At 43.1% G+C, this 144,179-nt stretch overlaps 1 protein-coding gene across 2 annotated transcripts; it reads right to left on the bottom strand.

Annotated features, from left to right (window-relative positions):
• Nucleotides 1-319: 319 nt before the first annotated feature.
• LOC141103547 (flavin-containing monooxygenase 3-like) lies at nt 320-72,348 on the bottom strand. Of its 2 annotated transcripts, none has more exons than XM_073593245.1 (9): nt 72,227-72,348; nt 42,735-42,869; nt 42,123-42,311; nt 38,915-39,077; nt 21,805-21,947; nt 8,132-8,331; nt 5,213-5,568; nt 3,095-3,167; nt 320-951 (listed from the first exon to the last, which is right to left on the bottom strand). In XM_073593245.1, the coding sequence occupies exons 2-9, from the start codon at nt 42,864-42,866 to the stop codon at nt 609-611; spliced, it is 1,599 nt and encodes a 532-aa protein (XP_073449346.1). In that variant the 5' UTR covers nt 42,867-42,869; nt 72,227-72,348; the 3' UTR covers nt 320-608. The 2 variants fall into 2 exon arrangements, with proteins under 2 accessions (XP_073449346.1, XP_073449345.1); XM_073593244.1 differs by having other exon boundaries at nt 72,142-72,279.
• Between the last annotated feature and the right edge of the window lie 71,831 nt (nt 72,349-144,179).

A 144,179-nucleotide genomic window follows, 5' to 3' on the forward strand; every position in this document is an offset into this window, starting at 1 on the left:
CCGACCGTATGTACGGGGCATTAGGCTTACAAATATGCTCAATCTGCATGAGATAACACACGTGGAAATCCACACTTGAACCTAGTGAATGCGCACAGGCCATTCTCTAGCTCTTATTTTGATTTTACCAATAAGATTAGTAAGGTTAAAGCCATGTTTGTAGCTTGCGGTTTTGTTTAGTAGTGGCTTAACTACCAGTTTAAAACATTTTTAAATCAGTCTCCTCTTTTTTGTCTTAAAAGCCCATTACTGCCATACTATGATAACAAATAAATACATAGCACCATGTTTTATAGATGAATAAAAACTGAATTGTAGGTCCAGTGAAACAATATTTTTTTTATTGATGGGCGATGTACTAATCGTATTGTTTGTGAAATAAAAACACAATGTTTTGAAATCCTATCCTTTTTTGTTAAAGAGACTTAACAATTTAGTAGTAAAAAATATGCTCAGTAAATGTAGTTATATTTTTTCTAACATACTATTAGTCATAATTATGTAAACTCCAGTATATAAAATGCAAGTCAGCTGACTAATTAACAAGATAATACAACCGTGAGTTTAGTCTCTATTTACTTAACGAATTCACAGATGGTAAAAAGAATCTAAGACCAAGCCAGAAACACAGCAAGAAGAAGTAAAGGTAGAAACATTAACTTGACTAATGTAACAATCCAGGAAGACTCTTGATGAGAAGGAACAACTCTTGTTCTTGTGGCACTGATAGTTCTGTTCCATTGGTTTAAAATAGCCTTTCGAGCGCCATTCCATTTACCTGGCCCCATCAGACGGAATTGATAGGGGCTACAAGGTCCAAAGAACACCTCAATTGCCAATTTTGGATCAGTAATGCAAAGAAGAGGAAGTTTGGGTTTGCTGCCAATAAAGGAACTTAATTCATCCATGTAATTGACATAATCCGTTGACAATGTTTCACTTCGCCCAAACCTTAAATACATAAAAAAAAGAAAAAAAAAATAACAAAAGAAAAAATAAATGCTTAAAATAATGTTTAGGGTTTCCTTTTTCAGTATTTTAGTAGCTTAAAGTGATTGTAAAGGCTCATTTTTTTTCCTATAAAAACAACAAACATGTCATACTTACCTGCTCAGTTGTAGTGGATTTGCACAGAGCAGCCTGGATCCTCCTCCTCACGGGTCCCTCTTCTGTGCTCCTGGCCCCTCCATCCTGTTCAGTGCCCCCACAGCAAGCAGCTTCCAGTGGGGGCACCCTAGCTGAGTCACAGCTCCCTGTGTCCATTCAGACACGGAGCCCAGACCCGCCCCCTCTCTCCCCTGATTGGCTAGCTGACTTTGATTGACAGCAGCGGGAGCCAATGGCACTGCTGCTGTTTCTCAGCCAATCAGGAAGGAGAATCTTAGATGGCTGAGACACTCGTGGACATCGCTGAACAGAGAGGGACCTCAGGTAAACGTTAGGGGGGCTGAGGGTGGATGCTGCACACAGAAGGCTTTTTATCTTAATGCATAGCATGCATTAAGATGAAACACCTTCTGGCTTTACAACCCCTTTAAGGTCTGCCGAATTTTTATTTTTTTTTTAACAGTCAGCAGCTACAAATACTGCAGCTGCTGACTTTTAAAATAAGGACACTTACCTGTCCAGGGCGCCCGCGATGTCGGCCCCCGAGGCCGAACCATCCCTCGGTCCCCGGATGCTGCCACCATCATCTTCGGTAAGGGTTCCCTACTGCGCATGCTCAAGTCATGATGCGCAATCCCAATGGTCCCTGCTGTCTCTGGGACCCGTGTGTCTCCCAGCAGACAGCGGGGGGGGACGGAAAGTGGCGTAGTCCCCCGCGGGGGTCTATGCCCGGAAGTGGGTGGAAATACCTGTTTTATACAGGTATCTGCACCCCCCCCAAAAGGTGCCAAATGTGACACCGGAGGGGGGGAGGGTTTAGAAAAGCGGCAGTTCCACTTCTGTGTGGACCTCCGCTTTAAGAATGCCAATTCCCCTTCTCCAACTATGTTAATAAACGCAACTCATTAACATTGTCTGGCATGCACAGGGCTGGCACAGTATTTTTCTTCTATAGGGTTCCCTGTGTCCTTTACAATCTTGCACTTAAGCCTAGTACACACGGCCCGAATATCGGCCAGCATCAGCCGGTTCAGTAGAAACTGGCTGACATTTTGGCCCGTGTGTATGGCAGCCGGTACAACAGAAGCTGGCCGTTCGGCTTATTTCAAAGTCTCATGACTGAAAAAGGTCTGCCAACCGGTCAGCGCTCTCTGCTAATGATGTGGGGGCGTCTCCCTGTCAGAACACAATAGCACAGCAGGGGAGGTCACTGTACTAACATTGGATTGTTAGTACAGCTGCTCTGACCTGAGCTCTTGTTGAACGAAAAAAAAAATAGTGGTGTGTACTAGGTTTAAGGCTGGGCCTGGCCACAGGGAACAATGACAGCTTCCTTCTTTAGCTAAGCACTTGCAAATCCATTATTTTACATGGCCAGTTAGAAAAATTAATAGCATTTCAAAAGGACATTAGGTGCACCACAGAAAATAATACTGCCCCAGTCCTAAAGAAGGTTTAGTAGTATAAATATTCTGCCCCTTGGGAGGTATGCACTTCAATCAACTTTTTTTTGCCAAAAAGCATAGAAGAGGAAAGGGAATCCTGGTTCTTAATAAAAAGTTTGCTTTTATCCTTTCAAGGAAAATTCAATTTTTACTGAAAATGTAATATAACATACTGTATGCCACTGATAAGCAAGCTATGTTATTTTTAAGGAATAATGCTATGAAAAATTACTCCATTTCAATCTGCAGCAGATTTATCTTGCAAACTGTCAAAAAATTATAATGTTGCTTCCTTGCTATATTCAAGTTATTTTCAAATTATTTTTTTTTGGCAGGTTAAACAGATGAGAGAGCAGATATTTCAATTCTCCCTGTCACCACCATTTATTAAATTTGCATGATGCTTAATAATAAACATAGCAGAGGAAAACAATATAAAAAATATTTTTCTTTTAGTATTGAGATACAGAAATTCTAAGATTGTTGGAGTAATTGGTCTGTATGAAAACTTGATGATTTGCTTTTTATGATTTATCTCCTACCAGTTTTTCTTCTCTCCTTCCTCTTCATTTAGTTCATTAACCATTGTGTCTTTTGGTGGAAGTTTACATAAACCTAAGAAAAGAACAAGTGATATTAAAAACATTTAACATACGACAAATTCTAAAATAATTCCATCAGCAAATATTCAAAAAGTCAATGCATGGATGTTATGAACATGAGTTTTTAAATTTGTAAGAACAAGTTTTGGCTTTAAGATATCTTCCACCTAATATAATGTTCTAAGTCAGTGGTCTCCAAACTGCTGCCTGGGGGCCGGACGCAGCCCTCTGATTGCTTTTACCCGGCACTTGTTTGTTATTTTATTCACTGACACCAGTGAAGGGCACAATTCCTCCCAGTGACACCAATGATGAGGCACAATTCCTACAAATGATATCAACGATGGGGCACAATTCCTCCCAATGACACCAACAATGGGGCCCAATGACACTAATGTTGAGGCACAATTCCTCAAAATGACACCAACAATTGGGCACTATTCCTCCCAATGACACCAATGATGGGGGCTTGTTTATTCTTACTGAGGGTGAGACATTTTGTATTCCCAATGGCCACAGTCCGGCCTCCCTAACATCTGAAAGACAGTAAACCGGCACCTTGTTTGGAAAGTTTGGAGACCCCTGTTCTAAGAAATCATTCTATCTGTAATTTAAGGTTGTGTATGCCATATGTAGAAAAATAAGTGCAGTGAAGGAGCCATGATTAGAATAAAATATTGTAGGGTAAAGTATTTACTGTACTAGAGTTGTCCCATGTGGCAGTATTATTTGGAGCTTGTGTAATTTAAAGTCATCTGCTCAGGTTCCTTACCATTTGCACTACTTGGTATGCATAACCAAGTAAATAACCATATAATATTTATTATGAAACATTTAATTTATATCTGTACCTGTATTTTAAATGTGTGTATTAAGCTAAAATAAGGTATTTGATGACATGGTTTTAAGGTTTGTTTTTTTTGGAGTTTTTTTGCTCTATGATGCAATCTGAACAACTTTAATATTAATTTGTAACATCACTTAAGAGTTGTCCATATGGTATGAAACCCTAGTTTGTTTATCTTGCAATTCTGCATGCCATAGTTTATTATTTTGCAATGTTAAAAAGCTAAAATCCCCCCAAAAAATCTTGAAATAATGGTAGTTGGCAGTTCTGTGATAGAATGATGTGATTATTAAAATAAGTACATGATTTACAGTAGATAAAGTAAAAGAAAAACCCTTATAAAGCATAGTCTGATTCACTTCTACCTTGTCACCTAATGCAATCTGATACTTACTGGATCAGCATTCTGCAGTGTTAATATTTAAATATAATATATTATATATGATATATAAATAATATGTAAATATTATTAGCCAGTTATATTTTGTTTGTATAGAAAGAAATCCATCCATCTTTTTTTTAATCTACTGATCTCTCTAGAACTAGTCCCTGCGAAAGTTAATTCCACATCTTCTCAAATTTTAAACCTCTTTTCTGCCAGATGCAGAGTGCCTCCTTGTCTTTTGCAATGACTGTAAAGTCAACAACTTTTCAGCGGGATCATTTATTTATTAATACAAGGTGATTTCATCCTTAAATGCCTGATTTCAAAGGGGGAAAAAAAACAGTTCAGTTAATCTTTCCTTGTTGCTGAGGTCCCCCTAATTTTGTTGCCCTTCTCTAAACTCTCTCCACAACTCCTTTTGTGTACTGTTGCCCAAAAGTGAACTGCACATTCAAGATGAAGACTTGCTCATGCTTTATATACATTTTTCTTTCTTGAGACTATGAGGCAAATTTACAAAAGACAAATAGACCACTATACCTTTTTTTGATAAAAGAAAGCATTTTGGTTAACATTGCGGCTTGGTATTGCATGTGCTGTTATTAAGTATTATTTAGCATGACATGCAGAGCTTTCTTGTTAAACTTGCCCCGATGAATTCCTCTAGATTGTATGATGCATGCATGTTTTTAGCCCCCAAGTGCATAGCCTTACATTTATCATATAATAAATACATGTAAAAAATAGATATAGCTAAGCATTCATTTTTTCCATGTTCCAGAACTAATATTTTGAGTAAGTCATAGGTAAAGGATGTTTTTATTACCCTTGATAACTCTCACTGCCCATCGAGCCTGGACATCAGAGGTTGGTGGGATACCGCCTAAAGATTGGACTAAACCAATAACAGCCAGTGTTGGCCTTTCAAGAGTTGGTGGAAACACCCCTTTATAGAGAGACACTTTGTTTTTGCTGTTTTTTACAATGGAGTCATCCATAAATGGATAGGCATAGGAGTAGCCAGTTGCAAATATGACAACATCAATATTATCCATTATAGAATCGTCTTCAAAGATTGCAGAGGATTCTGTAAACCTTTTAATATTAGGTCTGATGACCACAGTTCCACAGGTAATTGAGGTTGGTAGGTCGTCATTAAATACTGGCTCTTTCCTCAGGCTCCTTGAAAAAGGAAAGAATTTAAAAAGACATGTAAATGCCAATCATAATGTAATTAGTTAAAGTACTACATATATAAAAATATGCAGATTTCTACCTAATATCAGAGCGCCTCGTGGCGCTCACGTGACTCCTCACCACTCTCCTCTCCAGCGGACAGGGCCGAGAACTCCTGCTGACGTCAATCGGGAGGAGGGGAGGAGAGGAGGAGAGCTGCCAGCAGTCATGTGAGCACCGGAGGTGCTCTAAAATCAGGTAGAAATTGGCATATAATTTTAAAACACATGCAGTGGGGCACATATCCTTATTTAACAGAGTTGATTGTATCATCATACTACAGTTTTTTTAGCAGCAGGAGGGGAGGGGGTGGGCACTGTCACGAGCAGCAGGGGGGGGAGGACAGAGGAGAGCTGCGGATGACTGAGGCAAGTAAACTGACCAGGGCTGACTATCAGGGCTCAGCAGTCATGATAAACCGTGGTTAGTTCACTGTCAGGGCTCAGCAGTCATGATAAACAGGGGGAGGGCAGAACCAGGAAGGATCTGTTGATTATTCGCTGAGGAAGTCCTTATTCATGGACGATACGCGTGCAGGGGGTTACGTGACGTCAGTACAGCCACCTACCTGGTTTTATATGCACTTTACATGTCTTGTATCCGAGCACTGGGACTCAGTGCCGTTTTTGTGAGTAATATTTTTATTCGTTAAATTAGTGTCTTATACAAAGGAGAGCACTATATTGCTTTTGTTTGAATTTTACATGAACAATGCATGCCTAAGAGTGCGACTTTTGGTTATCAAACTAATGTGGAGATCGACTGAAGGACCATACAGGAAGTCGGCCCTCTCAACATTTACTATTAGCCTTGTTAAGGGACTGCATGAATGACCTGTCTGTTAGCTCAGAGGTCCATTCATTAAAGTGAGTGGCCTGTATCTCTGGTGGTGGACAACACTGAAGTGGATGCACAGTGGTTAATACTGTTTTCAAGCACCCTGCTCACTATTGAGGAGTCTTCTTTCTTCCTGTTGGTTTATCAGCTTCAGAAACTCCACACTCTGGGACTCTTTGTTGTTGTTTTTTGTATTATTAGTAGTTTCATCTGAGCGCTGCACTGCTTTTTTATTGATGTTTGACCGAAGGATTGTTTTATATTGACTTTCAGTGTTCAGCTGCATACTGTTAGGATTGGTTTTGCGCTGTCTGATTCTTTTTTAGGGGTACTATGTACCCCATACTCATTCTCATGGGGGAACCAAGATCTGGGGGCCCTCTTGTTAAAGGGGGCTTCGAGATTCTGATAACCCCCTTTCCCGCAGACCCCCACAACCACTGGCCACGGTTGTGGGGATGAGGCCTTTGTCCCCATCAACTTGGGGACGAGGTGCTTTAGGGTGAGCCGAGCCCCCCCTGCTCGAAATCATCCACCAACCCAATGCTGAGGGCATGTGGCCTGGTATGGTTCAGGCGGGGGGGCGCTCGCTAGTTCCCCTCCTTTCTTGACCTGCCAGGCTGCATGCCCGGATAAGGGTCTGATATGGATTTTGAGGGGGACCCCAAGCCTTTTTTTAAAATGGTGACGGGTACCCCTTAAAACCCTTGTTTTTTTTTACCAGCAATTTTTTTTTACTCAGCTGCAGGGAAATCCATTGACAGCTGATGACTCATCAGTTGTTAAGGATGCTGTGGCCGGCTTCCTGGCCCCACTACTTAACAACCAGCTTATACTGCGCCCTGATTGGGCAAAGATTTGCCTAATCAGGGTGCAAAATGCACTGTGCAGCACGCAGTGCATTGCAGGGTGTTCGGCAAGGCGAACACCCGCCCAAAACTCTGCAATTTCTGGTATTCCCTGAATGGTGCAAACAGCCCATCTTTAGCCCGAACTGATGCTCAGGCTTAACCGTTCGCCCAACTCTAGTAACAATGTAAAACTAATATTACTCTAAGATTACATTCTATCATTGGAAAAACTACAGACCATGCTACCAAAGCATGAAGAAACAAGAATTTCAAACAAAATTTTGGTGTCTTGACCTTGACTTAGAGCACAGGAAAATGGAAAAAGATCCTATCAATTCAGCATGATTAAATATGATTACGGGTTACAGCAGGATTATAAAATAATGTCTGGTTCATGATCACAAAGGCAAGCCCTGAGTTTCATTAAAAAAAAAATACATTTCTTAATGAAACCTGATAGACGATGCCCCAAAATAAGGTTTCTGTCCTAAGAACATCAAAGACTGAGGCTATAGCCATAGGTCGATTGTTATTTTTGCAAATAGGAAGAGCTTCAACCACTTGACAACTACACATGCACAGTCTATAGTGCTGAAGCTCGGTTTACTAATAAGCCACTTTTTTAGTGGGTGAACATACTGTATGTGCACCAAAGTACTTGACTAGCGCTGCTATCCCTTAACACCCCAGATTTACTTTCAAAGTATACACTTCATACTTCATGGACACAGAAAGTAACATAAGACCTGTCTTAATATAACAAATATTTATTCTTATGTAATAAAACATTAATATAGTACCATTTAAAATTGAAAACATACTTGTTCACAGGTACCAAGCCATAATGGCTATGGTTAAATCGTTTTTCCATCATGCTTTCATATAGCCAGTCAGAAATGGCTCTTGGCAATATTCTGTTCAGAAAAGACTGGTAGCGCGTCAAATAGACCATGTCCCAAGGGTAGCCATTATCCCATACACGGCTCATAATCCAGGACCCACTTCTTGTGCTGAGGACAACCTAAGAATAAAAATGGGCCTACTATTTATTTGTCTCAGGACCATTCATGGGCTATAGAATATAAGTTATGTCCATGTTGAAATTCTATCAAAAAGACTCAATTAAAATATGGAAATGTTGAGGTTTACTTTCAGCTTCATTTTCAGAACATCAAGGTATTCATTTTCTGCAGCCATTGGATTGAGGGAAGTATGCTTCTCTGGATGTGGGGGTGGAATCTGTTAGGTCAGCTTAAAGGGGCAAACAGGAATTTTAGGCTTCTTAAGGACACAGCAAAAAATTATATAATTTCACTAAATGCACTTTTCAAAATACTGAACTTTGTCGAAAAACAAAGCCTGTGTTTTACATTAAAATATAAACTTTTTTGCACACCATATTACTATATGTAAGACTTAAAATTTACAGTAAATAATTGTAAGCTTTACCATAAGTTTAAGGGAGCATATCTTGATATATGTGAGAAAGAGGTCACAGAGATCCGTGATAGTCATGTACAGTTTTAATGTTGATAAATTGTTTTGAGCGATCACAGACTTCTATGACGCAGACTGCAATTCCCATTTACTTGCATTTTGTTCCAAGGTCTGGCTGCTTTTGGTCTGGAAGAGTAAGTACCATTTTCGGTCATGTTTTAAAGTTTTCAAGAGATCTTTGTGTAACAAAGCCCTGATTCCTATATACAAGGTGTGACAATCTAATTCCCGGAGTGCCCATGGCGTAACACTATGGTAATGAGTCACACAACCATTCACACTCAAGCACATTCTGACATGTTCTAACTTGCACTCTTGGCAAAAGTGCAAGTGAAACTTCAGCTCTGTTACAACAGGCTTCAGGTGAACATTCCATAAGGAAATCAAGTGTTTTAGAAGCGCATAGATGATTTAAGGAGCGGCGACCAAATATGCAAAGGACAGATGAAATGTGCAAACCCTCGTACACTCAGCACAGCACAGCAGATTCTAACAGAGGATTTGGGAATGAGAAAGATATCCGCAACGATGGTGCCTTGAATATTGACAAAGATCAGATAAAAACATTGGGGTTGATTTACTAAAGGAAAATAGACTGTGCTCCAGAGCTTAGTTAATGAGCAAAAGCTCTTCGACTTCCATGATCCAATCACGTACAAGCAAAAACATTTTTTTTTATTTTCCTTGCACCTGATTGGGTATTCTTAGCAAAGTGAAGCTTTACCTCATTTTCTAAGCTCTGGAGCAACAGCATTTTGTAAAGTGCACAGTCTATTTTCATTTAGTAAATCTTTTGAAAAATTTGCACAAAATGTGCACAAGGCAAGGTACATAAAGATATGGATGAGCGAGTTTGGGGTGGAGGAACTTGACTGGTCCTCCACCCCAAACTGGTCCTGACCTCACAAATGAGCTTCTGAAAGAATGGTCAAACATTCCCATAGTCACACTCCTAAACTGTGTGGACAGCCTTCCCAGAAGAGTTGAAGCTGTTATAGCTGCAAGGGTGGGCCAACTCAATATTATACCCTACTGACTAATATAACAAGTATTTGGCGCAAAAGTTAAAAGCAGTAATCCACATAAATGACAATGTAGAACATACAAATAATGAACTAAAGCGAAGGGAGATAAGGAGAATGAAACGGTAATAGTCCGTAATGGTGTACATAAAGTCAATGATGATATATGAAGCCCACATTCATGGCAGCCTTCCGGTGGGAGTAGAAACCATATTCCCAAAGGCACTGAAAAAAACAAGAAGCAACGGAGGCGCCTCTGGGTGCAGACTTAAAAACAATTTAATTTAAAAGAGCAGCAACAAGATTTGCACTCACATTTCAGTAAAATTAAAAAGACATATAGCTCTTGAGAAAGGAGTGCAGCCGTCATGTCACTCACGGCTTGCTGATTCAGGAAACGAGTCACATGTGTGTGAAGTCATCGCTCCTCGCCTGGACGGTTTGCCCTCCAAGCCCCTTTCTGGTGATCCTCCATCGTTGCCGGCCGGTGGATACAGCGCTATTGTAAGACCAGTCTGATGACACAGAGTCATGGCCAGGATGAGTGACTTCACGGACCCTTTTGGTTATAGTTGGGACCCCTATATGCCTTTTTAATTCTACTGAAATGTGAGTGCAATTCTTGTTGCTGCTCTTTTAATTAAATTGTTTTTAAGTCTGCACCCAGAGGGGCCTCCGTTTCTTGTTGTTTTTTTCCTACTGACCAAGACTGTGATGCCATTAAAGTTCATGTGTGTGCAAAGGCAGGCGTCCCAATAGTTTTGTCAATTTAGTGTATATACCAGAGCCATCAGCTCAAAGTCCACAGGCATGAAATGCTAATATTGCAAAACAGTTTTTTGAAATATTGAGAAAGGGTACAACTGAATGAGGACTTAAAGTCTACTGATTCAACTATACTAAAACAGCTTACATAATGAAAACAGCTCTCCAGCTAACAGGTACACCCTCTACCTTGAAATGCAGAACTATATATATATCTATATCTATATCTATATCTATATATATATATAGATATAGATATATATCTATATCTATATAGATATATATCTATATATATATATATAATCACATGCATACACACACAGTATCTCATAAAAGTGAGTACACCCCTCACATTTAAAAAACATTTTTTTTATATCTTTTCATGCAACAACACTGAAGAAATGAGACTTTGCTACAATGTAAAGTAGTGATTGTACAGCTTGTATAACAGTGTAAATTTTCTGTCCCCCTCAAAATAACTCAACATACAGCCATTAATGTCTAAACTGCTGGCAACAAAAGTGAATACACCCCTAAGTGAAAATGTCCAAATTGGGCCCAATTAGCCATTTTCCCTCCCAGTGTCATGTGACTCATTAGTGTTACAAGGTCTCAGGTCTGAATGGGGAGCAGGTGTGTTAAATTTGGTGTTATCGCTCTCACTCTCTCATACAGGTCACTGGAAATTCAACATGGCACCTCATGGCAAAGAAATCACTGAGGATCTGAAAATTAGAATTGTTGCTCTACATAAAAATGGCCTGGTCCAGTAATGGCAAACCTTGGCACCCCAGATGTTTTGGAACTACATTTCCCATGATACTCAACTACACTGCAGAGTGCATGAGCATCATGGGAAATGTAGTTCCAAAACATCAGGGGTGCCAAGGTTCGCCATCACTGGCCTAGGCTATAAGAAGATTGCCAAGACCCTGAAACTGAGCTGCAGCACGGTGGCCAAGACCATACAGTGGTTTAACAGGACATGTTCCACTCAGAACAGGCCTCGCCATGGTCGACCAAAGGAGTCAAGTGCATGTGCTCAGCGTCATATCCAGAGGTTGTCTTTGGGAAATACATGCATGAGTCCTGCCAGCATTGCTGCAGAGGTTCAAGGGATGAGGGGTCAGCCTGTCAGTTCGAAGACAATATTCCGCACACTGCATCCAATTGGTCTGCATGGCTGTCATCCCAGAAGGAAGCGTCTTCTAAAGATGATGCACAAGAAAGCCTGCAAACAGTTTGCTGAAGACAAGCAGACTAAGGACATGGATTACTGGAACCATGTCCTGTGGTCTAATATAAACTTATTTGGTTCAGATGGTGTCAAGCGTGTGTGTCGGCAACCAGGTGAGGAGTACAAAGACAAGTGTGTCTTGCCTACAGTCAAGCATGGTGGTGGGAGTGTCATGGTCTGGGGCTGCAGCGGTTTAGAAATTATTGGCTGTGTGTTGAGTCATTTTGAGGGGACAGCAAATTTACACTGTTATACAAGCTGTACACTCACTACTTTGCATTGTAGCAAAGTGTCATTTCTTCAGTGTTGTCACATGAAAAGATATAATAAAATATTTACAAAAATGTGAGGATGAGATACTGTGTATATTATATATATATATTTAATTTTTACATTTATGTGTTTGTGTGTACGTGTCACTTAGTACTGATCCCTCAGCTCTGTATCATCTACTACTACCAACATCTACATCACCTACTCCCAACCTCTGAAAACTGCATCACTTACACCTGACCCCTGAACTTTGTGTCACTTGAACCCCTGCACTCTGTGTCCCTTTAAGCCACAGCCAGTATTCAGAGCAATGAAAATCACACCCAATTTTACTTTGGCGCTTGGCGCCACACTTTTTCCATTCCAGGTGCTTGTATGTGACATCACATACAAGCACATGGGCTGGATGGAAGAGGTGGATCAGCGGGGATGAGTGTGCCAGGACAGGTAGATGTGTCTCATCTCTGTTTCCTTGCACCACTCTGCATATCATAGATGAGAAGAGGGTACAGCAGTGGAGCAGATGATTGGGAGGGTACAGCAGTGGGGCAGATGAGCAGGAGGGGTTTAGCGGTGGGACAGAAGAGCGGGAGGGTACACTGGTGGGGCAGATGTGCAGGGGTACAGTGATGGAAGAGATGAGAAGGGGGTTCAGCAGATGGACAGAAGAGCAAGGGGCTTCACAGTGATGGGGCAGACGAGCAGGGGGTTACTGTGGTAGGACAGAGGAGGAGGGGGGGTTCAGAGATGGGCCAGATGAGAAGGGGGTTACAGTGATGGTACAGATGAGCAGTGGGTTACACTGGTGGGGTAGAAGAGCAGGGGGGGTACAGAGGTGGGACAGTTGTGCAGGGGGGTACAGTGGCAGGGCAGAGGAGAAAGGAGGTACATTGGTTAGACAGATGAGCAGGACGTTACAGTGGTGGGGCAGAAGAGCAGGGGGTACAGAGGTGTAGTAGAAGAGCAGAGGGGTACAGAGGTGAGACAGATGTGCAGGCAGTACACTGGTGGGGCAGATGAGAAAGGGGATTACAGTGGTGGAAGTGAAGAGAAGGGGTGTACAGTGGTTCGGTAGAAGTGCAGATGGTACAGTGGTGGGAGAGATGAAAGGGGGGTTCAGTGGTGAAACAGAAGAGCACAGCACAGTACAGTGATGGGGTAGATGAGCAGGGGGTTACAGTGGTGGGACAGATGAGCGGGGGGGTTCAGTGTTGTGCCAGTTGAGAAGGGGTTTACAGCGGTGGAAAAGATAAGCGGGGGGGTTCAGTGTTGGGCCAGATGTGAAAGGCAGGTGCATTAGTGGGACAGATGAGCAGGGGGTTACAGAGGTGGGGCAGACGAACAGGGGGGTACAGAGGTGGGATAGAAGAGGGGGTACAGTGGAGGGTAAGAGGAAAAAGGAGATACATTGGTGGGATAGATGAGCAGGGGGTTACAGTGGTGGGGCAGAAGAGCAGGTGGAACAGTAGTGGGATAGAAGAGCAGGGGGAACAGTGGTGGGACAGAAGAGCAGGGGGAACAGTGGTGGGACAGAAGAGCAGGGGGAACAGTGGTGGGACAGAAGAGCAGGGGGAACAGTGGTGGGACAGAAGAGCAGGGGGAACAGTGGTGGGACAGATGAGAAAGGGGGTTACAGTGGTGGGACAGAAGAGCAGGGGGAATAGTGGTGGGGCAGATGAGAAAGGGGGTTACAGTGGTGGGGCAAATGAGCAGATGGGTTCGGTGTTAGTAAAGGTGAGAAGGTGGTTTAGTGGTGAGACAGAAGAGCATGGGGGTACAGCGGTGGAGCAGATGTGCAGGGGGTTACAGTGGTGGGGCAGATGAAAAAGGGGGTACATTGTTGGGGCAGATGAGCAGGGAGTTACAGTGGTGGGACAGAAGAGCAGGGTGGGACAGTGGTGGGACAGATGTGCAGGGGGTTACAGTGGTGGGACAGATGAGCAGGGGGTACAGAGGTGGGGCAAACATGCAGGGTAGTACAGTGAGGGGACAGATTTGCAGATGATACAGTGATCTGAGGTGTGAAGGTGCAGGAATAGGAGCCGATCTGAAGCATGAGAGTGTGGGATGTTAATTAGTCACTATTACTCAAGCAGATTACAGCATTTACTTTATACAAAATCTTTTTTGTGTTTTAAGAGTGTGAAGTTAACATTTTTTTGTTATAAAATCGGCACGCTCAATTTCTTTGAAAAACATTTTTTGGCACGCTGTGCTCAAAATGTTGCCTACCCCTGATGTAGTTAATGTTTTAAGTTTTGATGTTTAATATCAATAAGCCATCTCAGCTTTACAAAAAGTCATGTTCCTAGCTTTGACACATCAATTACAAGTAAAGGACTAAAGTTTAAATCTCTGCATTTTTAAACAGAAAGATTGTATAAAGACTAGATTCAACTTAACAGACTGTTTAATGCTATGGCAAATAATGTGAAAATTAATTTACCATTTCGATTCAAGGATAACTGTATCATATCTGTAACTTTAGAATAGTCTAGTTCTTTCTCTTCAGAAATGTTAAATTGATTTAATTTCTACACGCTTTCTAGCAAAAGCGTAGAAAATGTTTGCGCTTATGACATTTATAAAATGACACAATGGAGGTTATTTACTAAAGAAAAATCCACTTTGCACTGAAAGTGCACTTGGAAATAAAGTCACCGTAGATCTGAGGGGGACATGCAAGGAAAATAAAAAACAGCATTTTAGCTTGTACATGATTGGATGATAAAATCAGCAGAGCCTCCCCTCATTTCAGATCTACCCCTTAGATTTAGAGCGACTGCACTTCCAAGTGCACTTGCAGTGCAAGGTGGATTAGCCTTTTGTAAATAACCCCCATTGCTCCATAAATGTAAGTAAAATGTTGGTACATCTAATTGCAAACAAATGGCCAAACAAAATGTACTAGAAAAGCATTACTGTTGTTCCTAAGAAACTGGCCAGCAATCACACTCCCTTCTGTTTACTGTCCCTTCAGTATTACTGAGCTGTATGTGGAATGTGTACAGAAACAAACAGGATAGAACTCCGGTATACTTTATTAAGCACTTCAGCTGCGGAAGGATTTACCCCCTTCATGACCAGGCCATTTTTTGCGATATGGTACTGCATTACTTTAACTGACAATTGTGCAGTCGTGCCGCACTGTACCCAAATAAAATTTATGTTCTTATTTCTTCCACAAACAGAGCTTTCTTTTGGTGGTATTTGATCACCTCTGTGGTTTTTATTTTATGCGCTATAAGCAAAAAAAAAAAAAATTTTGAAGAAAAAACAAAAAAGTAATATTTTTTACTTTCTGCTATAAATCATACCCAATAAAAAAAAAATGCAAAAAAACAAATTTCTTCATCAATTTAAGCCAATATGTATTCTGCTACATATTTTTGGTAAAGAAATCCCAAGTGTATATTGATTGGTTTGTGCAAAAAGTTATAGCATCTAAAAATTATGGGATATTTTTATAGAATTTCTATTGATTATTTTTTTACTAGTAATGGCAGCGATCAGAGACTTATAGCGGGACTGCAACATTGCGGTGGACAAATAGGACACTAAGTGACACTTCTGACACTTTTTTGGGGACCAGTGACACCAATACAGTGATCAGTGCTAAAAAATATGCACTGTCATACTAATGACACTGGCAGGGAAGGGATTAACATCAGGGGCAATCAAAGGGTTAAATGTGTCCCTAGGGGGTGCTTGCTAACTGTGTGGGGAGTGCTTGTACTGTAAGAAGACAGAGATCTTGTGTTCCTGCTTATCAGAAACACAAGATCTGTCTTCTCCTGTAAGAAAACGGCAATCTGCCTTGTTCACATAGAGTCCACCGGACCCGCTGATTGGCTCCCACTGTGTCCAATCACAGCGGAAGCGGGTCTCTTGTGGCGCACGCACATGCCCCAGACCCAGAAGAAGAAATCACGCACAGGTACATGATTTCACGCTTAAGGGCTGCCCTCTGCAGTATATGTACCTGGGGAAGTCCTTAAGCGGTTAAAATTAGCACATTATAGCAGAAGTAAAGCCTTGATATGTTTTACACACCAACTCTTAGTTATAACACCTTTTTGACTAAGTGCACACAATGGTCAAGGCTGTTTTGTTTCGACTTGTGTTGTCATTTTGCCCACCTCATTTAACCTCGATTTCGAACTTTGGCCCTCTGCAGCTTTCCTAAGAAAAGCTCTCAGATTCTCACACTACATGCCAGATAAGCTCCACACTGGTAATATGATTGTAAAAACAGCAGGCTCTAATTTCTTCACATCTGTGATTATTTTGAGGCCAACAACCCATGTCGGCATTGAATGACTTATGGTAGGCTGCAATCAATAGAATAATCTAAAATAGCTGTTTGTAATTTCTCAATTGTGTTGGTTCCAAGAGCCAGTCCTGGAAACCACATCATCAATGCCATCACAGCAGTCTGTTCTCAGAAATTGAAGGACATTCTACAGAAAAAAACATTTGGCTGAGATATAGTAATCAGAGAAAGCCTGCACAGAAGAATACAAAAAAAACAAAAGAAAAAAATACATGGGTGTACACACACAAACACACACACACAATGAAGGGGATCTATATCAATAACTTCTATTCATAAAGAGTGGTGCTGAAACTCATTGGAAGTGTATCTCTCCCTGTAGCATAAAAGTTGGTGCATGTGAAAGATTCATGTTAGAAACATGTACATGAATATGTCTCAAAAATAGTGTGGCACTAAATGAATACAACATGATAGAAAATATACCGAACTTAATGTGCATAAAACTCTAATATAAATTAATTATATAAATCTCAATTCATAAAGTGCAAAATTGTGAAATAAATGCAAATTTACATTTCATAAAAAATCACCAACATAAGAATTCAAATCCTATAAAACAAATAATTAACCCACAATTCATGAGTTAAAAAATTATGCACCATCCAAAAAAATATTAGGTGTATGGTCCCATATCCAAGTGCAAGTGAATGCCGCTCCTATCTGATAAATATAAGCAATCCAAGAAATAAATAGCTGTAACATCCAATGATGATCACCACAGTGATCAAATGGTCGACAGCACATTTAAAATTACTCCTTATCCCCTTTCTGCCAACTTTCCCAGCAACATAATACAAAGCAAGAAAATGACATTTCATAGCGCATTATGTTTACAAAATCTGTATTTTTAATAATAGAAATGCACTTACATATTTTCCACAATAAAATCACATTAACCTCCCTGGCGGCTTTCCCGAGTGTGGCTCGGGGTTAAATTTCAGCACCATTAGCGGTAACCCCGCTATTTGTCCCTAGTGCTTTGTCCAATGCCCTGCATGCAGTTTTATATAATATATACTGTTCTTTCTACCTGGAAACTTGAGATTGTCCATAGCAACCAAAAAGTGTCCCTTTACATCAAAAGGGGTTTTAGACCAGCTAGAAAACAGCGATAGTAAATTAGAACACTTGCAGAATTGAGCAATAGTGAATCGTTGGGAAATTAATTTTTATTATTATTATATTTTTTTTTATAATTATTTATATTTATTTATTATATTATAATTTATGATTTTGTGTTTCAAACTTCATCATACCCAGGATATCTACTAGACTCTTGTTTGGACAGATTTAAGTGTGTTATTACTAAAAATTACAGGCCTACAATATAAAATGCCAAATTTCTATGCAAAATAATTGTACTGCTTTGAGACGCAAAAATCTGACATAATCATACCACCAGGGAGGCTACAAGATGCACAGAGTGGTTTCCCGAGCACGCAATTTTAAAAACACCAGTGACCCCGGCAGTCAGATAGTGTAAAGGCGTGCAAGTCCTGACAAAACCTCTTGCTTTTTATTAAGTTGTTGAGAAAGTTTGCAGTAAGGGGATGAGTGACAGGAAGGCATCCTGGTTATTTTAAATGTGCTGTCGACCATTTAAATATGGTCCACACTATCTGGTAAGAAGCCAACCTTATCTTATTTAACGGGTGATATCACTGTGGTGATCAGCATTGGATGTTACAACTATCTATTTCTTGGATTGCTTATATTTATTGGATAAGAGCAGCATTCACTTGCACTTGGATATGGGACTATACACCTTATATTTTTTGGGATATTGTACATGAATTACCCGCTTTTTTTTAGATTTTTTAATTTCATGAATTGGGACTAATTATTTGTTTAAAGAATTTGAATATTGGTTTTTCAACACACTAATTTTATTATGTTGGTGATTTTTTATGAAATGTAATCTTGCATTTATTTCACATTTTTGTATTTTATGAATTGAGATTTATATCATTAATTTATATAAGAGTTTTATGCACATTAAGAACAGTATATTTTCTATCATGTTGTATTAATTTTTTTTTTCAAATATAAGTTTTATTAAACCCCAACGAAGTGAGAGATCTCAATAACAGACAATCCGAAAATACAGTATATATTACAAACACTACGAACAATGTGGCAGAGTACGGATAACATTATACATCTGAACATAAATAAAAATGTTCCAGATAGCCCAGGTGTCTGAGTATTTCTCGCGGTTGTGTTGTGCGGTGAGGACCAAGTCCTCCATCTTGTTCAGATCTTCCACCTTCCGCAGCCAACCCGCAATGGTTGGTGGGCACTGTTGCTTCCAGTGGAGCGGTATACATGCCTTAGCGGCGTTCAGTAAGTGACGTTTTAATGATTTTTTGTATTGTTTGATCGGGATTGTTGATAGATGTAGGAGGAAGAACGCTGCATTATCAGGGATCACATATTCAGTGAATTTCTGAGTGATGCGTCGAACCTCCCTCCAGAAATTGTGCAGGTTAGGGCAGGACCAGAAAATGTGGAGCATTGAACCCTCTCCCTCCCCACATCGCCAACATCGATCTGAGGTGGCCGGGAAACACTTGTGTAATCTGGAGGGGGTGAGGTACCATTTTGATAGAATTTTATAATTTGTCTCCTGTATTTTGGTACACAAGGACGATTTAATGGCACAGTTGAAGATTTTTTGTTTTTGTGTCTCTGAGAATTTGCGGTTGAGATTTCTTTCCCACCTATCTAAACAGGGAAGGTGTGGTTGTGTGGAAGGTGTGTTGAGTAGTGTGTACATTTTGGAGAGGGTCTTCACTAGCGGTTCAGTTCCTGCACAATACTCTTCAAAGGTCGTCGGTTGGCGGGAGAAGTCTTGAGGAATAGGGATCGAGTGTAGGAAGTGATGCAATAGCACCGCTTTCCAAATGGGGAGTTGGTATGTGCCTGTCACATCAGTCAGTTCTGGTAAGGTTGGCCAGCGTCCCACTGTCACAAATTTGGCAGCATGATCGAAACCCAAGCTCCTCAGGCTGTCGAATTCAGTGGATTGGAGGCCTGGTGTAAAATTCGGGTGTCCCAGGATCGGGTATAAGGGAGAATTGCTCGAGGTAAGGGAGGATTGAATGGTCACCTGACTACTGTGGCGTAATGTGGTACCCAATAGGGGGTGTGATTTCAGTCCTGAGGGCAGGAAGTCATAGTACCAGAGCGCGCTCTTTAATGGTATGTCAGTTTGAGCTCGCTCTATCCGCACCCAAAGTTTAGTTGTCATGTTGCGTCTCCAATCAAGTATGTAACCTAGATGGGTGGCCTGAAAGTATTGTCTGACATCTGGTAGCGCCAAACCTCCATACTGTTTAGGAAGTGAAACTTGGGTCCTACGTATGCAGGGTTTTTTGTTGGCCCATATAAATCGGGTGAATAGGGCGTACTTTTTTAAAGAATGAGTGCGGTATGTGGACAGGAAGAGCTTGGAATAGATATAGAAATTTAGGTAAGATACACATTTTTTATAAGGTTGCACCTGCCGAACCAGGAATGCAGTCCACTGTTCCAGTTCTCTAGTAGGGAGTGGGCCTTAGTCAGAATGGGAGGGAAGTTCAACTCATATGTGCGTCTGATGTCAGTTGGAATATGTGTACCTAAGTATTTTAAAGCCACTGTCGTCCATGTAAAACGGAAGTTAGCTTGCATAGACTGCATGACGTGGGGGGATGTTGTATTAATTTAACGCCACACTGTTTGATCTATTTATGTCTCAAAGATGTGCCAGTATCGACACAGATTACCGCTACATGATATTGGCCTTATTTCCCTTCAATATATAGCTTAGATTTGACTGAATTTCCTAATTAATTTGATTCAGCCATATCATCATATTGGAAAAATGTTGCAAATAAAAACTAATAAAGACTAATGAAACTAAAATAAAGGACGTTACACATGTTAGAAGTAACTACTGAACTGTTTCACACCTTTTATGAATTTGGTGTAAAAGCTGTAAGAATTGTGTCACAAAGCTGAATTGCCTCCTATGTCTTTAGTCAGTGTCTTGAAAGTCAGTTTCCTCCTTTCTCAAGTATTTCTTATTCTTAAAACCCAACTCTAAGCAAATATTTTTTGAAAGGAGCCTCAGGCAGTGTTAATTTTGGCAGCAAATTTCGATTTAGTTTTAGTCATAGTCTTTTGACTAAAATGCCATTTTAGTTTTAGTCCCATTTCAGTCTTTTGCAAGTGTCTTAGTTTTAGTCATATTTAGTCTACTAAATCTCCAATACATTTTGGTCGACTAAAATCTCCAGTACATTTTAGCCAACTAAAATCATTTTAGTCAACTAAAATCGAATGGGTTTAGTTACATTATAATGCATTATTTAAGCATTTCTCTATAATTTCCAAACTCATTATATACTCCTGGAGTGAAAAATCTAATAGATTATTATTTATGGCATTACGGTTTGAACATGCACTACAGACACAGATTTAGTCATTATATAAGGTCTTTAAGTTTCTTTACAAAAATACAGTTTTTGACAAAAGTGTAATGTTAAAATACAAAAATAAAAAATAAAATCTCTTTGCGTGATGATGCCACCATGCAGAGCACATTTACATGAACTTGTCTGCTTTAAGAACATTTATAATGTTTGGGGGGGGGGGGGTGTTAATGTAATCTTTAGGCCTAAATAGATTTTTTAAGCATTGGAGCAAAAACAGCTCTGGCAGCAAAAGGGTTAATCCTGCACAAATCAGACAGTGTGCTGCTCTCCGGTAGTGGACAAGCCTATTGACAAGGAGCAGGTCCCCTTCAGGAGGCCTCTATATATCAGTATGAAGTGTGAGTGTGTGGTAGTGTGTGAGAGGGTTAACTACACAGCCAAGCCCCCGACATCCTAATAGAACATTCCCCTTCAGGTTGCAGATAACAGCCATTGATCATCTAACCTTCAGCTCAGACAGCCTCCTATCTACAAATGCCAGGCTCCATTGGATCCAGAGGAAGCAGGCGGAGCTCCGTGGAAACCGGAAGTTCCGAGGGTAAACATCCCTGCCTCACATTTTCATTTAATTTTCGTCATAGTTTTCGTCAGTGGACGAAAATGTGGTGTACTTTTCGTTTTGTTTTCGTCACTGTAAAAATGCAGCTGACGAAAATGATGACGAAAACATTTTTGTTAACGAAATTAACACTGGCCTCAGGAGATTAAAAAAAAAAAAAAAGAGAAGCTCTGGCTGCAATACTCACCTCCTCTCTAGCTATGTGCCTTGTAGTACCTTCTCTTTGCATGTCACCAATCTTGTGGGGTGAATTGCATCCAGCAACTGAACACATACAGTAAGTGCAGAGCATCATGACCCCCCCAGGTAAAGTAATAACATCCATACCTTTTCAGCTGACCTTGCTAACTCCACAGCAATGTCTGCTCCTGAATTGCCCAAACCAACAACAAGTACACATTTCCCAGCATAATGTGAAGGATGCTTATAATCTCTGTTGTGCATATACTGGCCTTTGAATTTCTCAATACCTAAAAAAAAACAAAAAAAAAAAAAAAACACACAATAAATATGACAGAAAATCATGCAAATGTTTGAAAGATATCCAAAGTCATTTTATTGCATCACCATTGTTAAAGCAACACAAACAATAGTTATTTTTTATTATTCAATATAAGATTACTTGAAGCATTTCCTGTCATGTTGTGAGTGGTGCCTATCTACCGACAATCTCCTTCCTGGATTCCCTGCATGCTTTGCATCTTCTTCTCTGTTTACTTCCAATTTCTAAGGATTACATATCCTATGGTACCTTGCTGCCTGCAAGTAGCGATGATGTGGTGTGTTTCCTGTACTGATTGTGCCACCTAAAACTCCTCAGTTCAGCACCTCTTTAGTTTGGTGGGCAGGCTCTGTGAAATGCATGACACTAGGGCTGGGACAAGGGGTGGGCAGGAGGGGCAGCTGCCCTGGGCACTGTGGTATCATGTGAGGTGGGGGGCACCACAAGGAGGTTTTGGGGAGGGGATTTGTGTTGGGAGGGGGATTTGGGGGGCAGCAGGAGATAAGAATTGTTTTAGTAGGGGAAATTTTGGGTGGTGTGCTACGAGTGGTGATTCGAGGGAATTTGTGTTGGGAGGGGGGATGGTGGATGAAGATTTGTGGAGGGGTAATTTTGAGGGGTTTGTACTAGAAAAGGTAATGTGGTGGGGAGAGATTTGTGCTAAGAGCGAGAAATTGGGGAGAATTTATGCTGGGGGGGGGTTTGGAGTGGGGGGGTGTGTGCTCAGAGTGGGAATTTGAGGGGTAGGAGGATTTGTATTACGAGGGGCAGGGGATTTGTGCTAGGGGCATATGGGAAATGAGAGGATTTGAGCTGGGGGGCAATGATTTGTGCTGGGAAGGGGATTTCAGCAGGGGGTGGATTTGAACTGGGAGGAGGGGGAATTTATGCTTAGGAGGTAAGCATGCAGATTAGTGCTTATTTTTTTTGGGGGGGGGGGGGACTACAAATTATGAATGGCTCCTCTGCACACTGCTACACTTTTCCAAGCAAACTATACAATGAAAAGCAGGGATATTTAGTTCACATATATTGCAATACATGTTTAGGCTGACCAACTGTGTCAAAGTAATCCCTCTTGTGGCCAGTCCTACACTGCCTTGCCACTGCAAATGCTAAGGTGGACACCATGCCAACATGAGGCATAAAGACCCAAGGTGGGGGAGAGCTACAAGGTTCAGATCTGGTCACTGACCTGCGTTACAACAAAGAAAAGATATACACATAATGCTCATACATCTTGGAGGGGGGGCACAATTTGGCATGTTCACCCTGGGCTCTAGATGACCTTGTTCTGGCATTGCGTGACAAAGCAGTGTATATTCACAAGGCATAGTGAACATGTGGCACTGCAGTCAAGGAAGTAAATATCTGGCATTCATCTAAAAAATATGTTTTCAAACTTCAAGATCATTCAGATCAATAGGAGTAGTCTAGAAATAATTGAAATTCAATGTGGATGTAATATACAGTATGATTAAAAAAAATTGACCAATATACACTTTAACCACTTGAGCCCCGGACCATTATGCTGCCTAAGGACCAGAGGTCTTTTTCCAATTTGGCACTGCGTCGCTTTAACTGCTAATTGCACGGTCATGCAATGCTGTACCCAAACGAAATTTGCGTCCTTTTCTTCCCACAAATAGAGCTTTTGATGGTATTTGATCACCTCTGCAGTTTTTATTTTTTGCGCTATAAACGGAAAAAGACCGAAAATTTTGAAAAAAAATGATATTTTCTACTTTTTGTTATAAAAAAAAATCCAATAAACTAAATTTTAGTCATACATTTAGGCCAAAATGTATTCGGCCACATGTCTTTGGTAAAAAAAATGTCAATAAGCGTATATTTATTGGATTGCGCAAAAGTTATAGCGTCTACAAACTAGGGTACATTTTCTGTAATTTACACAGCTTTTAGTTTATGACTGCCTATGTCATTTCTTGAGGTGCTAAAATGGCAGGGCAGTACAAAACCCCCCCAAATGACCCCATTTTGGAAAGTAGACACCCCAAGGAAATTGCTGAGAGGCATGTTGAACCCATTGAATATTTATTTTTTTTGTCCCAAGTGATTGAATAATGACAAAAAAAAAAAAAATATTTACAAAAAGTTGTCACTAAATGTGGAATTGCACCCCAAAATACATTCAGCTGCTTCTCCTGAGTATGGGGATACCACATGTGTGGGACTTTTTGGGAGCCTAGCCGCGTACGGGGCCCCGAAAACCAAGCACCGCCTTCAGGATTTCTAAGGGTGTAAATTTTTGATTTCACTCTTCACTGCCTATCACAGTTTCGGAGGCCATGGAATGCCCAGGTGGCACAAAACCCCCCCAAATGACCCCATTTTGGAAAGTAGACACCCCAAGCTATTTGCTGAGAGGCATACTGAGTCCATGGAATATTTTATATTTTGACACAAGTTGTGGGAAAGTGACACTTTTTTTTTTTTTTTTTGCACAAAGTTGTCACTAAATGATATATTGCTCACACAGGCCATGGGCATATGTGGAATTGCACCCCAAAATACATTTAGCTGCTTCTCCTGAGTATGGGGATACCACATGTGTGGGACTTTTTGGGAGCCTAGCCGCGTACGGGGCCCCGAAATCCAATCACCGCCTTCAGGATTTCTAAGGGTGAAAATTTTTGATTTCACTCTTCACTGCCTATCAGAGTTTTGGAGGCCATGGAATGCCCAGGTGGCACAAAACCCCCCAAATGACCCCATTTTGAAAAGTAGACACCCCAAGCTATTTGCTGAGAGGCATGGTGAGTATTTTGCAGCTCTCATTTGTTTTTGAAAATGAAGAAAGACAAGAAAAAACATTTTTTTTTTCTTTTATCAATTTTCAAAACTTTGTGACAAAAAGTGAGGTCTGCAAAATACTCACTATACCTCTCAGCAAATAGCTTTGGGTGTCTACTTTCCAAAATGGGGTCATTTGGGGGGGTTTGTGCCACCTGGGCTTTCCATGGCCTCCGAAACCGTGATAGGCAGTGAAGAGTGAAATCAAAAATTCACGCCCTTAGAAAGCCTGAAGGCGGTGCTTGGTTTTCGGGGTCCCGTACGCGGCTAGGCTCCCAAAAAGTCTCACACATGTGGTATCCCCGTACTCAGGAGAAGCAGCAGAATGTATTTTGGGGTGTAATTTCACATATTCCCATGGCATGTAAAATAGGAAGAACCGCGCTAACACAAAAACATATAAGCAGCAGCATATAGTGCGATCACACCAAAATCTAGAGTCCTGTAAAAAGCTGCGCTAAAATTATTAAAAGTTCATATAAATGACATCAAGGGGATTTCTCCAAGTCCTTATTTCAAAGTGAAAACACCACCACCGTGCACTTCTAAGCAGTAGTGACAATCCACCCTAGTAGTAGAGCCTGCTTACCAGATGGCAAGCATAAAAGGGCAAGTGGCTTTAGCCTAGCCAAGGCCTTTTAGCTTGCTGACGCTCCCGGTGTTTTGAGCAATATATCATTTAGTGACAACTTTGTGCAAAAAGAAAAAAAAAATGTGTCTCTTTCCCGCAACTTGTGTCGCAATATAAAATATTCCATGGACTCGACATGCCTCTCAGCAAATAGCTTGGGGTGTCTACTTTCCAAAATGGGGTCATTTGGGGGGTTTTGAACTGTCCTGGCATTTTATGCACAACATTTAGAAGCTTATGTCACACATCACTCACTCTTCTAACCACTTGAAGACAAAGCCCTTTCTGACACTCATTGTTTACATGAAAAAGTTTTTTTTTTTTGCAAAAAAATTACTTTGAACCCCCAAACATTATATATTTTTTTAAAGCAAATGCCCTACAGATTAAAATGGTGGGTGTTTCATTTTTTTTTTTCACACAGTATTTGCGCAGCGATTTTTCAAACGCATTTTTTGGGGAAAAAACACACTTTTTTAAATTTTAATGCACTAAAACACACTATATTGCCCAAATGTTTGATGAAATAAAAAAGATGATCTTAGGCTAAGTACATGGATACCAAACATGACATGCTTTAAAATTGCGCACAAACGTGCAGTGGCAACAAAATAAATACATTTTTAAAAGCCTTTAAAAGCCTTTACAGGTTACCACTTTAGATTTACAGAGAAGGTCTACTGCAAAAATTACTGCCCTCGATCTGACCTTCGCGGTGATACCTCACATGCATGGTGCAATTGCTGTTTACGTTTGACGACAGACCGCCGCTTGCGTTCGCCTTAGCGCGAGAGCAGGGGGCGACAGGGGTGCTTTTTTTTTTTTTTTTCTTTATTATTTTTTTGCTTTTTTATCTTATTTTTAAACTGTTCCTTTCATTTTTTTTTTTTAATCATTTTTATTGTTATCTCGGGGAATGTAAATATCCCCTATGATAGCATAGGTAGTGACAGGTACTCTTTTTTTGAAAAAATTGGGGTCTATTAGACCCTAGATCTCTCCCCTGCCCTCATAGCATCTGACGACACCAAGATCGGTGTGATAAAATGCTTCCCCAATTTCCCAATGGCGCTATTTACATCCGGCGAAAAAGTCATAAAATGCTCGTAGCTTCCGGTTTCTTAGGCCATAGAGATGTTTGGAGCCACTCTGGTCTCTGATCAGCTCTATGGTCAGTTGGCTGAATCACCGGCTGCATTCTCAGGTTCCCTGTTGAGACAGGAGAGCCAGAGAAAAACACGGAAGACGGTGTGGGGGGGGGCATTCCCTCCCACGGCTTGTAAAAGCAGTCTAGAGGCTAATTAGCCGCTAGGATTGCTTTTACATGAAAGCCGACTGCTGGCTGAAAAGAATGATACCAAGATGATACCTAAACCTGCAGGCATCATTCTGGTATAACCATTCAAAGTCGTGAATGGCGTACCTGAAGACAAAAAAATGGTTAACAATAAAGCACAGTAAACGGCAAAGTATAAAAAATTGCATACCTGAAAAGCAAACATGATAAAACATAATAACAATAAAACATTGCAGAATAGAATACAGTAAAAAAGAGCAGAACAATAGATAGAGAGAATAGAGAGAGAGAGAACAATGAAACGACAACTATTTTTTTTTATTTTATATATATATTTTTTTTTTTACACTTTTTTTGTAACTAACTTTTATAACGGTAACCGGTTCCAGGTTCGGGTCTCTCAAAATGCAATGGCATCTTGGGAGACCCTGTGAAAGTGTGCCTAGTCTGTGCAATGCTGTACCCTACGCTAATACTCAACTAGTGAATGGTAGCGTTCAAAACATTCACCAATGCAAAGACCAGGATTGTCAGGACAGGAGGGACAATAATAGCGGGTGTCACGCCTATATACGCACTTGCTGCAGACACAACATCTTTTTTGGGGGGTTTCGTTGGGTAGAGGTACTCGGGAGGACATAAAGAAAATTCCTCTCATGCAGCTGACTGCATTTGGTTGGGGATGTGAATGGGGGAAGTACAGAAACGGTGGGTTCCCAATTAGGAATGGCGAATGCAGAAGGAAGGGCACTATGGGCACGACGGGCCTGTGTTTGTCTTCTTGGTGGCAGCGCGACACTACTTGTGCTTGCCACCTCCCCAGCTTGAACTGCACTTATGGGACTCGCCACGTCACCAAGTGTTACTGCAGTGCTTGTTTGACTACGACCGGGGTGTACTAGGCCGCTGGCGCTTGCCAGTTCAATAAAAAGCTACCAAAAAAACTGTTAGCGATCGCAGGGATCAGGCCTGACTCTGGGAACGCTGCAGTCATGCGTTAAGTGTTTTGTAAGTGACAGTGATCGATCGATACTGCACTTGGGTGGGCTGAGCTGGGCCAGGCGGAGGGGCAAAATGCAGGTGCTAGCAGGTATCTGGGCTGATCCCGCTAACACTGCGTTTTTGGGAACCCTAAACTGCTGGGGACGCCAGTATAGATCTGATCGGATCAGATATTGATCCGTTCAGATACTATACCACTAAGGGAGGCGTATGCTGCGTGCGTGGGTGTTAGCGGTACTGGCGCTAACCTGACTCTGCTTGGGGCTGGTACTTGCCAGTTCACCAAAATACTACCAAAAAAACTGTTAGCGATCGCAGGGATCAGGCCTGACTCTGCGAACGCTGCAGTTATGCATTTAGTGTTTTGTAAGTGTCAGTGATCGATCGATACTGCACTTGGGTGGGCTGGGCCGGGCGGAGGGGCAAAACGCAGGTGCTAGCAGGTATCTGGGCTGATCCCGCTAACACTGCATTTTTGGGAACCCTAAACTGCTGGGGACGCTAGTATAGATCTGATCGGATCAGATATTGATCCGTTCAGATACTATACCACTAAGGAAGGATACGGTGCGTGCGTGGGTGTTAGCGCTACTGGCGCTAACCTGACGCTGCCTGGGGCTGGTGCTTGCCAGTTCACCAAAATGCTACCAAAAAAACTGTTAGCGATCGCAGGGATCAGGCCTGACTCTGCGAACGCTGCAGTTATGCGTTTAGTGTTTTGTAAGTGACAGTGATCGATCGATACTGCACTTGGGTGGGCTGGGCGGAGGGGCAAAACGCAGGTACTAACAGGTATCTGGGCTGATCCCGCTAACACGACGTTTTTGGGAACCCTAAACTGCTGGGGACGCTAGTATAGATCTGATCGGATCAGATATTGATCCGATCAGATACTATACCACTAAGGGAGGCGTATGCTGCGTGCGTGGGTGTTAGCGGTACTGGCGCTAATCTGATGCTGCCTGGGGCGATGCATACCACCGCCGGGCGATCAGGGGGCTAAACCTTTATTCGGTAATAAACGGCGGGTGCCCTGACACTATAAAAAATAAACGAACTAACCAGCGTCACCCGTAACACTTATACGGTGATCAGTGGTGAAAGGGTTAACTAGGGGGCAATCAAGGGGTTAAAACATTTATTCGGTAGTATATGGGGGTCCCTGTCACTATAAAATGCTGACGGCGAACCTAAATATTTACGTCCCAAACTAGCGTCACCAGCGACACTAATACAGCGATCAGAAAAATGATCGCTCAGCGACACTGGTGACTGGGGGTGATCAAGGGGTTAAAACTTTATTAGGGGGTGTTAGGGGGGTACCCTAGACCTAAAGGGGGCTAACAATAACTGACCTAACACTGTAACTGTCACAAACTGACACCAATACAGTAATCAGAAAAAAAAAAAAAAAAAAACCTGCTTAGTGTCAGTTTGTGACGGGGGGGAGATTGGGGGGTGATCGGGGGGGGTGATCGGGGGGGGGATCGGGGTGTTTTGTGTGCCTGGCATGTTCTACTGTGTTGTGTGTTGTGTTTTCACTCACAGTGATGTCTTCTCCCCTCGGCGCTGGAACGGAAACTACCGAGCCGAGGAGAGATGACATCATTTCCTTTGCTGCTGTTTAGCATACAGCAGCAAAGGAATGTTCCCATTGGCCGGCGGCGATCGCGAGGGGGGGGCCACGAACGGATGGCCTCCCCCTCACCTCCGATCACCGGGGAACAAAAGACGACCGCCTCGGGCACCAATATAGCATTAATATACTTCTTTTGCAAAAATAAAACAGCTTTTTATTTATTCTACACACGCTTACCTTACTCTCTTTATGGCTGTTTCAAAACACTGCTCGATTACTTCTGCCTTACTTCCTGGACAGACTTTTGGTCATGACACAGGAAGGACTATTGTTTTTCCTATTCTATTCTTTTATTTTCTATTCTATTCTTTTCTATTATATTCTATTCTTTTCTTTTTATTCTATTCTAATTCAAATTTATTCTGTTCAAAATTCGTTTTTTTTTTGTTTATTCTATTACATTCTTTTCTATCTATTATTTTATTTTCTATTCTAGTCTTTTCTATTTTATTCAAATTCTAAATTTATATTATTCACAATTCAAATTTCAGAAGATGGTTATATTCTTTCTATTCTAGTCTATTCTATTTTTTATTTTCTATTCTATGCTTTAATTTTCTATTCTGTTCGAATTCAAATTTAGTCTATTCCAATGTTGGGAAATGGTTATAGTCTTTCTATTCTATTGTTTTAATTATATTCTACTCTTTTTTATTCTAATTTGAATTTATTCTATGCGAAATTCGAATTTTGGAAGAAGATTATATTCTATTTTATTCTATTTTATTCTTTTTTCAATTATATTCTTTTCTATTTTATTATTTTCTATTGTATTCAAATTCATTCTATTTGAAATTAGAATTTCAGAAGATTGTTATATTCTTTCTATTCTTTCTATTTTATTCTGTTCTATTTTTTATTCTATTCAATTCTATTCCTTTATTTTCTATTCTATTTTATTCTGTTCTTGCATTTTCTATTAGATCCGTTTATTTTCTATTCATTTTTTTTCTATTCTTTTATTTTGTATTCTGTTCTGATACAAAAAACACAGTCACTTCCAGCCTAATAGGTCTTCCAAGGTGTGGAGTAACAGATGTCAGATAAAATGGTGGGAAAAGGTATATATATGGTATCCCAAAACTGGGTGGATGCTGCCTTCCTCAGATGGGGTAATCCGAAAGGAACTACAAGAAAAACAGAAATGGAAGGTGCGCACACCTAGTGCATTACCAGAGAGAATTTAATAATAAGAAATGTTTATATAAAAGTGGGTACTCACAAAATGCAACTGACAAAAGGCCATAAACACAGTGCATGGACATGCACAGAACATGGGGCACAGCTAACGCATTTTGGGGGGTGCACCCCCTTTCTGCTAGCTCTGAGGAAGGGGTTGCGCCCCCGAAACGTGCAAATGACCTTTCCTTTTCAATCTGCAGCCAATGTAATTTTCTGAGAATACATTGCAATATGGCTAGCTGGAGTTTTCTGTACGCAGAGTGTGTACTGACCACTCCCCAGAAACATCATTTCCGGGTTGTGTAATTGGCTCAGCAATTTTCCCAGAAGTCTGCCTAAGATACAAGTCAGATTTCAGGCATCCCTTGCAACAAAAATGTCATTTTTTTGAGAGCTACTTTTGTAGCACGGACCCCCGAAGGAGCTGCTGAGTTATTTGGGCTTGTACTCTGCTTTATACCCCCTTGAATGTCTCAGTCCACCTGACACAGCTGTGGTGTACTAGTGTGCAGTTAGAACAAAATCACAAAGCCATCGCAGCCAATACTGCTGCGATGCTCCGTTCCTCTCCACAAGACGCTCCGGAACTCCCAGATGACTACGACAGGCTCCTCTGGCTCCTTCCCAGTCTTGCCCCGTCGTCAGTCCAGCACTGTGGGATGTCACAATACCACTGCTCGGATCGCTGTTCCGTGGAGGTAGGCCGCGTTGTGCTGGAGACCTCACACAGATCCTCCCAGGCTGGCCATGCGTGTCCAAGAGACCTAAGATGGCCGCTCCCAGCCCTTTTATAATCTTCCCACAATGCAGTTCTGTTCCCTGAGGTTCATGGGAGTCACCGAGCATTGTGGGTGGGTTAAGTTAATGTCCAGATATAAACAAACAAAAGACTTCCAGGTGAACTTGAATAATAATAATAGAAATAAAACAAAGATTCAGTCCTTGTATATTTTGGCCGCTAGATGGCGCCAGAGGATAAGATATAACATAACACTATTAGGCATTATTAAGCTAAGTGACCGCTACACACTCCCCCTGCTTGAACTCTTTGGTCCCCAAAGAGAGGTAAGATTTTGTTTCTGTAACATGTTTTGGTTTTTATTCGATTATACAAAACTGACAGAGGAGCTTCCCACCAATTTTCACATGATGGGGAGCTGTCCTGTACATTTACAGCTGACACTCCAATGTCGTGTACAGGTGTGTCAGTGGACGAGACTGGGTTTTGGTGTTTTGGGTCAACAGCAGGAGTATCAGGCCTTTCAGGGTTTCTCCTGGCAGTAAAGTTAACTCCTTCAGAACACTCGCCCAATGTTTGATAAGTCAGTCTCTTTGTGGGACGAATGACTCTTTTGGTCCTTTGTGCTTTTGGCGTTACAGATAAGTGTGTATGTTCCTCAATTCCATCTTCTTCTGGTGGTTCATAATGAGCACTTAGATCTCCTCAAGTTATTTCGGGTAAAACATGAGGACTCTCCTGAATCTTCTCTTAACCCATTTTTAGGTATAAATTCAGGAGCTTCCGGTCTAAGTATTCCACTGTCTTCTCCCCCTGCTTGGAATGAGAAGTCCATTTCAGCTTCTTCTACCTCAGATGGCCATAACCAGCTTATCTCTATCTCCTCTCCCTCATTTTCAGTATCAGAAAGTTCAGGGCTAAGTCTGGTTACTGGTCTGTGCACAACAGTGGAGGTGGATGGTAGCTCTTCCTGTGCAGCAATTCTGATTGCTCCGTGAGAGGCAGGAGGTGATTACGATGCCAAGTCTTTATTGGCCCAGAGCTTCCTTCTGGCCGAATATCATATACTGGAAGCCCTGGAAGTCGTTTACATATAACGAAGGGCTGTGACTTCCATCTGTCCGCCAGCTTGTGCTTTCCCGATATACCCAGATTCCTTAACAGGACTCGGTCGCCAGGTTGTAAATCTTGAACCCTCACTTTGAGATCAAAGTTCTTTTTGTTTCTGGATCCTCTGCGATCTGAAGTGACTTGAGCTTTGTCATAAGCGGTCTTCAAACTCTTCCTCAACCTATCCACATATCCTTTGTGAGAAATCGCTGAGGTATGATCCAGACTGGTTCCAAAGGCCAAGTCCACTGGTAGTCTAGCTTCTCTTCCAAACATTAGTCGGTAGGGGAAATACCCTGTTACATCACATTTTGTACTGTTATATGCATGTACTAGTGCAGTGATGTGCCTGCTCCAGTGTGGTTTTTGCTGTCAGGGTTCCCAACATATTTAGAAGAGTCCTGTTAAATATCTCTGGCTGAGGATCACCCTGTGGATGGTATGGAGTGGTTCTAGATTTCCGAATACCTAAGAGATCCAACAGCTTTTGAATCAGGGTACTTTCGAAATCTCTCCCTTGATCGGAATGAATTTGTTGTGGCAGACCATAATGGACAGAGAACTTCTCTACCAAAACTTTCGCTACAGGCCTGTTGATCGTTAGTGGGATAAGCTTGAGCATATCGGGTGAAGTGATCTGTCACTACAAGAATGTTCTCTTTTCCACTTAAGGCAGATTCCACACACAGGAAAACTATACAGACCAACTCCATCGGTCTTTGGCTCTCCAAATGGCCCATTGGGGCAGCTTTCTGTGGCAAGGTCTTCCTCTGTATACATCGGAGACATGCGTGACAATAGCCCTCCACTTCAGTTCTCATATAGGGCCAGTAGAACCTGTCCTTCACCAGCTGGAAAGTCCTTTCTGCTCCCATATGCCCGTGGTGGTCATGTAGAGCGATCAGTACCTTCTCTCGGTACTTCTCCGGTAAGAACAGTTGTCACTTTTCTTCACCATTGTCAGATGGGCCCCTTCGGTAGACCACCCCTTGTTTGAGCTGTAGCCGATCCCACTCTGTGTAGAACTCGAGCTTCCTTTACAGTGCTCTTGAGAAGTAGGTCGGGGTTTTTTCCCTCCAAAGCCATCAGTGCCAGGCTACAAATTGGGTCTCCCTGTTGATCTAATCGAAGATCCCTCCTGGACAGCTTTGGTAAAACTTCCTCTGCAATTTGGGTGACATCACAGTAACACTTACGCACTCCTGCAGCAGATACTCCAACTTCTTCTGCTCTAGCTCCACCTTTAGTTTGCTGTTGTGCTCCATCACAAATGGCCCTCACTCCCTCCGGGGTGAGTGGAGTCCATTCTTCTTCTTGACTTTGGGAACAGTGAGGGGTCATCTTGATAATGCATCAGCATCTCTATTTCCTATTCCTGGTCTGTATTTTAAGCTGAATGTGAACGCTGAGAGTCCAGCCAACCACCTATGGCCAGTAGCATCCAACTTGGCTGTGGTAAGTAGGTAAGTAAGTGGGTTAAGTGAGCCAATTCCATCTTGATTCTTCAACAGCTCGGTGAGTGCGTGGGCTATCTTAGCAAACCCTTCCACAAACCTTCTGTAATAAGAACAGAATCCCAGAAAGGATCTAAGCTCAGTCACGTTAGTTGGTCTAGGCCAGGAGGTAACGGCCTCCAATTTCTGCGGGTCGGTTGCCACTCCTTCAGCGGATACAATGTGGCCCAAGTAGTTCACCGAGGGTTGGTAGAAATGGCACTTCTCCAAGAAGAGCTTCAGGCCTTCGTCATGAAGTCTCTTCAAGACCTTCTCCAGGCGCTCTTCGTGCTCCTCCAGTGTTCTGCCAAACATTATGACATCGTCTAAATAGACCAACACCTCGATCAGGTTCATATCACCCACTGTCTTTTCCATTAATCGCTGGAAGGTGGCTGGAGCTCCAGACAGACCTTGAGGCATTCGATTAAACTCGAAAAATCCCACAGGAGTGATAAAAGCGGTCTTCTCTCTATCTTTAGGGCACATGGGGATCTGATAGTACCCACTCTTGAGATCTAGCACACTGAACCACTTTGCTCCTGTTAAACTCTGTAGGGCATCCTCTATCCGAGGTGTGGTGTACTGATCTGGGATGGTCCTCCGATTTAGTGTCCTGTAATCAACACATAATCGCAGAGAGCCATTCTTTTTCCTTACGACCACTATGGGAGAGGCATATGGACTCGGACTCTCGAATAATCCCCGTCCTCTTCAGCTCAGCTAGCTGTTCCTGTAGATCTTCCAGATCTCCCAACGGGATCCGCCTTACCCTCTCTCGGAAGGGTTTGTCTTCTAGGCGGCTTTTGTGTTCGCTACTCTTTGCAAGCCCCACATCAAACTCACTTTTTGAGAAGGCAGTCCTCCATCTCAGGAGCTGATCCTTCGCTCTCTCCATTCAGGCAGGGGTGAGAGGTGTATTCTTTGGGTAGAACTCTTCCTCAGGAATCTCTCCCTCCTGTTCTCCCATGATGCCACATGGTGAGGCTGGGGTTGCTTGGCTGACTTGCCCCAGCAGCATCCGGGCAGGTACCTTTACAGGTAAGGCTGTTGTGTTGCGAACACTGACCGAGACTCTTCCTTTACATCTCTTCAGCGCCTTGGTTGACAACACTTCAGGGATAACTTCCAGGCCCTTGCCTTCTTTCTGCCTGTCCGTCTCAAGGACGATGAAGGGACCAGGCTGTCTCCAACTTAACTTGATAGAGGCTTTTAGGCAGACTACTTCACCCGGTTGTACCAGCTTTTCACTCTTGTCCAGACGCCAGACTTTTCCTATTCCTTCTGGTGGGGCCTTCTGTTCCTGTACAAGATCCTGGTACACCTGTGTTAACATGGGGTGTACACCCTTGGCTGGTGTGTTTTTCTCCTGCAATAGTGGTGTAAGCAGTCTTCATACCAGATCAGTTATTGGTCCCAATAACGAGGGAACTTCTGTCAGCCCCTGGAGGGCGAGGACACACCACTGCCAAGGTATGAAAGGTTTCAGCCTCCCCTGCCATACTCCGGTCGAAGGTAAGTTTAATAAGTAGGAAGCCGTCATAGGGGAAATTCTGGGTCCCTAGGCCCCATATCTCCAGCTCTTCTAGCTTTTGCAATGGGAGATGTTTGAGATATTTCTCGTAAAAGTCCCTGTATAACAGAGTCACTTGAACTCCAGTGTCCAACAGGGCTTTAGTGTATATCCCTTCTATCTGGATGGTGACAGTCGGGGAAGGTCCCACTAGCTTGCGAGGGAAACAATGGGGAGTGGCACTCTTTGTCTGCTTTGTGACTTGTACTTTCGCACTTGGCTTCCGTGGGTTCCTTTTCTTCCGTTTTGGTCTAGCTGTGATTGCAGAGGTCTGGGGTGTACAGGTCGGTTTGGAGTTGACTACTGTAGTAGGGCACCCAGTTGACTCCTTCACTGGGGCCCTCTGAAGTTTTCCGCCAGCCGTTGGAATTTTGTTTCTGTTTTTGGGCTTGGGCATACCCGCCTGTAATGTCCAACTCCTCCACAATTGAAACAGGACTTGGGCTTTTCCACAACTGTGGGGCTTAACAGTTCTTTGGGTGCTTGATCTCCTCCATCAGGTGGAGTGACATGCTTGGCAGTCAACAGGGACATCATCTCCATCAACTGTGCCACCTGTATCTGAAGAAGTTTGATCTGAGGGTCGCCATTAGTGGCACTAGCCGTCCTAACTCCAACGACTGATTTTGGCCTTTGGATTTTTTCTTTCTTCTTCTCCAGGATGGCTTCTTCTTCCCGCACAATTCGGATCAGGTCCGGGTACTTCAGGATGCCACCATTGACGGGTTCTTAACTGGAGCATTATGGGGTCCAATGGCTGGGCACCCCTCAGGACTTGTTTGGCTCGGACTTCATCCACCTTCCAAGGGTCTAATCCTTTATTTTAACAAGATCTGGTGTATGATCCTATCCAAACGCCTTATATACTCTGATAGCTTCTCTCCTTCACTCTGATAAGTGTTCCAGCTGGTAGATCAGGTCAGAAACCTTCTCTGTCCATCCAAACACATCCTGTAAGATGTCTAAGTAGTCCTGAGCCACGCAATCTTGCTTGCTGAGCTTCAAATTCCGGATGGCTTCTGAAGCAGGTCCTTTTAAGCTCTCTGCGATCCTCTGTTTCTTGTGCGCTTCTGGCACGTCCCATTCATCTACGGCTTGAGTGGTTTGCTCCAACCACTCCTCAATGTTGTTTTCCTCTAGGGGTACAGGCTGTCTTCCAGAGAAAATGCTAAGTTTCTGGTATGCATTTCCAGGATATGTGAGGTTGCCCTTCTGACATTTTGCCACAAAGTTCCCTAATGCTGTAAAGAGCTCCGGTTCAACTGTGGTCAGATGTGACCGGGAGAGAACTTTTGCCTTGACTGATTTCATTTGAATGGATTTGGTAGGGTTCTCACCTGGCCTCTCTGGGTGTGTCAGACAGAATTTGGTTCTGTCAGACCATTTCACATTGTTAAGTTTGGAAATTTTCAGGGACACCCTTCCTCCATTCCAGTAAGGCATAAGTGCAGGAGGTCCCATGGTCTGGCCTCACAGCTATCACTCAGGCCTTCCTCTCTGGGGATAGTACCTGCACCACTTCTTTCACCTGTTTCTCCTCCCATCCTTCCCCAGGGAGTTCAATTGCCACGCTCGCTTCTGAGCGTGCGCCTTCAGCTTCGCACCACTGGACCACAGTGGTAGGGTCCATACTGGTGCCAAGGGGTATCTGGGGGGTTGCTTGCAGAGTCACAGGATCCCAGATGAGCCCCCACATGTAGCACGGACCCCTGAAGGAGTTACTGAGTTATTTGGGCCTGTACTCTGCTTTATACCCCCTTGAATGTCTCAGTCCCCCTGACACAGCTGTGGTGTACTAGTGTGCAGTTAGAACGAAATCACAAAGGCAAGTTCACAATACTCAATATAATATACCTGTTTGTAGTTACCTTACCCTCCTCTTGGCTGGTGATGAAGAGTAAAACAACACTCACACAGTTGTACTTAAATAATAACCGTATTTACTGTTGTTGTATTAGAAGGGTTAAACTACAATGGTTGTACTGTTAGACCAACATAGTCTGACAGACATCTAAACTTTACAAAAAGTACAATACAGGTGTATAATGTCTGAAGTAATATATGAGAGGTATAACAAAGTAAATAGGATACCGTCAGGGTGAGTGTATCTCACTCTAAGCACTGTCCTATTTCCTGCGTGCTTAAAGCTATACTAAATCAAATGTTGACTTGATTTAGTATAATACAACACTAGGGAGCTGCCTCCTATAATATCACACCACCCTGATATAGTAAATTAACCCAAGGCCTTATGTGTTACTGAACAGTCCTTCTTTATCTTCTTTTCTTCTGCTAGCAACAAGGTAATTTCGTAATCCAAGGGTTAATGATTCCTTATCAAAGTATGCTGAAAAGATGATAGCCAGGCTCTGGTGCCGTGGTACTTTACCTTTGATGCCAAGAACTCAGTACTAATGCCTCTTGAATCTGCTTGTGGGACTATGGGTCCCAGCAATTCTGTCTTGTGTACACGTCTGTATAAAAGTGCATCAAGGAACTTGTGGGCAACAGCCCTCTCACCCAACCAGGACAGTGTTGTCAGAAGACTCTGTCCTGATATGCAGGGTTCTGTCTCCGGCTGGCCGACACTGCTGCGATGCTCCGCTCCTCCCCACAAGATGCTCCGGAACTCCCAGATGACTATGACAGGCTTCTCTGGCTCCTTCAGAGTCTTGCCCCGTCGTCAGTCCAGCTCTGTGGGATGTTACAATACCGCTGCTCGGATCGATGTTCCGTGGAGGTAGGCGTGCTGTGCTGAAGACCTCACACAGATCCTCCCAGGCTGGCCATGCGTGTCCAAGAGACCTAAGATGGCCGCTCCCAGCCCTTTTATAATCTTCCCATAATGCAGTTCTGTTCCCTGAGGTTCATGGGAGTCACCGAGCATTGTGGGTGGGTTAAGTTAATGTCCAGATATAAACAAACAAAAGACTTCCAGGTCAACTTGAATAATAATAATAGAAATAAATCAAAGATTCAGTCCTTGTATATTTTGGCCGCTAGATGGCACCAGAGGATAAGATATAACATAACACTATTAGGCATTATTAAGCTAATATGTGACCGCTACACTTTCAATATGAGCACATCTACAGGGATGCAGCCCCAGCAGATTTCCTCATTAGTGCCCTGTAGCTCCACACCTGACAGTTAATTATGAAACCACTCCCATTAGACCCACTCAGAACAGGGTCATAGACAAACACACATGAATTTCTTCAGAAAAACAAAAAGTAGGAATCTGCAACAAAGTTTGTTATAATCCTTGCAATGTACATAGATCACCCAGAGGGGAATGCTTTTTTCCACAAAAGTAGAGTTATGCTTTAAAACAACTCTATCAACACTCTCAAAGCTCCAAAGAGATGCTCAACTGCAAATATTATAACATAACAAGAAAATTACTTTGTACTATTACATTTTTTTTAAAAAGTTAATTGAGTATGATTACATACCAGGAAATGAATGTAGAGGGAGATTAGGATAAACATGGTGACCAGTGCAGATGAGTACAGCATCAAAGATGGCTGACTGCTGTTTTCCTTCATGTTCTGTAATGACATCCCACTTTCCAGTTACTGCAAAATCTGGACGTTTCTGTATACTGACCACAGCTGTCTAAATTGAAAATCATTATTAATATGCACAGTATAAATTACTATTTAATGCAAAACAAATTTAAAGAATTTAGCTAGTTTCTGAAGGGATGATTCTCCCAAACCAGACACTCAGAAAAAAAATTCTCAACTTTTTATTGTTGTCTGTTTCCCCATTTGGGAGATTTCCCCTTACTTTCTCTAGGTCAGAGCATGAGGTCAGGGAATATTTCTCTGCTTCCTGTCTATATAACAGTGATCAGACAGAGCAATCTTAGACTATTTGCTTTTGGCATGGAACGTCTCTTCTTCCATTGTAAGTGTACCATACTTGCACCATATGGCATTTACAGCACATTTAAGATGCTTTTGCAAATTGCAAAAAGTGATCATATCCCATTTTAACCTCGTGAAAAATTAAAAAAGACATCTTGCAGGGCATTTGAGGAGTGTTACCTGACGGGTCTTGAATGCCTGTGCAACAGATTCAAAATGCACAATAATGCTATAGGGCAGGAATTTGCAATTAACGGACCTCCAGCTGTTGCAAAACTACAATTCCCATCATGCCTCTGCGTGTCATGCTTGTGGCTGTCAGAGTCTTGTTATGCCTCATGGGACTTATAGTTCTGCAACAGCTGGAGTTCCGCTAATTGCATATCCCTGCCATAGGAACTCATTTACTCTAGGTGTAAGGACTCTGAAAAGCGATCCAAGCCCACAATGTTTTATCGAGGAATTTGACAGGTGGCGAGGAGGTGATATTTTGCATATTGCAGGAAACTCCAATAATGTAAGTTTTTACATAACTACATACAAGTGCATATTTGTGAAAATGCATATATTTCAGATTCAATATAATATTATGGCCACTAGTACATTTGTCTTTTTTTTCTCTCTTCTTTATAAAACATATTATAAGTGCAATAATGATATTTGCTCTCCATACCTCTGCATTCTCTTTAGGTGTATATTCCAAGTGTACATAGAATTTGACTTTATGTTTTACTTACATAGTCTTTTGTAATACCCTTGTAATTTTTCTATATTTTCTTCTGGTACCGACACGGTCACATATAATGTTGCAAAAGTTACATGCATGGTTTCACATATGCTTTTTGAGGTTTAATTTTTCTTCTACTGAAAATCTAAATCTTTTTTTAACTAGAAATGCACTGTCTAATGTTTATTAAAGATTTCCAAAACCTTACATTCCAAAGTAGAGGTGTACCTTTGTGCTAAACCATTGGGGAATGCCATTCTTCCCCACCTGTTTATAGTAATAGTAAATACCTCACACAGACCTCAGATAAGCTTGGGTCTGCTTTCTAGTTCCTGGCCCTTTACTGCACTGACACAGTTTCATCTATTCTTTGGCCATGGGCCTTTGCAGCTCTAGGTCGATAGAGATAAATTGGAGAGCCATTTATAATCTTTTTTAAAGGTAGTACTAGTTTAAAACATATGTAAAGGCAAAATGTTTACTTTTGTAGTCTGAAAGAATATGTTTTTAGTGTTTTTTTCCCCTGTTGGTCAAATTCATCCCTCCATTAGTCCTGATGACTATCAAAAAGTGAGGGGAAATCCTAAATTTTACAGTTGAAGGAGCCTGGAGTCACCTCAGAAGTGCCCCTGGCAAGAAAGAGAAAGATTTGGATCTCGGTACCTCAAGGACATAAACAAAAATGTATATGTATATTTTTAAAAATAAACTTTTATAGAATATAAAGGATAAAAACATTGTGGAAAAAAACACATTGACAATGATTGTTAAATACAGTCAATAGTTACAGCCATATATACTGCTTGAACATATGGAAATGACCCCCAGTGTTGAGATGGGGTATCAGATATGATGCGTCTTTATCCTTTACTAGTTTTGCAGCAAAAGCTTCTTCAGAAGAGGCCAGTCAAAAGCATCTATTGAAATAAATCATGATCATAATTTATTTCAATAGATTTGCTGAAATATGAAATTATGATCATGATTTATTTCAATAGAGGAGGGTTGTATCTTCCTTTGGAGACACCTGTTCCAGTGACAAGGAAGAATTGTTTGTTTAAAAAAGAATTCCAGGTATGGATATTTTTTTATTTAGTTACATTGGTCAAGCTTGGACCAATACACCTATGCATATACCATACCTGGCCAATGCCCCTTGAAGCTGGAAATCATTGAAGTAGACACCACTACTCCAGTAATCTCCAGTTGCTTCTGAGTCCCATGCAGAGCAGCTGCACTGATGCATTCTCAACACTGATATTTGGCACATGCACCTTTCAGGGAATGCTTTACATTTTTTTGAATAAAAGCTTTCTCTGATTGGACGAGGTGGAAAGGTAGGGTAGTGATGTCATAAAACCCTACAGGTGAACTTTAATCGCAGTCAAAGTTTTATTAAAATGTTTTCTGCAATAGTTGCAACAGTGAGTTTGTGAAACCTTATTTACATTGTGACCACAACAGTCAATAACTCTGTTTTTAAAAAACAGTTCTAAGCTTGGCAGTACTCAGGAACCCTAAATTGTTTCTCAGTAGAAGACTTTCAATCTAGGAACTCCAAAAAATGTACTACTCATTTACTAATGTATTACTGATAATACAATTACTAATTTGACGTATTGACCCACAGATTATGCACCTCTACCTCTAAAATGTGTGTTGGATTGGAGTGCATCAATACTTAAATCCTTTTAATGTTTACAGTTCATTAGTATCTTTTCTTATATCTGGGAAATTGATTTTCCAGACCAGCATTATTAGGTGGTTACTCTGCTTGTTGGATTTTGAATGTATTTTTTATAAACAAGGAAGTCAAGAGAAAGATTTTAGGCAGGGTTGACCAGGGTTAGAAAATGAGGAGATCTTGCCATTGCTGTTTCCAAAAGATGTTGGAAAAAAAGTGAGGGATTTAGACCACCAAAGTTGATTCAAAACTTAAATTACAGTTATTTTAGAGTTAGATGTTGGGGTTAGCTTCTAAAACCAATTATCTGTACTCATTGCAGTATTAAATACATAGCTACAACAAACAGCCTACTGCTCTTACATTCTGCTAGCACTTACCTTAAACTTAATGTGTCTCAGTAAATCAAAATGTTTGGCATATAGCTTCAAGTATTCCAAGAACACAGCATTATGCATAAAGTTAGGATACTCATCAGGTATAGGAAAGTCTGGGTAACACATCATTTCCTTACAAGCATTAGTGAAGACAGAGCGGTAAATGCTTGCTCGGCCCTCTTCTGCTTGATCCTAAGTAGAATACAGATAAACTATAACTGACAAAATACTTTAATAAAAAAGTAATTACTACATAAGTCACACGAAAAAAAATATATATAATAACTTAACTCAATGTTTTAACTAGGCTATTACCAAGGGTTAAAGTCGGGGTCAGTACTAGGCCATGGCTTCCAGCACTTAAGACAAAGGTGCCAAAGTGGACCTTGCCTCCACCAACTGTTTTGCTAGGTTCCCAGCACAAATAATTCTGTAGGTTAAGGCTCGTTTTGGACCTATTTAAAGTAAATTGGCTGCCTTAACGTGACATTCCTTAACACATGAAAAAACACAACATAATACATGCAATAGCATGCACAGAGAAGTGTGAGTACGCCTTTAAACATTATCAGTTACCAGTTTCTCACATGACATTTTACAATCATAAAAACATACCATAAACTTCCATAGTCCACCAACGCAGTCACTTTTTTCAAAGCAGATTGCTTGAAGACCAACTTCCAAGCTACATTTGAGAGCAGCAAGTCCACTAATTCCAGCACCAATTACCACCACTGTGTTTGCCATTTTCTAGAATATGAAGTTTAAAACATATTAAATCCAGTTAGTTGTTGGCTACATGCGATATAGCAATCTTCAAATGCACAGATGTTGGATTCTGTTGGGTGAAATATCACTCCACTACTTATTGCATGTATAATAAGTTGGAATGTTCTGTGAGCAACATCAATATGACCACTTGCAGGATGGGACCCACTATTCATTTCTACAAACAGAGCACCAGAGCTTGGGTTAAAGCTGGCCATAGATGGATAGAAATTCGGACGATTCAGCCAAATTTCGATCCATGTATGGGCAGGCCGGTTGTACTAAAGTTGATTGCTCAATTGACTTCAGTACAACCAGCCTGTTTTTTTTTTTTTCCATTTGATCACTGCCAGTGACTATAGAAGCTGGACAATAATCATATTTTGATGGCTAGGAAATCTCCTGAGGCTAGGTTTGTCACATCATCCCTTTAATCCAGGACACATATGAATTACACAGGTTCTGAGGCCGATTTAATGCAGATAAGGCACCAAGTGAGTTTAATTACCACCTTAATTGGCCACAGAACCTGTGTAATTAATGTGTGTCCTGGATTAAAGGGATGATGTGGCAACCTTCCTGAGGCCCGGTTCATACTGGTACGACACGTTGTATGACTGTGGATCTGACTTTGCCCTACAACTTGAAGTCCGACATGTGTCCGATTTCAATGAACAGGGATCCGACTTTGATCCCTGACAATACCAGGCCCTTCAGTCTGGTATGAATTGAATCTTTAGGGGAAACTCCATGCAGAATGTAAAAAAATAAAAACAAAAAAAAACGGCATGGGTTCCCCCTCCAAGAGCATACCAGACCCTTTGGTCTGGCATAGATTTTAGGGGGAACCCCCTCACCGAAAGCACCTTGTCCCCATTTTGATGAGGACAAGGGCCTCTTCCAACAACCCTGCCCAATGGTTGTCGGGGTCTGCGGGTGGGAAGCTTATCGGAATCTGGAAGCCCCCTTTAACAAGGGGGCCCCCAGATTACAGCCCCCCACCCTATGTGAATGAGTATGGGGTACATTGTACCCCTACCCATTCACCTAAAAAAAGGGTCAAAATTAAAAAAATAAAACACATTACACATGTTTTTAAAGTAATTTATTAAGGAAGCTCCGATCTCTGTGTAATGTGTTTAATTTTTGACACTTTTTTTTTTTTTAGGTGAATGGATAGGGGTACAATGTACCCCATACTCATCCACATAGGGTGGGGGGCCCGGAACAAGTCGCATGCCAAAGTTGGATCAGTTAAGACCACGATCCGACTTTGAATCGACTTCAGTGCTATTCAATGGGCTGAAGTAGGATCACAGTCAGAACAAAGTAGTGCATGGAGCATTTTCAAAGTCGGACCGACTTGTGTTGGACCAGTTAAGACAGCTCTCATAGGAAAACATTGCTTTTCACATGTCATGTGCTCCCAATGTCGGAGCGTTTGTCGTACCAGTGTGAAGCCGGCCTGAATGTGTTGGAGGAATCAAACAATTTGGGTTGCCGGAAAGAAAATTGTCTAATGTATGGCCTGCTTAAGACATACCCACCTTCAAGTGCTTTTGTTTCAGGGAACAGTCTATAAAAGGTGACAAGGTGAGACTTAACCACATACATATCTTTATGCATATCCATGAAGGCATCTTTTTTTAAACAGTACAGTGGAACTATTCAAATTTTTTACTGTTTGAACCAAATTTGAAATTGCTTTTCAGTTTTTGGCTACTGTCTAGTTCTAATTTGCTGAGATAAGAGTGCTTCAGACCTGTTCTTTATATTGTATTTAAAATAAAACTATCTAATAATAATTTTAAACAGTAAATCTATTTTTATTAAAAGTTTTTAAAGATATGGAACTTTTGCCAGCTTGTCTATTGCTGTCCTTCGCGCAGTGTTTTTTCTTTAAAATCTGGAGCAGCCTTTTTCAACCAGGGTGCCTTCAGGTTTCTTCAGGGGTGCCGCGGCCTAAAAATTGCCTGAAAATTGTAAACAAACCATTGGGTGGATCAAGCCTGTGTTTTAGTTACACAAAACCACAGGTTGTCATTGTGCACTATTGCAACCTTCTAGCCGCCAGCAGGGCCATCCTCCATATTAATTGGACCCTGGGAAAACATTTTCTTGGGCCCCCTCCATTCCAAGACATACAAAAAAAATAGCAGGTACACTCAAAATCTGTTTACTGTAACAGATCATGCAGCAATTGGTTGCCAGAGGTTACAGCCTTTCCTTACTGCTCACAGACTGGTTGCTAGAGGTTACTGCGCATTATTACCGCTCACTGATTGATTGCTAGAGATTACAGTACATCATTACTGCTCACTCATTGGTTGCTGGGGGTTACAGCACATCATTACCTCTCACTGATTGGCTGCTAGAGATTACAGCATATCACTACAGGTTACTGCACATCACTACCACTCACTGAGCAGTGAAGCAATCCCAACTAATTGAGCAAGTAAAGCAGCACAATGATACACATACTACAGGAGAGGGTCAGAGATTGCAGACATACTACAGGAGAACGTCAGACTGCAGACATACTACAGGAGAGGGTCAGAAACGATACAGGAAGTGGTCAGAGACTGCAGGTATAATACAGGAGAAGGTCAGAGACTGCGGACATGATACAGGAGATTGTCAGAGACTGCAGACATTATACAGGAGAGGGTCAGAGACTGCGGACACACTATAGGAGATGGTCAGAGACTGCAGACATACTACAGAAAATTTTCAAAAACTACGGACACACTACAGGAGATGGTCACAGACTGCGGACATAATACAAGAGACGGTCAGAGACTGCGAACATAGTATAGGAGATGGTCAGAGACTGCGGACATGATACAGGAGAGGTTCAGAGACTGCGGACATACTACAGGAGATGGTAAGAGACTGCAGACATGATACAGGAGACGGTCAGAGACTGCGGACATACTACAGGGATGGTCAGAGAAGTTTCAGCAATGCACAGCTTTACAGTTGAATAACACAGCTCAGGGTTTAGGATAGCAGCCAGGCATTCTATGGGTGTAAGAACATACCTGGCCAGCTGGGCTCACCATACACTTTCAGAGGTCCGAGGGTGGGGCTCCCACTCTGATCTCTGCTCTCCCTACAGCCGTTCTGTTCCGAGTATACAGGCTGCATGGTGCTGGGTCAGAGCGTCAGTAGAGCACCTGGCCCTGCTCCCTCTCTGCTGGCTGGCTCAAGAATACAGCCTCCTGTGTCCCCTGTGTGCTCTGCAATGCCATCATCGGGCCCCAATTCACAGGCAGCGCGGGTTGAAGCGGCAGCAGTAATTTAATACATTTTACTGTATTCACAGTCAGTTCCAACATGGACTGCTGGTTTGCATTCTTCTTAAAGACAACTAATTACAACAATTGAGACTGGGTGAACCTGGCAAATTGGTTGCAAGGATGTTACTCTTGGAGTCTTCAAGAATCTAGTAAGTGAAGTCAATATGCCCATATCTATTAACCACTTGACCTCTGGAAGATTTACCACCCTTCATGACCAGGCCATTTTTTGCGATTGCAGGTATTTTAACTGACAATTGTGCGGTCATGCTACTCTGTACCCAAATAAAATTGATGCATTTTTTTTCCCACAAATAGAGCTTTCTTTTAGTGGCATTTGGTCACCACTGCATTTTTTATTTTCTGTGCTATGAACAAAAAAAAGACAGATAATTTTGAAAAAAACAAAAACAAACAATATATTTTACTTTTTGCTATAAAACACATCCAATAAAAAAAAAAAATTAAAAATGGGTAAAAAAAAAAAATCCTGATAAGCGTATATTGACAACGGGTTGTATTATCCCATGCTACCAGTGCTAGTACTTTAAAATAGGTAAAACAAACTCAAGTGGGTGGCTGCAGGCAACCCAATTGTGTTCCCACAATGTGAATCACTAAATAAACAAACTACTTATTGCTGCGCCTCTACCCTTAAAGTGTATGGTAGTTAGTCATAAATAATAATAATTTATTCAATATCTCATATGCTTTTTATCGGCAAGAGATACCCAGACACATGAAATGAGTTATAAATTAATAGCAAGGTTGTATGTGACCCCCCAAAGGGCGCATGAATATAGGACAGAGAACCCCACAACCTGTTGGAGGGAATGTGGGGTTGTGGGAACTTTTGCACATGTATGGTGGGACTGCCACAAAATCTACATTTTCTGGGGAAAAAAAAAATAATAGGTTTAATTATACAGATTACGGGAGAACGGATTAAAAAAAAAAAAAAAAAACATGGACGTGTTTGTTTCATGATACAGATATGAAAGTACCCCAATATAGTATGTCATTAGTTCCGTTCCTCCTGAACGCTGCTAAAGCTCTAATACCATGCTTCTGGAAAGTTCCAGAAGCTCCAAGTGTGAAAGACTGGATAATAAGGGTGGAGTGGGTAAGATCTTTGGAGGAGTCAAAACATCTAATAGAAGGAACACGGGAGAAATATCTTAAGACATGGCAGAAATGGCTCAAATTTAGGAAAACGGAGGAGAGCTTATTACTGATGGAGATATGAGGAAAGAAAGAGGAAGACTATGGAATGGGGGGGGGTTTGTTGTGTGTTTTCTTTTTTTTTCTTTTTTGGGATACGGGTGGGAGGGATAAAGATGTGTACTTCTTTTTATAAGGTTTGTAATGTGCTTTAAATTTCCATGTAGGGAAATATGCATCTGTTTGTACTACTATAAAATAAAGAATATATAAAAATATTAAGCACGTAAAAAAGTTTTATGTTTTGCATATTTTTATTAGAGATATACGCCCCTGTAGATGTCCTATTTGGACGAAACACGTCAGGCTATGCTTACTGCTCCCCACATTGCTTTTAATCACTGCGATCACTTTTTATGTACTATTGGTTTAAATAAACCCACTCTTTTGACCTGCACCATTGGAGCCTCCTCTCTCTTATTTTCACACATATTGATTTTGAGAATACATCGCACTTCCAGTCTGGACTTCCAGTCTCCAGTCGAGTTCCATGAGGTCGTTTGGAGACATCCGTGGAGGTCCCGGACTTCCACTTGCATCAGAGAGAGCCACCAATCAGATTATCCAAGCCTTTACGACCTGGTGTCGCTGACATCCGGGTCCATCAGCTCTGGTAAGAGTACCCCATCCAATTTCACTTTTTTGGATCCACCACTGTTGAGGCTTTACATGGTCGTTTGCACAATAGAAGATTTATATTTGATTTTTGTGCTCATCTTTTGGTCTTTTATTTATTTTATTTTATATCTTAGACTTTTGTTTGGAGAATCATAGTCACACTATTGCCCATTTTACATATTTATTGGGTTTGATTTGTCACAATTTTTGCACTGTACCACAGGGCATTCATTTTGTTAGCGCTACATTTTTTCACACTCCTTGTATAAATTTTTCCCATTTTGTGTAGCAGCTGTTATATTTAGTCACATATTTGCGCAGTATTACTTCACCTTCCTGAAGGTTTACACAAGCAATGAATTATTATTATTTATGACTAATTACCATACACTTTAAGGGCAGAAGCGCAGTAATAAGTTTGTTTGTCCCATTTTGTGTAGCAGCTGTTATATTTAGTCACATATTTGCGCAGTATTACTTCACCTTCCTGAAGGTTTACACAAGCAATGAATTATTATTATTTATGACTAATTACCATACACTTTAAGGGCAGAAGCGCAGTAATAAGTTTGTTTAATAAGCCAGGGGCGGATCCAGGGGGGGGGCAACAGGGCAATTGCCCCGAAATAGTTGCACTGACAATCTCCCATGTCATTGCTGCCTCTGCCCGCAGCCCGAGTCTCTCTCTCACATCAGCCGATCAGCGGCAACGAGAGAGAGACCCGTCTAATGTAGTTACAGCCGCACTGACTGACTAGGAGGAGGGGTGGGTGGAGCCTCTTCCCTGCACTCGTTGCTAACGCCGGGGCCGCCCGGCGTCTAGCAACGAGTGACGTCAGAGTCACGTTGGCAGTGGCGTTTCTGGGGTATGGCAGCCATGGGCGCCATGGGGGGGCGGCAAAAAGCCACCCCCGCACGAAAAAACCTTCACCCGTCCTCCCGTGGCCGCCTCCCGCAACCATGTAGCTTCCGGCGCCGCGGCCGGCCTGCAGGAGCACAGCGCCGGCACAGCAATTATTTCTTGGCCTGGGGAGGTGAGTGACAGGCGCCTCCATTATGGATTACGGCCGATGACTGGCCAGACCGGATCCACGTAGGGTAACAGTGTCCCTCTGCGTGGCATCATCTTCTCCACGGAGGAGCGGGGAATGTGGCATGAGGAGAAGGAATGGTTGAGGGCAGGACGGAAAACCCCCAGCAGCAGCACCAAGGATAGCAGCGTTAGTGTTGGCTCCAGTGACTGGGCAGGCAGCAGGGAGATTTGCTGCCTGACTCTGCTGCCTGACTCTGGGAGTCTGGGACACAGCAAGAGACAACCAAAACACCACCTTAGCAGGCAAGTGGCAATCTGCAAGGTGTGGCAGGTGACGTGGCAGGTAAGCGACAATCCACAAGGTGTGGCAGGCGACGTGGCAAGTGGCAATCCGCAAGGTGTGGCAGGTGACGTGGCAAGTGGCAATCTGCAAGGTGTGGCAGGTGAAATGGCAATCCGCAAGGTGTGGCAGGTGACGTGGCAAGTGGCAATCCGCAACGTGTAGCAGGTAACGTGGCAAGTGACACACTCAGGTCTCCCACTGATTCTGCATTATGGTGAGTTGAACTATTTCATTTTATATTACAATGTAATTATAGAAAAAATGCGCTTCAATCATCCTGACACTGGTGCCGGGATGATTGAAGCGCAAACACCAGCCGTTTCCCTGATAAATTGCCCACAAAGAAAACGGATTTTCTGGCAGTGGCCCTCCCGAGACTAGACTCTGGATCCGCCCCTGTAATAAGCGTATATTAATTGGATTACGCAAACATTATAGCGTTTACAAACTATGGTATATATTTATGGAATTTTTTTTTTTTTTTTTTTTTTTTATGCTAGTAATGGCGGCAATCAGCAACTTATTGTGGCAGACAATCGGACACTGTATCTGTCACTGTACTAATGACACTGACCGGAAAGAGGTTAAGATCAGGGGCGGTCAAAGGGTTAACTGTGTGCCTAGCCAGTGTTTTACTATACCGTGTGAGGTGCTTTTACTAGGGGAAGAGACGGATTTTATTCTCTGCTTTGCATGGACACAAAATCCCCCCTGTCAGAATGGAGATTTGCCCTGTTTACAGTCAGGTCCATAAATATTGGGACATCGACAATTCTAATCTTTTTGGCTCTATACACCACCACAATGGATTTGAAATTAAACGAACAAGATGTGCTTTAATTGCAGACTTTCAGCTTTAATTTGAGGGTATTTACATCCAAATCAGGTGAACGGTGTAAGAATTACAAAAGTTTGTATATGTGCCTCCCACTTTAAAGGGACCAAAAGTAATGGGACAATTGGCTGCTTAGCTGTTCCATGGCCAGGGGTGTGTTATTCCCTCATTATCCCATTTACAAGGAGCAGATAAAAGGTCTAGAGTTCATTTCAAGTGTGCCATTTGCATTTGGAATTTGTTGCTGTCAACTCTCAATATGAGATCCAAAAGAGCTGTTACTATCAGTGAAGCAAACCATCATTAGGCTGAAAAAAACAAAACAAACCCATCAGAGAGATAGCAAAACATTAGGTTTCACCAAATCAACTGTTTGGAACATCCTTAAAAAGAAAGAACGTACCGGTGAGCTCAGCAACACCAAAAGACCCGGAAGACCACGGAAAACAACTGTGGTGGATGACCGAAGAATTCTTTCCCTGGTGAAGAAAAGACCCATCACAACAGTTGGCCAGATCAAGAACACTCTCCAGGAGGTAGGTGTATGTGTGTTAAAGTCAACAATCAAGAGAAGACTTCACCAGAGTGAATACAGAGGGTTCATCACAAGCTGTACACCATTGGTGAGCCTCAAAAACAGGAAGGCCAGATTAGAGTTTGCCAAACAACATCTAAAAACGCCTTCACAGTTCTGGAACAACATTCTATGGACAGATGAGACTAAGATCAACTTGTACCAGATTGATGGGAAGAGAAGAGTATGGAGAAGAAAAGGAACTGCTCATGATCCAAAGCATACCACCTCATCAGTGAAGCATGGTGGTGGTAGTGTCATGGCGTGGGCATGTATGGCTGCAAATGGAACTGGTTCTCTTGTATTTATTGATGTGACTGCTGACAAAAGCAGCAGGATGAATTCTGAAGTGTTTCGGGCAATATTTTCTGCTCATATTCAGCAAAATGCTTCAGAACTCATTGGTTGGCGCTTCACAGTGCAGATGGACAATGACCCAAAGCATACTGCGAAAGCAACCAAAACGTTTAAAGGGAAAGAAGTGGAATGTTATGCAATGGCCAAGTCAATCACCTGACCTGAATCTGATTGAGCATGCATTTCAGTGGCTGAAGACAAAACTGAAGGGAAAATGCCCCAAGAAAAAGCAGGAACTGAAGACAGTTGCAGTAGAGGCCTGGCAGAGCATCACTAGGGATGAAACCCAACGTCTGGTGATGTCTATGCGTTCCAGACTTTAGGCTGTAATTGACTGCAAAGGATTTGCAACCAAGTATTAAAAAGTGAAAGTTTGATGGATGATTGTTAATCTGTCCCATTACTTTTGATCCCTTAAAAAGTGGGAGGCACATATACAAACTGTTGTAATTCCTACACCGTTCACCTGATTTGGATGTAAATATCCTCAAATTAAAGCTGGAAGTCTGCAGTTAAAGCACATCTTGTTCGTTTCATTTCAAATCCATTGTGGTGGTGTATATAGCCAAAAAGATTAGAATTGTGTTGATGTCCCAATATTTATGGACCTGACTGTACATAGGCAGATCTCAATTCTATGTGTTATACCATCGATTTGCGGGTGTGGCAGACATCCAGTGCCTGACATCCGCAGAGCGCCCCCTGTAGGTGGAAGTGCAGAATCATGTATATATATACACACACATGATCTTGCACAGGAAGGTCTCCCTGTAGCAGTAAATCTGCTATAGGGTGCTTTCATTAGGACCTAGATGGAAAGGGGAACTGTGATGCAGACTATGATCCATGAGGGGCTCTGATGGGGACACTGAAGTCATTGGTAATGCTAAATAAGGACTGCTCTGATGGGGATCCTGATTTGAGGGAAGACCCTGATGGTGTAATGGATGTGATTAAGGGAATCATGAAATGTCTATCCCAATGTATATTTGAGTACATGTTTTATATACCTAACACATATACATATATACATATATATCAGCTTCTACACTTATAAACCTTAAGACATATTCAGATATTTTGCAAAGCTCACCCTTCCCTTGCTTAGGAACTGGACTGCAGCAGTTAACAGAAGAGTTTGCACCCGCTTCCAAGAATACATTCAAAATATAACAAGATAACATCAACAGTTTAAAAGAAGCAAGAAATGATGCAAGAACAAACTGCTTCCTCAAATAGGCACCCAGCTAAAGCCAATATTCTGTCACTATATGTATTTTTATTTGTGGCTGTTTTGTGGTTTGCATGCGCTAGTCTTATTGACATATCTTAATCTTTAACGAAATTGTATAAAAGTCTGGAAAAGAGGAAATTAAAACAGAAAAGTAATTTGACTCTGAGCTAAGTGTCAGCGTGCGTTGCTTGAAGCATGCATGCTTTATATTCAATCTGATCAGGGGTAGATATAATAATATCAGACTTTTGTTCTGATCCAAAACATCTGCCGCCCAACGTGGGGCTCGAGGCTAGGCCCAAAGGCTAGCTGATCCAGAGGAGACTGAGGACAAACCAACATGTGCACAGGAAGGAGACTGATCACCTCTGAAAACGGTAAGACACTTTTAATACCTAGTCTACTGTTTATCCTGTACCCGTGGCTGGTTAACCTCTGTGTGCATATCGGCTTCCTGTGGCCCTCAAAGACAGGCATATATCTTGCCTCGAGTCTGTTGATATAAGGAACCTGTACTATTTATATCTGCTGCCTGTTTTGTTCTGTTCTGTTTATCGATCTTGTGTTTTGTGGCAGCTGTTGGGAATGAGGGATTGCTTATATAGTCACGGATGAAATTAGTTGACGTGATTTAAACTCCTCCTGGGGAATAAATAGTTGTGCGATAAAGCACGGGTGCGGTGAAGCACGGGAAAACCAGGAAGGGGCGTTAGGAATACACCCAGCAGTGGCGTAGGGATCCCGTGAGGATCTGAGCGGTCCTGTATTTCTCTACGGTCGTCACACATCTTGTTATCTTGTTGTTGATGGTAATGTCATGTCCTAAGTGTGTTTGTGGACTGTTTGCCATACATGAAGAGGGTTGGGGGCTGGTTAAAGTGGTCTAGCCAGGATATAAAAGGGAATGTCTTGCTTATAAACCCGTGTTAGCAGAGACCACACATGTGTTGGTATTCAGATTAAATGTACATTACCCAGTTAAACTTGAGGTTGGCAAATCACCACAGGCTATAGAAAGTGAAGTTAGAAGGAGGGGACACGCAGCCGAAAGGTGTCCATTACAACTTCATCAACCAGAACAGTTTGAAGAGGAAGAAAAAGATAGAGTGAGGAATTTGGGCATGGTTCTGGGAAATGAATAAATAAATAACAGTTGAAGTGGTATATTGAATATTAACTACTGTACTCCTTATTTATCTGTTAAATGTCTTGTTGAGAGTAATAAGTGGTCACATATTACTTGGCTCCTTTACCTGTGGCCACCTCGGGTGGACAGGGCTGTGACTCTCTCTCACTCTCTATTTGTCTTGTCCTTGTTAACTTGAGACTGTGATATGGTCTGAACCAGTACCAGGTGACGGATAGAGGGATTGTCTGACCCCTTGAGTCCAAGACAGCCTCGTGACCCGTCTGAAATCCTGAGCAGACACATAAATATCCCAGTCATCAAGACAGAACATAGGCATAGCAAGGTAGTGTTATATATTGGAGGGTGGTCCGAACGAGGACAGGTGGCGGTCAGAGGAATTGTCAGACCCTTTGAGTCCAGGACAGCTTCATAAAACCGCCATACAAACCCTGAGCCCAGACACAAACTCTTCAATAGCTAACCATGGGGCAAAAGTTAGTGAGGCCCAAAGAGGACAGTTTGGCTTGTGACTTGGTATTAGAGTGGGAAGGAGAGGGTGCTGTCAAAAAAGGAAAAGAAGTTGGTGAAAGTGTGTGGGGTTGAAATGCATTTGGGGCGGAAGGCTACAAGTAGATGAATGGCGTACTATTTTAAAATGTAAAAAAGGTCTGTTGTATTGTATATGTATATAGAAAATCAGAAAAGAGGAAGCTATGTAGTCAGCCACCACCCTATAATGGCATCTGGTCCCCAGGAAGTAGACACTGCCCTTCGTCTACCGCCCCTCTGTTCCAAGTGACACCTCCCCCTGTGGCAACACTCCCTATGCCACCGCCCCTGAACTGCCCACACCGAAACCCACATGTTTCCGGTGATAGAACATAGTACAATCAAAGTAGCATTTCAATTTATGTATAGGGTGTCTTGATTATTTCGGTCAGAGTCTGACTTTAAGGACTGTTTTAGTTGTAGTTGCCTATCCTTGCATTATTAAAGTTAAAAGGTATTTCTTTCCTAATAACAGCAAATGTAGCAAATGTGCTATATTTATACAAATAGTTTTAATTGAGTTTAAGCTGTATTAACAATGATTGGGGATTTTAAAATGTTGCTTTTTAACCAGATACAAGTTTTAAGAATATTATAATGGGGAAGTTATATATATTCTTGGTGTTATGCCAGATGAATTGTGGTTAGTAAAAAAGGAAGCGATTTAAAGTTGCATAATTCTATGCAATAGAATAGCAAAAATGTTTACCAATTTGGGTTTTAGCGTGCTGAACAAAGCACATAGACACATGCTATGCTAGCTGCCGCATTTGTCTCAGGTCTTAAAGAGTCAATCCAAAAGGGTCTGCTTCTATCACGCCCAGAGTATAGAGTAATGGAGCTTGAGACATTGTTATTAGTGGTTATTAGGTCCAGAATCCACATAGAGCAGTAGAAAGGTAGCTCCTCTCATGATGGCCTCTGACACACCGTATCTGCGCCCACCAGTACCAACTCCGCGTGTCTGCTACAACTGTGGAAGACCCGGCCACTCCAGAAGGGAATGTCGAAGCCCCCGGAAATTCACCCACAGTCAACCAAGCCCCAACCCTGGTCCACATGAAAGTGCTCAGTATCAGAAACATGACACCCCACCCCCCCTCCGGATCACATGGACCTTCTCCGCTAGGATTCAGGCAAGCCTGTGTCACCTGCCCGCTACACCTGGACTGTTATACCGCAAGGTGCCCAGAACTCCCCCTCCCAATTCGCCAAGGCAATGGCCCTCATTCTTGAAACCTGGATGAAATTACATCCAGACATTGTACTCCTTCAGTATGTAGATGACCACCTGCTTTGTGTAGATACTTTTGGGGATGCCTCAATCTTCTCTGAAAGCCTCCACCACTACCTATCTGAGCAAAGATGCAAGGCCTTGAAGCAAAAGGTCCAGTGGTGCAGAGAGAAGGTGATTTTCCTAGGCCACTACATCTCCCAAGGCACCTGACATCTCACTGAAGAAAGAGTTGCTGCAATCAAGGCCATCCCTTTGCCTCAAGGTCAAAAGCCCCTTCACGCCTTTCTAGGTTTAATTTCCTACTGCCGTTCTTGGATCCCAGAAGCCTCCCTCTCGATACAACCTCTCTATGATGCCCTGGAATGTGACCCTTTCTCGCTTTCCCCAGAAGCTGTGGACAATTTTGAAACTCTGAAGGAGTAGGGCTGGCGGAGGGAGTGGAGGGTACTAATCCCACAGGCTTTGTGGAGGATCTGCTGCGTACCCTGTTGCCAAATGCTTACTTTTCCTCCATTACACCATTGAGAGAGCGCACTGCATTCCACCCATGCCTGGGCCCTCTGGGACCCCCCCCACGTACCCTCATCCTACGGCTCCTAAACTTCTGGGACAGGGATGAAGTGCTCCGCGCTGCCAGAGTTCAGGGAGATGTTCGTTACCAGAACAGCAAACTACTGATCTTCCCCGATTACGCCATTGCGAAGGCTGCGTTGCGGACCCACAACATCCGTTACAGTGTTCTGTTCCCTGCGGGTCCAAGATTGAGAGGCATTCCATTTCTTTGCTTTCCCGCGTGAGGCCTCTGCATGGATGGATACCCTGCCACCCCATTACTGACCAGCGGGTAGGTGAGGTACCATGCCTCCTACCAATTCACCTGGATCCCTGATCTCTTTGTTATTTGAGGGACCCCATCTCTCTATTTTCAGTACACTGATGTTGTGGGGGTTCCATCCTCAAGTAATTTAGCACCATTGTGCCTTTACAAACCTTGGTTGTCAACAGTTCAAGTTAGTGCCCCTGGTTGCAGGTGTTTGTCTCAGCTTATGGATGTTCTCTTTTCCCCCTTGGGATGACTGTACCCTTGGTCTCTACTGGTTCAATGTTCCTGCATTGACGCTACTATTTACTCCAGTCCTCTACCTTGTTTTGCCCAGAAGAGCGTATACTGCTATTGCAAGTGCATTTCTGTGCTGACTGTCTGCCAGCATCTCCACTGTACTGTAGGTGCTTTTCTATACGAGCCGATCCACCTGGCTCACGTTCCTTTAGGTTAGCCTTTGCTGACTGGTTGTTTGTGGTTCATGCTCTCCTTGATTGGGATGGGGTTGCGGGGAGAGGGTGGGTTTGTTTGCTCTGTGACTTTTGGGAAGGGTTGGGGAGCAGTGCTGTGTTCTGTTTTAAAAGTTTTTTTTCTTTTGATATGTTTGGTGCTTTATGTCTGCTTATATGAAAAGGGCTGTGAGGAGCCCTGTTGCTTACCGCAAACTGTGCTGAATTCTGTATTTGCTGTGGGGTGTTTGCCACCCGGACCTCTTTCCCTGCCGACACTGTTTTATGCCACTTTACTCTTGCCATACTGTATAGTTACAATCTCTCATGTCTCACATAACCGTGATTTTGTGGAATGTCCGTGGCAGTGAAACAGTCCCTGGTGTTCAAATTTCTCCAGAGGTACAACCCTCATGTCTGCATATTACAGGAGACTCACCTCCAGGGCTCCAGTGGTCTCCAGTGACCCTGGGTGGGTGCGCATTATCATGCCACCTACTCCAACTATTACAGAGGTGTCAGTATTTTAATCTGCAGATCATTGCCTTTTCGAATACTGGAGGTGCGTACTGACCCGGATAGAAAGTATATTGTATTGCATGCAAATATTTATGACAAAAAAGGTGGTTATGGTGGGAGTGTATTTCCCTGTCACCACACTTAATAATATTATGCCACTGGTCTTGAGTTTTGATACCCCAGAAGTATTCTTGCTGGGTGAATTCAAAGTGATCCCTTGCCCGGACATGCATAGACTGTGGGGAGGGATGAGGGGTTCCTCTGCACTGGCCCAGTGGGCGTCCACTTTTACCTTAGTGGATGTATGGCATCATTTACATCCGGCCGGCAGGGGGTTTACTTGTCACTCTGCTTCCTTCAAATCCCTTTCATGGATAGACTTGGCATATGCCTCAGCTGCCGGCTTTCGTTGGGTTGCAGATGCAAGTATACTCCCAAGAGGTGTCTCAGACCATGCTCCACTCAGCCTGACCCTCTCCCTCTCGCCCCGCTCTAGGTTGTGGCGTCTGTCCCGTTCTGGGCAACGGACGATAGATTACAGCAACCTATTACGGAGTCCCTGTGCACCTATTGGACTACAAATGGGGACACTGGACCTCCTACTGTGAGATGGGATTTGTTTAAGCCATGGGTCCGGGGTGCAGACTTCTCCAGAATTGCTATTATCTAGAGAGAGGCATCTCACTCGCTAAAGTTTCTGGAGACTGAGGCAGCTGTATTGGAGGCGGAGTATATCTCCTCCCCGACCCTGGATATGGTATTGGGCCTGGCAGCGAAACCTGAGACAATAATCCTTTCTTCATGTGGACAACACTAAAAAAGCCTGTTTTACTTTCAACAAAAGGTCTTTGAGTATGGGGAGAAAAATGGCCGCCTATTGGCTTGGCTGGCAAAAAGCCACAGCCCCACAACTCACATTGCAAGTATACAGGGGGAGAATGGCCCGGTCATAGTGGCTCCGGATCTTGTTAATGAGTGCTTCACACAGTTCTATAGGGAACTGTATGAATCCAGGGTCACCTACTCCCAGAATGAATTCTGTTCCTTCTTAGATACCATAGACTCCCCACGCTGGATCAGGCGCATAGGGAGCGCCTAGAGGCGGATATCACTCTGGAGGAGATACAGACATTGGGAAATTGCAGGCGGGTAAGATACCAGGATCAGACGGGCTCCAGCTGAATTTTACTCCAACTTTGCGGACACTGTAGCCCCTAAGCTGACGGCCCTCTTTTTGGACCTATCCTCCCGTGACACTCTTCCAGAATCCATGGAAGAGGCGATTATTGTACTGATTCCCAAACCTGGCAAGGATACCCAAGACTGTGCCTCCTATAGGCCTATTTTGCTCTTAAATGTTGATTGCAAAATTCTAGCGAAGGTCTTGGCTGGTCGGCTGACTACTGTGATTGAAGCCCTGATTCATGTCGATCAGATGGGGTTCATGCCGGGTAAGGGAACAGACATAAACCTACGACGCTTATTTCTTAACCTCTCAATCTCACATGACAACCAGGGTACTAGAGTCATCGCTTCCATAGACCCAGAAAAAGCGTTTGATTCAGTGGAATGGGTCTACCTATGGGAGGTTCTGAAACTATATGGCTTTGGTCCCAAATTCCTTTGCTGGTTACAGATGCTTTATAGGGCTCCCAGGGCACATGTCCATACCAATGACTGGCTGTCCCAGACGTTCTCTCTACATAGAGGTACGTGACAGGGATGCCCCTTGTCTCCCTCCTTATTTGCTCTGGCCTTGGAACCCTTGGCTATCCTGTTTAGGGAATCTTAGGAGGTCAGGGGGTTGAGGGTGGGATGCTTGGAAGAGAAGTTGTCACTGTAAGCAGATGACGCCTTACTTTACTTGAATGATGCGGGTCCGCCGCTCTCGGCTGCCCTGACTATATTTGACACGTTTGGCTCATTCATTGGCATATGGATTAATTGGTCCAAGTCTATCCTCTTCCCAATTGACGACCAGGTAATTAACTTAGCTCCCTCCTCCCTACTACATTGGGTTGAGGAGTTTAAGTATCTGGGAGTGCAGGTGACTAGACGAATAGCTGACTTTGACAGTAACCTCCAACCACTATTAATATCACTCAAAACATGTTGCTCGACATGGTCGGGGCTCCCATTGAATTTACTAGGCGGGGTAAATTTGGTAAAAATGATGCTTCTCCCAAAATTCAATCACATATTCCGTAACTGTCTGATATGGGTTCCCACTTCATTCTTCAAAGAAATAGATAGATGCCTGGTTTCCTTTATTTTGAATGCCCCCCCCCCCCCCCCCCGTTTGACTAAGGCTACACTGTCTCACCCTCCACAGTTGGGAAGTCTGGCACTACCTAATTTTAGGGTTTATTTCAGGGCGGCAGTACTGGTATCCGCCTATTGGTGGTTCCAGAGTTCTAGAGCCAATGAGGCCACCTGTTTGGAGGCTGCCTTCTTGGGGTCCTTGTTAGACATGGGATCAAGACTATTGGGGATATCATGCCCCTGGGTGCCCTCTTAAACTTCTCACAATTGTCTCAAATGTTCAATCTGCCAGGTTGGATGCTGTTCCAATATTTCCAGCTGTGACATGCTGCTGCATCCCAGTTCCCTCGGAATCCCATCCTCAAAGTTGATCCTATCGAGGACCTTTTAGCTCCTGGGGATCTAGATAAACCACTGTCGGCACTGTATAGTGCTCTCCTTTGTACTGATATACCTAGAATAGAATAGCTGTGGGAATACTGGAAGGGAGGACATGCCCTCCCTAGACAGAGGACAGGGAAGGTCCTAATCTTGTAATTTCATCCCTAGATAAGCTGATCCAGGTCACGTTTCTTCATCGGATCTATTACACTCCTGTAAGGTTGCAGAGAATGTTCCCTGAATGAGATCCTACCTGTCCACTCCAAGCGGGTTCCTATTTACATATGTTCTGGGAGTGCCCTTTCATAATGACATACAGAAAGGCGGTCTTTGATGAAATTAACCTCCGGCTACAACTTGATCTCATCCCTACTTCCTCTATGGCCTTATTGGGCATCCCCGATGACGACCAGCGCTTCCATCACTCTAAGCTTCTCATAGCCTACCTCCTCTATTATGCCAAAAAGGAAATTTTACTGAAAAGGTCGTCCCCAGACCAACCCACGGTGTCCGCTTGGGCGGCCATGGTAAACGCAACCCTGCCCTTATATAAAATAACTTATTCAAATAGGGGTTGTCATTGGAAATTTGAAAAAGTATTGTCCCCCTGGACATTGATCTGAACTCCCACTGGTGGGGGGTTATGTCCTGGTGTTGGAGGAAATATATAATGCATTTTATGATACCACTATTCCCACTCGGTGATATAAGCACATGCACTGTTTATTTGGCTTGTGAAAGATTATTGTCTGCAGAATTCAAACATACATATTGTTGGCTCTCTATATTGCGGTTCTGTTGTATCATTTCTGTTCAACCTGAAAATGATGACAATCTGTCTCTTTATATATGCTGTGAATGGTAATTTTCTCAATAAAGCACTTCTGTTTTTAAAAAAATAAATAAAATTAGATAAACTTATTTGGTTCAGATGGTGTCAAGCGTGTGTGGCGGCAACCAGGTGAGGAGTACAAATGCAAGTGTGTCTTGCCTACAGTTCAGCATGATGACGGGAGTGTCATGGTCTGGGGCTGCATGAGTGCTGCCGGCACTGGGGAGCTACAGTTCATTGAGGGAACCATGAATATCAACATGTACTGTCACATACTGAAGCAGAGCATGATCCCCTGCCTTCGGAGACTGGGCCACAGGGCAGTATTTCAACATGATAACGACCCCAAACATACCTCCAAGATGACCACTGCCTTGCTAAAGAAGCTGAGGGTAAAGGTGATGGACTGTCCAAGCATGTCTCCAGACCTATACCCTATTGAGCATCTATGGGGCATCCTCAAACAGAAGGTGGAGGAGCGCAAGGTCTCTAACATCCATCAGCTCCGTGATGTCGTCATGGCGGAGTGGAAGAGGACTCCAGTGGCAACCTACGAGCTCTGCTGAGCTCCATGCCCAAGAGGGTTAAGGCAGTGCTGGAAAATAATGGTGGCCACACAAAATATTGACACTTTGGGGCCAGTTTGGACATTTTCACTTAGGGGTGTACTCACTTTTGTTGTGTATATAAAATACTCATGCGCCACTAAAACGTGTAAACAGAATATATAGTAAAGTGCTGAAGTGCAGATGAGAATATAAAAGCAAGCTGACTTCTGTAGTGTTTGCCAGCACCAAAGTAAATAATATTGAGTGATGAAGCAGTGCTAAATATCTCTTCACAACTAACTTCAATAGAATATTATAATACTAGTAGCAATTTCTAAATACTTATGAAAAACAATCTTGACAATATAAAGTGCTAATAATAAAGTGCTAATGGCAATAAAAAAAAAAAACAAAAAAAAACACAATGTGCAAATAGGTGCAATTCACAAAATATAGCTGATGCGACTTCAAACAGCTAAGTGTGCAAGGATAATGCGATAAAAATGACATCAAAACAATAAGGTACATAAAGTTGATAGATAACTATCAAAAGTAAATAATCTCTATATGAAAAAAAACAAACAATCTAAACAATATAAAGTGCTAATAATAATGTGCTAATGATAATGAAAACCATAATGTCCCATACACACGGTCGGACTTTGTTCGGACATTCCGACAACAAAATCCTAGGATTTTTTCCGACGGATGTTGGCTCAAACTTGTTTTGCGTACACACGGTCACACAAAGTTGTCGGAATTTCCGATCGCCAACAACGCGGTGATGTCAACCACGTACGACGAGACTAGAAAAGGCCAGTTCAGATCCAAGCGCGGCACCCTTTGGGCTCCTTTTGCTAATCTCGTGTTAGTAAAAGTTTGGTGAGAGACGATTTGCGCTTTTTCAGACTCGTGGCTTTCAGATTGTTTTCTGCGGTTCAGTTTGTGCTTGTGGGTTTGTATCTGCTCTTCAGTGCGTGCAAGCAAGTTCTGCGTGACTTATAGTCATTGTGTTCTTGTTCTTTCGTTACTGTTTTTCAGGTCGCTCTTCACAGGCCTTGCTGTTCTTCAGTGCGTTCTGTTACTTCGTTCTGAGCAGCCGACCGTTTTCTAGCCATGTTGCGTATACGTACTTCTCGTAGAGTTCATGCTGTGCGGGGGCTTGGTGTTGGGGTCCTGACCTTGACACAAGTCCAGTCCATTAACAGGGTGGGGAGGAGTTCATGGACCAAGAATTGGTTGCTTCAGCGTGACCAGTTCTCTCATATGCCTTTGCTCCGTGAGATCCGTGAGAATAATCCTGATGATTTCATGAACTTTCTCAGGATGACGGACCCCATATTTCACCGTCTGCTGGCTTTGCTGACCCCCTATATCAGCAGGCAGGATACCTGCATTAGGCAAGCCATCACTGCGGAGCAGAGGTTGGTCGCTACCCTGCGGTATTTGGCGACAGGGAGAAGCCTGCAGGACTTGAAGTTCTCGACAGGCATCTCCCCCCAGGCTCTGGGTATCATTATCCCAGAGACCTGTTCTGCCATCATCCAGGTCCTGCAGAAGGAGTATATGAAGGTAATATTTTTATCCTTTAATATCACATTTTATTGTATTGAATGTTTGATAATATATTGTATTTCTTTCCTCATTCCCTAATTACCATGATTGTAATATGCTGTGAATGTCCCCTTTGTCCTCATGCATGCTGGATTTTTCTGTAATTATTTTTTTAGTTCTTCATACATATTTGCCTTCAATAACCTCCCCAGCATGCTCTCCTGCCCTATATTCACCTCATGTAGTCACTTAACAAAGTATTTTATCAGCTCCATAGTAGTGCTTTACCCCAAACACCCCCTAAAATGTTTTTAAATGTGATTTGTGCTTTAAATTCAGGCAGAGTGCCAGAGGCATTTTTTTTGTGGTGTCCCCAAATCATTTTTAGTAACCCTCCCTCCCCCCAACTGCTAAGTCAGCTGATCCCAATTCTCTATCTATCCTCAATCATCTATCTGCTGACTTTGCCAAACCCATACACACTATACCCATCTCTTTTGTGCTCAGATGTATGGATGAATTCCCCAAAGCATGTAGTGCAAGGGTCTGCCTGTATACTTTCAAATGGTACTGTTTAAAGTTTTTGTATCCTATTATTATCTTGACAGGTAATAGCAGAATGTCCAAATGTCCTCAAATGTGTACAGTGTGTATTTATATCTTTGTATTATGACACTTCTTACCTGTCCAGTGGGCTGCCAATAGTGTAACTAAGAGGGGCTGTTCCAAGTAATACCCTGTATTTAGGCATTCATCTCTCAATAATGTTAGAAATGGCCCATGAGAGGGGGGGGGGATATGATAGTTGTACCTTATACTTTGGTGTTGTTAAATTCCCCTTAATAAATGCTATCTGGAGGTTGGCCAAGAATGTTTGTGTCTAATCTGCTTGACATGTTTATGTGCAAAAATACTAATTTTTTTGTTTTCCTCAACAGTTTCCTTCCACGCCACAGGAATGGCAGACTGTGGCCTCCCACTTTGCCCAGCGGTGGGACTTTCCTAACTGCGGAGGGGCAATTGATGGGAAACACGTCCACATCGTCCCACCACCCAACTCGAGGTCGTACTATTTCAACTATAAGGGGTTCAATAGTATTGTGATGTTGGCGGTGGTGTCGGCTAATTACGACTTCTTGTATGTGGACGTGGGGAAGAATGGCCGGATGTCCGATGGTGGAGTCATCGCCCAGACGGAGGTCTACAGGCGTCTCCAGAATGGCAGCTTGGACTTGCCACCTCAAGAGGACAATGTGGAAGGACTCCCATTCGTCTTCCTTGCGGATGAAGCATTTGCGCTGGGGGACCATCTTATGCGGCCATTCCCGATGAGGACCCTCACCCCGGAACAGAGGGTTTTTAATTACTGGCTGGCCAGAGCCAGAAGAGTGGTGAACACATTTGGAATCATGGCCAGCCGGTTCCGCCTATTTCTGACACCCATCCATATGGTGGAGTATAAACCTAATCATATAATCCTGGCGTGCTGTGTTCTACATAACTTTTTACGCCAACATTCTGCCAACTATGCTGGCTCAGTTGGGCCTGAGGCCATAATTCTACATGATACAACCCTGACAGCGCTTGAAAGTGGCCGTCCTGACTTGCCCTCCCTGAGTGCCCGTGATGTCCGGTTAAGATACCTTGAGTTCTTTGCGGGTAGGGGGGCCATCAATATGCCAGACAATTTGTGAAGCATTTATCAAATAAAAAAAAAAAGCTAATCTTTGGTGACATTTACTGCTTGTGTTTGTTTTATCTGACCCTGACAGCAATGTGGGGAGTCTTGAAAATGGCGTGATTGTGTAATTGTGTGTAATTGTGTATGGCATTATCAAAAATAGAAATGTCCATTTACGATAAAACAGGCCCCGTGTAAAACCAACAAGAAAGACAAAAATCTTGAACTTACAAAGTTCACATATGGTAAAACTTGAAGGCAATATCAGACATGAGTCTTTAGGAACTGTGTTTGATATTGAGTTCAGATGGGGTGAAGTCACCCCTTGAAAAGCCAAATGTGGAAGATGCACACCAATTTACGAATGTCAACATGTGCTAGCTGCCATCACGGGGGATCAAGGGATGTGTTTTGGGGGAGCAACCCCTTCCTCACAGCTACTTTATTAATGAGGAAGGGTTTGCACCCCCAAAACGCGTCCATTGATCTCCCGTGATGGCAGATAGCACATGTTGGCACACTGTGTGCATCCTCCAAATTTGGCTTTTCAAAACATTGCTAAAAAATTTTGAAGATTGTAGCACACAAAAAAAAAAAGTGATTTTGTGGGGTTTTAAATTCGCCCCAAAACATCAATGATGTTATTATTTTTTTGAATAACATCATTGATTTTTTTCTTGAGGTTTTCCAATTCTAAATTACACCCCATGATCTCCCTGATCAGGAACTGGGCACTTTCTGATGTGAAAGGATCTCGATCCACAACATCACGATCACCTAAAAAGAGAGAAACCAAACAAAAACAGGTATCAAAAATCTGTCGGCATCCATCTCTTACCTGAGTCTGTGGTTGCAGACACTCACCTGTTGTGGTGCCAATTTCCACAACATCTTCTTCCTCCTCCTGCTCAGCTTGGGTTGGGGGTATTTCCCCTTCTTCCAGAGGTGGGGGGTCTCTAGTCTCCTCGGATGAGGGATGTCCTCTGAGTCTTTTCTCCCCTATGTAAAACAAAAATGGTATAATTAGCACACAGATATTTGATGGCCGAAATATAAAGATGAAACATTGCTTGGAAGTGTGGTACAATTGTCTATTTTGGCTGAGTTCCAAGATGTAGCATTTTTATTGTCCTTTGTCAAGCTTCAATACTTTACCTGTCTTGTACAAGCTTCACAGATTGAGACACCCCTATAGTATACACTGGAGCACCTGTGTGGGCCCCCTAATAAAAAGGGTGTTCTTATGTCCCACACTAGTGCTCCAGCGTCCAGATTGAAAACAGCTACTGAGTGTCCTCTCCTTACACAGAATCTAGTTTGCATTTCATTCTAGTAACAAACCCATCTACACAACCAAATATTTTTCATACAAGTAGGCCCTAAAAAATGTTGGAAAATGCATATGGCCTAAACAATGGTGTTTTAGAGGCCGAAAGAAAAATGTTTGATACGAACGAATAATGGGCCCATGAACGTTAAAGTTGCCATTTTAAACTGTACAACAATTGAGAAAAGCATATGGAGCAGCACGAACGTAATAAAGACAAAAAGAATAGGAACACAGCACAACTACTTACTTTTTTGCAGCACTCTCCGGATCTTTCAGTACTGCTCGGGCTCTCTTAATTTCAGGTCCGACCACCGCTTCCTGAGCTGATCTTTCGATCGACGTACCCCGAAATTCCGGTGCAGACTCTTGACCACTTTCGCAATGATCTTGGCCTTTCTAAATTTGGGGTTGGGGTAAGGCCCATGCTTTCTGTCATAGTCGGCCTTCTTCAGGATGTCGACCATCTCCAACATCTCCCCAAAGGACATATTTGTGGCCTTAAATCTTCTCCTTCTGCATCGGGACGTTTCCGGATCCGGGCTTTCCTCCTCCTCGTTGCTATAATTAGCACGCACCTGCTCTGACTCCGCCATGTGGTCTTCACCCACTGCACCGAACGAAGAGGGGCGGGGAATAAACTAGAAAGAACGTCAGGGGCGGGCGGAGTTACACGCATGCGCAGTGTGTATAAAGCGTAACACGCGTGCGTATTACGTACGATCTGTGAGCGGAGGAAGGAACATTGGAGGCACCGATCGTAACAACGAAGGTAAGAGACAAACTTGGGCCTATACTGCTTCTAGATTGAGGCCTATATTGTAACAAGATTAGGAGAGTTTTGGATGACATTAGGGTTTGTCTTGTGTTGTGTCTTGCAGTGAAAATGGATATCTTGAATGATACAGACTTCATGGCAATATTCATTGACATGTTCAGGGAGCTGCCTTGTCTGTGGCCGATCAACCACCCACATTATAGGAACCAAACAAAGAGGAAGGCAGCGCTGGATCAATTGTTGGAAATTGTGAAGCAGGTGATCCCCACGGCAGACATCACATATTTGAAGATCCTAATTGGTGGCCTGAGGAGCACATATGTAAGGGAGCGCAAGAAAGTCCAGGATTTGCAGAGATCCGGAGCAGCAGATGACATCTATGTCCCCAGGATGTGGTACTATGACAGGCTGCATTTTCTGGCAGGCCAAACTAAACTCGGGTCATCACTCTCCAGTCTTCCTTCCACACTTCCTTCCCCTCCAGCTGAGGCTTCTGACACCCAACCTGGGACTTCCAGGCAGCAACATGTGGAGGAGCCCAGCTTGAGCCAGGTATAGCATTCCTCTAAATATTTCAGGTTGTCCAATCAATGATGTTAACTAGATGTTAGTTTGGAGTACTAATTTAGGATTGTGATTGAGGATGCAAAACATTAAACCATGTCCCTTTTTCATACACAGGGAAGTCTCAGCCAGGAGGTGGCTGGGCCGAGCAGGCTGCCTGATATGCCGGTCCCTCCCCTACACCCGCAAAGAGAAAGTGGCAGGAGGAGGAGGAGTACCCTAGAGGAGGCTGCCATAGGCCTCTTTTAGAAGGCTACAGAGGCCCTGGGAGCACCACACACCGTTGAGGAGGACTTTGCTGCCATCATTGCCTGTAAAATGCAGCGGATGGAGGAGGGGCAACAACTCATGTGTGAGTCATTAATATTGGAGGCTCTCAATAAGGGGTTGAGGGCCCAAATAACATCTGATACCCACCTTTGTGACCTCACACATGGTCCTCCTCCTCCTCCTTCTCCTCCAGGTCCTACTAGTCCTCCTCCTCCTCCAGGTCCTACTCCTCCTCCTGCCACATCTCCAACAGCAGAGCCACAGCCAGGAAGGAAGCGTGGAAGGAAGACCAGAATGTGAGGATCCTGCATCCAGTCTGGTCTGGCAAAAGATGCAGCCTCTTGTGGTTCCACAGCCTGGGGACACAGATGTCATCTGCTGCTTTCCGGATCTCTGGGACTTCTGGACCAGACTGCACTTCCTTACATATGGACTCCTCAGGCCACCAATTTTGATGTTCAAGAATTAATGTCTGCCCTGGGGGTCCAAAGCTTCGTTAATTTCTCCTGTTTCTCCAGCGTTGCCTCCCTCTTTGTTTGGTTCTGAGCCCTTAATAAAGGAATTTTGGTTTGAATTATACTTGCCTATGTGTGTTTTACTTCAAAAAGGACAGTTTGTTTGTGAGGATTCAGGTACAATGTGAAATTAACAAGGGACACCAATACCAAACAATCTCCTTGAGATTAAATAATAAAAGATATCAATGGTGTTGTGGTAACTTGACACACAAAACACACACAAAAATATTATGGAGTAAAACTAAAAATAAAATTAAACATAGATCAGCCTTTGAAAAAATACAAACATAAAATCCTAAAAAAAAATGGCTTTAAAAAAAAAAAAAAAAAATTTTGGCAGATGTGACAAATCAAAATATATTAAGGGAATCCCGATAAATAATAAAGAAAGAAGTTTGTGAGAAGTGTGTGTGAATATGAGCAGCAAAACTACTTCATTCTTCTCACATTATAAAGAAGAAGAGAGTGCACTGTATTAAACCATTTTTTACATTGCAACGTGACGAAAGTGCTGTATCCATTGCGAACGCTAAGTTTACCAGACCGAGCTATTCCGTGTCGGAATTTCTTCTGAGCATGCGTGGCACTTTGTGCGTCGGAACAGGCCACACACGGTCGGAATTGACGCGATCGGATTTTGTTGTTGGAAAATTTTATAGCCTGCTCTCAAACTTTGTGTGTCGGAAAATCCGATGGAAAATGTCCGATGGAGCCCACACACGGTCGGAATTTCCGACAACACGCTCCGATCGGACATTTTCCATCGGAAAATCCGACCGTGTGTACGGGGCATAAGTGTGCAAACTGGTGCAATTCACAAAAAATAGCTGATGCGACTCCAAAACAGCTAAGTGTGCAATAATAATGCGATAGAAGTGACATCAAAGTAATATAGTTCATAAAGTTGATAGATGGATCTTTCAAAGGCTAAGCAAGTAGTCTCTATATGGGTAAATACATCAAGGAAGAGTTCTAATGCAGATAATAACTTATAAGAATCTTTTCTCCAATCCCCACCCTGTAAGTGCTAGCCTTTTACTTCAAGGAAAGACCCCAGATGGGTCTAGTTGAGCATAAAACAGATGAATGGGATAGCCTTTTCCTCCTCCTGGCACATGTTTTTTCGCTGTTGGCGTTTTTAAACTGTTATGCCTATACTTTTAAAATAAAATGCAAGTTTTTTGACTACTACACCATGGAGGCTCTTCTCTTTTACCTTTTATCCCTGGAGACGTTTTAAAAAGAGTTGGTAGTGGAGCTCGGCGTCTGGAGAGATAGCCTGGAGATTGCTGTGAGCATCCGTTGAAGTTCTACCCAAGGAGGAGGAAAAGGATATCCCTTGATCTGTTTGATGCTCAACTAGACCCATTTTTATTTGAACTATTGATGAATGTATTAATTACTTATTTCCATATATTAAAAATTATTTTTGTTACTATATTATATTCTTTTGTTGTTTCAATATCTGTTAGCTTGTCACTCCTAGATCGCCAGACTGTACAGTTCAGGTGGGCGCCCTCTGGGGGCGGAATCTGGTCACCCCGCAGCCGCCCAGCGTCACAATATATATCAATCTTATTGTGACGCAGACTCTGGTCAACAGGGGGAGCTCCTTGCTCTCCCAATTGTTGACCATTGCTAGTTCACTCAGCATGCGTCCCTATCTGCCGGGCTCTGTCATCACGTCTTGATGACACGCTTGCGGATCAGGCGCATGCGCAGTGAACATTTTTGGCTGGTCCGGATGACGTCACATCGGCTACGCCGATTGGTGATGACGGACGGGACGTGCATTCATAAGGGGACAGAGCTGGGGCATTACCAATACAGGGGATATCTTTGATGGTCGGTGGCTATGTCCAGTGTGCTCTGTATACTGCTTCCAGGTATGCTCTATCTATCCCTATGGGTTCTCCCCATCCACTATTCACTCCTACACTAAAAACAATTCGTATTTAATTTGTTCTACGTTTGTTTACCTTATAGGACACTCATTCAATCCCTCTCCATCTCCCCATACTCCTTATCCCCATTGTCTTTGGATTACCTTCTGGAAGGTCTCATTTACATATGTATATGTGAAATACCTTGCTGCATTCCTACACAATGGATCTTTGTTATCTAATAGTACCTCACTCAAGACTTCTTTGCCCTTAACAACTTTAGTCTTCCAGTCTATATAGTATTATACCTGAAATCACCATCATTGATCAACTATACTGATCTTAACTTCTATATGTACTGCTACCTTTATGGGATAACAACATATCTTTTTCTATTGTTTTATAATTGTTTTGATAATGTTTTGTACGCCCCTGTGGTGACCGTTTGTTCTGCCCCTCTCTGCCCTACTCCCTGCTGATACAGTTTGGTCTCTATGGCTTTCATAGCTATGTTTACTGCTGATATGCTTTCTCTATTTTTTGTATATTGATTATAGGTTTTTATCTATCCCTGCCTAGCCACAATAATCTCTGCTCCTGAAGAAGCGTGAAGGCATGTGTAACATGTTGAGCACAGTCTCTAGTTGAAATATTTATCGCATGTACACTGTCCAGCCACATCTTCGGACCTGCATTTATCTTAGCTTAACGTCCAGTTTTTAGTGTTCTGTATATATTTGTATGGCTCTGTACAGTGGAAACGTTATTGAATATTTATGCATCTAGATTGTTTTGTGGTTTAATAAATTGTATTTTATATGTTTTTTCAATCAATAACAACAACTTTTGTAAATTACTTTGTATTATCGTGCCTAAAAAGTCCAAAGTCCATTTCCATTTTTTCTATAGACCCATTTGGGGTCTTCCCTTGAGATGAGAGGCTAGCACTTATAGGGTGTGGAATGGAGAAAAGATTCTTATTATTATTATTTATTATTTCAGGTACTTATATAGCGCCGTCAATTTTATTATCTGCATTGGAACTCTTCCTTGATGTATTTACCCATATAGAAACTACTTGCTTAGCCTTTGAAAGATCCATCTATCAACTTTATGAACTATATTATTTTGATGTCACTTCTATCACATTATTAATGCATACTTAGCTGTTTTGGAGTTGCATCAGCTATTTTTTGTGAATTGCTCCAGTTTGCACACTAATGATTTTCATCATCATTAGCTCCTTATTATTAGCACTTTATATTATTTAGATTGTTTTTTCCATATAGAGATTATTTACTTTTGATAGAGTTATCAACTTTATGTACCTTATTGTTTTGATGTCATTTTTATCACATTATCTTTGCACACTTAGCTGTTTGAAGTCGCATCAGCTATTTTTTTGTGAATTGCACCTATTTACACATTAAGGTTATTTTTATTGCCATTAGCACTTTATTATTAGCACTTTATATTGTCAAGATTGTTTTTCAGAAATATTTAGGAATTGCTACTAGTATTATATTATTCTATTGAAGTAAGTTGTGAATAGATATTTAGCACTGCTTCATCACTCATTATTTACTCACTTTTGTTGCCAGCAGTTTAAACATTAATGGCTTTGTGTTGAGTTATTTTGAGGGGACAGCAAATATACTCTTTTATACAAGCTGTATACTCACTACTTTACATTGTAGCAAAGTGTCATTTCTTCAGTGTTGTCAAGAAAAGATATAATTAAATATTTACAAAAATGTGAGGGGTGTACTAACTTTTGTGAGATACTGTAATAAATATATATATATATATATATATATATATATATATATATATATATATATATATATATATATATATACATACACACACACACACACACATACACACATACAGATATACACACACACACACACATACTATTTTATGCCAGTTTTCCTTTAGTAAAAAAAAAAAAAAAAAAAAATCAGGAGATATTCATTACTATTAACCACCAAATGAAAGCCCAGTTTGTTCTGGAAAAAAAATGGTATAATTCACCCAGATAGTAGTTGCAAACATATGTACAGTTTTATTAACACATATCAAAGTTGCAAAACTGTGTTCAGACATGAAGATCTGTTTTACACTCTGTCATGAAGGGGTTAATACCATCCTAATAAATAATAAAAGCAAAATTACAAAGCTATTGTGCATCCCTCAGTATGTATGAGAGGATGCACCTCAGACCTTCTATATTTAACAAGTTGACCACCGCTTATGAGTGGCCTAGAAAATGTAAAAAATAGCATCACATAAAGCACAGTGTACAATCAAGCTGTAGTAGAAAAATATCAATAGCATTAGCAGCAATCATGGGAAATCATTTCAATAAATTTGGGTCTGCTTGGATTTGTTAGCTTGATAAACTGCAATGATTTAATGTGCTATGTTACTTACAGTTTGCTGTTGTTGCCTGAGATTTTGCTTTTCTTTTTTTCTGCTTAGTTCTAAGCTAACAGTAGGAGGTCTATATGGTACTCACTTTTTTAGTTTGAAATATGCCAAGATTGTCTTCACCACTCCTATTTACAAATACAGAAAAAAAGCAAAAAAAAAAAAAAAAAAGTGCAGTCTCCTCCTTTTAAAGAACAAGACAACTGCCTGCCAAACTGCCAGGGTGTGTTCACGTGCTAAGGTATTTATTTTACTTTCTTTCACCAGTTGCATTCATTCATTTAAAGTACAGACAAGCCAATTTTTTTATTTAGGCATGGAGATTTCAGTTACATTTCTAAGGATTAATGATTTATTGAAGTAGTAGAGAATGTTTACTTAGTAAATACGATAACGTTTTATGCTCATTGAATACCCAATCACATATAAGTGCTATTAAAAAGGAAAAAAAAAAGAGAATTTGATTGCATGTGGGCAGAACCTACTCACCCTGCACATGGGGGTACCTTTTGTGCAGAGCACACTCATCATTGCCTGGGATCAGACAGGGACTGTGGCCATGTGAAAAATCTAACATTAAGGCAGTCTCGCGACTTGGTTCACATCGGGCTGTTTTTGACATGTGATTTAATATGTCAAATCGCATGTCAAATTGCCAGCTATTGCCGGCAACCAGTGCCGGGACAAGGTCATCTAGAGTCCAGGGCGAACATGCCAAACTGCGCCCCCCCCTCCGGATGTATGAGCATTATTTGTCCGCAAAAATCCGCCCCCCCCCAAAAAAAATTGAGCACTAATCTGCTTGCTTACCCCCAAGCATGAATTTACCCAGTACAAATTCACCCCCCTTCTGAAATCTCCCCTCCCAGCACAAACCTTTTCTCCCATCCCCCCAACACAAACGCCCCTCCCCAAAAAAGTCACCCCTCCTAGCACAAATCCTCAACCCCTCAAATCCCCCCCCCCCACTCCAAGCCTAGCACAAATCCACCCCCTAAATTTCCCCTCCTAGTTAAAAAAACCCTGCCAAACAAGGATGTGCCCTTCTAGTACAATCCTCTTACCCCTTCACCATATCACCTCTTCTAGCACAACCCCCCCTCCTCCTAGCACAAATCCTCTTCCCCCATCCCCCCTCCCAACATAAATCCCACTAAATCATCACTGCTAGCGATGCTTACCCCCTACCGCCCCCCCACCAAAAAATTTCCCTCCCAACACAAATCCCCTCCCCCTTCAATCTCCTTACAGTGCCCCCTCCCACACCTCTGGCTCCCTGCTAATGCTGGCTTGCTTCTGCAATTTGTGAACATAAGTGCAATTTTGAACTAATGTGGAGAGTTAATAACCAGGAGTTGTGCTTTTGTGCTTTTAACTGCTTGCGCGTGCAAGTGTTTTTTTTTTTTTTTGGGGGGGGGGGTCCTCCTTTATTTGATAAGTTTTCTATCAGTTTTTAAAATACTTTTTTTCCCTCCTTTTTCTGACACTTCTTAAACAGCACATATTTTTCCCCTCTGCTAATTAAAAGGGAGTGGTTAATTGTTTACAGGTGTATATAAGTGTCTATACAAACTCCCATAGGAGCTGGCTCCCTGCTAATGCTGGCTTCCTTCTGCAGTTTGTGAACATAAGTGCAGTTTTGAACTAAAGTGGAGAGTTAATAACCAGGAGTTAAAAACAGGAAACTTCCTATAAGTAATTATATTGTAACTGGGAAATGAGTGCTAGCAGGATTGAAGGTTTTGCTCAGTGCACAGTGTGCCACATGTATGCAAAATTGGTGCAACAGCTCCAGGATGGATACCGCTGTGACAGATGTGAGCGGGTTGCCCTTCTGGAAGCTCGCATTAGAGATCTTGAGTAGCAAGTTGCAACACTGGGCAGAAAGGATAACCTTGGAAGGGGTCCTCTGCTCGCTGAGCAGGTGGTCAGTAGGGTTGATGTGGAGGGGCAAGTCAGGATTATCAGATGGAAGATGTGTTAATGTAGTTAGAGTTGAAAATGTTTTTATTAGTAAAAATTAACAGAAAGGAAAAGAACTGATGACATAAAATGTTGTACAGTACAAAGGTAACCAGCGGGCCAAATGGCTATCGCCCACAGCAATGCTATAAAAGCAATAAATGTCATGTAATCAGGATATGTCAAACAATAAAAGAGTAAGATGGAAAAAGAGAAGGAAAGAGAGAGAAGAAAGATTAAAGGTAAGGGAGTGGAAGGGGTGGGAGGGAAAGGGGGGGAAGGACTCCAGTTTGTCAGTTACGGGTCTGTATCAGGGTTTAGACAAGTTCAAATTATAGAGGGAGCTGGGTTCGGGGAGGAAGGGAGTATCGTAACCAGCGTATCTGAGGAGGAGAAGCGTCGCCAGACCAACCATAGTGCTGTAAATTTATCATAGGTATCATTGTCTTGCACTAACATCTCCTCCATACGCATAATATCATTCATGGTAGAGGTCCATAGAGCTAGAGGGGGTATAGTAGTTGTCTTCCAAAAGAGAGGTATGAGTTGGCGAGCAGCAGACAGGAAAAAGCGTAATAGACAACGTTTTTGAGAAGTTATTGAACTTGGTAGGATTGAGAGAAGAGCTATTTCAGGAGTCAGTTGTAAAGGATCATCATAAATCTTTTCATATACCTGGGATACCTGTTTCCAGAAGGGTCGGATCCGATCACACTCCCACCAGACATGAAGGTATGTGCCTGTTGCTGCAGTGCATCGCCAACAGGTAGACGGAGTGGAGGGAAATATTTTTCGCAGTGTAGCGGGGTCCCTGTACCATCTCGACATAACCTTAAAATTTTTCTCTTGTGAGTAACAAGAGATTGAAGACTTGTGTGCGAAATGGAATGCAGTCTGCCATTCCGCTCTGCAGATGGACTTTCCCAAATCTGCCGACCACATTCTAGTGTAAGTGGGTAAGTCATTTTGTGTGAGGGCTTGGCTCAGACTGTAAATATGTGAAAGTAAATGTCTAGGTAATTCTTGAAGGGATCCTAGGTGTTCAAATTCAGTCAGTGGGCGATGAGTCTGAGAGGAGCTAAATAAGTGTTTAGTGAAGGTTGTTAGGTGTAGGGAGGTGAGCCAGTCTTGAGTTCCTGTCGGGATATTTGGAGTTCCGTTGTCCGCATGAATGAAGGAATGAGCTTGTGGCCAGGAGGTGCGGAGGAAAGAACCCAATGCATGGGCCCCTATACCTTGTGGGAAGGCTGGATTATAAAAAAGTGATAAGGGGGATGGAGCCGAAGACAGGATCTCACATAACCCTCTTTTATACCAGAGCACAAGGGCAGCTGTGGTTAGTGGAGAGGAGTTGGCTAAAGACGATAAACTGCCCCTATAGCCCCACAGGAGAGCCCTTAAATCGACGGGAGACATATCCTGTTCAACCATAACTGAGGCTTTCTGAAAGGGTCGTGGGAACCATTCTAGGATACGAGCCATCAGTGTGGCTTTGTAATATAACTCACAATCTGGTAAGCCTGTACCGCCCTGCAGTTTTGGCCGTGTGAGTAATTTGTATTGGATTCGAGATAAACCTTTATTCCACAGAAAACGGATGGAAAGGGAACATAGGGCAGAGAAAAAGGATTTGGGTATGGTGACTGGTATGGTCTGGTATAGATATAGAAGTTTGGGCAGAGTGTCCATCTTGAGGGTATTAAAGCGGGGGTCCACCTATCGTTTTTTTTTTTTTTGGAGTTCATTCACAAACTTTTCTTCTCATGATTATCTACTCACATGTTCTGTGTAATAAGTCCGCCTGTGTCCGATTTCGTTGTAAAGAATAACTTTTAAAATCCACTGAAGGCGGCTTCCATCTTCATTGTGGGCATTTGAAGCCCACAAGCATGTATTTCCTGGATGCGGTGAATGCTGTGCTCCCAGCATTCACAGAGATGTTGTGATGCATGCTGGGAAGCCTGAGACTAGCTCCCAGGGGACTGTGGGAGGTCTGGGAGAGGCTAGAAACACGCCTACTCCCATGGGAGGAAAACCAGGAAGTGCTAAGAAGATTAGAAAAAAAAGGTAATTACGGCGATTTAAATTTTTTTACACAGCATGTCAGCATCTAGGCAAGGAAGAGAATGCATAGAGATAGTGCTCAAAATTTGGGTGGAACCCCGCTTTAATGCGTCCAAACCAGGGTATAGTTTTGTCCCCCCAGGAAGCTAGGTCTTTTCGGAGAAGGGAAAGGAGGGGAATATAATTTAATGTAAAGAGGTTGGAAAGGTTGACCGGGATTATTACTCCTAGATAAGTGATGCCCTTGGTCTGCCAGTGAAAAGAATAGTTGGAGTGGAGTGAGGACATGGTAGATGCAGGGAGAGAGATGTTAAAGGCCTCCGTCTTGGAGATAGAGTTTAAAATTGCTTAGTTTTCCAAAGCGTTGGAATTCCAGAAAAAGGGAAGGAAGGGTTATATGGGTCTGGCGGGCGTAAATAAGTAAGTCATCCGCATATAATGAAAGCTTGTGGTGAGCAGATGGCGTGTGGATGCCTTGTATGGAATCATTTTGGCGAATGGCACACGCAAAGTGCTCCATCACAATTACAAAAAGAAGGGGAGAAAGGGGGCAGCCCTGGCAAGTCCCGTTGGATATGTCAAACGCTGCTGACGAGGTACCATTTACCAAAACCGATGCAGAGGGGTGAGAGTAAAGTGACATAATTTTGGAAATAAAGGGGGATCCCAACCCAATTTGTTTGAGGGAAAGTTTCAAGAAGCGCCAGTTGACCCGGTCAAATGCCTTCTTGGCGTCAAAGGAAAGAAGGCAGACCTGTTGATGGTGGCGTTGAGAATACGAGATGAGGTGAATAGTTTTGGTAGTGTTGTCCCGTGCCTCCCTACCCGGAACAAAGCCAACCTGATCTCTGTGTATGATCCCTGGGAGAGAGGGGGAGAGGCGGTTAGCAAGGATTTTGGCAAAAAGTTTAAGATCAATATTTAATAATGAAATAGGGCGATAACTGCTGCATTGGGAAGGATCTTTATTAGGTTTCAGCAAAATGGATACATTAGCTGATAAAAGTTCTTTGGAGGGGAGAGTAGTGTCGTCAATGGAATTAAAGGCCCTAGTTAGGAAAGGAACCAGCAAAGGCGCAAAGGTTTTGTAAAACCTCAGGGTGTAGCCATCGGGGCCAGGGCACTTGCCCGGTTTTAGCCCCTTGATGACGCCCAGGAATTCCAGCTCCGTCAGAGGGCCATCTAGATCCGCAGATTCCTGGGGGTCGATCCTGGGCAGGGTTAATGTAGTTAGAGGGAGTGGAAGGGGCTCACAGAAAAGGAAGGCCAGTCCTGTATTTGTGCATCAAAACAAATTTGCCAAGTTGGGTGAAGTTGTGGAGGTGACAAACACAGAGGAGGCAGCTCTAGATGTCACTATTACCCCTAACAGCCGGGGGAGCAGGCCATCTATTAGAGGTGATGAGGAGAGTGCAGGTAGGCCTAGACAGTTGGTGGTGATAGGAAATTCTATAATCTATAAATCACAGGACTGATAGAATAATTTGTCGCCAGGATCGCCTCAACCGAATGTTTTGCTGTCTCCCTGGTGCTAGGGTTCGGCATGTGGTTGACTGGGTTGATAAATTACTGGGAGGGGCTGGGCATGACCCAGCTTTCTTGGTTCACATTGGAACCAATGACAGAATATATGGAAGGTGGAGGCTCCTTATGAATCAATTTAATGAACTTGGCTGCAAGTTGAAGGGAAGGACCTCCAAGGCGATATTCGCTGAAATATTGCCTTTGCCATGCGCAACACAGGAAAGGCAGGGGGAGATTAGAGAGCTTAATGCATGCCTAAAGACCTGGTGTAGGGAGGAGGGATTTGGGTTTCTAGAGCACTAGGCTGACTTTTCATTGGGGGGGTGCAACCTTTTTGCTAAAGATGGTTTGCACCTGGTTGGAAGGGGGTCTGCTCTGCTGGGGGAGAAGTACTTAAACTAAGATCAGTTAAGGGTCAGACATTAATGGAGGGTGGAATGGGGATAGATGGGTGAGGGTTATGGCAGGTGACAAGAAACTAGAACTCCATCGGCAGACAGGTCAGTTAAGGGTCAGACATTAATGGAGGGTGGAATGGAATAGATGGGGGAGGGTTATGGCAGGTGACAAGAAAGTTCCCCCTATTACAAACAACCATTGGAAATTATAGTGCCATTTGTACTACTAAACACGATATGAAAAACACCAGAGCAAAATGTAATAATGCATTAAAGTGTTTGTTCACCAATGCCAGAAGTCTGCCAAACAAAATAGGTGAGTTGGAAGCTCTGGTGCACGAGGAGAGCTATGATGTAATCGGTATTGCTGAAACTTGGCTTCATTCCTCACATGACTGGGCTATTAATATTCCTGGTTATGCACTCTTTCAGAGAGACAGGTTAAAAAGGAAAGGTGGCAGGGTCTATCTCTATGTGAGAAGTGATCTCAAGTGTGAAAGAGGACCTGGTTGATGGAGAGTGTGATGAGTCTGAAGCATTATGGGTGGAACTGCATATAGATGTGCGTAGTTCAAAGTTAATCATTGGATTTTGTTACAGACCACCCAATGTTAATGAGGAGGTGGAGACTCAGCTCCTTGCACAGATTGAAAGGGCTGCGACGGTGATAATAATGGGGGATTTTAACTACCCAGAAATTGACTGGAGTAATGGCACTGCTGGGACAGCTAAAGGGCAAACATTTATAAAATTATGAGAGGACAATTTTCACACCTTTTGTTAGTGCTGACTGCCTGCAAAATGTCTGTCCTGTCCCTGTGTAACTCAGTCACCACCACCGGGGTCGGGTCTGTCTGGCAAAAACAGATGTGCTGCGAATGGGAGGTGATTGAGCAGGGAACTAGGACCACAGCCGCAGAGTAACCCAGCTGCATTTGCTGATGCAGTTTCTATAGTTCTGGCTGCAGGTCCCGCCGGCGGAGTGATCTACATCTGCACTCCGCCCCCCCCCTCCGACCTCTCTCTCCCTTAGAAGCAGCAGACTAGCAATGGGCAAATGATGCACAAAAAAAAAAAAAAAGCCAACCAATCCATATGAATCTTACCCTGTCTATATTTTTTTGTGTATATATATATTTATATTTATTACATATACAATTAAAACTATATGAACCCTGGCTTGTCAGAATAAAAGTGCATATATATGTAGGAAGGCTAGTATGGTGGCCTGAATTTATGGGAGGAGTCCGGGGGGTATTTAACCAGCCCACTCGTCTGTGGTCTTTGTCAGTTTCCTGTGCGTGATACTACGTCACTAGGCCGACTATTCGAAACTCAGCGTCCGTGAGTTCTCGTGTTCGTAAGTTCCGTAATCGTGAGTTCCCGTGTTTGAGATTTCGAGGCTCGTTACCAATTCGCAGTTTCGTACGTGTCTGGCTCGGCTGTCACAGGTAGGGTTTCGGCTGATGTATTTCATTTCAAGCATTGTTAGATATCATGTCACTAAACCGTGATTTTCAACTTTCGAAGCACTCGCAAACTTTACACGTAGCCGTCGTTATATCAGTCATTTCGTTATTTTCTACTGCACTCTGACGCAGTCGCCGCTTCGTTCAGGCATGTCTAAAACTGTTTACCATGCTTCACAAGACAAGTCACTCGCAAATTTCTATAAACCGATCCATGCCATTTCAAAACTAATTCATTTCACAAACATTTCAAAGCATTTCAAACCATTTGAATCATTTCAGTCACGTACCGCATCCACGATGCACTGATTCGCTCCGGTGTGCCCCAGTAGCTTACGGCCTCATTTCAGTACATGCTCCAGAGTCCGACTGATTTGCAGTCGCAGGTTACGGCTCACCGATTCATGTCTCGGTCATATCATTTCACTGTCACGTATCACGTTCCAATACGTATCCAGTCGCATCAATAAAATACACTGATTTGTCTCGGCGTGCCCCAGGTATTTTAGCCACATTTCAGTACATGCTCCAGAGTCCGATATGTGGTCAGTCGCAACAGCGGCATGATCAATTTGTGCCTCTGTCATGGCAATCAAAAAACCATTTCACTGTCACCTACCGCGCTCCGATTTGAATCCAGTTGCATCCGTGATGCACCGTTTCATTCCGGTGTGCCCCAGTTGTTTTGGCCTCATTTCAGTACATGCTCCAGAGCCCGGTTCGTTTGTCAGTCGCAGATGCGGTGCAACCGATCCACACCTCTGTCATGGGAATTTCATTATCATTCATTTCACTCCCACTTACCGTGCCCCGTTTCAAATACAGTTGCTTCCGAGATGCACCGATTCGTTCCGGTGTGCCCCAGTTTCGGCCTTATCCATTACCTGCACCAGAGCTCGGTTCATTGTCAGTCGCGGTACAACCGATTCGTGCCTCTGTCAGGACAAAACATTTAATTCATTTCACTGTTATGTACTGCACTCCGATTCGAATCCAGTAGCATCCAGGATGCACCGATTACTTCCGGCGTGCACCAATGTTTTATGTTGCCTCATTTCAAGACATGCTCCAGAGTCCGGTTCGCTATCAGTCGCAGCAGCGGCACAACCGAGTCAGGCCTCTGTCATGGCAAGATGTTTTATTAATTTCATGATTAAAGGCAAACATAAACACCGCACCCCGATTTCGAATCTTGGGCATTCGCAAGGCATCGATTCATCCCGGTAAGCCACAATGGTCTTGGCCTCGTTCATGCCATGCCACACAGTTCGATTCGTAGCTTGTCGCAGTCGCAGCATACCGATTCGTGCCACCATCAAGGCATACACATTTCACTCATTTATTTCATCCCATGTCATTTAAGTCACCATACAATTCACTGCTTCAAGTTAGTTAAGCAAAAGCCTTCATGAGTTGTCACCTTTTCATTTTCCTTCAGGTCAGTCAAGTTCAATAGGTCCACCCTGAACCAGGTTGGACGATATTCCCCTAGGTAAAAATAAAAAAAAATAAAAAAATAAAAATCCAAAAGAGCACGAGCTGGGTATGTATGCCTTGTAAGGGAAAAGAAGCAAACTTGAAATTCATGTCACCCTTAATAGGTTCCGGTCGACTAAAACTTGACCTCAAGAATAGGACATCGTATCTAGGGCAGAACCATGTCCCAGGCTGGCAGCGAAGACCTCACGGCCCCTCTGTCACCTTCTCCGGTCTCAGAAAGCGGCAGTGTGCAGTCCCTCAGGGGATGGACAATCCCCAAGTTGATGGCAGAACTAAGGCGCAGGAATGTGCCCTTTCCCATTACAGCTAGGAAGGGTGAGCTCTTCAAGCTCCTCTTCCCTCCACCAGCCGCAGCAGGGCCCAGCACCCAGCAAGCGTCCCTCCAGTCAATATCCTCTGCCATCTCAACTCCACACCATGGTCTCATCTCTGTCTACCTCAGTCACGGATGTTCAAACCAGAGTAGCCGCTGCTATCCCTGACCCTACAGCAATCCAGGCTTTGACACCCCTTCCTGCAGGTACCACAGGGTGGAGCCCCATTGTCTACCCATCCCATTTGGTTCCAGCCAGCATTAGGAAGGACATCCTGGACGGCAGGGACGTCAACCTCTCCTCTCTCCTCATTTCAGTCCACGATCTGGCAGAAAAAGCCTACACCTGGGGTGACGTATCAGTGGTCCTTAAGGCCAAAGACTCCAGGCTCAACCGGAAATTGTCCATCCCAGAATTCACATTGGCCTTCGGCATGCTGAGGGATGTCCTATGTTCAGCCTCTCCCAGCAGGAGGGAAGAGCTGGACTTATACCTCCATACTGTAGTAGACTTGGGCTACAAGTATGGAGGATTTTCTTTTTACGATCATCATCGTTGCTTCTCTGCCAAGGCAGCAGCTAGGCTCACACAATTCCAGACAACTATGAATTGGAGCCTTATGGACACAGAGCTGTTCTGTCACCACTTTGCCGGCTTGCGTGCACCACTGTGCTCTATTTGCCAGTCCTCCACCCACACCGCCACCTGGTGCGCCAAAGTGACAGTCCGTCGCCCCTTCGAGTTTCCCTCCACCTCCGGTGCAGTTCAAGGCCACTCAGGCCCTGTACAGACGCTTAAGGTGGACAAATTCGGACGCCCAGTCCGAACCGTGGGAGGAGCAGCTATCTGTAACAATTTCAACTACGGCTCCTGCAACTTCAGCCAATGCCGCCTGCTCCACATCTGCACCCTATGCCAGAGGGCACATCCAAGGAACTTGTGCGAGGTCAAGCGACAAAAGAAGGCATGACTAAGCCGAGTTAATGTCCTGTGGCTAGGGCTCTACCTCACCGCATACCCCACTCCCTCCCTGGCCACCTACCTTATCCAGGGATTTAGAGCAGGGTTTCACACCAGCCTCATTACCCTGCCCCATACTACCTACGAATGTAGGAATCTCCGCTCAGCGGCCACTGATGAGCAGGCCATAGATCAGCTCTTACAGGCTGAAATAGACCGAGACTTCATCATAGGCCCCTTCACTCAGCCCCCTTTCAATACTTGGAGAGTCAGCCCTATTGGGCTTGTCAAGGGCAAGTTCTCTAATAAATTACGCTTGGTGTACAACCTGTCTGCACCTCATTCTTCCCACTTTCCCAGTTTCAAGTCGCTAATCCCCTCTGAAGAATTCTCCCTCAAGTATGCCTCTGTAGATATGGCAAATCAAGTGATCATCAAAGCAGGCACAGGCGCCTGGCTCTCCAAAGCCGACATTTCGGACGCTTTCAAGCTCCTGCCTATCCACCCGTCCCTTTGGTGCTGGCATGGCATTAAGTGGAAAGAGGCATACTATTTTGCCACCAAATTGACTTTTAGTTTGAAGAGTAGCCCCTGGCTCTTCGACACTTTTGCGCAGTCCCTTGACAGGATACTATTGCACAAAGCTCAGTGTCAAGAGGTCATCCATTATCCGGACGACTTCTTGTTAATCGAACCACCCAGCATGTCCCCAGCAGACCTTGAAAAACAGTCGTATTCAGGAATCTCAATGTTCCCTTCATTGAACATAGTCGACGGTCCAGCACACACCATCACCATCACCTTTCTCGGAGTCAACCTAGAAACCTGCTCCATGCAGGCCAGTCTCCCCCTTGACAAACTGACCCGCATCAGGGTGGCCTCTAAGACTTCACCTACACATGGGGTGTACGAAGAAGCAGCTGCAATCTGTTAGGAATGCTTAATTTTGCCATGCGGATCATTCCTCTTTCTCCTTTTTTTTGGGGGGGGGGGCGCAAACAGACTGAAAAAAGAAAAAACATCAATTTCAGCCACTGTACCCGTAAATTGCCACCATTGTGCCAAACGCAGCTACTGTACCCATCAATTGCTGCCACTGTGCCCATCAATTGCCGCCACTGTACCCATCAATTGCCGCCACTGTGCCCATCAATTGCTGACACTGTGCCCATCAATAAAAAAATGTGCATATATTTTTTGTTGCAGAAGCCTGGAAAGCATTGCACCAGCAATCAGCAGATCACTGATGCTATGCAGGTCTTATGTACACTGTTGGTGTGTCGGCTTACCCAATACTCTCTGACAGCCTACAGTACCATTAAAGTTCATGCGCGTGTAAAGGCAGGCGCCCTAAATACTTTTAGTAATATAGTGTAAATATTATATATATACGCATGTGTTTGAGCTTTGGGGTGCACACCCTAATGCATAAGGCTGCTCACGCCTGTGTTACTAATGTTCATATAAAGGAATATCTTGGTAGCAGTGACTAGGGAAGAGCCGAACACCCCCCTGTTCGGTTCGCACCAGAACATGCGAACAGGCAAAAAATTTGTTCGAACACCGTTAAATTCTATGGGACACGAACATGAATAATAATTTTAAAGGCTTATATGCAAGTTATTGTCATAAAAAAGTGTTTGGGGACCTGGGTCCTGCCCCAGGGGACATAGATCAATGCAAAAAAAAGTTTTAAAAACGGCCGTTTTTTCGGGAGCAGTGATCTTAATAATGGGGGGTGTCTATAGTATGCCTGTAAAGGGGCACATGTTTTCTGTGTTTAGAACAGTCTGACAGCAAAATGACATTTCAAAAGGAAAAAAAGTCATTTAAAACTACTCGCGGCTATTGCCGTTCCGACAATACACATAGAAGTTCATTGATAAAAACGGCATGGGAATTCCCCACAGGGGAACCCCGAACCAGAATAAAAAAAAAAAAAATATGACTTGGGGGTCCCCCTAAATTCCATACCAGGCCCTTCAGGTCTGGTATGGATATTAAGGGGAACCCCGGCCAAAATAAAAAAAAAAATGGCAAGGGGTCCCCCTCAAAAATCTATACCAGACCCTTCAGGTCTGCTATGGAATTTAAGGTAAACCCTGCACCAAAATTTAAAAAAAACGGCGTGGGGTCCCCCCAAAAATCCATACCAGACCCTTATCCGAGCACGCAACCTGGCAGGCCGCAGTAAAAGGGGGGGACGAGAGAGCGCCCCCCCTCCTTAACCGTACCAGGCCACATGCCCTCAACATTGGGAGGGTGCTTTGGGGTAGCCCCCCAAAACACCTTGTCCCCATGTTGATGAGGACAAGGGCCTCATCCCCACAACCCTGGCCGGTGGTTGTGGGGGTCTGCAGGCGGGGAGCTTATCGGAATCTGGAAGCCCCCTTTAACAAGGGGACCCCCAGATCCTGGCCCTCCCCCCTGTGTGAAATGGTAAGGGGGTACAAAAGTACCCCTACCATTTCACTAAAAAACTGTCAAAGATGTTAAAAATGACAAGAGACAGTTTTTGACAATTCCTTTATTTAAATGCTTCTTCTTTCTTCTATCTTCCTTCGGTTTCTTCCTCCATCTTCTTCTTCTGGTTCTTCCTCTGGTGTTCTCATCCAGCATCTCCTCCGTGGCGTCAGCGTCTTCTTCCCTTCTTCTCCTCGGGCCGCCCCGCATCCATGATGGCAGGGAGGCTCCCGTTCTCCTCTTCATCTTCTTCTCCTCCTCTTCATCTTCTTTTCAGACCGCTCCGCATTCATGATGGCATGGAGGGAGGCTCCCGCTGTGTGATGCTTCTCCTCTTCTGACGGTTCTTAATTAACGGGGGGGCGGGGCCACCCGGTGACCCCACCCCCCTCTGACACATGGTGACTTGACGGGACTTCCCTGTGGCATCACGGGGAAGTCCCGTCAAGTCACCGTGTGTCAGAGGGGGCGGGGTCACCGGGTGGCCCCGCCCCCCATTGGAGGAGGAGGAGAAGCATTTAAATAAAGGAATTGTCAAAAACTGTCTCGTCATTTTTAACAGTTTTTTTGTGAAATGGTAGGGGTACTTTTGTACCCCCTTACCATTTTACACAGGGGGGGAGGGCTGGGATCTGGGGGTCCCCTTGTTAAAGGGGGCTTCCAGATTCTGATAAGCCCCCCCGCCCGCAGACCCCCACAACCACCGGCCAGGGTTGTGGGGATGAGGCCCTTGTCCTCATCAACATGGGGACAAGGTGTTTTGGGGGGCTACCCCAAAGCACCCTCCCAATGTTGAGGGCATGTGGCCTTGTATGGTTCAGGAAGGGGGCGCTCTCATCCCCCCCTCTTTTCCTGCGGCCTGCCAGGTTGCGTGCTCGGATAAGGGTCTGGTATGGATGCTTGGGGGACCCCACGCCGTTTTTTTTTTTTTTAATTTTGGCGCGGGGTTCCCCTTAATATCCATACCAGACCTGAAGGGCCTGGTATGGAATTTAGGGGTACCCCCCACGTCTTTTTTTTTTTTTTTAATTTTGGTCCGGGTTCCCCCTGTGGGGAATTCCCATGCCGTTTTTATCAATGAACTTCTATGTGTATTGTCGGACCGGCAATGCATTAATAGCCGCGAGTAGTTTTAAATGACTTTTTTCCTTTGAAATGTCATTTTGCTGTCAGACTGTTCTAAACACGGGAAACATGTGCCCCTTTACAGGCATACTATAGACACCCCCCAGGTACAAAGTTTAAAGGAATATTACACTTTTAATGTTTCACTTTAAGCATTATTAAAATCACTGCTCCTGAAAAAACGGCCGTTTTAAAACTTTTTTTTGCATTGATCCATGTCCCCTGGGGCAGCGAACAATTTGGAGTGTTTGCAGCAAATTCGAAAGCAACGGAACACCCTTTAAAAGTCTATGGGAGAAATCAATAGTGCTAATTTTATAGGCTTATATGCATGGTATTGTCATAAAAAGTGTTTGGGGTCCTGCCCCAGGGGACATGTATCAATGCAAAAAGAAGTTTTAAAAACGTCCGTTTTTTCGGGAGCAGTGATTTTAATAATGCTTAAAGTGAAACAATAAACGTGTAATATTCCTTTAAATTTCGTACCTGGGGGGGTGTCTATAGTTCAAAGGAAAAAAAGTCATTTAAAACTACTCGCAGCTATTAATGAATTGTCGGTTCGACAATGCACATAAAAGTTCACTGATAAAAACAGCATGGGATTCCTCCACAGGGGAACCCCCCGAACCAAAATTAAAAAAAAAAAAAAAATGGCGTGGGCCCCCCCCCCTCAAAATCCATACCAGACCTAAAGGTATGGATTTTGAGGGGAACCCTGCGCCAAAATAAAAAAAAAAAAAATGGCGTGGGGTCCCCCCAAAAAAATTGTACCAGACCCTTATCCGAGCACGCAACCTGACAGGCTGCAGGAAAAGAGGGTGGGGACGAGAGAGCAGCCCCCCTCCTGAACCATACCAGGCCACATGTCCTCAATATTGGGAGGGTGCTTTGAGGTTGCCCCCAAAGCACCTTGTCCCATGTTGATGAGGACAAGGGCCTCATCCCCACAACCCTTGGCCGGTGTTTGTGGGGGTCTGTGGGGGGGCTTATCGGAAACTGGAAGCCCCCTTTAACAAGGGGACCCCCAGATCCTGCCCCTCCATGTGAAATGGTAATGGGGTACAAAAGTACCCCTACCATTTAAAAAAAAAAGCGTCAAAAATGACAAGAAACAGTTTTTGACAATTCCTTTATTTAATGTCTTCTTCTTTCCATCTTCTTCGGGTCTTCTTCTTTCGGTTTCTTCCTCCATCTTCTTCTTCCTCTGGTTCTTCTTCCGATCCTCTGCTTCTTGCTCCGGTGTTCTCGTCTGGCATCTTCCTCCGTGGTGTCTTCTTCCCCGCTTCGTTCTTGGGCCGCTCCGCATCTATGGGAGGCTCCCGCTGTGCGACGCTTCTCTTCTTCTGACACTTCTTATATAAAGGAGGGCAGGGCCACCCAGTGACTCCGCCCCCTCTGATGCACGGGGATTGACGGGGACTTCCCTATGGCTTTCCCCGTGATGTCAGAGGGGGCGGGGGTCACCCGTTACGTAACCGGGTGACCGGTCAAAACAAAAAAAAAAACAGGTCCACATAAAAACGATCTTGATCCACTAAGTGAAGAAATGTGATCCACCACCGAAGATAGAAGGGGTTACTCCTTACCAGAAAGCCATGATCCTCCACCACAGAGGATCATAGCAAGCAAAACAGCTGTGACTTTAACTGGGCATCAATACTGATCTGCTAGGTCTTCGGCTCATCGCATGATGTAGACCGACTCATATGAGAAGTGTACCATGTAACAAAGATATAAGACTCCGATAGTGTAAAACCTGCTAGTAAAAATAGTTGTGGAATGATCCTGTTGGAGGGTGCTTTTGGCACATGGATCAGTTAGCAGTTACTCAGCACTGGTTGTGTGTTCAGAGGCAGCCAGCTGTCATTCCACAACTATGTTAAATAGCAGGTTTTACACTATCGGAGTCTTATATCTTTGTTACATGGTACCTAGCAGATCAGTATTGATGCCATGTTAAAGTCACAGCTGTTTTGCTTGCTATGATCCTCTGTGGTGGGGGATCATGGCTTTCTGGTAAGGAGTAACCCCTTCTATCTTCGGTGGTGGATCACATTTCTTCACTTACTGTAGTGGATCAAGATCGTTTTTATGTGGACCTTTTTTTTTGTTTTGCACAGGTGGACATTACTAGATACCACCATTCACAGAGACATTATTATATTTAGTCTATTTTGCATATGCGATTAGGCTTAATTATCATCTGTTTTTGCAATGATTTTTTTATTCACTAACTTATTCACTTAGTGTTTATTTTGTTAATTTAGCGCCTGTCACCTGTACCAGGTACCACGCCTAATGTCTGGTTGCTTTGTATCTTGAACTAGTGCTTGGTTACTCATAGCAACTGCAATCCTCCTCCTTGTCTTGTCGGGTTAACCCTTTAGCTTCATACCCCTTTGTGCTTTACAGATCAGAACCAACATGCACCCCTTTGAATAACTTCAGACCAGGTTCAGAACAATTGATGCAACTTTACTGAAAAAGTCCTTTTAGCATTACAGTTCAATGTGAACAGAGTCCATTTCCTAACACGAACTATAACGGAATGACTACCCAGGCATACCTCCACAAGATAATAGTCCATGAAAAAGATAAGGAACAGAGGGCGCACCAGCCTGGTGCATTGTCTTTGCGACCATTTAATATATAAAAAGGGATAATAAATATACTCACAAACAAAGAAAAATAAATAAATAAGGCATATCAAAGTCCAATACGGTGCTCCAACCACCCTGATGTGCAGCAGTGGTGGCTGGTGTTTTGTTTTTTTTCTTACCCCATCAGCGGTGGCGGGTGGCAGGCAGCAGGCAGCGTGGTGCAGCGGCTCCATGTCCTCTCCTCCATGGCGGCCTCCAGCTCTTTCCCTCATCCTCCTAGGGCAGGTCCCAATAGTGAGATGAAAGTTCAAGTTATCTGACGCATTTGGAAGGGAGTCCCCTCTTCCTCAGATCCCCTTTTTTATAAAATAAATGGTCACAAAAAGTAATGCACTAGGCTGGTGCGCCCTCTGTTCCTTATCCTTTTCAGTTTCTTCTGGGTGTCCCCGGCCTGTTATGAGTGGCAGCACAGCCAGGGCGAGAGTCAGATCAGTAGAAGATCTCTTGCTATTCTTGGTCGCACCTTTCTCTCAAACCCAGGAGATTTTGTTTCTCTTTCTTTAAATAGTAGTCCACGTTGGCATTCTCCAGGTGCTGTTTAATCTCTCACAGTCAAACATATTCTCCTGTGCTCAATAGTGGTGTGATGGCAATGGAAGTAGCCTAGAATTCCTATGGTTCCCAGTAAACGCACAGACCTTGCTGCCCTCCAAGAGTTAGGGGACGCCCAATGGAAACACTGTAAAAGAACGTGAAGAGGGCGCACCAACCTTGCGCATTACCCAATTAATATTTATTGAATTCAAGAAGAAGGAAACATACTCAAAAACAACTGGATAATATAAGCATATCAGAGTCCACAATGGACAACAGGCTACCAGGACTGTTTCCAGCATGCCGAAGGACCTTCCAAATGGCTGACACGTTTCGAAGGGAGATCCCCTCTTCCTCAGAGTCTTAGCTAGTTGATCTCTGGATTATGGTGCCTCCTTCACAGCATTTACAGTACGGTCAAGAGAGGGCAAAAGGCCCAGATTTCAGCCTTCCTCCTTTTATATCACAGGTGGACAGACTAAAAAGCCCGGGAACTGTGCACCCACACTTAACTCTTTCCCCCCAAAGTCTGGGCCAGTCATTAATTAAATAATGCAGAAATAAACAACCTGCCTACATGCACATGACTGGATAGATAGATAGTTAATAATATAACCACAAGTTTCACCAGGATGCTGTTTTGCTTTGAGATTTTCATAACTTTTATGGAGCAAAAACTGTTTTGTTCAGGCAGTAAAGGTTATTAGTGTTGTCTTAAATTTTGTGCCAAACGATGTAAAATGACAAATTAAATAATTATGCATTTTGCAAGTAATTTAGGGCTTGTTCACATTATCTGTGATGACCTATAAATCTACACCAAAAAAATGCAGGTCCCTGCTAGGCACATTAAAACAATTGTTTTCTATTTGCCCTGTTCACACCACAATGCTGGTGCCATGAAGTGTAGAACAAGAACTGTGTGTTTCCACAGCACACTGGATGGCACAGCATATCAGCGCACTGCAACACAACACACCACGCTGCTGTGCAGTGACTGAATAAAGTGTAACTTTGTGAAACTTCAACTAAAGTTAAAATGGAACTAAACCCTTCTGTTATTTTCAGCCAAGGAAGCTGCCATCTTAGCCTCTGTTTGATCAGCAGCTGCCATGGTGCTGCACATGTGATCAGTTATGACACCAGGCCTGGCGCTGCCACTAGGCAAACTAGGCAACTGCCTAGGGAGCAGCCACGACCGCAAGAGCTTGTCAGTGCCTCTTTCTCTGTAGTCCAGGTGCGGAGGGCGCACACAGCACATGACCACTGATGGCCACCTCAGCACCGCTCACACATGTGAGAGCGGCGTTTTCGTGGGCGCTCTGCTCCAGTCTGCCTTCACCACCTGGGCTGTTTGTCAGCGTTTATTGAAAGGGAGGAGTGAGGGAAGTGTGGGAATCTATTCCTAATAAAACAGGGGGAGGTCATCCCACTCACTCCCCATGTCCTGGGGCGGGGAACACTTGACAGGTGACCGTTCTTCTTGTACACACCCTCCTGCCTCTAATCGGCACTCCACAACACAAAGGCAGCCATAGGCCTCTCCCGCCACCACACAAAATGCCCACCTCTGCTATCGATTGGCCGCTGGACAAGTGCACAACTTCGTAATTGGCTTCTCTGACGGGCTGCTTATTGTATTCTCATGTGATAGAACTCTTCTCACATAGGATTCCATGCAATGTGCCTGCCTCAGCTCTCCTTTTTATTATTCACTAAGGACAATCCTGAGAAGCTGGCATGAGCGGCCAACTCTGAGTGAAGTTCTGGCACCTGTCACACTGGCCCCCCACCTGTCACACTCGCCCCCCACCTGTCACACTGGCCCCCTCCACCTGTCACACTGGCCCCCTCCACCTGTCACACTGGCCCCCTCCACCTGTCACAGTGACCCCCCCACCTGTCACACTGCCCCACCACCTGTAACACTCCCCCACCTGTCACACTGGCGAACCCACCTGTCACACTCACCACACCAACTGCCACTCTCCCCCACCTGTCACAATGGCCCCCCCACCTGTCACACAGCCCCTCACCTGTCACACTGGTCCCCCCACCTGTCACACTGGTCCCCACACGTGTCACACTGCCCCCCCACCTGTCACACTGCTCCCCCCCACACCTTTTACACTGCCCCCACCACCTGTCACACTTTGCTATACGGGGATGTCTCTTTGCTGAATTGGGCTGTCTCTTTGCTGGATTTGGCTGTCTCTTTGCTGGATTTGGCTGTCCCTTTGCTATGGGGACGTCTCTTTGCTGGATTGGGTTGTCTCTTCGGATTGGGCTGTCCCTTTGCTATATGGGAATGTCTCTTTACTATATGTGGATGTTTCTTTGCTGGACTGGGCTGTTTTTTGTTTTTTTTGCTGGATTGGGCTGTCTCTGGCATCTTATGGCACATATTTTTGCGAATTAAAATAAATGTAGCAGTTTCATGTTTAAATGTTTTAATATTTTCTCCTGCTTTTAAAAATGTAGAAGTTTTCATTTTTTTTGGGGGGGGGGGGGGCGGGGGGGGGGGGGGGTTGTGGAGTGCAAGTAGCTGGTCTTGCCAAGGGTGTAAAAAGTCTAGCACCGGCCCTGTATGACACCAGCCATTTGATGGTTTGACAGTTTGGTTGAGTACACAAGCAAATGGGACAGTGGCCAATCCTGGGAAAGGCAATGTAAGGTTCCTGTAATTAATGTTTTTCAGAAACAGATATATGCACACAGAAGGTTTTTTACCTTAATGTAGAGAATGCTAGTTCAATGGCTGCCATTAATTCAGTGGATTGAGTTCTATTTCAGTAATGGACTCATAACAGGTATACAGATCTAGGGTTATTAACTGACTTTCTTGATCCACACATTTAGTCCAAGTTAGGGTTTCAAAGTACGAAAATCAGAAAGAGACAGGAAATTAGCATTTTCAGAAGGAGGTTAGCAATGGCAGTCTCCATATTTATCTTTCCACAGACTTCTTTTAAACAAATATTCCTAATCCTTACATAGATATTGAGATAGATAAAGCAAAATTGTTGTCCATACTTACTGTAATTTTCCTTTCCTGGATCCTCCTCATGTCAGCCTACTATGGGTCAGCCCCGCCCCCTCTGACCCCTCCAGGACCACCTCTTTTCTAGCCCATAAAGGGCGGCTGTCTGCCCACACCAGTGTTCAAAAAAACATGACATGGGGAGGATCCAGGAAAGGAAAATTACGGTAAGTATGGACAACAATTTTCCTTATTCCTGGATCTCCCCACGTCAGCCTACTATGGGATGTACCAAGCAATATTAAGAAGGGAGGGAAGACAAAAAATAAAAAATAAGCCAAACCCTCAATGCAATGCTACTCAAAATTTTTAATAGGCAACAGCCACCGTAATACTGTAGAGCCAAATGTTTCCTCAGGCAAACAAGCCATATTAAGCTTGTAATGCCTAATAAAAAGGTGTTGGGCACGCTCCAGCTTGCTGCTCTGCAAACTACCTCAGGGGCGACCTTCACGTATGCCCAGGATGCTGCCATACCCCTCGTCGAATGTGCTTTGATCTCTGAAGGAGGAGGAAGGCCCAGCATTTTGTATGCAATATGCATGGTCTTGACAAACCAGGAAGACAACTCTGGATGTTGCTGGCATACCCTTTTTTAGGCCTCATTGGGAAAACCTACAGCTGATCTTGTTTGCCAAAGCTTTTAGTCCATTTCAGGTAGGTTGAAACTGCAGAAACCAGGTCTAACCTACTCCACTCATCATCAGCTGTATCTGCCGGAAAGGCTGGGAGAATGACCTCCCAGTGCATACGAAATTATGTGGCCACCTTAGGTAGAAAGCTCAGTATCGGTCTAAGGACTATCTTGTCTGGGAGCACCAAACAATATGGTTCTTTAGATGAGAACGCGCACAACTCGGAGTCTTTTCTGGCCGAAGCCACAGTTAGTAAAAAACAAAACTGTTAAAAGAAATAATGAACAAGAGAAAGCTTGATCAAATGGAGGAACCAGCAATGTTCCCAAGACTAGTGTTAAGTCCTCTTTTGGAAAAAACGATTTCAATGGAGGTCTGATTTCTATGGCTGCCCCTAAAAAAAAAAAAAAAAAAAATAATCAGAACCCCAACGGATGTAGAGCATATCTTGTACACGACATAAGTGACAAGGCAGGGATTTGACCCTTCAGGGAATTATAAGCTAACCCTTGGAGACTACTCTGCAGAAACTCCAAAATGTTAGATACTGAAGGAGATCCAAGGTCCCAACCCCTTTCCGTAGTATTCCAGATCCGGTGATAGGTTACATTCATTCTGACGATCCTGTAATAATGTCATTAGCTTTATCCTCCTTCAGGTGTCAGGCCAACACTCTGCAGAAGGAGATTTTGACAAGGAGGCAGAGGGATTAGTGAGCCTAACTTTATCCTCCAAGCCAGAGGGAACCACAGATCACTGAGCCAGTAAGGTAGGACTACTATTGCTGTGACCCTTTCTGGCTGAATCTGCAGCAGGATTTTGAGAGCCAATGGAAGCGGCGGGAACACATACACCAAGGGGAAGTTCTGAGACCTGGACAGAGCACCCTGACCCAATGCCTGTGGATGCTAGGTCCGGGTGAAGAAGCACGGCAGTTGACAATTCTCCAATGCAATAAGATCTATCGAAGGCGTCCCCCAGACCCTGAAGATCTTGCGTAGGTACTTGGGGTTGAGGACCCATTTGTTGTGATCCCCAAAGCCTCGACTCAAGCGATCTGCTAAAACATTGCCAGGCCCTGGGAGTTAAGATGCTGTAAGAGAGCCGATATTCTTCTGTGCAGAGGAAGATTGAAATGCCACCTGAAGGAGAGGGTGACTTCGTAGATTTGTTGTCCAAAAGAATCTTGACAGCTCGACCTTGCAACATAGGTTGGAACACTAATGCCCCGTACACACGGTTGGATTTTCCGACGGAAAAGGTGTGATAGGACCTTGTTGTCGGAAATTCCGACCATGTGTAGGCTCCATCACACATTTTCCATTGGATTTTCCGACACACAAAGTTTGAGAGCAGGCTATAAAATTTTCCGACAACAAGATCCGTTGTCGGAAATTCAGATCGTGTGTACACAAATCCAATGGACAAAGTGCCACGCATGCTCAGAATAAATTAAGAGACAAAGCTATTGGCTACTGCCCCGTTTATAGTCCCGACGTACGCGTTTTACGTCACCGCGTTTAGAACGATCGGATTTTCCGACAACTTTGTGTGACCGTGTGTATGCAAGACAAGTTTGAGCCAACATCCGTCGGAAAAAATCCTAGGATTTTGTTGCCGGAATGTCCGAACAAAGTCCAATCGTGTGTACGGGGCATTAGAGCGCGTCTGACAGCATCCAATCCCAGGAAATTTGAACTCTTCGCCCCACAAAAGGTACCATTGGCCTTGAACCTGCTGTCCCAGGCAGTGTGCCCTGCAGCCTGCCAGACTGGCATTGGTCGACACCACTATTGGTTCTGAGGCCTTCAACGGAACTCCGCTGGAAAGGTTGCGAGCTACTGACCACCAACCAGGGACCAGATTATCGGAATTGGCAGATGATCCCACTGAAGAAGAAAGTTGCATTGAAACCTCCTTTTGCGCCACCTGACCCACGGGACTACTGGACCTTTGGCTGATAAAACCCCCAGATACTGCATGGATTCCTTCAGCATCATAGAAGGCCTGGCCATCACTGCTTTGTCTAAGACTGGATCCCCTGGACCTTCCTCTGAGGAAGAGAAACACGACCCTGATCCGTGTTGAATTGTACTCCTAAATACTCCAACATTTGGGTCAGATGCATCTGGCTCTTCTGAAAGTTGATCAACCAACCGAAACGAGTTAGTGTTTTTCAGGTGAATTTACATGAACTAGAAGGAGCTTATTTGACGGACCCAGAAGTAGCATGTCATCTAGATAATGAAATATTTGCACTCCCTTGATCCTGAGAGTCGCAACGACAGCAGACAGTAGCTTTAAAAAAAACATTCTCAGAGTCGTGCAGAGACCGAATGGGAGAGATTAAAAATGAAAATGAAAGCCTTCCACGGAAGGCCTGAAAAAGCGATGGTGAGATGCGTCTATAGAGACATGAAGATATGCATCCACCAGATCCATGGAAACCATCCAGTCTCCTGACTCCACAACCGAAACGATCGTTTCCAATTACTCCATTTTGAATGGTGGAACCTTCATGTAAGAATTCAGGACTTTGAGGTCAAAAACTGGTCCGAAACCCCCTGAAGCCTCTGGGACCAAAAACAGAGGGGGAACATACTCTTTGACCCAATTCGTGCCTTGGAACCGGAAGGATGGCCCTTGCTGTCAACAGCTCCCTATATAACATTGCCTCCTTTCCAAATCCGTAGGAAGTCCAGTTTCTATGAACAAGGTCTGAGGGGGCCTTGTTCTGAACTCGAGACAATAACGTGATCAAATGACGGCTACAATCCACGCATCATGTAAAACTCCCCCTGAATTGGGCTAGTCTTGCTCCTACTTGAGAGGGTTAAGCGGAGACAGCTTCAGAAGGACTTATTTGAAGCCTTAGGCTCTGTCTCCACTACTGTGAGTTGTTGTGCAACCTGACACATGCGAAGTCGCATGACAAGTCAAAACCCATGTATTTCAATGGTCCCCGTTCTAATTGGTGCGACTTAAGTCGCAGTGACTCCAAAAAAGGTTTTTGCACTACTTTGTTCCGACATCTGTGCGATTTGTTCTCACATGGTTTTCACGGGTTGAATGACATTGCATATCGCACAGCAAAGTCGCAGTGTAAATTGCGCAACTCTGGGGATGCAGCAGTGGAAACAGCCCCAGGAGCTTTGTTGGCCCTGGGCTTGGAAGGTTGAACCAGCTCCCCTCCACTGTCTGAAAAACTGTCTGTAAGCCCTGGCCTCTCTGAATCCTTCTTTGGATCTCTTGTTAAACCGAAAGGGCTGCTGTGTCTTAAAGAGCCATTATCTTTGCTGTCATCTTGACCTGGTCGACAGCCACAACTCTACAGCAGTCTGCAGAGGAGAGGAACTGCGACTTTCATCCAAACATCCATCCACCAGCTCCGCTACCCACACTCTAAGGCTGGATTCATACCCATGTACTCCCAGCGCATTCCGCAGAACCGAACCACAGAACGTGTTCCATAGGAGACCATGATAAACGGACGGTAGTGCAAATCAGCAAAAAGCACCAAAAAATGCACAGGTGCGAACCCAGCCCAAGTGCTGCTGCCACAGGAGTGAGTGCTACCGCCGGTCTGCAGGCTGCTGTCCAAACTATACAACCTTTTTTAGGTCTTCATTTATTTTGGGATCCATAGGATCCCTAAAAGAGACCGAATACTCCAGCTGAAGCATAATGTGGCGGGCAAATATACGTAATGAAGCATCCACCTTAGGCATAGTGTCCCAAGGGGTATAGGTTCGATACTCCATTATGCACATTGAGCTTCTTCTCAGGGCCCCCCCCCACTCATCGTCAATTACTTTTTTTAATTTCAGAAATGAAATGGGAAGGAGGGTAACGATTTCTTTAAATACGGATAGTATCTTTGCTGTTTCTTTGGAGGCGAAGATTCTTTCCTTAACAGCCTCCACCAAGGGGGGGAACCAGTGCAAAGATCAAATGTATGCAATTCTGAGACCATTTCAGCCTCAGATGGATCCGATTCGCTATCAACTTCAGAGTTAAAACGCACAGAAAACACATGATCTGAATCTGCAGATGGTGAAGATACAGCAGGATGAGCAGGATTCCTTGAAACACTCTTTAACCCTTCCTTGACTGTGTGCTTAAATGTAGGATTTAATCTGGCGTGCTTTCGCAGCATTGTCCTGAGCCGTCTGATGTCTTGACCTCTCTTGGCTTGGGTCCGAGCGACTAAAGTGAGGTAAGAGCGAGGGAGATCTGGAATGCTGTGACAACAGGCATCTATCCAGCTGCATGCAACTCTGCGGGAATGTCATGTCTAGTCCCTTCTTTACTCTTTTGAGGCTGGAATGCTGATTTGGAACCTCTTTGCAGGAGTTTATCTTGCAGTGGGCCCTTCTCTCTGTAAAACACAGAGGATGTGCTCTTTTAAAAAATAAATAAATAAATAACGACAATTAAAATAAATTTCTCCATCCAAATCTTCGGTGCTTAAGGCAGCTAGGCAGGCAGGCAAAATTCCCCAGTCCTAGAAGGTACAGGATAATAAAAATACTCTGACAGACAAGAAATACAGCAGAAAGTACCTGGAAGGAGGCTTACCAGAGCAGAGCAGAGTAGCAGATTGACCAGCTGGAGACTGAGAGCCCATTCACACAGGGACGACTTGTCAGGCGACCTAGTCGCCTGACAAGTCGCCTCCCGTTCTGTGCTATGGAACCGTTCTAAGGGGAGTGACGCAAGTCGCTCCGACTTAGAAAAAGGTTCCTGTACGACTTCGGGGGCGACTTGGGGCGACTTTCATAGACTTCTATACAGAAGTCGTTTTGCAAGTCGCCCGGGCAGTTGTTTACAGGTCGCCTCGCTGAGGCGACCTGCAAGTCGTGTTGCCCCTGTGTGAATGGGGTCTTAGATCAGCCTAAAGGACAGAGGCTGCTGCAATCAGCAGTGAACATTCTGGTGTTTGCTAGACAACCCAAAGAGGAAGTTACCTCTGACCTCACCTGCACATCTCTGAGCTTCCTGAAAGGAGTACATGTGGAGGCGGTGAACTACAAGACCCAGCGAGCCAAACCATGAACACACAAAAACATGGAAGGAGAGAGTGCCAGCACCTGCCTAACGAAGGTATATATAGTCATTTATACGGTCAGTGACCTTTGCTAGTAATACACAGTCATTTATACTGTACCATACAATCCCAGCACCACGGGAACCCACCTCCTCAGGAGATTTATAGCCTATATGGGGGGGTGGTCTTCTGAATCGGGAGAGGCTGAACCCGACAGGATGGATGGATGGAGAAGAGAAAAAAAAAAAAACTTTAAAAGGCGCCCGGAGCGAGGACGAAAAAAGAACAGGGGGCAGACAGCCGCCCTTTTATGGGCTAGAAAAGAGGTGGTCCTGGAGGGGTCAGAGCTGACCCATAGTAGGCTGACATGGGGAGGAGATAGATAGATAGACAACATTTATTAGAACATTGCAAACTTTATGAAGGACACTGTAATATGTTACAAAGGTTATGAATAGTTTAGCATTAGTGAAATTCTCTATGGTTCTCTCAGCATTACTTTGTGTTAATTATTTATGGTTTAGTCTAGCAAACCTCCCAAATCCCATATGACTTACTGGCATAAGGTTACTAATTTCTATGGCTTGCACACATTGAAGTTTTGGGTCAGCAGGGGCAGCCTGTGCTCTCCATGTCACCCCCTGCAGTATCCAGCATAAGGGAACTTCTGTCATGGAAGCAACTTATCTGAAGGCTGCCTCTGTGCAGCTCAGCATCAGCTCTTAGTTCTAGCCCTCTATAATGCTGCTGTGTTATAGTGAAGAGTCTTCACTGAAGATGATAAAGGCCCCTTTCACACATACAAACCCATCAATGCATTCTTATGGAAAAACGGATGAGAACGGATAATCATTCATTTGTGTCCATTTTCATCCGCTTCCGTCAACATCTGTTATTTTGAACAAATGAAAGTCCTATTTTTCATCCGTCAAAAAAAAAAAAAAAAGAAACAGAACGGACAAAAAATGGATGTTAGCAGACGACATCCGCTTACATCCGATCCGCTGATATCCGTTTTTAAACCCTTTTTTTTAAAACACACTGTATATATAGTATCTCACATTTTTGTAAATATTTTATTATATCTTTTCATGTGACAACACTGAAGAAATGACACTTTGCTATAAATTAAAGTAGTGAGTGTACAGCTTGTATAACAGTGTAAATTTGCTGTCCCCTCAAAATAACTCAACACACAGCCATTAATGTCTAAACTGCTGGCAACGAAAGTGAGTACACTCCTAAGTGAAAATGTCCAAATTGTGCCCAAAGTGTCAATATTTTGTGTGGCCACCATTATTTTCCAGCACTGCCTTAACCCTCTTGGGCGTGGAGTTCACCAGAGCTTCACAGGTTGCCACTGGAGTCCTCTTCCACTCCTCCATGACAACATCACAGAGCTGGTGGATATTAGAGACTTAGCACTCCTCAACCTTCTGCTTGAGGATGCCCCATAGATGCTCAATAGGGTTTAGGTCTGGAGACACACTTGGCCAGTCCATTACCTTTACCCTCAGCTTCTTTAGAAAGGCAGTGGTCGTCTTGGAGGTGTGTTTGGGGTTGTTATCATGTTGGAATACTGCCCTGTGGCCCAGTCTCTGAAGGGAGGGGATCATGCTCTGCTGTATGTCACAGTACATGTTGGCATTCATGGTTCCCTCAATGAACTGTAGCTTCCCAGTTCTGGCAGCACTCATGCAGAGTCTTGCCTTTTTTTAACCTACTGCTGGCCTAATGATTACACAGTAAGTTTGGTACTTTTGCTACTATATACATTATGTCATTGTTCTTCTCTATGTCTTCCCCCTTTGTGTTTGGGGCTGTTCTGGTACCCTTGGTCAGACTTTTCTACTTTAGATTTCTTTTTAATCTTTTGTTTACACGGCGTTACCTAGATATTATTATGTTATACACGCCCCCATCGTTTTTGGTTTGCTCCTCCCACCTGGATTGGGTACTCACTTTGTTGGCTCTCTAGGGGATAGACAATCAGAATTATCCTACCTCTGTGCTATTTTTGTGACATTTACATGTTTAACCACTGCAGCCCCAGAAGATTTTACCCCCTTCCTGACCAGAGCACTTTTTACAATTTGCCACTACATCGCTTTAACTGACAATTGCGCAATCATTCCACGCTGTACCCAAACAAAATTTGCGTCCTTTTTTTCCCATAAATAGAGCTTTCTTTTGGTGTTATTTGATCACCTCTGCCTTTTTTAATTTTTTGCGCTATAAACAAAAAAAAGCAACAATTGCAGAAAAAAAACAATATTTTTTACTTTTTGCTATAATAAATATCCCCCAAATAAAAAAAAAAATTCTTCATCAGTTCATGGGATTGACTAGGAGAGGAGACATATCATTTTTCCTACTTAGTAGGAACAAACTATATGGCTCCTCTCCTCTGGCAGCACAGGGATTTGTGTGTTTACACACACAAATCCCCGTGCTGGCGCTCGTGCACGTGATCGCGTGTGGCCAGCAGCAATCGTGCCCTCTGGTGGCCGGAAAAGGGTAGGATGTACCCATAGGGGATTTTGCCCAGGAGAGCCATTGTGCCGCAGTATATCTGTGTGACATGGTCTGGAACCGGTTAAGTACAAGCTATTTATACATATGTTGCTTATATCTTTTTCACGCATAATAGTTGCCTTAAGCTCCTGAAGAAGCGCTTGGCGCGCAAAATGTAGAGCGAGCCAAGATACAGTATGCCATAACTCTACAGTACATCAAGCACTCTAGACCAATTATACCTTATAGAATGGTTTTCATTTTTCTATGTAGTGCAATTGTTTGATGTATGAGTGGTGAATACCTCATTATACAGGTAATATACATTAGTGTGATTTTTACACATATTGATTGTTTACTCTTTTTAAATGATGTAATAAAGATAATTCAATTTTAGCATCGTGTACTGGTGTGCCTAAAAAGTCCAGGTTCAATGATCTATTATCAATTCCCAATAGCTCTGAGCTGTCTTCTTCTGCCACCATCTCTCTCGGTGCCGTCTCCCCACCAACAACTTCTTCTGCTGCTGCTGCCTCTACTGGTGCCATCTCTCCCGCTGCCGTCTTCTCCTGCCACCATTTCTTCCGGTGCCGTCTCTCCCCTTGCCGTCTTCTCCTGCTGCTCTCTCTTCTGGTGCTGTCTCTCCCGCCACTATCTTCTCCCTTTGCCGTATTCTTCCTCGCTGCCAGTCACCCGCAAAAAAAAATGCCACTGTTGTTCTGTGGCTGTCTTCCTGATGGTCACGCCCCATGGCTATATAACAGATGCCAGACAGAGGGTGACAACACAACGGAGAAAGACAGCCACAGAACAACAGCAGCTTTTTTTTTTTTGCGGGTAACCGGTGGCCAGGAAAATGACGGCAGCAGGAAAAGATGGCAGGGGTGGAAGAGACAGCACCGGGAAAGATGGCGGCAGGAGAAGACGGCGGCGGGAGAGACGACGGCAGGAGAGGACGGAGAGATGACACCGAGAGAGACAGCAGTGGGAGAAGATGGCGGTGGGGGAGACGCCACTGAGAGAGATGGCGGCAGAAGAAGACGGCGGCGGGAGAGCCCGCACCAGAAATGACGGCGGCGGCGGCGGGAGAAGACAGCTCAGAGCTATTAATAAATGAATTGTCAAAAACCCGCTCTTGGTTTTTTTTTTTTTTTTACTTTTCACTGCTTGTTTGGTGAATGGGTAGGGGTACGATGTACCCGATACCCTTTCACCTGGGGGGGGTGTCTGGGGGCTCCAGATTCTGATAAGCCCTCCACCTACAGACCCCGACAACCACCGGCCAAGGTTGTCGGGAAGAGACCCTTGTCCCCATCAACATGGGGGCAAGTTACTTTGGAGTGGGGGGCGCACCTACCCTAATGTATAGAGATTGTACATTCAGATTGTATAGTATATGGCCACCTTTATACATCTAAAATGAACTGGTTGTGCTTTCAATGCCATTAATTGTTGCTGGCACCCCAAACGCAAAAGCAAACACACATTTTGCCAAGTGAAAAAATGAACAACAGACTTTCATATAGCGAAAATATCAATACCAGCAAATCACTCACACTTTAAATACTCTACTGTTTGAGATCAATTGGGCCCCAGACACCAGACACGGCCTGGTCAGTCCTATCATCAACAAAACACCCTAGTAATTCAACTTCACTTTTCTATAACCTCTTGCAGTGGAAACTAATCTTGGTCAAAAACTCTGCCATGCTCCAATAGGAATCTGATCACTAGAGGCTGGAAGCAATCTCAAGCACCTAACCCTTCAGAATCCATAGAGATTCTAAAAATGAACTTTGTACATGAACACTTACTAGCTGTTAGAAATAGTAAAGCTTCTAGGTTCCTTAAACAGTGGAGACCCTGGATATATTGGTATAACAATACATGATGATATAACTCTGCTTTACTGTAGATAACCCATTGTCCCTGTTGATGACCACCTGTGCTATAACGTTATATGTTACTGATGTCCCTATTTTGGGTGCTTTCTTTCAACTGTTTTATCCTTATACCTAAATTATTTGACCACCTATGTTACGTGGACCTTGATATTACTACATGTTACCTGTACCTGATCTAATATTAGACTGTTCCTCTGTAATGTACAAAAGGCCTAATAAAAATTTTATTTAAAAAAAAGTACAATAAACCCACCAAAAGGCACTATAAAAAACGTGAAAACTGCAACACGCCAAAATACCCTATGAGATATATTGCCACATATAGGGCAGCACTTTGAAATCAGTGGACTGCCACAAATGTGTTGCGGTAAAGGCAAGACAAAAAAAGTGCGCTTACACCACACTAGGTGTAAATGGGGCCTGAGAGTGAAATTGGTGTGTTTACATGAGAGCAATGAGGCTCCATTCACATCTGCACAGTAAGACAGTGCATTATGGGATATGATTTACAGGAAATTATGGAAGCAACAAGCATTTTTTAAAATTTCAAACAGAGATGTGAAAATTCAAAGCTGCCATGGTTAAGGTAAGGTGGAGATAAGCACATTGATATGGCTTGGGTAGAAAAGACGTGAGAAAAGGCTTCTATTTCTTATGAAAAGTTTTTTTAAAGTATTTCAGTCCCAGGCTGGTTGGGGTATACAATTTTATTAGCAGGACATGCTGCTGGATGTGACTGATATATATCCTGAGGGCTCCTGATGTAAATGGCGAGTCTTTAATGTAAAGGGGGAATCTCATGTGAAGGGGGGGCCGGGGACTCTGATGTGAAGGTACCACATGAACAGTTACATTCGATTCGCACCTGGGATCAGAGTGAGTAGGCACAGGTTCTACTACCCATCCCCCTTGAGACCACTCCCACTGTTATGTGCAATCTATGGACAATCTTGCCACACTCACCACGTACCATGGCATGCAAAGAATTTGTTTCTGTTTTTTTTTCACATGGTGCCCCAGGTCTGCATGAAAATTCAGGCAGATTACCCTTATGACTAAACGGTTATTCCTAGATAAACACCACCCTCTACTAGGTCAACCCCCACTGCGCCTAGGATGTTTCACCCAGATGGTGCTACACATCCGGTGATACCTGTTGTACAGTCGTTTATTATTTAGATACATACCATTATTAGGGTGTGGGTTAGATTTAGATTTTAGATTTTGTATTTTTCACTGCAGGAGATGATTTAATTTTTTAGAGAAAGCGCCACAATTTAATTTTGTCACGGGGGGTGATTGTGTATCACTCAGCACAAATTTAAATTCCATTGCAGATTACCCTTATGGGTACTGTCATTTATACTGTTTAAATATTGGCTGAAATGAGCCTGGACACAGGAAGGGGGCTAAACTTATGATTTAACACACATGCCCACTGCAGAAAATGTCCCTGATGTAAAGACAAAACCCCTGACATTTTTATTTTTTTATTGTTGTCTGTGTTTGCACTGAGTGCAATACAGTCTCCATTTTCCTGGATGACAAACGGTTGGAAATCCATACATTTTGAGTTTTTTTTTCTTTTTTTCTGCGGAGGTCTGTGGTGCTGGTGAAAACCCTGTGAAAAAAAATGAGCCTTGAAATCACAGGATACAAAAAGTGCAGAATAGTGCACAATGTTGTCAGGCATTTTACTGTGGTCCAGGCTGCCTGCCCAAGAACTACCATAGTCAACATCAGGGGGGAAAGGGATGCAGCACCTTCCTGGTATTGTAAAAGCAATTGGGTGGCTGATCATCAGTCTGGATCACTTTTACATGAAAGCTCATCGCTGGCTTAAATGATAAGCAGTGGTGGCTGGTGCTCAAAATTTTTTGGGGAGCACAAACCAACTGAAAAATTCTGAAAAAAAAAAAAAACATAAATTACAGCCACTGTGCCATCAAACAAGGCACTGTGCCCATGAAATGCTGCCACTGTGCCATCAAATGCTGCCACTGTGCCATCAAATATGCAAAAATAGAGAAAATAGGAATCCTGCCTATATCAATTAGCTAGTAGTACTCACCGACTGTATATCGGGGGGTGTAATCAATGATAACACTAAATCAAAAAAGAAAAAAGAAAAAATAGAGATATGTACACACCCTAAAGAGTTAACTTCAATTTAATTTATTGCTTAAAAGAGCAAAATACAAAAAGCCACAGCAAGCCAAAAATCCTGCTAATCCCCTGTGTAAAGGCCAAAAAAGGAAATATCAAAAAATCCCCTATTGGTCTATACTCCCCTACGTCAATGAGAACAGATAGCCTATGTAAATATAATTCTGTCTCCCAAAACTGGGAAGAGCATGGGCAAATACAGCAGTCCTACAACACCTTTAACAAATCCCCCAAGCCACCTGTAAACAAATTACCAGCATATAAATCCTAAAAGGAGCAGTGTGTTTCCGTAAAACACAGATATATATCACACTGTTCCATAATGGAATGATGCAAGATCCACACTCATCCTGATGTACCCATATTGCTATTCATATCACCGGTCGGTTATTAGACACAACAATGAGTGAATATAGATGTTTGTCCAAGATAATAGGGAAACACCCTGATGGACAAGTTTTTCCATACAATAATTCCCATATAGGGAAGCATAATGATAATAACATATACCGAGGGGATATCCGCTTCAGACAGACATACTAATCATATACCCTCAAAGTAAGAAACCCCCTGCCATATCCTCTCTGAAAGTACATTATTTAATTTATAGTCAAAATGACATACAATAATATAATTGCGATCATCACTTAGTAGTCTTCACTACTTATTGCTGCTAGTTCACAGTTTATGTGTTACAATGGATGGACATGAACAGGCTATTCATACACCGGACAAACATTCCAGTGTTTATTCCAAGTACCCCAGAATCCTCATAAAGAGGTAGGTGGGACAAAATGTCTGCATTCCAATATCAGAACCACATAAACACACAGATAAAACACCATATCGAACACTGCATTAATTGCGCCCGACACCACATCACACATGCATTCGTGATGCTATGGACTTTCTCAGTGTAATATCCACCTACAGATTATTGACAGGCAGGTACATGGGTCAATCTACTACATGTTGATGTGTTTGTCGTCCAAAGGATGTCCATACATGCTATTTAAAATGTCCGATCTATCGGGCACAGAAACAGGAAATCAGCGGATGCCTAGAGAGAGGAGGAGATAGACCTACATTCTTTGATCCAAGATCAGTGAAGAGAATAACCATAACGGTACATAAACACATTCATTATGCACCAAATATAGATGGTTTCCCATCATTCAGATCATTGATTCAGTTAACTGAGCTGGATCACCATATCATTCTAATTTCAAATTACAGTACAACCTCAAGAAGTGTTGGGACACATTGGTATAGCAATGTCTGTTTGCAATGCTCCTCACTCATTCATCGGTATAGACCATGATTGGGAAAATTCATATATTCTGATGTATGGGGTATGCGTTGCACACAAATCACACACACACCAAACAACTTCCCAATACCTACACCCGATAGGTCCGGCACCATCATCACCATATCCATATCAGGTCAAGCCCATTCTCCTGAATGACACACGACAAATGCGTGCCCGAAGTATAATCACAGACAGGTGCTGTCAGCTGTTCATCTCGCATATTTATGATGCATCGCCCAAAAAAGGGCATGTGCAAATAGCGCACAGGTGTGGATGGCGTGTTGGGCCCATCGGGTACAACACCGGGGCTTCAATAGAAGCGTAGTATTGTTTTACTCAAGAAAAGAAAAGTACAACCCAAAACTTTTACTAATAGTTACACTAGAATATTGAAACATGTATACCGATCCCATTTAGTTCTATTATGGGTTACCGGCATTAGATTTCTGAAGTCAAAAAATGCCGGTTACTGCCAATAGGGAATATAAGTGAATCTCAATGATGTAAAAGTCTCCTTCGTCAGAACATCAATTGTTCTGACGAAGTTCCGGTATCATAGGAATGAAACATGTAAACGCTGACGCTGGGAAGGCACCCCTGTTTTATACCTACCCCAGCCTATACTCTTCTCTATCAGGGACAACGTTTCGAAAGCAGATGATGCATCTGAAACAATCAACTTGAATGTTCCATTTGAAAGATCATTTTTGGAGATCTATCCTGTGTGCCAGACCCCTTGGACATTGATCCAACTGTCCGTTGGACTATCATCAGCTTGCCTTGATAGCATTGAAACACTGCATAACCTGGAAATCAATAGAAATATCACAGATGAGGAACCATTTGCTGAGGAATTGTATGCAATGCACATACACTGACAGATTTATCCCCACACAAGATTAGTGGAGATCTCTGCATTGCCAGCTGGATCCGTGAGTAACCACTACAGACTGAAAAATCGTATCATTGTATCAATTGCTTATAGTAATCTACTTGCACGTTGCGGGAATCCTAGCATGTGGCTACACTGAATATACCTGTGAATAAGCCTGTGGCTTTTGAGACAATAATATCTGGATTTGCAGTGTCTAGGGAAATATACAATCTTTCTGGTATTTGGATTTTTTCCCCATCAAACGCAGCCACTGTGCCAATTAAATGCTGCCAGTGTGCCCATTAAATGCTGCCAGTGGGCCCATCAAATGCTGCCAGTGTGCCCATTAAATGCTGCTACTGTGCCATCAAATGCCGCCAGTGTGACCCCCCCGCCTGCTCGCCGTCTGCCCGGCACTTACCCTGTCTTGGTGGGGCAGCGTGTGACAGCGACGAGTGGGGTCCTTCAAGCCAGCGTCTCCTGCCATCCTCATCTCCCGACTCCCATCCTCTCCTCTTGATAGGCGTCCAAGAGTGGCACCTGTTGTTTCTGCCAATCAGGTGACAGGTAACAGACCCGAGCACCTGATTGGCGGAGAGGCGGTTCAGTGTTAGGAAAGTGATTCATTTGCTTTCCTAACACAGCTGAGTAAATTACGAGCGCCAAGCATGGCGCTCGCAGGTCACCATTTTTGTCGCCTATTTGAGGGTATGGCTCTAATCAGGTGCTTCAAAAACACCCCTCCGCTGCTGTAATTCAGGTGCCCAGCGCCAGAAAAGGGGCTGGACGCCTGAATGGGGGGTGGCCGCAGCGGCCATGGATAGATTCATGCAATGCATGAATCTATCCATAGTGCACAGAGGGGGTGGCGGGAGAGAGGGAGCGGCGCCCATGCGCCCTTGATGCATGGGCCGCCACTGATGATAAGTTCACTTTTCGTAACATGTTACATGTTACACCCATATTCAGGGTGTAACATTTAATATGTTACTGTAAGACCAGCCACCGCAAACACCCCCCTCCCCCAAATCCTCTGTTGCAGTGGCGACTGGTGCTCCATTAGTCGGAAAACAACAGCTGCTGCTGAAGCAGGATTCCCCTCCGAGTCGTGGCTGGTGGGTCGGTCGGTCGATCCTCGTCATCACGGCAGCCGTGCGCCTCCTCCTTCCTCCTCCTAGGACAATAGTATCGTTTCTCAAGACCCGCTTCCTGATTGGCCAGGAGGAGAATCAGTGTAACTATAGCAAATATCATTCGCTATTGTCACACAACTGGGTAGGCTCGGGGGGCAGTACTCTGCCCCCCTGAGCCCTTTCTTTTTTGAAGCCTATAAGAGCCTCTGGCTCTAATCACGTGCTTAAAAAAAAAACAAAACATTGGAATCCATGCGCTCGGCGTCCCTCATGTAGATTAGTGGGCCAGACGCATGGATAGGGGGGTGGCACCCCTGCGCCCTGCATTATGGGTCGCCACTGCTCTGTTGTGAGTGGGTGGGATCTTCTCCTCTGCCTGCCCAGCCACGTCATTCATTAACAGAGTGAGACTGGGAACGTGTGAATTGGAAAATACAAGTACCGACAGCCTTTGCGGCTGTTGGCTTGTAGTTCTCAGTGAACTACCACAGCACTGTTGAGCGCTGTGGTACAGTGGCGTAGCGTGGGTTGCCAGCACCCGGGACAAGGCAAATAATTTGAGCCCCCTAACCTGCGGACTTTTAGCTCTCCCTGAGTCCCTTCAAATACAATAATACTGACCTACCCGATTCCTATACTGACCACTATACTAACCTACTTGATTTCAACACTGACCAACCTGATTCCTTTACTGACCATTACACACTACACTGACCACTATACTATCCACTACACTGAGAACTACACTGACCACTACACTGTGCACTATACTGTCCACTACACTGACCACCATACTATACTGTCCACTAAACTATACTGTCCACTACACTATACTGTCCACTACACTATACTGACCACTACACTGACCACTACACTACACTGTCCACGACAGACCACTATACTGTCCACTACACTGAGAACTACACTGACCACTATACTATACTGTCCACTACACTATACTGACCACTACACTGAGAACTACACTGACCACTATACTATACTGTCCACTACACTATACTGACCACTAAACTGAGAACTACACTGACCACCATACTACACTAACTGACCACCATACTACACTGACCGCTATACTATACTGTCCACTACACTGAGAACTACACTGACCACTATACTATACTGTCCACTACACTATACTGACCACCATACTACACTACACTGACCACTATACTGCACTGTCCACTACAATGACCACCATACTACACTGTCCACTACAATGACCACCATACTGTCCACTACACTAACCACCATACTACACTAACTGACCCACCATACTACACTAACTGACCCACCATACTACACTAACTGGCCCACCATACTACACTAACTGACCCACCATACTACACTAACTGACCACATACTACACTAACTGACCCACCATACTACACTAACTGACCCACCATACTACACTAACTGACCCACCATGCTACACTATCTGACCCACCATACTACACTAACTGACCACCATACTACACTAACTGACCCACCATACTACACTAACTGACCCACCATGCTACACTATCTGACCCACCATACCACACTAACTGACCACCATACTACACTAACTGACCACCATACTACACTAACTGACCCACCATGCTACACTAACTGACCCACCATGCTACACTATCTAACCCTCCATACTACACTAACTGACCCACCATACTACACTATCTGACCCACCATGCTACACTAACTGACCTACCATGCTACACTAACTGACCGCCATGCTACACTAACTGACCGCCATGCTACACTAACTGACCACCATACTACACTAACTGACCGCCATACTACACTAACTGACCACCATACTACACTAACTGACCCACCATAATACACTAACTAACCTCCATACTACACTAACTGACCTTGTCTCTCTCTCTATCCCCCCCCCGGGACAGTAACACGACTCTCACGAGGGAGTCTCACTCACCTTTGTGTCTGGCTGGCCTGCATCAGCCCGGAGGAGGAGGAGGAGGAGGAGGAGAAGAAGGAGAAGGAGAAGACAGCGGCGGCTCGGCGGCTGACATTGCTTCTCTCCACCGCGCTGTAGCTGCCATATTCAGTGTCCGGCGCAGTGCACTGTGATTGGGCGTTATGGGGGTCATGTGCAGAGGCGGGACTTCAGGAGTGATCGAGGACAGGCCAGCTCTATACCTCACATGACCCCCATACGCCTAATCACAGGGCGCCGGACACTGAACATGGCGGCCGGAGCCCGGGGACACAGGAATTTAATATTAGGAGGAGGCAGCCAGTGACACATACTGGCGCCCCCTTAAATGTCGCGCCCGGGGCCACGGCACCCCCTGCACCCCCCACACTACGCCACTGCTGTGGTAGTTCATTGATTGTTCCTGTCCGTACAGGCAGGCAGCCCACTCTGACAGTCTGGATTGTACAATATTTTTTATTTTATTTATCGTTTTTAAGGTTGAACTGGATGGACTTGTGTCTTTTTTCAACCTGACTAACTATGTAACTATGTAACTATGACAGTCTGCAGGAGTCCTGCATTGCACCAGCAATTTGCGATCTGCTGATCGCTGGTGCAATGCTTTCCAGGCTCCTAAAAAAATTAAAAAGTAGTAAATGTACATTTTACCTGCAAAAAAAAAGTGCATTTATTATTTTTTGAAAAGGTGAACTGATCCTTAAAAAAAAAAAAAAAAAAAAAACAATATCAAGCTCATGGCTGCAGTAGCTTGTTTTAATCTATTCAATACTGGGACGTTTATAAACGTACCTTGGTAGACAAGGGGTTAAAGGGAAATTTCACCCTTATTTTAAAAATATAACAAAGACACCTTTAGAAAAGGCAATCTACAAACAGATACTTATAGATAACTGCAGACTTTTTGTTTTTTGGATACCTTATTTCCTTTTCCTCCTCACTCATCCCATGGTGGCCATTTTTATTGAGAATAAATATGTGAATGAATGAGCTTGTCAAGCTCAGACAAACTACTGCGCTCAGAAATGGTCTAATAAACCATGCTCAAAATGGAAACAAAAAATTACCAAATGAAAAATAAGGGATAAAAATTGTGGAAAAATATTGGAAAATGACAATACTGATAACGCACACCAATAGTGTTAAAGGTTTGCGTAGGATAGCCCAGAGTGCTAAACATAGCTAAAACTAGGTGCTGCAGCTAGAAGACAAGAGAGGGCGCTCTCTCTCCAACCACTGGAAGAAAAACAAAAGAAATAACAGTGCAACCCCATAGTGTAGCATTAAAATATAATATTTGACAATTTGTACAGGAACAGGCCAAGATTCTAACCATGTACAGTATCTCACAAAAGTGATTACACCCCTCACATTTTTGTAAATATTTTATTATATCTTTTCATGTGACAACACTGAAGAAATGACACTTTACTACAATGTAAAGTAGTGAGTGTACAGATTGTATAACAGTGTAAATTTGCTGTCCCCTCAAAATAACTCAACACACAGCCATTAATGTCTAAACCACTGGCAACAAAAGTGAGTACACTCCTAAGTGAAAATGTCCAAATTGGGCCCAATTAGCCATTTTCCCTCCCCGGTGTCATGTGACTAGTTAGTGTTACAAGGTCTCAGGTGTGAATGGAGAGCAGATATGTTACATTGGGTGTTATTGCTCTCACTCTCTCAAACTGGTCACTGGAAGCTCAACATGGCACCTCATGGCAAAGAACTCTCTGAGGATCTGAAAAAAGAATTGTATCTCTACATAAAGATGGCCTAGGCTAAAATAAGATTGCAGAGATCCTGAAACTGAGCTGCAGCACGGTGGCCAAGATCATACAGCGGCTTAACAGGACAGGTTCCACTCAGAACAGACCTCGCCATAGTCGACCAAAGAAGTTGAGTGCACTTGCTCAGCGTCATAGCCAGAGGTTGTCTTTTGGAAATAGACGTATGAGTGCTGCCAGCATTGCTGCAGAGGTTGAAGAGGTGGGGGGTCAGCCTGTCAGTGCTCAGACCATACGCCACACATTGCATCAAATTGGTCTGCATGGCTGTCAACCCAGAAGGATGCCTCTTCTAAAGATGATGTACAAGAGAGCCCACAAACAGTTTGCTGAAGACAAGCAGACTAAGGACATGGATTACTGGAACCATGTCCTGTGGTCTGATGAGACCAAGCTAAACGGTTCAGATCGTGTCAAGCTTGTGTGGCAGCAACCAGGTGAGGAGTACAAAGACAAGTGTGTCTTGCCTACAGTCAAGCATGGTGGTGGGAGTGTCATGGTCTGGGGCTGCATGAGTGCTGCCGGCACTGGGGAGCTTACATTCATTGAGGGAACTATGAATGCCAATATGTACTGTGACATACTGAAGCAGAACATGATCCCCCTCCCTTTGGAGATTGGGCCTCAGGGTAGTGATCCAACATAACGACCACAAACACACCTCCAAGACGACCACTGCCTTGCAAAAGAAGCTGAGGGTAAAGGCGATGGACTGGGCATGCATGTTTCCAGACCTAAACCCCATTGAGCGTCTGTGGGGCATCTTCAAATGGAAGGTGGATGGTCTCTAACATCCACCAGCTCTGTGATGTCGTCATGGAGGAGTGAAAGAGCACTCCAGTGGCAACCTGTGAATCTCTGGTGAACTCCATGCCCAAGAGGTTTAAGGCAGTGCTGGAAAATGGCCACACAAAATATTGACACATTGGGCCCAATTTGGACATTTTCACTTAGGGTGTACTCACTTTTGTTGCCAGTGGTTTAGACAATAAAGGCTGTGTGTCGAGTTATTTTGAGGGGACAGCAAATTTACACTGTTATACAAGTTGTTGTCACATGAAAAGATAGAATAAAATATTTACAAAAATGTGAGGGGTGTACTCACTTTTGTGAGATACTGTATAGGCAGGCTGAATCAATCAATCAATCAACTTGGGTATAACCATCCTGCTGAATTTTACATGCAATTATTGCAAGTGGCTGATATAGCCACTAGCAATATTCACTGTGTTCTCCAGGCGGGGATGCCCCCCCCACCCCCCCACCCCCCCCACCAGGAGATTAGCTTGGCAGTAGGGTTCCCCCTGTCAACACTGTCTGTGTTGATGGGGGAATGGAACACATTTCTTTTCTGCAACCTGGTTGCAGGGAAGAAATTTTCTCCATATATGGCCAGCCTTAGATACCCTAAAAGCACCGTCAGGCTCAGCATTTTTTATGTCTTGAGGTATAGAAAGCTCTAACTCCATCAGGGATTTAAATAAAGGACACTAGGATGGCTGATTAACACTGTTTAATACTTCTGGACTGTCAGTAAGAAATTTAAAAGCAAAAGGGATTTCTATGTTGCTTCAGTAAACTATTCAACAATTTGTCATTGCTTCGTATTTGACATATTCACATTACCCATTCATTATAAGCTTTGTGTATATTGTTTAAAAGACCTCACAAATATGAGAAAAATTAAGAATTACTCTTACAACTCCACTTTAATGTGTTTCTTTTATTTGTAGAATTACAGTAATCCCAGGAAAATGGTACAAAATGTATGCTACTGTTCATCTAACACAATGCCCTATTTTTATTAAGGTATAAAAATTAATCTAGGCTGTTAACATTTACTGTTGAATTTGAAAATAATTACTATTCATTAAATTTCTACATACCTGACAAGATTAAATAGCATGAACAAATTATAGATTATTTCTTTTAAACGATTTACAAAATCCCTTCAAAAGATCTACCAAAGTACAATTGGTACAGTACACTAATACATCTCAGGTTGTTCTGTTAAAATAAAAAGAAGGCTTTATGATCTATTATAAGTGATATCATTTTTCAAAACTTGGCATGCTATGGTTTTCTTGGAAAACAAGGTGAATGAAAATGAAACAAAGGAAGTAGGTTACGAACACCATTAAAAAGAAATTTTAAGTAGAATTTAAAATAAATAAAAAGAACCCTTTTAACTGCCCTTCTAGTAACTACCTATTTGAGAAAGCTTTTCTATTTTTGTGCATAGTAATGCTCCTTTACAGTGAAATACTGAGACTCCTATTCTTTGAAACTACAGTTTTTTATCCTAGGCAATATTTGTAGATGTCCTCAAGTTCTACAGTACTAACAGCACATGTACAAGTGGAGTAACGTGTGTCTCAGCTATGTAATTTAGCTACTTGTGTGGCTAGCCACAGAACAAATGTTGGAAGTCTCAGCACAGAACACACTAGTGCTGTGGAAGGAATTTCCCCTATCGACACTGACTGTGTTGATGGGGGAACCAAGTCATTTTCTTTTCTTCCACCCATGGAGGTGCTGGAACGACATCATCCAGCCCTGCATCTGACTGCTGTTTGGCGAGTTCTTCCAACATGTACAGATGGGAGAAAAAAGGTTGGCAATCTTGTTTGATGTACACATAGGGGTGAGCTTGGGGGCGGGAGCTGAGGTTGCATCAGAAGCGGGGTCTGCCTGCAGTCATTATGATAAGCAAGAGATCCAGGCTCCAAACTGTGAACATCTTCCCTGAGTTGTCCAAAGCGGCTGTTAATTTGGGTGCTTTGAGAAATTTTGAGGGTGCTATAGCTCACCCAAGCACCCCCTGGTGCCACTCCTGATTTTAATTGTAAGTTGTAAAATGGCTCCTCCATATTTACTTAATAGAGGAACATATTGTATACATTACACTATATATAGTAATCTTTTAGAGCGTTTGACCACCAACCAGCCTCACTGGTAAAAGCAAACAGTCTTTTTTTGTCAAAAGGTAGCATGAAACAGCTGAACTTCAGCTTAAAATATACAAAACAGTCCATTATTCTGGTACACAAAATAATACTTTGGCTCACCGCCAGCATAGGCTTGTCCACCATAGGGTTTCTAAAGTTCTTCAGGGGTCCAAAAATGTTGCAAGAGCTCATCAGCAGCGTCTCATTATCAAGACAGTTCATAACAACACACAGCTATATGTTACTCCACTCTGCATCTCACAGACACCTGCTGACTGCTTCCTGACCCTTTCAGCCATCTCTCACAGGTGGGTTAACCCTCTCAGGACTGAAGTTCCCGTAATCAGGGTTGGAGGCTCTTTCCCACCCAAAATCTTTTCAAGGCTCCAAATTTCAGGTCCTATATGATGACGTAATCCTGGGAGATCTGCATGTAAGTTTTCCCCCTTTTATTGATTACCTTGGAATCCCTCATCACTTAAAGGGACCACAATCAAAACAGCGGTAATATATACCTGTTTTCCAGGACCCATCTCTGGCATCCTATACAATATACAGTATATGAGCGTATTGTAAACAGATAAATGGTACGTTGTTAATTTAAAATTAAACCTAAACAGATCAAACCCTCACAATTTATTTTTTAATTATTATTGTATTAAGTACCACTGGATTCACAATTTACATTATAAGTATTCTCGGATATTATAATTAGCGTGAAATGGTTTGAAGCATATGCTAAACTCCACACACAGTTTGCATTGATTGTCAAAGGTAATCTTAAGCCATAGGATATATCTGCCAGTTTGAAAATTGGTGGTTATTCATTACATTTTTATGTATTTAAACCTATTAGTATAAACAGATTATGGAGAACCAATGACTAATCCTCTTAAATGATATACAAAAGTGCTATTGAACAAGTACAATAATCCTTCTCAGGTAGCTATGTAGTTGTAAAAATAGGATTTAATGCTCTATTACAGGTGCTGCCAGTGTTTGAAAGTAGGTTTATTGTGGTTTTCTTGGATAAAAGGGTGCAATGAACATGCAAAAAAATTACCTGAGGCAGTTCAATCTACTGTATTTTAGAATAAAAAATGACAAAGAAAATCTATTGTTAAAAAATGATTTAGTAAAAAAAAAAAAAAAACATTGTTCAGCTTGTACCTGGCCACTGCTTAGCCTCTATCCATGCCTGTTACCTGCCTATTATACAATGCAGCTAATATTGTCTTACTCTTCAGTCTAAAGCAGGCCATACATGGTTCAAAATGTGGCTGGTTGTGCAGAAGTCAATCTACCAATCAACTTCTGTACAACTGCCTTGTTGGAAAATTTTCACTCAATCAGCGCCACCGTCCTTAGCTGGCATCGCTGACCAGTGACAGCAGGGAAGCCTTGCTATTGTCATGGATGGGGAAATTGAGCTATTTTTTTGCTCAACCCACTGTTTGAATGAAAAAAATAATCATCTAGGGATGTCTAAATTTCCTCTTTTTTTCAGATTATTTTTAGCCCTCAAGCAGTAAAAAGACCTACTAAAGTGTTTGGGTTCCATTCTAATAAAATAGCAGGTGTGGAATTTGTGTCAAAAGACAGGACACAACACAAGCTGTTCCTGTGTGGAACACCAGATCTAGGAGATACTGAGGTATACACAAGAACCTGCATGCAGCAATCAGTCACTTACTATAGGGCATACAGAAGGACCCTTGTAGTATGGAAAGCTCCTTCAGCCTCATATGTGCATAGGAAATCCCCATGCTGGGATTGCCACCCCAAAAAGCAGTAGATGTCCTGTGTGATGATAATGAGGTCAGACAATTCCAACTTGGGGATTGAATGAGTCATATTGAATATTCAATTGAGTGACATTAAATGAGTGAACAGAATGCCACCATGATTTTTCCAGAATTCTTTAGTCAATACCAAAATCCGTCAGATTAAAATCCCATGTCTGTGCTAGGCATTCGTGGGAGATAACACAGGCCAGCTTGACAAAAAGTGGATCAGCTATAAACCACATTGTAAACTGTGATACATTCCTGCCTGGGCATGGCAGCCTTTTTATTTAACTATTCTTTTATTGAATAAAGCAAAATAAAATACAGTGAACAACAAAGTAAATGAAACTTTGATCATGCCCAACCTTCCTTTATATTCATACAATACTTGCAATATCAAATAAGAGAAGCCAACAACTGTATACAGGCATACCCCACTTTTAGGTACACAATGGTACCAGAGCGTGTATGTAAAACATAAACGTACTTAAAGTAAAGCAATACTGTTTTTCACTTCTAGGGTGTAGTGGGGGGTCAGGGGGTGTCAGGGGCTGTAGTGGAGGTGTCAGGGGCTGTAGTGGGGGTGTCAGGGGCACACTGGAACAGGGGGCGTTATGCCCTTGGAGCTTCAGCTCCTTCTACTGTGGCTGCAAAATGTCTGTACAGTACTTGCGAGGCACTTTACATACACTCGCGGGTATGTACGTAAAGTGAGTGTACTTGAAGCGGGGTATGCCTGTAAAGGATCAGCAATTATTCAAAAGTAATAGCTTTATACAATCATAGCCAGAAATATGCCTGTCACCCCATTTTGGATGAAGCTGTTTACACTCAAGTCATGTAGAAAAAATAAACATAAAAGACAGTAAAACATAAAATGATCAACAACATCTTGGGGCTACATGTGCAGCTACCAATTTCATAGATAGAAAGAGTGAAAAGATAGGTAAAGATTAGGACAAAATACTAGGACAAATATAAAATATTAGGACAAAAAAATAGGTCCAAATTGGAGATCGACTTCTATTGGACCTGGCATTCTCACGTTGCTGTCCAAGAGCTGTTCTAGATCGTGTTCGGTGAGCAATTGGTAAATCCATGCCTGTAATAATAATGGGAGAGATTTCAGCATTCCTGTCATGTAACCCTTTCTATCACAATTTTAAACTTTAATGACTAGGGCAAGTGTCTCATTTTTAACAGATTTCAAGTCTGACAGAATGCTGTAATTAAAGGGCACTGCCAAAAAATGTGTAGTAATGTCCCAGTCTCTTTATTACATCGCCAGCATAACTTAGAAATTTGCGGGTAGAATTTGTTCATTAAGGCAGGAACCCTATACCACTTAACCAATAGCTTATAACCCTGTTCTTGAAAGCGGCTTGCTATGGAGGTTTTATGAGCCAATAGAATAATCCTGTTAATTTGCGATCTTGTAAAAAAGATCTGGATGTCCTCTTCCCAGCGTCGTATATATGCAGGAATCTGTCCTTCTGGAGGCTGAATAATCTGTTTATACAAAAGTGACAACATGTGTGGTACATGTTCCCCCTCTGCATATAAACGCTCAAAGGGTGTCAGTGGCCTTACATATAATTCTGCATCCGCTATAGACCTTAAAAAGTGTGACAATTGAAAGGCAGACCACGGGCTTAAGGAAGGCTGGGAAAGAGTGGAAATGTCTTGCGTTGACATCCAACCCTGTTGGGTAACAAAATGCATGCATCTGGTTCTACCTATTCCTATCAACCCCCGAAGCTGTTTATTATCAAGCCCAGGCTCCGTATTTCGTGTGTACACAAATCCGACGCACAAAGTGCCATGCATGCTCAGAATAAATAAAGAGATGAAAGCTATTGGCTACTGCCCCATTTATAGTCCCGACGTACGTGTTTTACGTCACCGCGTTCAGAATGATCAGATTTTCCGACAACTTTGTGTGACCGTGTGTATGCAAGACAAGTATGAGCCAACATCCGTCGGAAAAAATCCTAGGATTTTGTTGTCGGAATGTCTGATCAATGTCCGACCGTGTGTACGGGGCATAAGAGTATTTTAAAGATATTGCCAATCCACCTGATCAAATGCCTTTTCAGCATCTGTTGCTAAAAGGAGAGAGAGCCCTTACAGTGTTGTCCCTGGGCTTTCTCTGTGGGATAAAACCTGCCTGCTCTGCATGAATAAGATGAGGAAAGTGTGGCAATAACCTATTCGCTAGGATTTTTGAGAATAATTTTAAGTCAACTTTTAAAAGAGCTATAGGCCGATAGTTCCCACATCAAGTAAGATCTTTATCCTGCTTAGCAATCACAATAATGTGGACCCTCAAAGCGTCCTCTATTAGCTTACCATTAGCTGAAATGGAGTTGTAAGCACATAGGAAGTAAGGAGAGAGAACGTCCTGGAAAGTTTTATAGTATATAAGATTAAACCCGTCGGGACTGGGGGTCTTCCCTGGTTTAGAGGATTCTATCGCCAAGGCCAGTTCTTTATTTGTTATAGGGGCCTCCATCCCTGCAATTACCTCCGGCAGAAGTAGGGGCATACCTGATGCTGTCAAAAAGGAGGAAATCAAATCTGCCCGGGTAGAGCATTGCTGGGTTTGGGTATTTTTCAGATTATAAATCCTCCAATAAAATTTTTGAAATTCCTGAGCTATAGCCACAGAATCTGACAGCTTAATGTCGGAGTTGGCTGTGATTTGGGTGATATGTGATTTTGTTTGAGATCCTTTCAGTGCCCTTGCTAATAGAACACCCAGTTTATTTCCATACTCGTATATAGACTGTTTATATTGACTCAATTTCTCCCTTACTTCTGAATTCGCAATTTGATTATACTGCTGACGTAGGGAGAATAATTCTTCCTGTGTCTGCTTAGCGAGTGTTTTTTTGTGAATGGACTCAAGTTTACCAATCCTCACAAGTAACATCTCATTTTCCAACCGCCTTAGTTTTTTTAACCTGGCTCCGTGTTTAAGAAAGATTCCTCTTGTAAAGCATTTATGCGCCTCCCACAATACAGTCGGAGATGTATTAGGTTGGTCATTCTGGCTAAAATATTCTGCTAAACCCTGTAGAGCCTCAGTCATGATAGTTGGGTCCTTTAACAGTGTATCATTTAGCCTCCAGGACAGGGTCCTTGTAGCCACTATATTTAGATCTATATCTAAGTGAGCCGGTCCATGGTCAGCAAGCAAAATGGTATCTATCGAAGTTGCTCGAACTCTGTCCAGCTCTTTTTGTGGAAAAAAAAAATAATCAATTCTTGAATATGATGAATGAACTGAAGAAAAAAGAGTATAGTCTCTTACATTGGGATGTTGTAAACGCCATACATCTACCAGTTGAAGAAGATTTAATTCTGCCTTTAGTTGTTTTAAATAAGAGAATGATAGATGAGATACACCCCTTGAGACATCTAGGAGTTGATCATATGAGAAATTAAAATCCCCTCCTAAAATCAATACCTCATCCCTATGCTCCAAAATCAGAGGAACCAAAGACCTTAGGAAAAGCAACTGATTCGAGTTAGGAAAATATACATTAACCAAGGTTACCCGAGTAGCGCTGATTACGCCCTTAACTATCAAAAATCTACCTTGCTCATCGCTAGTGTATGTACCTAGCGATCATGGAACAGACCTTGCTATAAGAATACTGACTTCCTTAGCTTTAGATATTGGGGATGGGCTATGATATACCATTGGGTAAGCTCTATTAATCAATTTAGGGATTTTTCCGGCCTGGAAGTATGTTTCCTGGCGGAAAGCAATCTGACTTCGCATTTTGGTCAAGTCTCTCAGTAGTCTAGACCTTTTTTTGGGGACTTTAAGGTCCTTCACATTACGGGAGGTTAACCTGACCGGGGTGGGCAGTTGTGCCCCAAGCGGGAACGATGTCATGTTTCCTCCAAAAAAAAAAAAAAATGGGGGGGGAGCCGAGGGGATGATACAAAAAGGAAGCAGTAGATGAGAAAAGGACTGGGGGTCCAAAACTATCCATGGGGAGCTCAAGCCAACATAATCCACATAGATGTACTCCGGATCTATTGTCCATGGATGGGAAGGGAAAAAAGTTTCTCTTTGTTTCTGTTATAAAATTTTGTTTTCTCCTTCACTCATGGGCACTGATGAGGCTGCACTGATGGGCACTGATGGACACTGATGAGTTGTTGGCACTGATAAGGTGGCACTGATGGGCACTGATGAGGAGGCACTAACATGTAGAACTGATGGGCACTGATAGGCGGCACTGATATGCAACACTGATGGGCACCGATAGGCGGCACTGATATGCAGCACTGATGGGCACTGATAAGCGGCACTGATGAGCACTGATAGGCGGCACTGATGGACACTAATAGGCTGCAGTGATGGGCACTGACAGGCGGCACTGATGGGCATTAATAGCCAGCACTGATAGATACTGACAGGCAGCACTGATGAGCACTGACAGGCGGCACTGATGGGCAGCAATGACTGACAGTCATTACTGATAGGCACTGATTGGCATCTGTGAAGGGCACTGACAGGCGTTACTGATTGCCACTGATTGGCAGCTGATGGGCAGTGATTGGCAGATGTGGTGGGCACCTCTGATGGGGGCTGAGCTGATAATCAATGTGCGATCGGCTCTCCTGTCAGCGCAAACCGACGAAAGACGTTTACCGGCACTTCCTGGTTACACGCTGTGATCAGCTGTGATTGGTCACAGCTGATCACGTGGTAAAGAGCCTACGTCATAGGCTCTTTACCACGATCGGAGTTGCGATGTGTCAGACTGACACACCACTGATCACCACGCTGCATGCCCCCAAGGCGTGCTGTCACGGTTTATCCTGCTGGATGTAATATGACATGTCTTATGTCATAAGGATAACTTAACCACTTTGCGCATGTCATTCTGTTATATGGCAGGCAGGAAGTGGTTAATGTAAAAGTGATCCTAGGGGCTAATTAATGATAGCTAATTAGCCGATAGATCGCTTTTACAGGCAAGGTAAGGGCCCGCCCCCCGCAGACTTCCTGTATTCTCCTGTCCCACCGGGGAGCCCGGGACTGAAGCCTGCAGTTCCCCCAGCTGACCATATAGCTATAATAGTGGAAAACCTGGTGGAGGATGGAAAAGTAGTTGAAAGGAGGACCAACCATGATATTCATATGCCAACAAATCTTTAATTGTACAAAAATTGAATAGTGAAAATCCACTCTCTAAATACCATAAAAAATGTTAAAAATATATCAAAGGCATAGGTGTGCGCAGCCTATTGCATTAGGGTGTGCACCTCAAAGCTCCAACCCATATGCGTTTGACATATTTACCAGCCTCTTCTCTGTTCTCCATCCTTAAACAATGGGAGGATGGAGGAGCAAGGGAGCACATGGGAGACCCGGGCAACAGAAGGAAAAGGAACAGGGAAATGAGGGGTGGTGGGGGTGGCATATATTAGTACCAATCCCCTATATTTTCCTCCTGTGGCAACTGAATGTTGACAAAAGGGAGAGGAGAAGCCTACTTTCAGCTGCTGCAGGAGGAAAATACAGATCGGTTCCACTAAATTCCACCCACGCCACCTCTCCTGTCCAGGTTCTGAGGGTCGGCAAGGAAGGGTTGTGGTTTACCTGTCACCTGCCCACCATTGACAGGTTGCCAACCCCAGGATTAGGGTGTCCCCAGGCACACCTGGCACACCCCTTGCGCACGCCTATGGTCAAAGAGACAATGTTGTCACCTTAAAATAATTGACACACAGGACCTAGCTGCATGAAATCTAAAGTAACCGCATCAAACATGGAGCACATAAATTCCCATATATCTAAGCCAGGGTGGTCTTGTAAGCAAGTTGTCTTAGAGCACATAGCAATACTTGTCCCATCTGGTCTTGTTGTATGCTCCACGTGTGTTATGTTGTATGCTACAAGTTCCCAGCAGGGATATCAACCCAATAAAGGACCAATCATCCTAGGCTTTAATGATAAAGAGGGGAAAATACACCGCTAGATACCAAAATTTCATAAGGCTAATCAAATATAACAGGCTGAATCAGATATATAGCAGCTGAACGCAGTCCTTAGAACAAATCACATATAGCACCGCAATTGTATGACACTAAATGGATTTTACCATTTATATGATGCCAGTAAAATGTCACAGTGTGACAGGCAAACACAGTTGGAAGTGATATCCTCCTTTGATATGTCCTGAGCAACTGGAGAGTAAGTGGAAGGTATGATTTTCCAATGACCCAAACTGACTGGATCCAGATCGTACAGGAAAAGTCTGTCTGGCATTATTAGGATCTTATTGTGTCAGATTCTTGATGTAACGGCTGGTTTTTGGTTAGGTCATTTTGTTGTTATTACACCCAGGAAACACTGACATCAAAGGAGTATCAGTGCTGGTGATTCAACAGGAACAATCAGAATCAAATGAAAGACCGCTGTACATACTGTTCCCCATTGTCTTGGGTAGGTAGATAGAAATATCAGAGGCAGGTCACTTGAGGCTCCAGTCACTCCTGAGTTTGAACTCAGTGGAACTTTCCTTCCTACGGCTGTTTATACTTATTGTCTTCCATTAATAAAGATGCAGATCTCAGTCCACACTGGTTTGAGCAAGGTTCCTTTAAAAAAGCACCAGCGATGTCACATCTCCGGTGTATCAGAGCCGACCATATAGATGACCGAGGATCGGAACATCCCCAGATAAAGAGGACCTGTCACTGTTCCGGCTATCACAAGGGATATTGTTCATCCCTTGTGATAGCCATAAAAGTGAACACAAAAATAAGAAATGTAAAAATTAAAAACATTCAAAATAAATAATTATAAAAATAGAAAAAAATGGAAAGCTCCCCTGTCCCCCCATGCTCATTCACTAAGGCAAACGCATATGTAGGTCACGCACGCATATGTAAACAGTGTTTGCACCACGCATCACACATGAGAATGATCACCGCAAACGTTATAGTGAGAGCAATAATTTTAGCACCAGACCTCCTGTACTCTAAACTGGTAACCTGTAAAGGCTTTTAAAGCGCAGTCTACGGATAATTTAGTGCACCTTTGTTCGTCATCATTCCATGAGCATCCTCAATTTTAAAGGGTGACATGTTAGGTATCTATTTACTATGCATCACATTATCATTTATATTTTACCAAACAATTAGATATTCTATTGTGTTTTTGTGCTTAAAGTGGATTTTTTTCCCTCAAAAAATTGTATTTGAAAAACCGCTGCATAAATATTGTGTGGCATAAAAAATTGCAACCCCCACAATTTTATTCTCTAGGGCCCCTGCTTTTAAAAAAATATATCATGTTTGGGGTTCAAGTAATTTTCTAGCAAAAAAATGCAGATTTTTACAAGTAGGAGAGGAATGTCAGAATTGGCCGGAGGATGGGTGTGGTTAAAGCGGAGCTTCACCCAAAAGGGGAAGCTCCGCTTGTTGGCACTCTCCCCCCCTCCACTGCCACATTTGGCACTTTTTTGGGGGGGGTGGTAACTGGTTTTGACAGGTATCTGCACCCACTTCTGGGTCAGATCGCCGCAGTGATCTACGAGGATCTTCGGCCCTCCTCCTTCCCCCCCACAACCTTCTGGGACACACACAGGTCCCTGAAGACTGCGCAATTTACCAAGAGCAGTACAACTCGTGCATGTGCAGTAGGAAACTGGCTGTGAAGAATCGGCTCGGGTGCCAACATCGCTGGATCCCTGGACAGGTAAATTATGTTATGTCCTTATGTTAAAAGTCAGCAGCTACAATACTTGTAGCTGATGATTTTTATTTTTTTGCACAGATTGGAGCTCCTCTTTAAGAAAGTGGTCCTAAAGGCAGAAGGTTTATACCCTCACATGGTCAATTTGGAATCAATTCGGACATTCTCCAAAGTTAGCCTCCCATGGATAATTTGTTGCTCTACTGCCAGTCTCGATTAGATGCCTCGGTTTTGTTCCTCCATAGTGCTCAAGTCCCAACCACCCCCCCCCATTTTTTTTCCCTTCCCTCTTTTCCCCTCTCTACCTTACCTCACACTGTACACCCTTTCTCTCTCCTACAGTATCTCACAAAAGTGAGTACACCCCTCATATTTTTGTAAGTATTTTATTATATCTTTTCATGTGACAACACTGAAGAAATTACACTTTGCTATAATGTAAAGTAGTGAATGTAGAGCTTGTATAACAGTGTAAACTTTCTGTTCCCTCAAAATAACTCAATACACAGTCATTTATGTCTAAACCACTGGCAACAAAAGTGAGTACATCCCTAAGTAAAAATGTCCAAATTGGGCCCAATTAGCTCTTTTCCCTCCCCGATGTCATGTGACTCATTAGTGTTACAAGGTCTCAGGTGTGAATGGGGAGCAGGTGTGTTAAATTTGGTGTTATCGCTCTCACTCTCGCATACTGGTCACTGGAAGTTCAACATGGCACCTCATGGCAAAGAACTCTCTGAGGATCTAAACAAAAAATTGTTGCTCTACATCAGTGGTTCTCAACTCCTGTCCCCAGGACTCACTAACAGGCCAGATTTTAAGTATTACCTTGGGGAGATTTAGACTAAAATACTGCAATTACTGAGCAGCAAATGATATCACCTATGATGTATTTCAGTTATCTTGCAAACCTGGCCTGTTAGTGGGTCCTGAGGACAGGAGTTGAGAACCACTGCTCTACATAAAGATGGTCTAGGCTATAAGAAGATTGCGAAGACCCTGAAACTGAGCTGCAGCACGGTGGCCAAGACCATACAGTGGTTTAATAGCACAGGTTCCACTCAGAACAGTCCTCCCCATGGTAGACCAATGAAGTTGAGTGCACGTGCTCAGCATCATATCAAGAGGTTGTCTTTGTGAAATAGATGTATGAGTGCTGCCAGCATTGCTGCAGAGGTTGGGGGGTCAGCCCGTCAGTGCTCAGACCATATGCCACACACTGCATCAAATTGGTCTGCATAGCTGTCGTCCCAGAAGGAAGCCTCTTCTAAAGATGATGCACAAGAGAGCCCGCAAACAGTTTGCTGAAGACAAGCAGACTAAGGACATGGATTACTGGAACCGTGTCCTGTGGTCTGATGAGGCCAAGATAAACATATATGGTTCAGATGGTGTCAATCGTTTGTGGCAGTAACCAGGTGAGGAGTACAAAGACAAGTGTGTCTTGCCTACAGTCAAGCATGATGGTGGGAGTGTCATGGTCTGGGGCTGCATGAGTACTACCGGCACTGGGGAGCTACAGTTCATTGAGGGAACCATGAATGCCAACATGTACTGTGACATACTGAAGCATAGCATGATCCCCTCTCCTCGGAGACTGGGCCACAGGACAGTATTCCAACATATCAAGCCTAAACACACCTCAAAGAAGCTGAGGGCAAAGGTTATGGACCAGGGCTGGACTGGGACAAAAAATTTTCCCCTGGACTTCATCCAGACCAGCCCACTTTACTCTAAACACCTGGTGTTGGCGCTTCAATCTTCTCGGCACCATGGTTGATATGGTGTCAGGATGATTGAAGCGCATTATTTCTACTAACTGCCGGGGGAAGAACTCCTCCAGTGAGAGTGGGGGGGCAGCAAAGGGAAAGGAAAGACAGATTCTGGTGGTAGGGGACTTAATTCTTAGAAGGACAGAGAGGGCAATCTGTAACCAAGACCTGAAGCGCCGAACAGTATGTTGTCTACCGCGCGCTCAGGTTCGGCACATCACGGATCTTGTGGACAGATTACTGGGAGGGGCTGGGGAAGACCCGGCTGTCATGGTGCACGTTGGCACCAATGACAAAGTCAGAGGCAGATGGAGTGTCCTAAAGAACGATTTTAGGGACTTAGGAGCTAAATTGAGGAAAAGGACCTCCAAGGTAGTATTCTCAGGAATACTACCGGTACATCGAGCCACACCAGAAAGGCAGAGGGAGATTAGGGAAGTAAGCAAGTGGCTGAAGAGCTGGTGTAGTAAGGAGGGGTTTGGGTTCCTGGAGGACTGGGCCGACTTCTCAGTCGGTAACCGGTACTATAGAAGGGACGGACTGCACCTAAATGAGGAGGGTGCAGATCTGCTGGGAATGAAGATGGCCAAAAAGTTAGAGGGGTTTTTAAACTAGGCGATGGGGGGGGGGGGGGTTCAGAGACAGAGATAGCCAGTGGAAGATATTCCAGAGGGTAGTATTGGGGGCATTAGTGGTAGGTTAACCAAAGCACAAAAACACAAGGTGAGTATAGTAGCAAGTCCTAGTTGCAATCTCGAAACACCCAATATGAGGACAATATGCGACCGGTCTAAACTATGTGGCATGTTCACCAATGCCAGGAGCATGGCGGACAAGATGGGTGAACTAGAGATACTGTTGTACAAGGAGGATTTGGATTTTGTGGGAATTTCAGAGACCTGGTTCAACAACTCTCATGATTGGCTGGCAAACATTCAAGGGTATACCCTGTACCGCAAGGATAGAGAGGGTAAAAAAGGGGGAGGGGTATGCCTATATATCAAGAATAATGTACAAGTGAATGTGAGAGATGACATCACTGAGGGAGCTAGAGAGGAGGTGGAATCCTTATGGGTAGAGCTCCAAAGGGATGAAGCTAAGGGGAAAATAATACTGGGAGTATGCTATAGGCCCCCTAACCTGAGGGAGGAAGTGGAGACGGATCTCCTATAAGAAATTGGATTAGCAGCAAGGATGGGAAGTGTTATCATAATGGGGGATTTTAATTATCCAGACATAGACTGGGCGGAGGGAACCGCGCATTCATTTAAGGCTCGCCAGTTCCTTAATGTCTTGCAGGACAATTTTATGGGTCAGATGGTAGACGCACCAACTAGAAATAAAACATTACTGGATCTACTGATTACCAACAATACAGACCTGATCACGGATGTGGAAATACGGGGCAATTTAGGTAACAGCGATCACAGGTCAATTAGTTTCAGTATAAATCACACAAATAGGAAACATAAAGGGAATACAAAGACACCGAATTTCAAAAGAGCCAACTTCCCTAAACTACAAACCTTGCTAAAAGGCATAAATTGGGATAAAATATTAGGAACAAAGAATACGGAGGAGAGATGGGTTTGCTTTAAGAGCATATTAAATAAGGGCATTAGCCAATGTATCCCATTGGGTATTAAATTTAAAAGAGCGAACAAAAATCCTGGATGGCTTAACTCCAATGTAAAAATGCATATAAAAGCAAAGGAGAAGGCCTTCCAAAAATACAAGGTTGAGGGATCAGCCTCAGCATTCAGACTTTATAAAGAATGCAACAAGAAATGTAAGGGTGCAATTAGGACGGCTAAGATAGAACATGAAAGACACATAGCGGAGGAGAGAAAAAAAAATCCCAAGAAATTCTTTAAGTATGTAAACAGTAAAAAAGGGAGGACAGACCATATTGGCCCCATAAAGAATGAGGAAGGACATCTGGTTACAAAGGATGGGGAGATGGCGAAGGTATTGAATTTATTCTTCTCCTCAGTCTTCACGAGTGAATCGGGGGGCTTCAGTAACCAAAACTGCAGTGTTTATCCTCATGACACAACACAGTAAGCACCTCCATGGTTAACAGAGGACAGAATTAAAATTAGACTTGAGAAACTTAACATTAATAAATCACCGGGACCAGATGGCTTGCATCCGAGGGTACTTAAGGAACTCAGTCAAGTGATTGCCAGACCGTTGTTCCTAATTTTTACAGATAGTCTACTGACTGGAATGGTACCAGCTGATTGGAGAAAAGCCAATGTAGCACCAATATTTAAAAAGGGCCCAAAATACATCCCTGGGAATTACAGACCAGTTAGCCTAACATCAATAGTATGTAAACTCTTGGAGGGGATGATAAGGGACTATATACAAGATTTTAGTAATAAGAACTGTATCATTAGCAGTAATCAGCATGGATTCATGAAGAATCATTCTTGCCAAACCAATCTATTAACCTTCTATGAGGAGGTGAGTTGCCATCTAGATAAAGGAAGGCCCGTAGACGTGGTGTATCTGGATTTTGCAAAAGCATTTGACACAGTTCCCCATAAACGTTTACTGTACAAAATAAGGTCCATTGGCATGGACCATAGGGTGAGTACATGGATTGAAAACTGGCTACAAGGGCGAGTTCAGAGGGTGGTGATAAATGGGGAGTACTCAGAATGGTCAGGGGTGGGTAGTGGGGTTCCCCAGGGTTCTGTGCTGGGAACAATCCTATTTAATTTGTTCATAAATGACCTGGAGGATGGGATAAACAGTTCAATCTCTGTATTTGCAGATGATACTAAGCTAAGCAGGGCAATAACTTCTCCGCAGGATGTGGAAATCTTGAAAAAAGACCTGAACAAATTAATGGGGTGGGCGACTACATGGCAAATGAGGTTCAATGTAGAAAAATGTAAAATAATGCATTTGGGTGGCAAAAATATGAATGCAATCTATACACTGGGGGGGAGAACCTCTGGGGGAATCTAGGATGGAAAAGGACCTGGGGGTCCTAGTAGATGATAGGCTCAGCAATGGCATGCAATGCCAAGCTGCTGCTAACAAAGCAAACAGAATATTGGCATGCATTAAAAGGGGGATCAACGCCATAGATAAAACGATAATTCTCCCACTCTACAAGGCTCTGGTCCGGCCGCACCTGGAGTATGCTGTCCAGTTCTGGGCACCAGTCCTCAGGAAGGATGTACTGGAAATGGAGCGAGTACAAAGAAGGGCAACAAAGCTAATAAAGGGTCTGGAGGATCTTAGTTATGAGGAAAGGTTGCGAGCACTGAACTTATTCTCTCTGGAGAAGAGACGCTTGAGAGGGGATATGATTTCAATTTACAAATACTGTACTGGTGACCCCACAATAGGGATAAAACTTTTTCGCAGAAGAGAGTTTAATAAGACTCGTGGCCACTCATTACAATTAGAAGAAAAGAGGTTTAACCTTAAACTACGTAGAGGGTTCTTTACTGTAAGAGCGGCAAGGATGTGGAATTCCCTTTCCACAGGCGGTGGTCTCAGCGGGGAGCATTGATAGCTTCAAGAAACTATTAGATAATCACCTAAATGACCGCAACATACAGGGATATACAATGTAATACTGACACATAATCACACACATAGGTTGGACTTGATGGACTTGTGTCTTTTTTCAACCTCACCTACTATGTAACTATGTAACTATGTAACATTGTAATATAACATGAAATAGTTCAATTCACCATAATGCAGAATCAGTGGGAGCCCTGAGTGTGTCACCTGCCACGTCACTTGCCACATCGCCTGCCACCAGATGCAGTGTGTCACTTGCCATGGCACTTGTCAGCAGAGGCAGCTTGTCACTTGCCACATCGCCTGCCACCAGATGCTGTATGTCACTTGCCACGTTACCTGCCACCAGATGCAGAACATCACTTGCCACATCGCCTGCCACCAGATGCTGCATGTCACTTGCCACGTTGCCTGCCACCAGGTGCCGTATGTCACTTGCCACCATCGCCTGCCACCAGATGCAGCATGTCACTTGCCACTTCGCCTGCCACCAGATGCCGCATGTCACTTGCCACGTTACCTGCCACCAGATGCAAAACATCACTTGCCACATCACTTGTCAGCAGAGGCAGCTTGTCGTCTGCCACCAGATGTTGCATGTCACTTGCCACGTTGCCTGCCACCAGGTGGTGCATGTCACTTGCCACCATCGCCTGCCACCAGATGCCACGTGTCACTTGCCATGTTAACTGCCACCAGATGCAAAACGTCATTTGCCACGTCACTTGTCAGCAGAGGCAGCATGTCAATTGCCACCATCGCCTGCCACCATATGCTGCATATCACTTGTCCCATCGCCTGTCACCTGCCAAGTCACTTGTCACCAGATGCAGTGCTACTACAGGACTTAATGGGCACCTCCAACCCAGCTCTGTACCCCCCTCCCAACACACAACATGACAGGGGAGGAGAGAGAGATACACAGCGCCAAATGTAGCATTAAAACAACTTGTATTCCACTTAAAGAACGTTACTGACAAAGTTAGTAGGGTGAAAGGCATTGAGACACTGTGCAAGAGTCCAGGCTTGTCATCGATCTGAATTAAGAGCCGCCACCGGGAACCAATCGGGCCAGTAGATGCAGAGCATCGGTGTGTACTACTACTTCCTGGTAGCGGTGTAACGCATGATGGGGCAGACGTGATGTCATTATCCAGAAATGATGCAAGATATGGGGGGTGACGCATCCTTCAGGCCATCATTCCTCCTCCACCAGGAAGTAGTAGTACACACCGATGCGCTCTGCATCTACTGGCCCGATCGGTTCCCGGTGGCAGCTCCTAATTCAAATCGATGACAAGCCTGGACTCTTGCACAGTGTTTCAATGCCTTTCACCCTACTAACTTTGTCAGTAACATTCTTTAAGTGGAATAATTCTTTAAGTTGTTTTAATGCTACATTTGGTGCTGTGTATCTCTCTCTCCTCCCCTGTCTCTGAAACTGGCCCACTGAGCCATCGGCCCACCGGGAATCTCCCGGTAGACCCAATGGCCAGTCCATCCCTGTTATGGACTGGCCAAGCATGTCTCCAGACCTAAACCCTATTGAGCATCTGTGGGGCATCCTCAAATGGAAAGTGGAGGAGCACAAGGTCTCTAACATCCACCAGCTCTGTGATGTTGTCATGGAGGAGTGGAAGAGGATTCCAGTGGCAAACTGTGACGCTCTGGTAAACTCCATGCCCAAGAGGGTTAAGGCAGTGCTGGAAAATAATGATGGCCACACAAAATATTGACACTTTGGGCCCAATTTCTACATTTTCACCTAGGGGTGTACTCACTTTTGTTGCCAGCGGTTTATACATTAATTGCTGTGTGTTGAGTTATTTTGAGGGGACAGCAAATTTACACTGTTATTAAGCTGTACACTCACTACTTTACATTGTAGCAACGTGTAATTTCTTCAGTGTTTTCACATGAAAAGGTATAATAAAATATTTACAAAAATGTGAGTAGTGTACTCACTTTTGTGAGATACTGTATATAGGTTACTTGTATATTAATTGATTTCCGGATGTCTATATACTGTTTACTTAGATTACATCTGCCACTTTACTACTTACCACATAGTTATGACTACATAGATGGCAGAATTAATACTTATGCCATTCAAAATATTGTCAGAGGCTCGTTACATACTTTTCTCTATTGTATTTTTTACAGCTATTAAGGTATTGTGTTTACGCCCATGTGCCCACCCTTACGGGTGATTACAATAACTTGGTACACACCCTGTATTTGGTCCAGAGTGCACTTACGTTCTTTTTCTTACTAAATGCACCAGCATTCTCTTTGTATCAGCTGTAATGTAACGGTGGTGAAAAGTGCATACAGTGATATACAGTTTCGCTATTGTTTGGTTTTCTTGTGTAAAATTTGAAAACACAACTAAACATAAAGGCAGAAGGTTTTTTACAAGAAAAACAGAAATGGAAGGAGCACATTACACCTAGTGCATTACCAAAGATAATTTAATAATAAAAATGTTTTATATAAAAGTGGGTACTCACAAAATGCAACTGAGAAAAGGCCATAAAAACAATGCATGGAAATGCACAGAACACGGGGTACAGCTAATGCGTTTTGGGGGCGCACCCCTTTCCTCAGAGCTAGGTTAGTCCGTACACCATGGGCAAGCGCTTTTATAGGGAATTGTGGAATTGAAAATTGTGTGTCAAAAAGAGCTACGCCCTCAAGGGGGTGGGAAAAGGAAAAAAAAATTAGATTAATATAAATATATATATATATATATATATATATATATATATATATATATATATATATATATATACACATACACACGTACAAATAGTTGCACCAATGAAAAAACAACAGGATTCATATCAAAAACCTATAACCAAAAACAAAACAAAAAACTCCATCATAAATACACAAATGAATAAATAATGATAATTCATTTGAATCCATGATATATTGCACATTCATTTATATTTAGTCAGATGAATACAAGTGTAGGAACGTATAAGCAAAAGCGGATGCAGGATTGATAAATGGGTCAATCCATGTCTCATCTCTACATGCCTGAAGTGGCTGCGGGGGGGGAATGGGCACTCAAAGGTAAGGATGAGCTCCGGCGTGTTCGCAAACTGCACGTGCCAACCCGCCAGGAAGTCGGCACTGTGCTGCGCTAATCACAGGCAGTGAGACATTTCCCAATCTCTGCACCCGCACATCGGGAAATGTCTCACTGCTTGTGATTAGCCCTGTGCAGTGCCGCTTGCGAACACGCCGGAGCTCATCCTTACTCAGAGGTGTCCAAAAAACCACACACTAGGATCACCCGATAGGAAGCTTCAGAATTGCCAGGAACGGGGGAAAAAACCCAGACAGACGCTAGCAGGATCATCCCCGCTGTAGTGCGCTGATCAGTGAACACCGGGTGTCACATAAGAACCTTACCAGACCCCAGGGAACCAGCTCAATACCAAGGGGAATCCACTTCCTGGAAACTCAGGAAGACTCCTGATGACACGTGACATCACTTCCGGGGCGGGAGCTGTACAACAGTGTCCCCATAGATATGAATGGGCACAGATAGATGGAAGAAAAAAAATGAATGAATACATTTTTCAAAAATTTAATTAAAAAAAAAAATAAAAAATTCTCTAACAAAACTTGACCACTAAGAAATAGTAACTTAATTAAATAAATAAATAAAAATAAATAAAAAAAACAAAAAAAACATAATAATTTATAAAAAAAATAATATTTTATTGCGATGAATTTTGCACAGCGATAATAATGATTCCCCAATGTATAATAATTAATTTAAAAAAAAATAATAAAAAGCACTGAGCCCTGGAGTACGTGAAAGCCAACCCTACAAAAAAAATTCTATAAAAGTTTGTTGCTATAGTAATTGGTAATCAATGGCAGCAAGTCATTAAGAACAATGGTAAATTCAAGTAAAAATTTTTAATAATAATAATATATAAATATGATTATAAAAATTAAAATTAAAATACAGATAAAAATGTGCACAAATACTTGGATGAAGAAAAAAAGAAACCAAAGAAACAGGACATGTTGGTATAACGAGCTCCTGGAAGGACACCCACATGAAGGCAAAAACAGAATAAAAACAAAAGGGGAAGAGGACCGAGGTGTCACATACGAGTCTGAACATCCAACCCCACATTCAGGTCCCTAGGCAATAAGGCTCCTAAGCGATGTATCCAAAAAGTTTCTCTTCTACAAAGTCTCCGAAAGTGCCTGCCAGTATCGGCATCCTCACCCATAACTTCCAAGCCAAGTAGCCTAAGACTAGAAATGTAATGGTAGTGAATGGTTGTCGACACTTTTGAGTATATTCCTTTTATGCTCCCCAAACCGTGTGCTTAAAGCCCGAATGGTGCGGCCCACGTAAAGAAGGCCACAGGGGCATATCAGACAATATACTACAAATTGTGAACCACAATTGATGAATTGCCAAATGGCATGGGTTTGGCCATCACTACCTGTAACCTGCTCCTTCCTATGCCACATGTATTGGCATGCCCCACAGTTGGGAACGCTGCACTTAAAACTACCCTTTGGTCAAATAAACTGCTCCAACATTGGTTGGCCACAGTTTTGGGTTTACGAACTCTGCTTGGAGTAATGTGTCCCCTTAAGTTCTTGGGTCTACGGAAAATTACATTCGGCTATTCTGGAATGACATTGGTCAAACAAGGATCTCGGTGGAGAATACCCCAATATTTTTCTATGATCTGATTAATAGGGAAAGCCTTGTTTGTGTACCGAGTGTTAAAAGGCACATCAGAATGGCTGCAAGTACCAGTATTTTCCTTGAATGAGCCATTCTCATCATATTTGGTACGCCACACTTCATGCTGGGAATTCAACTTCCCAGCGTGCTCAGGGTATTTCAGCCTATATTTGATGTGTGCATCCTCAATGGTGGCAGGATCATAGCCCTTTTCCAAAAATCTTTTACTCAGTACACTGCTCTGTTCATCATATTCTTTTAGACGAGAGCAGGTCCTTTGGAGCCGGCAAAACTGACCAAGTCTCAAAAGTGTCGACAACCATTCACTACCATTACATTTTTTGCATAAACATGATCATATTCCATCTGGTCTTAGGCTACTTGGCTTGGAAGTTATGGGTGAGGATGCCGATACTGGCAGGCTCCTTCGGAGACTTTGTAGAAGGTAAACTTTTTGGATACATCCCTTAGGAGCCTTATCTCCTAGGTGCCTGAATGTGAGGTTGGATGCTTAGACTCTTATGTGACCCCTCAGTCCTCTTCCCTCTTTTGTTTTTATTCTGTTTTTGCCTTTTTCTTTATTTTTATATTCATATTTATATATTATTATTATTCAAAATTTTAACTTGATTTTAACATTGTTTTTAACGACTAGCTGCTTTTGATTACAACAAACTTTTATAGAATATTTTTGTAGGGTTTGCTTTCACATACTCCAGGGCTCAGCGCTTTTTATTAATTTTTTAAAATTAATTGTTATGCATTGGGAAATCATTATTATCGCTGTGCAAAATTCATCGCAATAAAACATCATTATTATTTTTTTTTTATAAATTATTATGATTTAATGTATTATTTTTATTTATTTATTTATTTATTTTTATTATTTTTTTTATTAATTTACTATTTCTTAGTGGTCAAGTTTTGTTAGAGAATTTTTTGTTATTTTTTTTTTATTACATTTTTGAAAAATGTATTCATTCATTTTTTTCTTTCATCTATCTTTGCCCATTCATGTCTATGGGGACACCATTGTACTGCTCCCGACCCGGAAGTGATGTCACCTGTCATGGGACGTCCCCCCCTGTGCACGCGCACCGCGCGCACCCTGCAGGCCGCGCTGTGATCACAGAGTCATGGAGACTCGGATGATCACAGATCCGAGTAAGGGGCTGATCCCATTCACAAAATCCAGACAAGTGAAAGACACTCTCCAGGAGGTGGGCGTATCATTGCCAAAGTCTACAATCAAGAAAAGACTTCACAAGAGCAAATACAGAGGGTTCACCACAAGGTACAAACCATTCATTAGCCTGAAGAATAGAAAAGCCAGATTAGACTTTGAGAAAAAAAATCTGAAAAAGCCAGACCAGCTCTGGAAAAGCATTCTTTGGATGGATGAAACTAAGATTAATCTGTACCAGAATGATGGGAAGAAAAAAGTGTGGAGAAGGCTTGGAACAGCTCATGATCCAAAGCACACAACATCATCTGTAAAACATGGTGGAGGCAGTGTGATGGCATGGGCATGCGTGGCTTCCAGTGGTACTGGGTCATTGGTGTTTGTTGATGATGTGACAGAAGACAGAAGCAGCCGGATGAATTCTGCAGTGTTTAGAGATATACTGTCAGCCCAGATTCAGCCAAAAGCAGCAAAGTTGATTGGATGGCGCTTCACAGTACAGATGGACAATGGGCCAAAACACACTGCAAAAGCAACCCAGGAGCTTTTGAAGGAAAAGAAGTGGAATATTCTGCAATGGCTGAGTCAATCACCTGATCTCAACCCAATTGAGCATGCATTTCACTTGCTAAAGGTACAACTAAAGGCAGAAAGATCCACAAACAAAGAACAACTGAAGACAGCTGCAGTTAGAGCCCGGCAAAGTACCAGAAAGAAGGAAACCCAGTCTTTGGTAATGTCCATGGGTTCCAGACAGGTTTCTCAACAAAATATTAAAAATGAATATTTTATTTATGATTACAGTATATTAATTTGTCCAATTACATATTTGAGCCCCTGAAAATGGGGGGACTGTGTATAAAAATTGTTGCAGTTCTTTAAATTTGTACTTGATATTTATGTTCAACCCCTTAACTTAAATTAAAGCTGAAAGTCTGCACTTCAAATTCATTTGGATTGTTTCATTTTAAGTTTATTCTGGTAGCATACAGAGACAAAAGTATGAAAATTGTGCCTGTTTAAGTAAATACATGGATCCACCAATGGGAGCTAGTGGGTTGCCAATCCCAAAATGAGTAAGAAAGAGCAAATACCCCCCAAGGTAAGCATTAGGGACTTTGTCGGCAACAAGGGAAAGGATATAAACAAAAATTGTATAAATTATATTTATTTATAGAAAATATAAAATGATTCAGGTGCAAACATCACCAAGGATAGAAGTAATAAAAACAGCAGATTACAATATAATAATATACAAGTTGGAGGCCTCCTCTACTCACTCCAGTATTGCCATGCTGCATGTGTTTGAGATTGTTTTTTCCGTGGTAATATCCATTGTAAGACATTCTGTTGCCAAGAGTGTCTCTGTTTCCATCAGTGCTACTTGCCCTACTTGGGTTTTGAACCAACTTGTATTTAACCACGTAAAACCTTTGTTATTCATAGCTAAGCAGTCTTCATCCCACACTGTTCCACGGCATCCTCTGTGATTCCACGGCTCTACGACACCAGTTGGCACACTATCTGGAGGTGCATGCAATAATAATTCTATTCAATCGAATGTGCTATGGTAGTCTCATCTTGCCTTGAACGCCCCTGATGAAAGGACCCTACAATTGTCCTGAAACGCGTTGGACCGAATATCCACAATTACCACGCACTAACGATATACTATTGTATCCTGCTGTTTTTATTAATGCTATCCTTGGTGATGTTTGCACCTGAATCATTTTATATTTTCTATAAATAAATAAATAAATATCATTTATACATTTTTTTGTTTATATCCTTTACCTTGTTGCCTACAAAGTCCCTAATACTTACCTTGGGGGATATTTTGCTCTTTCATACGAAAATTGTGCCTGTGTCCAAATATATATGGACCTAACTGTGTGTGTGTGTGTGTGTATATATATAGATATATATATATATAGATATATATATATATATATATATATCTATATATATATATAGATATATATATATATATATACACATTATCTCACAAAAGTGAGTACACTCCTCACATTTTTGTAAATATTTTATTATATCTTTTCATGTGACAACACTGAAGAAATGACACTTTGTTACAATGTAAACTAGTGAATGTAGAGCTTGTATAATAGTGTAAATTTTCTGTCCCCTCAAAATAACTCAACACACAGCCATTTATGTCTAAACCGCTGGCAACAAAAGTGAGTACACCCCAAGTGAAAATGTCCAAATTGGGTCCAATTAGCCCTTTTCCCTCCCCGGTGTCATGTGACGCATTAGTGTTACAAGGTCTCAGGTGTGAATGGGGAGCAGGTGTGTTAAATTTGGTATTATTTCTCTCACTCTCGCATACTGGTCACTTGAAGGTCAACGTGGCACCTCATGGCAAAGAACTCTCTGAGGATCTGAGGAAAAGAATTGTTGCTCTACATGAAGATGGTCTAGGCTATGACAACACTGAAGAAATGACACTTTGCTACAATGTAAAGTAGTGAGTGTACAGCTTGTATAACAGTGTAAATTTGCTGTCCCCTCAAAATAACTCAACACGCAGCCATTAATGTCTAAACCACTGGCAACAAAAGTGAGTACACCCCTAAGTGAAAATGTCCAAATTGGGCTCAAAGTGTCTATATTTTGTGTGGCCACCGTTATTTTTCCAGCACTGCCTTAACCCTCTTGGGTATGGAGTTCACCACAGCTTTAGAGGTTGCCACTGGAGTCCTCTTCCACTCCTCCATGACGACATCACGGAGTTGGTGGATGTTAGAGACCTTGCACTCCTCCACCTTCCGTTTGAGGATGCCCCACAGATGCTCAATAGGGTTTAGGTCTGGAGACATGCTTGGCCAGTCCATCACCTGTGAGGGAGCCTCTCTCTACACGGTCATTGAGAGGTGTCCTGGAACAGTAGCAGGAAGAGGACAGTTGAGAGCGCTGCCAGGAAAGTCATTCAGGAGGGATCCATGCTGGGATCTGTAAGGCAGAAGCACAATGTGAAGCTCTGGGAGCGACATGCCAGGATTTGGATGTGGAGCCAGAGGGAGAGACTGTGGTGTTGTTTTGAAGTTGAGTCGTTGCAGCCACGAGGGCTGACAGGATTTGCATTGGAGTGCTGGGACCAGTAGTCCACTAAGTGTCAGTTAGCACATCTATTCTTCTCAACTAAAATGGTTGCTACCACAAAGGTGACTGAAGACCCCTGCCTGTAAAGGGCTACTAGGAAAATGTTAGGACTTATTTAGAGTGAGGTCTAGCCATGTGCTAACAGTGACAGGAACCTAGATTTGGACAGTGAAGTGAAGCAAGTGATCTCAAGTAGTGTGCTGGAGGAGATGTGGACAGGAAGAGACTGTCAAATTTAGACTCAACCAACATTGATTTCTTTGAGAAGTATTTATCATTCAAGTTTAATCCCCTAATAAAAACAACAAAAACAAGCAAGAGACTGTTCATTGTCTGGAGAAAGTGTGGCTAAAATGGATGTCTGACCAGCAGGTCGATGTGTGGGTGTTGAAACACGCAGCGACCCCACAGGGGCACCGCTACATATATGTAAATGACATCTGGGATTGAGAACAACAGTCACACAAAGGGGTTTATTTACTAAAGCTAGAGAGTGCAAAATTAGTCACAATTCTGCACAGAAACCAATCAGCTTCCAGGTTTTATTGCCAAAGCTTAATTGCAAATGCTGAGGTTAGAAGCTGATTGGTTTCTATACAGAAATGGGACTAATTTCGCACTCTTTAGCTTTAGTAAAAAAACCCCAAAGAGTAATTCTCAAACAGGAGAATGTACTGTATATTAACCTTTCTCTGGCATGAAGCATGTTGTCTGGGAACATTAATATTCAGATTGTGGACAGGAAGGGGTTAAAGGGAAGTATAATGTTTCCATTTAATGTCTATATTTCATCTTTACTTATAGGTTGTTGCATGTTCAAATTTAAAAACTCAGATCCAAAAATCTCATCCAAGCTTCCAGGTCCAGTTGGCTCAAGAACAAGGACACATTTGTGATCTAGCTGGACCTGGGAAACATTTTATCTGGCTGTTAAATGGACTCAGAGATGGCGCTGACAGCCCCCAACAGGGGGTTGCTGCAACACTCCATATACAGGCTTTGCAGAATCTCAAATTTATATACAGTATAACTATAAATTGGCAAAACCTAATTAGGAGATATGCTGAAAGGTACATGACATTTGAAGGCTAGGGACCAAATAGTTAAATCAATACATAGATTAAAAGGAAACTGGGATTGTTTTATTTATTTTCTTTGTTATTCTTTTCAGTTGCACCCAAAAAAATGCACAAAAAAAAACTTATTTTATTTGTAAAAATTTTTTTTTTTTTTTTTACTGTCATTATGAACCAGACAAATTATAAAATAACATTTACACTTTCTTTCTACATTAACACTGGACAATAAAAAAAAAAAAAAATTTAAACTTTGTTTTATGTCTTTTTGTTTATAGTTTGCATAAATAATGATTGGCATTATTACCAAAGGAAAGTCTTTGTTTTTTAAGTAATGACAAAGTTCTCACTGAAACAATAGGCCCATAGCAGAAATGTAAAAATTGCTCTAGTCCATAGCGGGATGAGAGGTGAAGTAGTTATTCATATGAGCAATGGCATGCCCTTTCCTAAGGAGACAAGACTTAAAGTGGAGCTCCACCCAAAAAGGGAAGCTCTGCTTGTTTGCACCCTACCCCCTCCACTGCCACATTTGACACTTTATGGGCGGGTGTGGACAGTGGCAGCCGCTCCATTAGGGGTGCAGGAGCTCCACCCCCCCCAATCCATGCGCCCGGCCCCTAATCTACATGCAGGGCACCGGATGCATGGATTTCAATGGTTTTTTGGGTTTTTTTTAAGCATGTGATTAGAGCCTGAGGCTCTAATTGGCTTCAAAAACGGGTGAGCTCGGGGAGCAGATTAACCACTTGCCGACCGGGCCATTGCCAAAAGACGGCAACAGCGCGGTCGGCTAGTTCTGGGTGGACGTCCACGGACGTCATTCCAGAATGTTGCTCCCGCACACCTCTTGGGGCGCGCACTCGGGAACATCCGTGACCGCCGGGTCCTGAGGACCCGGCGCATCACGGCTCATGTGAAATAGCCGCTGATCGCGTTCGTTTACCACGTGATCGTTCCGTCAAATGACGGAGCGATCACATGTAAACAAACTGGCGTCACGTCATGACGCCGGTTCCTCCCTTCCCTCTCTGTACGGATTGGTACAGTGTGGGGGGAGAGGGGGAGAGGGGGAGAGATGGCAGCGCTGTGGGCTGGATGTTTAGTGCCCACAGCGCTGCTCAATATAAATAATGGCAATACTCTGCAATACTCTGCAACACACTGCAATACTGCAATACTCTGCAACACTGCAACACTCTGCAATACTGCAATACTCTGCAACACTGCAATACTCTGCATCACTGTGCTATACTCTGCAACACTGTGCAATACTCTGCCAATACTCTGCAACACTGCAAAACTCTGCCAATACTCGCCAATACTCTACCAATACTCGCCAATACTCTGCCAATACTCTGCCAATACTCTGCCAATACTAGCCAATACTCTGCAATAAAGGTATAGTGTTGCATGACTGAGTAATTGTCATTCAAAGTGTGAGAGCACCGAAAGCTGAAAATTGGTCTGGTTAGGAAGGGGGTTTAAGTGCCCAGTTGTCAAGTGGTTAATATTCGCTATTGTCTTCCTAAATCTCCTCAATCCTCAAAGGCCTGATTGGCAGGGGAGTCTCAGGACCCACTTCCTGTTTGGCCAGGGGGAGAAGCAATGGAGTGAGGTCTCCAGGGATGGCTCACCTGCAGCGGCTCAGCTACATTCAGCATCCAGCACTCCCCAGCTCAGACAGGGGAGGGAGGAGGAGGGAAGATTGCGTCTCCCACCGGGGGAGTGGTGTTGGTTTGCCACCCCCCCCAAATTATTGAGCACCAGCTGCCACTGGGTGTTGGTACCTGGTTTTGACAGGTACCCACTCCCACTTCTGGGTCAGATCGCAACTGCAATCTACGAGGGTCTTTGACCCCTCCTCCACTCTGCCGCAGCCTTCTGGGACACACACAAGTCCCAGAAGACAGCGAGACCATTTACAAAGTGAATGCGCAGTAGGAAACCAGCTGTGAAGCCAGAAGGCTTCACTGCCTGTTTCCCTTACCTAAGATGCCAATGCCTGCACCCGAAGATGACTGAAGCATTGGCTGGGGTGCCGACATTGCTGGATCTCTGGACAGGTAAGTGTCCTTTTATTAAAAGTCAGCAGCTACAATATTTGTAGCTGCTGACTTTTATTTATTTATTTTTTTGCCCAGACTGGAGCACCTCTTTAAGCTAGATACACACTATCAGTTTTTATTTTGTTCAACCCAGCAGGTTGAAAAAAAAAAAAGCTGAAGAGCTCGGGAGGAGCTTGCTGTACTAACTATCCGATGTTGGAACACAATAGCTCAGCAGCGAGATCTCTGTACTGACACCCCCCCTCCCCCGCAAGAACACACCGGTCAGTGCTTCCAGCCATTGGCTGCCAGTGCTGATTGGATGCCGTACAACGCTGGTTTTCCTGCATGCCCGTTCAACAGAAGCAGGCTGTTTCTGTTGAATTGGGTAATATTGGCCCATGTCAACTAGGCTTTACTCAGTTCAGCTGCAATGTTGTCTTTCCTGCCCATTCCTGAGTTGGACTACAAGCAGCTGTACAACTCATAGTGTGCAGGTTCATTAAAGCTGAAGTTTAGCTTTAAAAAACAATTCTCTAGTTTTAGTGAGCTAACCTTACCTGTAATGAAGTATGCCCCATGTTGTGAACAAGACAAGGAGCCGCCAACATAAATCAGTGTACTCACATAACTCAGATAAAATAATATAAAAAGTATGTGGCGCTACCTCAGTCTCTGTGTAACAACTAAAACAAAACAAAAATGAATGAAATGATCTATGACCTAGAATATTCAATGAGTAATTAAGCAAGTGCAAAGATAGCAAATCAATATTCCACAAAAGTGCAATTTGCTCACAAAAATAGATAAATATTGCAAAAAATGTTATTAAACCAAAACAACAAATTAAAAAATGTGGACAGTGCCACGTGATGGCATGATAATGTGTATCCAGATAAATACAGTATACACAATGTGAATTAATGACACATAACAGCATTAACCAAAGTAGTTGCATGTTTGTTTGGATACACGTCATACTTTTCACCTTTTATAATCACTACTTCGGTTACGTTTTCAAAATGTATATTGCTGTCTTGAATATTTGTCATTCACTTTCCAATTTATCTCCTTATTGGGTATCATCAAATCATGGTTAAGTGATTTGTGTGCCGCTGAGAGCCTAAGCCAGCTGCTCCCACCCCCCTGCACAGCCCGAGTTGCAGTGAGGGCTGGAGGCACAGAGTAGAGAATGACAGTCACTAGCTCTCTGTAGACTGAAGACCAAGAACTGATCAGCAGTCTTTGAATGCTCAGTTCTCTGAGTCTTATGCTGGCCATACACTATACAGAAAATCGGCCGAACCCATTTTCGAAAAAAGAACGTTCGGTAATGACCGCAAACGATCACGCCATCAGGTAAGTAAAGATTTTCGATCGTTAAATCGTTTATGAACAGCAATGTATCGTTTTTTCGTTCGTTTTTTTCATTTATAAAAGGAAGTGTCAAAATGTGTTTGACCTCTGTACTGTGGCTTCCTGTGTTTGACGAGGAGCAACATACGTTCGTGCGTACGTCGGAATGAACCCTCTACCTACAATATGGATGTGGATGAAAGGACCATTGGCATAGTCATGCTTGGAGTGATGGCTATACAACAAGCAGAGGAACCCATAATCAAAAGGCGAAGGTTATGGAGTAAAGAGTGGCTGAAGAACCGGGATGACTTCTCTCATATGAGATTGGTTCGAGAGCTCAAGGAAAACAATCCAGATGACTATCGGAACTATCTGAGGATGCCTGATGAGTCCTTTCAGCTCTTATTGAGTAAAGTGTCACCCCTTATTACCAAAAAAGACAGAGTCTTAAGACCAAGCATCCCAGCAGAGCAGAGACTGGTAGCAACACTTCGCTTTCTGGCAACTGGCCGAAGTTATGAAGATTTAAAGTTCACTACCGGAATCTCTGCCCAGTCACTTGGCCGCATCATACCAGAGACCTGCCAAGCCATTATAAAGATCATGCAAGAGGAATACCTAAAGGTAATGACACACTGCTTTTATTTTGAACTCTCAAACACTGTACAGCTTGCTTTGTTTAACTTTGATTTTAGAAGCTCTAAACATATCAGTAAACTCAAACTAGTTCATAACATGTCAAACTGACAAACATAACATATTTAAACCCAAATGTATGTTATTCACAAAGATGTGTACTGATAATCATGTCCCCAGTTGCTTTGTTGACGATCCTGCTGTGGGAATGGTACGTGCCACTGATGCATTTGTTGAGGTACTTGCAATGATTGTGGGTGTGTGGTTTGCAATGATTGTGGGTGTGTGGTTTGCAATGATTGTGGGTGTGTGGTTTGCAATGATTGTGGGTGTGTGGTTTTGTGCTCAGCTAAGTGTGTATTTGTGGTCAGCTCCCCCCTTAACCCTTTATTAAGAAGTTGAATGAGTAATGGTTCCAGTAATTGTTTTTGGTCTTCTGACATCCTGCGCATTTTCTTTGCTGCAAATGCACCCAGGTCATCACATTCATCCTTCTTCTGATTTAACGCTGCAGATGCTTGTAGTAGAAAGTTGCCTGTTGCATCTTGCTTTGTCTTTCTCTTTTTGGTAATGCTTACTGGTGGTGATGTGACAGTTTGTGTTTCACTGCCAAATAGATCCTGTATAATAAAGCCAATTGTTATAATTTTTGGACAATTAAGCCTTAAAATTTTTTTTAACATATATTTTTATCTTTGCACAGCTGCCATCATCTGTGGAGGAATGGAAATCAACTGCCAAACAATTT

The sequence above is a fragment of the Aquarana catesbeiana genome, linkage group LG07 (assembly GCF_042186555.1).
Source record: "Aquarana catesbeiana isolate 2022-GZ linkage group LG07, ASM4218655v1, whole genome shotgun sequence".
Classification (NCBI taxonomy): domain Eukaryota; kingdom Metazoa; phylum Chordata; class Amphibia; order Anura; family Ranidae; genus Aquarana; species Aquarana catesbeiana.

What these genes read in the sequence shown, in the direction of transcription:
- LOC141103547 (XM_073593245.1), bottom strand. Translation starts at nt 42,866, where the DNA reads ATGGCAAACACAGTGGTGGTAATTGGTGCTGGAATTAGTGGACTTGCT. An exon ending in GTGGACTATGGAAGTTTATG is followed by an intron (nt 42,312 to 42,734) that starts GTATGTTTTTAT and finishes TATTCTACTTAG; the next exon opens with GATCAAGCAGAAGAGGGCCG. An exon ending in TGAGACACATTAAGTTTAAG is followed by an intron (nt 39,078 to 42,122) that starts GTAAGTGCTAGC and finishes TTTTCAATTTAG; the next exon opens with ACAGCTGTGGTCAGTATACA.